We start from the raw sequence: 125285 nt of genomic DNA, 5'->3' as shown, positions 1-125285 counted from the left end.
CATCAACACCCTCAATCTTGCATTGATAAGCGGTGTCTTAAAGATAGTACAATTTATCAAATTTAAACCTTTCCGATTTTCATTCACTAAAATACTGACCAGTTCACAAGGACTCACTATGACCCTGGTCCAATATGATACCGTGGCAAGTGGACCGGTCGTTTTAGAAACTACAAAACCACCCCTGAGCTATCATTGTTTCATTTTTTACTGGTGAAATTATATATATTTTGACATTTCTTAAATCACTGAATTATACAGAAATTTTCAAAACAGAACTGCTCTCCAAATTGCCAAAATAAAAACAAAATTAGGCCATAAAATAAAACAATTACTGAATCTCGACCTCAATCTCAACAACATATAGACCCTCGTGTTCGACTCAACAATCGATCGAAATATTTGTCATTAAATGGAACAACTATTTATGGTCCATTTTGCGGTAACTTGACCTGTTTTACGCGTATTCATTATTTATCATTTGATTTAGGACACGTACTATATAAATAAATCTTCGAATTAAATGGTCCTTTTTTCTTTAAATAAAAGGCGCTTCATAATAAAAAAAAAAAAGATGTTCTGTGGAAATAAAATGTAAATTAGCAACAAAAAAAAATACGGAATCGTAAAAAGTTGCATGCAATGTAATTATAATCAAACTGCTTAATTTTTCATATATATTTTTCATAAATAAATGTTTTACACACATTTGTATTCGCATCGCAAACTAGCACAGGCACCATTTATGTACATGCCAACTTCAAAAGTATAAAATGTTTGAAGTGTACGAGTTGTAATTTGAACTTCATGTCATGTTGTCGTTTGTCAATTTCATACCACTAATATATAGATCGATCAAATGATTTTAAAATTTGACATGTATTTTTTTTTTAAATATTGATTCGTCGGTGTATTGATTTTTAAAATCAAGTTGACAAATATGTATGAAATCGTACACGCCATCCCATCGGAGCGGATTTTTCTCAATTTTGAAATGGTACTTGTCATCCCATTGGAGCAGGGTTTTTTCAATTTTGAAATGGTACTTGACATCCCATTGGAGCAGGGTTTTTTTCAATTTTAAAATGGCACTTGACATCCCATTGGAGCAGGGTTTTTTCAATTTTAAAATGGCACTTGACATCCCATTGGAGCAGGGTTTTTTCAATTTTGAAATGGTACTTGACATCCCATTGGAGCAGGTTTTTTTTCAATTTTAAAATGGCACTTGACATCCCATTGGAGCAGGGTTTTTTCAATTTTAAAATGGCACTTGACATCCCATTGGAGCAGGGTTTTTTTCAATTTTAAAATGGTACTTGTTAACCCATTGGAGCAGGGCTTTTTTTCAATTTTAAAATGGCACTTGACATCCTATTAGAGCAGGTTTTTTTTCAATTTTAAAATGGCACTTGACATCCCATTGGAGCAGGGTTTTTTCAATTTTGAAATGGTACTTGTCATCCCATTGGAGCAGGGGGTTTTCAATTTTAAAATGGTACTTATCCCCTTGGAGCAGGTTTTTTTTTCAATTTTGAAATGGTACTTGTCCTCCCATTGGAGCAGTGTTTTTTTCAATTTTGAAATGGTACTTGGCATCCCATTGGAGCAGTTTTTTTTCAATTTTGAAATGGTACTTGTCATCCCATTGGAGCAGGGGTTTTTCAATTTTAAAATTGTACTTATCCCATTGGAGCAGGTTTTTTTTTTCAATTTTGAAATGTTACTTGTCATCCCATTGGAGCAGTGTTTTTTTCAGTTTTGAAATGGTACTGTGAAAGTACTTTTGTTCATGGGGTACCCATCTTCGTGGTTTTCGTGGATGACTTTATCCACGAATTCAAGTGTCCAACGAAAAAAAAAAAACTTTGTCCAAATCAAGACGTAGAAAGATCCCCATGTAGGTTTGACTACTGATATGATCTAGAACGTTTATTGAATAACGCCGAAATGAGAATATTTCAATATATGGAGAAGTCAGAGGGCAAATGTACTATAAACTACAACTGCAGGCAGGATTGTAAAAAGTGTTCATTCCATGTCCTTGTAGTTCTCGTACGTATTTGAAATAATAATTTCTTGCAGGGGTTGCTTTTGATAATAATTATTTTAAAATTCATGATATGTTTATAGTATTTGTTTTATGTAACTGTTATCTTGAGGTGACATGTTTATGGCCGAATTTACACATTTGATGGTCTTTAATCTGTTGACCACTCTATCTCAGTTAAGAAGTGTGATCACTACGTACAGGTCAATGTTTACTTTGCAATTTCCTTCAATCCAGACAATTGCAATTTTCGTTTCTAATGACTTCATTTTTTATTTTTTATGAAGTCTTAAATCCACGAATTTAAAAACCCACGAACATTTAAATTTTGCTCAAACCACGAACATTGATACCCACGAATTAAAGTACTTTCACAGTACTTGACATCCCATTGGAGCAGGGTTTTTTTCAATTTTAAAATGGTACTTATTAACCCATTGGAGCAGGGTTTTTTTTCAATTTTAAAATGGCACTTGACATCCCATTGGAGCAGTTTTTTTTTCAATTTTAAAATGGCACTTGACATCCCATTGGAGCAGGTATTTTTTTCAATTTAAAAATTGTTCTTGTCATCCAATTGGAGCAGGGTTTTTTTCAATTTTAAAATGGTACTTATCCCATTGGAGCAGGTTTTTTTTCAATTTAAAAATGATACTTGTCATCCCATTGGAGCAGTGTTTTTTTTTCAGTTTTGAAATGGTACTTGTCATCCCATTGGAGCAGTGTTTTTTTTCAGTTTTGAAATGGTACTTGTCATCCCATTGGAGCAGGTTTTTTTTCCATCTTTGAAATGGTACTTGTCATTCCATTGGAGCAGGTTTTTTTCAGTTTTGAAATGGTACTTGACATCCCATTGGAGCAGGATTTTTTTCCAACTTTGAAATGGTACTTGACATCCCATTGGAGCAGGTTTTTTTCAATTTTGAAATGGTACTTGTCATCCCATTGGAGCAGTGTTTTTTTCAGTTTTGAAATGGTACTTGTCATCCCATTAGAGCAGGGTTTTTTCAGTTTTGAAATGGTACTTGTCATCCCATTGGAGCAGGGTTTTTTCAGTTTTGAAATGGTACTTGTCATCCCATTGGAGCAGGTTTTTTTCAGTTTTGAAATGGTACTTGTCATCCAATTGGAGCAGGTTTTTTTAGTTTTGAAACGGTACTTGACATCCCATTGGAGCAGGTTTTTTTTCAGTTTTGAAATGGAACTTGTCATCCCATTGGAGCAGGTTTTTTTCAGTTTTGAAATGGTACTTGTCATCCCATTGGAGCAGGTTTTTTTCAGTTTTGAAATGGCACTTGTCATCTCATTGGAGCAGGGTTTCAATTTGAATTTCTCGTCATCAAATGAAATATTTGCCACGATACATTAAGCATCAAACAATCAATCAATCAATTTGGTTTTGTTTATTACATATTTTGAATGATACTTTTAATAACTCATCCTCGACCTAGTATTTCTAGCATTTATAAGATTTCTAATGTATCTGTTTATTTCTTGTATTTTTGGACTGTTCCATACGCCGTTTCTTGATTTCGGTTTCGATTTATCAAAACTTGAAACACAAAATGAAGGTAATTAGATATAAGAAGATGTGGTATGAGTGCCTATGAGACTACTCTCCTTCCAAGTTACAATATGAAAAAGTTAACCATTATAGGTCAAAGTATGGTATTCAACACAAAGCCTTTGCTCACACCGAACAGTTAGCTATTAAAGGGCCCCCAAAATGACTTGACTATAATATGTAAAACCATTGAAACAGGAAAACCAACAGTCTAATATATATAAAAAAAACGAGAATTGAAAAACACTTATGAAAACATCAACAAACGACAACCACTGAAAATCAGGTTTCTGACTTAGGACAGGTGTAGACAAATGCGGTGGGTTTAAACGTTTTAAAAGGTACAGACATTCACCCTTACCTGAAACAATAGTGCATCATCACAACATAGAAGGACTGTATTAAGAATTATTTGCAATATCATGGTCAGGGGGAAACAATTCGGTCAAATGACGTATAAGTTGATCAAACTTAGCAAGATAAGTATATATCTCGGTTAAATATGTCTAATACTAATTAACTGAAAGGGTAATATATGTACTGATTTTTGTCATTCTCGAACACTTGAGACTGGGAAAAGTATAATCACGTGACGTGTATATCAGAAGATCAACTACTTTAATTAGGTATACATTTTTTACAAGTATGTGGTCCGTCATAGCGCCGAGGTTTTAAATAGCTAAACATAACCTAACTCTAACAACCCTGTAGGTAGTATTTCGATTAGGGGGTTATATTGGATGATTGTCATGACGCTCGGACTCTTTATTTAGGTAAACTTCAGTACGAATCTCGACTTAAGGTCAAGAAACAGTACATGGGCTATATCACAGCCTTTTTTAAAACTATTATATGTTGTTGATGCATACATTTTATCTTATTAAAAGAAAAATTTATATAGCAACAACAGAAATAACTTAGATTTGGTGATTTTCAGACAAATTTAAAAAGAATGTCAGCGATTCTGTGTACTTTCTTCACAAATGTTCATCTATTTTAAAATGATTCAATCAGTAATATTCACGATAATGAAAGATATAAATGCTTTATTTTTTTTCGTTAAAAGTTCAAGCAAAGGTTGAACATGTACATTTGTACATGTTACGATGTATGCAAAATTTTGGAAAAATCTGTATCATACTAGTAGCCCATTTACTGTTTCGTGAACATAAATGATAGTATTTTCAGAGGGGGTTTCGTCCAAACCTCTTACTGCTAGCTTTGTTCCAGTATATGACATTTGAAGGAGTATATATTTGCATGGAGAATGATGCATGCTTTAACAGATAATTTAGAGGTTGGCATATTGTATTAAACACCTTTTTATTGTTAAAGACCATATATTTTTCAATATTTTTGTCGTTCCGTTGCGGTCTCATAGACGTATCATGACCCCACTATTCTTCTTTAGTAAACTCTGATAAATTCATTCACAGATTTTCCTAAATCATGATGATTTGAAAAGTTCCATTTATGATATACTATAGATCACTATAGTCAACTTGTCTATTACTTAATTTGTTTACATTAACATTTACTCTATTTGTTTACATTAACATCTACTCTATTTGGTCTCATCCCTCCGAAGTTTAAATTAACATCTACTCTATTTGGTCTCATCCCTCCGAAGTTTACATTAACATCTACTCTATTTGGTCTCATCCCTCCGAAGTTTAAATTAACATCTACTCTATTTGGTCTCATCCCTCCGAAGTTTACATTAACATCTACTCTATTTGGTCTCATCCCTCCGAAGTTTACATTAACATCTACTCTATTTGGTCTCATCCCTCCGAAGTTTAAATTAACATCTACTCTATTTGGTCTCATCCCTCCGAAGTTTACATTAACATCTACTCTATTTGGTCTCATCCCTCCGAAGTTTACATTAACATCTACTCTATTTGGTCTCATCCCTCCGAAGTTTAAATTAACATCTACTCTATTTGGTCTCATCCCTCCGAAGTTTACATTAACATCTACTCTATTTGGTCTCATCACTCCGAAGTTTACATTAACATCTACTCTATTTGGTCTCATCCCTCCGAAGTTTACATTAACATCTACTCTATTTGGTCTCATCCCTCCGAAGTTTAAATTAACATCTACTCTATTTGGTCTCATCCCTCCGAAGTTTAAATTAACATCTACTCTATTTGGTCTCATCCCTCCGAAGTTTCAATCGATAATCCTCGGATGAACCCGCTACTTTTCCTTTTATGGAGACGAACTAGTTTAGACGAGTGTCTGAAGTATATAATATCTCTCCCACAACTTCGTACTATTAAACGTTAATTTACCTATGTGTTATCATGTCAAAATCAACTGGTTTGACCCGCAAACAAATATAAATCATGGTTACCCGATTATGGCTGGAATTTAGAACAGCATTTGTCTGAATCATGATCTCTTTAATGTTATGTAAAATTGAAGAAACGTGTAGCTGTCATTATCCCATTAAGATCAAAATGTTAACATTGTTTGACTGTGAATAGAGAGACGTGGACAGACAATATAGTTATAATGAAAACAACAATTGAACTGGGTATTAAATTAATGATTTCGTCATACATCTAACAAACGAGGATAATAAGAAGTTTTGTATGACATTCGTAGTTTTGCTAAATTCAACAAACAACTTTTGATCCTAAAAGACCAAGCTCTATGTATTTCCCCCTCTTACTGTATATATCTCATAAGAACATGTCAGTACAACTTTTGATCCTAAAAGACCAAGCTCTATGTATTTTCCCCTCTGACTGTATATATCTCATAAGAACATGTCAGTACAACTTTTGATCCTAAAAGACCAAGCTCTATGTATTTTCCCCTCTGACTGTATATATCTCATAAGAACATGTCAGTACAACTTTTGATCCTAAAAGACCAAGCTCTATGTATTTTCCCCTCGAACTGTATATATCTCATAAGAACATGTCAGTACAACTTTTGATCCTAAAAGACCAAGCTCTATGTATTTTCCCCTCTGACTGTATATATCTCATAAGAACATGTCAGTACAACTTTTGATACTAAAAGACCAAGCTCTATGTATTTCCCCTCTTACTGTATATATCTCATAAGAACATGTCAGTACAACTTTTGATCCTAAAAGACCAAGCTCTGTGTATTTTCCCCTCTGACTGTATATATCTCATAAGAACATGTCAGTACAACTTTTGATCCTAAAAGACCAAGCTCTATGTATTTTCCCCTCTGACTGTATATATCTCATAAGAACATGTCAGTACAACTTTTGATCCTAAAAGACCAAGCTCTTTGTATTTTCCCCTCTGACTGTATATATCTCATAAGAACATGTCAGTACAACTTTTGATCCTAAAAGACCAAGCTCTATGTATTTTCCCCTCTGACTGTATATATCTCATAAGAACATGTCAGTACAACTTTTGATCCTAAAAGACCAAGCTCTATGTATTTTCCCCTCTGACTGTATATATCTCATAAGAACATGTCAGTACAACTTTTGATCCTAAAAGACCAAGCTCTATGTATTTTCCCCTCTGACTGTATATATCTCACAAGAACATGTCAGTACAACTTTTGATCCTAAAAGACCAAGCTCTATGTATTTTCCCCTCGAACTGTATATATCTCATAAGAACATGTCAGTACAACTTTTGATCCTAAAAGACCAAGCTCTATGTATTTTCCCCTCTGACTGTATATATCTCATAAGAACATGTCAGTACAACTTTTGATCCTAAAAGACCAAGCTCTATGTATTTCCCCTCTGACTGTATATATCTCATAAGAACATGTCAGTACAACTTTTGATCCTAAAAGACCAAGCTCTGTGTATTTTCCCCTCTGACTGTATATATCTCATAAGAACATGTCAGTACAACTTTTGATCCTAAAAGACCAAGCTCTGTGTATTTTCCCCTCTGACTGTATATATCTCATAAGAACATGTCAGTACAACTTTTGATCCTAAAAGACCAAGCTCTGTGTATTTTCCCCTCTGACTGTATATATCTCATAAGAACATGTCAGTACAACTTTTGATACTAAAAGACCAAGCTCTATGTATTTCCCCTCTTACTGTATATATCTCATAAGAACATGTCAGTACAACTTTTGATCCTAAAAGACCAAGCTCTATGTATTTTCCCCTCTGACTGTATATATCTCATTAGAACATGTCAGTATGTTATATTTATGAATCTAGAGCAGATATTAACATCTACTCTATTTGTTTACATTAACATCTACTCTATTTGTTTACATTAACATCTACTCTATTTGGTCTCATCCCTCCGAAGTTTCAATCGATAATCCTCGGGTGAACCCGCTACTTTCACTTTTATTGAGACGAACTAGTTTAGACGAGTGTCTGAAGTATATAATATCTCTCCCACAACTTCGTACTATTTAACGTTAATCTACCTATGTGTTATCATGTCAAAATCAACTGGTTTGACCCGCAAACAAATATAAATCATGGTTACCCGATTATGGCTGGAATTTAGAACAGCACTTGTCTGAATCATGATCTCTTTAATGTTATGTAAAATTGAAGAAACGTGTAGCTGTCATCGTAAGATCAAAATGTAAACATTTTTTTAACTGTGAATAGAGAGACGTGAACAGACAATATAGTTATAATGAAAACAACAATTGAACTGGGTATTAAATAAATGATTTCGTCAAACATCTAACAAACGAGGATTAAGAAGTTTTGTATGATATTCGTAGTTTTGTATGATATTCGTAGTTTTGCTAAATTCAACAAACAACTTTTGATCCTAAAGGACCAAGCTCTATGTATTTCCCCTTCTGACTGTATATATCTCATGTGGAGCAGGATCTGCTTACCCTTCCGGAGCACCTGAGATCACCCCTAGTTTTTGGTGGGGTTCGTGTTGTTTATTCTTTAGTTTTCTATGTTGTGTCATGTGTACTATTGTTTTTCTGTTTGTCTTTTTCATTTTTAGCCATGGCGATGTCAGTTTGTTTTAGATTTATGAGTTTGACTGTCCCTTTGGTATCTTTCGTCCCTCTTTCATAAGAACATGTCAGTATGTTATATTTATGAATCTAGAACAGATAAGTTTAGAACAAATCTAATAGAAAAATATAACGATCTGAGATAAAGACCAACTCTTTTGTAATTACGGCAAATTCAAAAACAATTGAAAAAGAAATTAACAGGACTGTTTTAAAAACTTTAAAGATGGTACCAGGAATAGATTGAGAGGTTATTTGTATATGGAACCATACAACTCCGATGTAGATACAATCTTTTTGTGAAGCAATTTAAACAAGAGTGCACAAGCTGAAATGTCTCGCCTTCTTTACTAAACATTGATATTTTGTAGATTGAGTGAGTCCTAATTATAAAGCTTTATTACAACTGTCACATAAACTTATCTACGGAAACTAAATATGGACCAATGAACCATATAAAAATAAGGTCAAGGTCAGATGGACAATGCCAGAAAGACATGTACAGCTAACAATTCTTCCATACAACAAATATAGTTGACCTATTGCTTATAGATTAAGAAAAAACAGACCAAAACACAAAAACTTAACACTGAGCAATATGAGCAATGAACCGTGAAAAGAAGATCATGGTCAAATAAAATGTGCGCAACTGACAATTAGATCATAAAATATTTCCATACACCAAATATAGTTGAGCTATTGCAAATAGAATTAGAAAAAAAGACCAAAACTAAAAAACTTAACTTTGACAATTGAACCATGAAAATGAGGTCAAGGTCAGATGACACCTGCCAGCTAGACATGTACACCTTACAATCATTCCATACACCAAATATAGTAGACCTATTGCATACAGTATAAGCAAAACAAACCAAAACACAAAAACTTAACTATAACCACTGAACCGTGAAAATGAGGTCAAGGTCAGATGACACCTGCTAGTTGGACATGTAGACCTTACTATCATTCCATACACCAAATATAGTAGACCTATTGCATACAGTATAAGAAAAACAGACCAAAACACAAAAACTAGACCTATTGCTTATAGTATCTGAGTTATGGACCTTAACCTTGTTCACTGATCCGTGAAATGAGGTAGAGGTCAATTGAAAACTGTCTGATGGGCATAAGAACCTTGCAAGGTATGCACATACCAAATATAGTTATCCTATTACTACTAATAAGAAAGAATTAAACATTACAAAAAAAATTAACTTTTTTTTCAAGTAGTCAATGAACCATGAAAATGAGATCAAGGACATTGGCCATGTGACTGATGGAAACTTCGTAACATGAGGCATCCATATACAAAGTATGAAGTATTTATAACCAATTATCATTGTTTGGACAGTTTTAAATCCAGAACTATACTTCAGCCCAATATTTTTTTTTATTTATTATATATACTTTTTTTATATTTTTCTTCAAAATGATAAATGCATAGACGTAGGCTTGACATCTTTTGCAATATCCAGAATCAGCACCTGAATTCCCATGCACTTTATACATGTTATAGGTTATGAATGTGTAATGTCTTTTAATAATTTATTTTCAAGCACTATTACATCAAGAACTGTTAATTGTATAATTCAGGGACAGGGCTGGGCTTCCACCAATGTTCAGTAAATGTTGCAATTTGTATTCTTTTTATTTCATCTGGTTTCATGATTCTAAATCTTGTAGAATATCTATCAAATTGTATACAGAAATTAAAAGATGATTAGATCCCATTATAAGAAATAAACATTAAAGGCTTTTCCTGATGAAAACTGTTAATGAATTTGAAAATTACAACATATTTTTTTAATTCAGTCACTATACCATGTCTCAGGGAAAAAAGTATATCACAAAAATGCTGAACTTAGAGGAAAATCAATTCAGAAAGTCCATAATCATATGGCAAAATCAAATAACAAAACGTATCAAAAACTAACGAACAAGAACTGTCATATTCCTGACTTGGTACAGGCATTTTCAAATGTAAAAAATGAAGGATTAAACCTGGTTTTATAGCGCTAAGAACTGTCATATTCCTGACTTGGTACAGGCATTTTCAAATGTAGAAATGGTGGATTAAACCTGGTTGTATAGCGCTAACCCTCTCTCTTTAATGACAGTCTCATCAAATTCTGTTTTATTTACATTGATGCGTTAAATAAACAGACACAATAAATAAAATAGTCAAAATATGGGTACGTCAGTCATCATCGTATAACAATTTTAAAAGGAACAATTATAAAAGGACAAGGACCTCAACATAGTTGACAAACTGACATATACTGATTTAAAGGACACAAATTCATACCAATTTCTTTGATGTATCATACGTAGATCCTATCAAAACTAACATAAGCAGAAAACTTAACCTTGAAAATAATAATTCAGTCACTGGACCCTGACCTAGGGGACAGGGCCTCAAAATAGTCATCAATCTGATATGTATTGATGGTAATGCAACTTGATATCAATTATAAATAATCTATCACAAGTAGTTTCTGTCAAACTAACTTAAGCAGAAAACTTAAAAATTGATCATGGCCGTCACATAAAAAGCAATCCCTATGTCTCACTTTTCCAGAATTTTGTCACAGGTGAGACAAAAACAATACATAATTTTAATGTGTTGTAATAAATACATGTTTTGTATGTTTCTATTTCATACAGTTTATTTTTTCTTAATTCACTACATCTCCTTTATATTAAGTTTCTTTCATCTAGTAATCGTCATCCATCAAAAAAACTTTTATTTATTTTATTTATCAAAATCTAAGAAAATTTTATCTATAGTTTCAATAACATAAATATACACTTGAAAGCTCAAGAAGATGTTGTCATTTTGAACTATCTGAGTAGAGAGAGGACCAAATTCCTAATTGATACTTTCTGCCAACCCTTTGGAGTTGACTTTTCTGATCTTTTCTTAGATAAACAGTCTCTCATGAGACAACAGCTTGGAAAGTTATTTTTACGAAATGTTAATGTTAATTTTGCAAATGGCAAGTGAAATGACATTATCCAAATGAGTTGTTATGTATGTATCACAGGGTTCACCAGATATCAATAATTCATGATAATATAAAGCTTATAATTTAAAACCAGATGCTCCGCAGGGCGCAGCTTTATATGACCGCAGAGGTTGAACCCTGAACGGTTGGGGCAAGTATGGATTCAGCTCTAAATTTGGATTGTGATTAAATAGTTGACACAGCATAGGTTTCTGACACAGAATGAATGTGGTCTAATGAACTTTAAAATTTTTTTTTGCCTTTGAGCAATTCACTATGCTGTTGAATATTAATCCTCTCCAAAAAATGTTTGAAGAAATTTTCTTTTTATTTATGAAATCTGAAATGAGAAAAATTGACACCCCCCCCCCTTCTAATTTGTTTTCACATCCCCCTTTCCCTTATTCCAAAACTGATCTCAATTCAAATTTCTAATGGAGTTTGCAACAAATCAATCCCAACCTTCCTTTTGTGGTCATAAACCTTGTGTTTTAAATTTCATTGATTTCTATTAACTTATACTTAAGTTATTGTGCAAAAACCAAGAATAATGCTTATTTGGGCCCTTTTTGGCCCCTAATTCCTAAACAGTTAGAACCAAAACTCCCAAAATCAATCCCAACCTGCCTTTTGTGGTCATAAACCGTGTGTCAAAATGTCATAGATTTCTATTTACTTGAACTAAAGTTATAGTGCGAAAACCAAGAAAATGCTTATTTGGGCCCTTTTTGGCCCCTAATTCCTAAACTGTTGGGACCAAAACTTACAAAATCAATCCCAACCTTCCTTTTATGGTCATAAACCTTGTGTTTAAATTTCATATATTTCTATTTACTTAAACTAAAGCTATAGTGCGGAAACCAAAAGTATTCGGACAATGACGATGACGACACCAACATGATACCAATATACGACCAAAAAATTAAAGTTTTTGCGGTCACATAAAAATTAAAATACATACACTATTTATGTTTTTATGTTTTGATTATTATTACAGAAACATTTCAAAGATTCTAATTTTAAAGTCAGTTTTGTTTTCATATATCATTCTTTATTTAGTTATCAAAATACATGGGTTGAGGAGTACCATCATTAAAGTACCTGTGGTGATCCCCTTATTAGTAAAAACAATCTATCATTTAATGAAATTACAAATGAAACTTTCATATCACAAGCATTACAGGGTTGTCTCCCATCCTTTCACACAAGAATTATCTCTCTTTAGTCTATTTTCCTTTCCTGCCTTTCTTTTTCTGTCCTCCCTTTGATGCCTGTTGTGTTTGAGCTGGTTGCTGTGATGACTGGTTCCCTGCTATTCTGGTTTTAAGTTTGGGTATTGTTTCAGCAATGAATGTCAGTACAGAATCACCTGAAAAAAACAACATTTTAAAACATCCATATTTCAACATTATTCAAAATGTTTTATGCAAATTCATATAAAACTAAAGTTTGCATTCATATTTCTTTGTTTGATTATAAATAGATATTGATTTGATTTCTTTAATTTCTAGGTCATTTTTCTGTCTTAACTTTGTCCCTTATTCTCCAATCTTTATTTTTTTCCATTATTTTCTCTTCTGTAAATTCTTTCAATAAACTTGCCATATATGTAGATACAAATTTTGGAGAAATCAAGCATATTTCACATTAATGCATTTTACAAAAATGTGCATTTAACTCATCTATTTTATATACGATAATATGAATCTATGAATTTCTAAATAACCACATCACACAAAACATATTTAGGAATCTTGCAGTGTCACCTACATGTATTTAGGGCATTTTTATATTATAACAATTTGATATTCTTTTAAATAAACAGACTTAATTAACCTTCACAAACAGAGATATTTATTTTGGTGATTTGGTGATTTGTATTAATTGTTTTTGTGCAGCTGTCCCTAGATCGGGAACACATGTTTGACATTTTTACATTCTTTATGTGCCTGCCCTAAGTCAGGTTTGGATGTGGTTTGGTGTTTGTCATTTGTTCATGCATATATGTCTGTCATATTTGTTTTTTTCATAAATTGTTTTGTTATAAATTATATTGCAAATTTTCTCTTATGAGTTGTTTAATTTTACATAATTATGTTGGGACCTTTTATAGCTAACTATACAGTATGTTTGATGGTGGCCTATGATAGCTTAAATCAACTTTATTTGACCTGAAGTGGATAGTTGTTTCATTTGAAATCAAACCATATCTTTTTTTATAACTTTAGATTCATCAACTAGCATCGATGGTTTCGGCTATTTATAACTTACGATCAGGAAACTTTTCACTGAATGGCTCTCCATCTTCTGTTTTTAGCATTACCCTAACTCTTCCTCGACATTTAGGATCTCTATGGTCCAGTTCCCTGGGATAGACCTTATTCTGAAATTATATGAAGGTTTTACTACAATAAACTTAACTTTCATTCTGAATAACCAATGTAACAAAAAATTATAATGATATATTGATATACATGTCAAAGTGCAAATGTAGATATGTCTATATGAGAAACAGATCTAATAAGGAAAACTGGACATTGTCCAATTGACCAAGAAAATGGGGTAAATATAAAAAAGAAGATGTGGTATGACTGCCAATGAGACAACTCTCCACAAGAGACCAAATGACACAGAAATTATCAAGTTCAATTATAAGTCATAGACCATACAAGACAGACATGTACCTTTACAATCATTGCATGCACCAAATAAAGTTGACCTACCCAGTATCATATTATAAATTGTGACTTGGAAGGAGAGTCTTCTCATTGGCACGCATACCACATCTTCTAATATCTATCAATCGCTTATAGTCTCTTATAAATTGACAAAACCATAAACTAAACTGAAGACGGAAGTATAGAGGGAGGGTTGAGATCTCAAAAAAATATGTTTAGCCTTATTTTTTTATCTGTCTCAAGTCAGGAGCCTCTGGCCATTGTTAGTATTATTTTTTATTTTGTTCATTCATATATTTCAGAGGTTAATATGACGTCCATTATTACTGAACTAGAACACATTTATGTTTAGGGGGCAGCTGAAGCACTCCTTTGGGTGTAGGATTTTCTCGCTGTGTTGATGACCAATTAGAGGCCTCCAGCTGTTTTCTGCTCTTTGATCGGGTTGTTGGCTCTTTGGCATATTCCCCATTTCACTTCTCAATTTTATTGATCAATAAATAATTTACTAATAGAAATCAATTATACTTACTTCAATACCTATATGTAATCCAGACTGTATCAACACATCTTTAATTTCTTGACATGTTGGGTTCTCTACACACTGTTAAATGGAAATAAACAAATACATAATTTTGTACATTTTGTGTAAGAAGTTTTCTTTTCTCAATAACAACAAAACTGCAATACACTTGAACATGTTGAATGATTACTAAAAACTTACAAAACATACTGAATATATGGATTTAATAATGTCTTTCCATAAATAAATAAATAGTATAGGTTATTCTTGCCACAATCCACAAACTAACATTTAAATTTTTTATGTGTATATAAATAAGAAGATGTGGTATGAGTGCCAATGAGAAAACCATCCAATGTATAAAGACTAAACAATTATCGGTCAAAGTGAAGTTCAGCCTTCAACACAGAGCCTTAGATCACACCAGAACTATAAAGCTATTAAATGGCCCAAAATGAATAGTGCCAAAATTAAACCATACAAACTGGAAAACCAAAAGTCAACTGATAAATCTATATATGAAAAAATGTTAACGGTGAGACCGTGAGATATGTCTTGCCTTTTCGTAATTTTGATAATGCAAATGTTGAAATTAAAAAGGCAATACTTTAATAATATGTAAACTATGAAAATATTTTAAGTCAATGAACCTTTAACATGTAAGTTATGCATGAATTACAGAATATTCAAAGTCCATGAACCATGACTGAAAGTTCATGGCTAAACAATCTCCATGGAAAAAATAGTTTTCATACTTGTATATGCCAATAAATTTGCATACAAAGTATCATTGACTTAACATTAGCAATTTATTTTAAATTTATCTAATCACAAACTATTCATTTAAACTAAGACAATGTATTAAAGTCGACAATGTCTTATTTCAAAAAGTCCGGTGACTGGGGAGGGGCCAAAAATTCTCCATGGAACTGAGAGGTGCTAATCCTTGTACAACTGCATACAAATTATCATTGGCCTTTCACTTCCCCTTGAATAGACCACAAAAAAAGTTTCAAAGTCAAAAGACTGGCATGACTGAGAAGGGCAGGGCCAAATAATCTCTTACCTGCCAACTTTTGAAAATCTCCATGTGGGGTTTAGTGTGTGACTACAATCTTCGTAGAAATAAGATGCTAATTCAGTCACCTACCAAATATCATAGACTTACTGCAAGCTGTTCACCATACACTACACAAAAAATGCAAGACCTAATCACAAACAGATTAAAATGTCACCAACACCATCATGAGATGAGATAAAAACGAGAAGCAAGAAACAACTATGAACCACATCAACCAGTCAAACAACAACCACTGAACAACTTTTCCCCAAATCTCCTCAATACAACATGTACAACGTAGCAAATTAATTAATATTGGCCAATCCAAGAAAAATAAAAATGTTGACATGTTTGATGGACTGATTAGATGTGACTTCTCCTTGTCTAGCTGCACATACACTTCTACCGGACATTTAGAAGTGTGGTAATGTTTTTATTCTATGAAATGATTCAGTTTGATTTTTCTAATATATATAGCATGACAAATATCTAGGCTATCCAGATTAGAGTACTCACTATTTGTTTTTGTAAGCGCCTTCCTTCTTTAAGTGATTTTTTACTGTTAATGTAAGCAGGATAAACACAGATCCATCTGAAAACACAGGTTATAATTAACATTCAAGGAAAACATAAAAATAAAATGTACATGTACATGTAAGTTGAATGCTTACACATTACCATAAAAATTTCGTAAAATTACATGTGATGCATCAACAGGACTTTTACATATGTATGCATGACTTTTGAACAGTAACCAGAGAGCTCGAGAATGATTTTAATGACAAATTCACCTGAGACCATTGCTTTAATAACAAATTAACAAGGCAAATAACCAAATAGATGATGTACATGTACTAAGGGAAACTAACACGAAATTTTGTGCTTATTCTACAAAGGTTTACATGTAAGGTAAAAAAATAGAGAACCATCATAAAAAAAGTTGTCTGTGTTTTGCTAATGACTATCATGACTATGGGAAATCTCATACACCTACATGTAATCACTATTTGATCCATTCCGGATAAGTTCTAAAATTACACAACTTTTTCGTCCAGTTGAAGCTATCTGGGACCCTGTTTAAACAGTGCACCATACATAATACTTTTTAATGAGACTTGTTTTAACTATTGTAAATACATGTAGTTCAAACAAACTTCAATTTTAATTTTCGAAAAAATGGATCATTAATTATCATGATTATAATCAAAGTTTACGTCAATACGAATGATCGCCTTCTAAAGGTTTTCCTCCCTGAGCTCACTTCTGTTTTTTGGAAGCCTGACCCATTCAGGAAGTTGTATAAATGACTGTTTTCCCCGGATTGGACTAAATAGTGATAAGGTGTATTGTTCATACATGTACACCAAATTTAAAAAAAAACATCAAATCACTGGTTGAATTTCAATTGTTAAAAACGTTTTGGTGTTCACTTTTTGAAATAATACCCAGAATGCATTAGATTCTAAAACAATGAATAGTTCCACAAATCAAGGACGTATGTTAGTTATACCTCCTTGCACAAATAAATTAAAACAAAACATAATGTATTGTTTTAATAAAATCAATAATTGTTAATGAACCCTTGTTCCTATGCATAGGCGTTCTTGTCCATACAACTTGGACATAACATGTATTATAGTTTCATATGCCCAACATTCACTTAAATCACCATATCATATGGCATATGGACACGTAGTTTGTACTGTAGAAATATTTGTCAGTACGTTTTGCTTATTTTCTGACTGATTATATGATTCAAAAAGAGTAAAATCGAATGAAACAGTGTCTGTTTATTATGCTATATGTATAAACCTTTCTCTGTCTGTGTGCTTAAAACCTGCACTTGGATTCCAAGGTCTAGCTTGAGCGGGTTGAGTCTGTGCCATGTTGACAAAATTTATATTCAATGTCAATTTTGTGCTTGGGATTAAAATTCATTTAGCTATCTTTTAAGCGTTTACATGACTATGTGTAATAAAAAAAGACATGACGGAAAGTGTTCCGTCTAATCGTTATGTTATAATTTGATATCACAAAATAGGTCTATTAATTCAATATACAATGGTCTAGACAATGGTCAACCATATAACGTAAATAAGTTATTAGAAAAAAAAAACTAATAACATGTTTGTTATTGTGGGCTAAAATATATAAAAAAATGATAAAATAATGTATGTTTCATGCTTCATGCAAAGTTGCAATATACATATTCTATAATATTCTATTCTATTCTTTTCTATACATCATTTGTTTTCAACGGTTAAAATGTTTACAAGTCAGTACGACGCAAGGAACATATACGATATCATCTGTGAAACGGTTATTCCCGGAAAACAGTCAACCAACTCGTGATGGGCATTGGCGTCTGTAAATTTACGAAGGGATGATTTCAACTTCACCGTTTTGGAACCGTCTTGGTTTAATACCTTCCTTGACACGGAGCAGCAATCAGGCCTCTATCACGGAATTAATGATAGGAATAACAAGCCCGGGAATATCAAATGGAAGATATATTATGGCAAGCCTGGTTGTGGAATGTTTTTCCTATTTATAAATATTAAAAAATCATATACAATAATATACAATCTAATTAAAAATAAAATGTTTTCCGTTTTCTATAATGTCATTTAAGGCATAATCTCTCACGCTCTCTAGAAATGTAATAGAATATGTCTTCCCTTTTCTATCTAGTTTATGGTGAGACACTAATTCTTAGTTTTAAATTTGTTATTAATTTAATAATCATTTCCTATAAGAATAAAAGTTTGATGTTCTTAAATAGTCTTCAAAACATAAATTTTGTTTAATGTTCTTAAATAAAGTCTAAGCAAGGACGTAACTGCATGTTAGTTATAGTTCTTGGCCAGTTTAGGCTTAGAGCTTGTTTTTACATAAACTTAAAATGAATTATTTATTTTTTGTCTGAACCGGAGACATATAATATTATGTATCTCTATCTGAACTGATCCGCAATAGAGTAACTACAAACCCATTTTCTTTCACGGCTGTGACCTACCGAATAAGACTATTTACCGGATTTGCCATTAATAACATAAGCAACACGACGGGTGCCACATGGGAGCAGGATCTGCTTACTCTTCCGGAGCACCTGATATCACTGCCCAGTTTTTTGGTGGGGTTCGTGTTATTTAGTCTTTAGTTTTCTATGTTGTGTCTTCTGTACTATTATTTGTCTGTTTGTCTTTTTCTTTTTTTAGCCAGACGTTAAATTTTGTCAGTTTATTTTCGCCGATCAATGTCTCATTTGTATATTTTGCCCCTGCTATAAATAGGGAAGCTAAGAAACAACTTTGTTGACAATTTGGAGTTAAAACTTTTATGTTAAAGATTTATTTGTTGAAAAAAAATTGATTTTTACCTCAAGCCACCACAAGTAAATAAATTGGGGTCCTACATCAAAAAGTCAGGGGACAGGGGACAATGGAACATTTACTGTAATTGATTGATTGTATATATATATATATATATAGGTACGTACATAATTATGTGAATTATGGTTATAGTGTACTTTTTTTTTTGTGTCACAAACTTATAATATTTAAAGTTTATATACGGCAATACATATTTGGATTTGAATTTGAATTTGAATTTGAATTTGATATAATTATTGTCTGTATGTTTACAAAACTTTTGAAAGATATAACAGTTTACCTATCATGCATAGAACATCTATGTTATCACAGAACAAATATCCATGTAATAACTTAAGGGTGTAATTTCAGCTTTCTCAACATAACTTCAAAGCTTTTGCTCAGACATATATCGATCATGTTTAATTGCAATTTTTAAATGTTAATTCATTCATTTTGTTAGAAATAATGACCAGAGCATGTAATGAGTTTCAACAACAGCAGCACTGCTTTATTTTAAGAGGTTTAATCACAGTTTAGCCAGCGCATTCATTAAATGTCGTGCATGGTACAATCAGTACATTTAATCTTTACAATTTTTTATTTACATCTTTGTCTGTTTTTATTTCCAGGAATAAGTACTTGATTTTGTTGTCCTGCAATTGTTTTTGATTTTTTTTTTGGTAATCTCTGTCCTGTCTTTTTGTTTTTCACTCTATTCGGTCATTTTTTTTTCATTGGTTTATTCTGACTTTGACAGGACTACATAAATTGCCTTTTTTGACCAGTTGCTCAGCCTTCCTATTTTTTTACTCAGACTCATAAATGATCATAAATGGAGGAGTTATGATACGAACCATTATATGGCCCCTTAGATTGAAGTAAAAGTAAAATTATTCTAGCCGATTTCCAAGATTATTTTTATTTCACTGTTAAATAAACAGGTTGATATCTAGACACTTTAGGGCAATAAGTTCACTTGTGATGTCACTTTGATGTCGTAAACATGTCGAACATGACATATTTGACATATAAAATGGCCACTTTGCGCAAATACATGATAAACAAGAATCTATGAACTGGAATTTCGATTTGAATAAAGCAATGTTTTGCAACACGTACATAAAATTGAGAATAGAAATGGGGAATGTGTCAAAGAGACAACAACCCGACCATAGAAAAAACAACAGCAGAAGGTCACCAACAGGTCTTCAATGTAGCGAGAAATTCCCGCATGCGGAGGCGTCCTTCAGCTGGCCCCTAAACAAATATATACTAGTTCAGTGATAATGAACGCCATACTAATTTCCAAATTGTACACAAGAAACTAAAATCAAAATAATACAAGACTAACAAAGGCCAGAGGCTCCTGACTTGGGACAGGCGCAAAAACGCGGCGGGGTTAAACATGTTTATGAGATCTCAACCCTCCCCTTTACCTCTAGCCAATGTAGAAAGTAAATGCATAACAATACGCACATTTAAAATTCAATTCAAGAGAAGTCCGAGTCTGATGTCAGAAGATGTAACCAAAGAAAATAAACAAAATACATAAATAACAACAGACTACTAGCAGTTAACTGACATGCCAGCTCCAGACTGTACATATATCATGTACATTATGACTGATATATTTGTCGCTGGACATGAAGCAGCTTCACCAATTAAAAGTTCTTATTGCATACCTTGTAAAATCTATTAACTGGATTTTTAGATTGACAAAAGCAATGTTTTGCAACACATAAATGTTACAATCTTTTGTATTATGATTGATATATTTGTCGCTGCACATGAAGCAATTAACTACATCAGATGACAATTCATCATAAATGTCTTGTGGAATAGATACATTTATTTAGAAATATACTGATACAAATATTAGCTATACATTTTTTTTTAAATAAGTACATGACAAAGAAGTATATAACAAGACTTAAATGCCGGATTTGAAGCATGTTAGCAGAGACATCAGCTTTTAGAAGGTCTTTTACTTCATTACAATTATAGTGTGATCACCTTTAATCTTTAACTTTTTAAAAGTATAGTAAGATCGATATCGTTGTCTAACTTACGGTCGATACTTTTATATATACATTGGCTAGAGGTATAGGGGGAGGGTTGAGATCTCACAAACATGTTTAACCCCTCCGCATTTTTGCGCCTGTCCCAAGTCAGGACCCTCAGGCCTTTGTTAGTCTTGTATTATTTTAACTTTTAGTCTCTTGTGTACAATTTGGAGTTTAGTATGGCGTTCATTATCATTGAACTTGTATATATATTTGTTATGGGGCCAGCGAAAGGACGCTTCCGGGTGCTGGAATTTCTCGCTGCATTGAAGACCTGTTGGCGACTTTTTGATGTTGACTGCTCTATGGTCGGGTTGTTGTCTCTTTGACACATTCCCCATTTCCTTTCTCAATTTTTTTTTTCTAAATAAGAAAGGGTGTCCGTTAGAATCCAGTTGCAAAAAGGACAAAAAAGACCTAAAGAGTAATAATGCCTGCTAAACTGAAGACTGCATATTTCAGCTACAGAGTTCCCAGTGATTATGTGATTACGTCTTGGTCGATTTTATAGGAGTTATTTGATTACCAGACTTAATATTTCATGATTATTTGACTGTATTGATGATTATTGGATTATCTTGTGTTAAAAAATTATTAACGATTATGTTATTATATTGGCAAACCAATTGTGAGTATGTGATTACTTGGAAATCCCCCATGAGGGGCCTCTAATAATGATAATCTAAGATGACTTGACTGTGAATTACAAAAAAATCATTAATTATTTGTCATAAACAGTTTGTGACAAACGACCTGGAGGTCGCAGAAACTTTACAATGGCTGTATATATGTCAAGCAAATGATCGTCCATCATTGTAAACTTAAATAGTGTCTTTATGATTAACCTACTATTATAGTAATGTGGAAAAAAAACTATAAAAGGAAGCGAATATCAAATGTCTTGTTCATTATAATATCATCTTAATAATAGGAAAATCTATTAACGTCTTATTTAATATTCATACGCCATGTTGATGATTTTATCGTAGTCCAAGAAAATATTTCAAAGCAGACTATATTTGTTTACCTAAAATTAAACCGAGAATGTCCTGCTCCATTCAAAACACGTGACCTTTCAAAAAAAAAGTCATGTCATGATCCGAAATTGACTCTTAATTGTCAGGTCAAATGTTTTTTTTAAGAATTCATTTCCCTGGTTGGCCTGTAAATAAGATATAGTTGTATGGGAAAGTACAAAAAAAAGTAATTTTCGTTATCAATCATGTTTATAAGAATTAGACAGCATTTTTCATTATCAATTTGTGCAAACTATATATGACGTACTCTAGAAACTTAGCTATATATACCGAAGATGATTAATTAGACGGAAAAAAATAAACAGAAAACTTCAAAAGGGGGAGGGTTATATGTTAAAATGTAATATAAAAAAGTGTGTTTCAGAGGAATATGAAAAAAATACTTTAATTAAACTTTCAAAAATGGATTCCTCATCCAAACTTTGTCTTGATGGGAAATTAAAAAATAATTGTCAGTCTGAGGAATATTTAAATTGCAATAATTTTATACATAGGCAGTTACTCTCAAAATTTAGACTAAGTGATCATTCCCTTGGCATTGAATTAGGAAGGTACAGAAACATTCCAAGAGCACAAAGATTATGTAAAAAATGTGAAGTCCTAGATGACGAATATCATTTCTTTTTGTATTGTGACATTAACATATTTTTGCGTTCTAATCTTTTTGTTTATCTAAAAGACTATGTACCATTATTTCAGCATCTTGATGCATTCAATAAACTTAAACACATTCTAAACCCCATCCCTGAACTTGTTTGTCATATTGGAGTCTTCATTAAACAGTCTTTAGAACTGAGGGAGTCAGACCCGTGTCAGGCAAGGTTATGATGGTGTTTTTTTTACATACATTTATAATTGAACTCTAATGTTATATTTTTCCATATATTGTATTGTATTATTTTGTATTTCATTGTATTACATTGTATTTCATTGTATTGCATTGTATAGTATAAAATTATTGTTTCATTGTATTGCTTGACCCTCATGGGTGTAATTTTGCAATAAAGATATTATTATAACAGATGACAATCAGGCATACTTTCAGATCTGGTACATACACTTTACACACACTTATGTATGTTCTCCATAGCGTTCGGTTATTTATATACAAACATACAACGTTGTCTTATAAACTGTGCGTGATACAAACCGAAGTGAGAAGAGAAGACCAAATCTGACCAGTTTTTATTGTAACTGTTTTGACGTCATGAAATTTCACTTTTTAAATAGCTCGTTTAATAGTCCTTTCAGTGTGTTTCCTCCAAAATAGGTCTTGAATATGTTGAATTCATAAATATGATCTGCAAAAGAAGAAAAATGTCGATCATATTATAACAGAACGACATAGACTTAATAATATGTCTTTTGATTGAGTTAAGCCATTTCAATTGATTTTTATAGCGTGTCTTCCTATGTTATGATGTTACACTATTGTTTCAGATAAAGGTGCATGTGTGTTACCATTTTAACTTTTAAACCCGCTGCAATTATTTGCACCTGTTCTAAGTCAGGAATCTGATGTTCAGTAGTTGTCGTTTGTTGATGTGGTTCATAATAGTTATCAAAAGTACCAGGATTATAATTTTATACGCCAGACGCGTTTCGTCTACATAAGACTCATCAGTGACGCCCAGATCAAAATAGTTAAAAAGCCAAAACAAATACAAAATTGAGGAGCATTTAGGACCCAAAATTCCAAAAAGTTGTGCCAAATACGGCTAAGGTAATCTACTCCTGGGGTAAGAAAATCCTTAGTTTTTCGAAAAAACTCAAAGTTTTGTAAACAGAAAATTTTCATAAGCGTTTATCGTCTCTTGTTTTTTTAATAAAGTTACGAGCATTGGTTTCTCGTTTAAATTGTTTTACATTTGTCATTTCAGGGCCTTTTATAGCTGACTATGTGGTATAGGCTTTGCTCATTGATGAATGCCGTACGATGACAATTGTCAATTGGTCGCTTGTGGAGAGCTGTTTCATTGGCAATCATACCACATCTTCTTTTTTTGTTTTATAAAAAGACGTTTACTCTTATATACATTTTTGTAGTTTATTCCATATCCGCCAAATGATTTTAATACACCAAGAACCGTTTCAACATAATAAAATTATTTAGAATCCAAACACCGAAAGAAAAAAATATTTCAAAAACATATACTTAAAACAATAGAAATTATATTGAATTTATCCTGAACTGCCTGTTTTTTAACAGGAGCTGCAAAGGAAAGAGCAACTAATATTCTATCTCGTGTCACCCTGTGTCAGCTCTTTGTTGTCTTTGGTTAAGTTGTGATACGTTATATGATAGTACAAATTAATATCACTTAGACTTTAGACAATATAAAAATTTATTAGCACAAATACATTTATATGTAAAGGTTATAGCATGACAAAATACAAATTACATACACAAACATATACACTTGATTATAAAAAGTTACTTAAACCGGTATTTTTTCATTTAGACTGATACCGAACGAGTGCCATTGGTTGTATTATGAGGGGGCGTAGAATTGCTTTTTTAAAGATGTCTGAATTGATCCTTTATTGTTGGCGGAAATTTGTATTTCTACTTAGTATATACTAAATGTTCATATAGACCAAAAGGTAACTTGTTGATTATATTTATAGTTGTAATGAAAAAAATATGCCAAAATTGAAACTAAAGATATATGACTAAATTAAATTTTCCTTATGAATACACAACTGCACCGGTATCAATCCTGACATGTCTGAGATCTAATTGCGCCACTTGTGTATGGGTGGTTTTCAAGTATGTGTTGAATTGAATATAAAGAGGAAACATATTAAAATTCGAATTCTTCTTCTTCAAATGGCATTGTTGGTCGGGTCGGTATAGGTGTCACATAATTTAGTTCTACACCATCGGCAACTGGTCTAAGTATTAATTTTCCAGATTTATTTGGAATGGAAAGTCTTACTCCATTCGGAGATTGAAATTCGAATCCCCCGTTTTTTCTTAATGAAATGACGCCATTGTATATTTGTGTATTTTTTGATTGCACTACGGTGTTTGCTCTCACTGAAGAACTTTGACCAGACACATGACTTAATTTCGACATAAGCTGAATGGGCGTACCAGTAAATTGGTTATTGTTTGAATTTCTTAATGCTGTTTGAGGTGGAGGCTTTGTTGACTGGATTGTGTTACTTTGCGTTGGTGGTCGGGTGCTCTTGAATGTTTGCGTGGGTGGTTGGGTATTCCTGAATGTTTGCGTGGGTTGTCGGGTATTCCAGAATGTCTGCGTGGGTGGTCGAGTGGTTCTGGTTCTGTGTGCAGGTGGTCGAGTATTCCAAGACGTCTGAAGATGCGAATGTTTATTTCTATTTGTCTGTACATTGTCTTGAATGAAATTGTCTGGTAAACTGACAGTGACTGGATTTGTAACCATCGACTGCTGTCTTGTTATCCCAAGCCTCCTTTTCAGAAGTTCTAAGATGATGGCTTCGTATGTTAAACTGTTCCTTAATACTGTATCCGCCAAATTTTGCCTTCTTGCGTTATTTTGCCTCTGAAATTACAAATTTGATCTTACTAATACTCAAAGATGATATAAAAATGATCAAAAGGAGATTTTGAGTATAAATTAACCACCCACAGTTTTTGGTAGGGTCCAGCGTTGTCAGTTTATTTTAGAATTATGTGTTTGCTGCCATTTTCTTTAAAATTTTAATGTTTTAGCTAATATTGTTATTTTAATGCACCTCAAGTATGCCTTTGACAAATTTGGATTTAGCAACTCATCCATTACCTTATTTTCGTATATATCATGACGATTTGTGGTTAAACCATAAACCAGATTTAACCACACGTAATTAAATTTAATTCATTTTTCTTTAAAGAGATAAATACCAGTAGTCTTACCGTTCTCATCCGGTCAAAATGTCTGCAATATATTCCCCCAATTACAGAGATAATTATTACATAGAACGAAGCACATTTTAAAGTTTTAATCTCCATCTTTTTTTCATTTAAAAGTTTATATTGATCGTTTTAACAGACAATTCCATATTTGTGTTGGGGTCAAACAAGGATGTTGTGTCTACCCTGTTATCTTTCTCGCTACAATGAAGATACGACCAAACACCAACACATAAAATGATCAATCATAAATCTATGAACGAAGGTACGACAAAAACACCTGACAGGTCGGATTAAAAGATGACATTGATTGTTTTATTAATTATGATAAATTGATATATTTTACTATTAATCTAATACACATTTTGTATGTCGGGTTACACCTGCTGACCATTAGGTGACAATTATAGGTGCAACGTTTATCACCGGTCTTTTGTGAGGCAAAAGCTGATTAATTATCATTGTATAAAAGATGTAAATATAATACAGGTTAGATTGAAAGCCAAGTCTGTGTATTCTTAAAGTTAAACAAAAGTAATCAAGTTAATACAGGAAATACGGTTGGCGTGTATGGATCCTCAAAGTTCAAAAAGGTGAATTTTCAGTGGTTCCCTTAGCATGATTTTGATAAAATATGCATACTTTCTGTATCGTACACCTTTCAATCTATGAGTTTGACTTTCCCTCTGGTATCTTTTGTCCCTTTTTTTAAGTGGCTAGCTTTATTCGGAATCCATATTGTTAACTGTGATACTTTTAAGTGCTGAAATCGTATTCTTTTTAATATTTCTCTTTTTAACAAGCATTTGATAGAAATTGATTTTTAGTAACATTCTTTAGTAATATCTCATTTATTTTCTCTCAAATTAATTATATTGAAAACAATTGGGTTAGCGGACGTATACACAGGGATGATTATATTTATGAACGTTTTGGCAACATATTTTATCGACAGGTAAAGATCCGTCTCAATTATATCTAAATGATGTTTTCAACAACACTTAGTGTTCGCTCCTCTTGTTTTTGAACTTTTGTCAGATATTCGAATTCCTCTGGTTTTATCCATTTTAGTGCCCATAAAAAATTTTGCCTATTAAGCCCTATTTTTCTTTTCATAATTTTATTACAAATAGTTTTATAAGTCAAATTTGAAAATCTTATAAAACTATTTGTTATTTTTCCAATGTTTTTGAAAGACAAATGATGACAATGTTTATCGTATGAAAAATCTAGAGAGATATATTTCCTGTTAAATTTTCAATGGCTTATATCTCGAAAACAAGCCAACGGACCCCTAATTTTTAGATTTAGATATTTCAGTTACATGTCGGAAACTACACCCACAAAAATTAACGACAAAAGGGACGATTTATCGTTCCCTATTGTTAATTTTCCTTTTTTTAGATGGCGATGTTACATTATTCAACACTGGATTTAGATATTTGAATATTGTTTAATTGGTGTTAATATTGATTTTGTTATCAGTAAATTAAAAGCAACCTAAATATATGATATGTTTAACCCGGCGACATTTTTGCGCCAGTCTCAAATCAGGAAACTCTGACCTTTGTTAGTCTTGTACGTGGTTTTTTTTAAATTTTAGTTCATTTAGATGTTTTGGAGTTTAGTATTTTCACTGAACTAGTACTATTACAATTTTTTATTGAGGGTCTAGTGGAGGCTAATCTCCGGGTGCGTGAATTTCTCGCTGCGTTGAAGACCCATTGGTGGCCTTCAGCGTTTCCATTCCCTATTTTATTTATTTGTGTGTGTGTTTACTATAAACTTGGTAAACAAAATAAAAATGTATATTTTTATAGTAAACACTTAAGTATGTCATTAGTAAGTTTCCGGTGTATCTAACATTAAAATGTATGGAGGGACAATTAAAAACTGTCAATCGCTGTCGGAACAGTCATTTGTAATGATATAAATCATATACTTGTTTATCTACATATACTCATACTACGTGGTGTACTATTCGATATTTGTAGATAATGATTAAATGTTAGACGGACCAATACACCACCCACAATCCTTTCCTGATAACAAAAAAAAACCCAGCAATAACGGAAAACCATAAACACCACCACCACCACCACCACCACCATAAAAAATGTGGTGATTGATGCGTTTAACAACAATGAATGGCTATACAGCCCTCACACGGTCCGTAAAATTATGTGGTGGTATACTTGTAACACTTCTATTCATTTATCTTTATATGAATCTACATAAGGACGCCGGGATTTCCTTACCACCTCTGCAACAGCTAAATAAATATACCTTATATGCTAAGTCTAGTAATAAATATATTATAACTTACATGTAATACAATGCGATACTATAAGACATTTGATAACCGTGTTTGGTGATTCAATTTACTCTGTTAACCCACTGTGACATGAGAAGCTGAGTATATCATCAGCTCAGTGAAAGTGATGGCTACAAAAGTATAATAACAAATTTCATTGATCTTATGGTATAATCACTTATAACTTTTTTTTCAAAAGAAGAATAGTTTTGCTTGATTTTTTTTTATCTTTGTGTTTTCAGGGGAGGTAACTCGGAAAAGGTATAATTTAAAAAGGAATAAAAATATGTTCTGTTTCATGTTATAACATAAAAAAAAACTAACGGTTCCTCCTTTCTATTGATATTCTGAAAGAATTTTATATGAGGCAATATCTCATTTTTAATTTAAAAATTCTATCATATAGTTAAACCTCATATTTACATCAAGATGTTTTTTTTCTTTGTTTCATCTCTTTAAAAAACCTAGCTTATTTGCTCAAGATCATGTTATTCTCTCCATCAGGCAAGTTGACCTAAGATAAAATAGGCTAATGTTTTTAGGTCTTTCCTGGTCATAAAGCTCTTTCCATTCATATATTTCTTGGCTTTAAAAATTAGGCTTTGAAAGTAAATCCAGGATAGCGTTTCAAACGCGTGCAATTTATTTGGTAATCATTTGTGTTCATATTTATGTTTCTTCGAACTAGAGTGAATTATGATTTTCGATACACTTTTTGTTTTAATGCACCCCACCCCAAAAGTTAAAGAATCCTTTTCCATTCACTGTATCAAACATGGAGGCTAGTTGTCATAATGGTCTATCATTCTATCAGAAGCTCTTAAGAATGCACCCATTGGAGCCTCTTAACCAACTTAATCAAGGCAGTTGATATATATATATACATTTTCAATTCATATTTATTAAGTACATGATCTAACCATCCATGTCGTTTGGTGCCTGTCTCAATACCGGAACCATCTGTGGTTGATTTGTGTGTCGTTTCATAATTATTTTATTATTTGGATAATTTAATGTCTAATTCAGATCGTTACTTGTTTTTGTTTAATTAATTCAAAAATCTCTAAAAGACTTCCGGCGATATAAAGCCTAAAATATTGTAAGACTGTTTTCAGTTGTTAAAAAGACAACAATATATGATTTTTCGTGTGCAGTCTCATTGTCTAGTACTCCTCATTTTACTTTCTTTATATATCAGGAAGATGTAAGATTGAAAACTTATCCAAACGTACCTCATGGAGCCTCCTAGTAAAGTGAAGTAATTACACTTATCAAAATTAATTAATGCCGAAAAAGACATGTTACTTTTGCATATTGTTTTACATTGTATTCTGAATATAAATTAAACAAGAATGACAAAATCACACGGGAAATTATGAAAAATACACTTGTTTACCTGCTACTGGTGTGCACTGTACATTTTGCATACACAAGTAAGTCTCAGTAGTTTTAATTTAAATTCAATTTCAATATTTGTATTCGAGATGAAGATATTGACAATATATGTTCAGAATTTCCGATTTTCTTATTTTATAATAATTTTATTTCAATTCAATAATATAAAATATATAAAAATATGCTTCATGTAGATCAAGTTTTCGTCATTTTGATTTGCAGAAGACTAGTCACGTGATGTTTTACAGCGATGTTTTATTTTCCAATAAAACGCAACATCGATATCTGCATGCATAACTGTACTCTCAACGACAATGTTGCAATAGTTTGTGAAGACTTTAAACAAACGGAAATGAATTTTTTTATTTATCTCGAAACATTCTGTTTTGTATATTTATTCAGTTACTTAATTTAGTTATTGTTTTCATTTGTTTTTGTTTTTGTTACATGTCACAAACTGTATATTTGCCAATAACATATTGAATTGAATGGAATTGAAGTGTAATTTAATTTTAAGAATTGCCCGCTACGGTTTCACAATTTTATCTATAGACTATTATATATATAATAAGAGATTTTACTCGTCCAGCATATGCTAAAAATGTATGAAACAATTTGTCTAAACATCAGCCCAACAATGTTAGATCTGCAAATTTGATTTCGCTACATATATACCGTTTCGATCCCTAACATCACTGAAGAGACATTTATTGTCGAAATCCGGATCTGGTGTACAAAAAAAATATTGACACCTTATGTTTGTGGCATAACATTTTGGTCACTAGTTAATTGTTTTCTGTTTAATATTAAAGTTATATTAAGATCCATTTTGTTACATCTTGTGACTAATTTTATTTGGCAATCGCCAATGGCAGTCAGCAGGGTTAAAGAACATCAGTTGTTCGACCTGTTAGTCAAATGCGTTTTGTTAAAATATACTTTTTCACTTTTTGTTGTCTTTTAGAAAATGTTGTTTGTGCTGTATTTAGACCCTTCTACAATGAAATTTGTTTTACATGCACACGTATATAAATTGCGGTATTTATCCAACGCAATCATAGGTTTGAACGTAGTTTTCAATTTAGACTTGTTTATATATATATATATATTCTTATCCGATGGATAAATCTGTTGTAGAGTTGTCACTGACTCAGACGTACTTATAAATATAATTATTTTCTGTGACTGTATTCTTGCATTTATTTGTAGGGTCCTTTACTATAGATAATTGAGCTGATCTGTAACAATAACATCTCCATGCTTTATATATCATGTACTGTAGTACGCCGCTAGATTAAAACTGACGAGGAAAGGAAACACACGGCCACCGAAAGCTTTATTTTGAAGCCCAGGAGGTCGTGTGGTCTAGCGGGACGACTACAGTGCATGCGATTTTGGTGTCACGCGGATATCTCAGTAGCATGGGTTCGAATCCCGGCGAGGGAAGTACAAACAATTTGTGAAAGCAAATTTCCAGATCTAACATTGTAGGGTTGATATCTATATACATCTCGTCTAAACATCAAACCAACAATGTTCGATCTGTAAATTTGCTTTCGCCAATTTTTTGTTCTTCCCTCGCAGGGATTCGAACCCATGCTACTGAGATATCGTGACGATTCTTGTTAAAAGTTTTTTCATCCGAGTGGTTCAATGACACGTGTGCCTCTTTTTTCAGAATGTCCTGCGCCATACCCAGGAGAACATGGACCTTGTGGACAAACGTGTGGCTTGAGTAGTCATTGCAGTTCAGGTTTGTGGACACTTTGAAATAAGATATACCCTTAAAATAATTAGCTTGGTTTATCTGCCTGCAGACAAACAGCCACTAGAATATGTCTCCATTAAGGAAATAGCCATATTGCTCTCTATGAAGAAAACTAGCAAAATTTCTCAAAGAAGGAATATAGTTAGATTTCTCCATGGATAAAAAAAAATGGCCAGATCTCTCCCCACGAAGAAAAATATATATTTTTTTCAAATTAGTAATAAAGTTAGATTTCTCTCCTTATGAAATATATTAGCTAGATATCTCAATTCTAGGAAAATAGCTAAATGTCATTATGAATTAAAATGAAAACAGTAAAGATGGATGAGAGTCGTTAATTTGACTGTAGCTAGATTAATGGACAATCTCGTGAATTTATTTTATGAAATTTTGTATATTACAATCATAGTAAGGACATGCTGACAGTTATGTTTATCTTTAAAAGATAATTACTAAGTATAATACATGTAATTACTAGTATATTTTTTTAACATTACCAAGTGCCTGTGATGTTGAACTGCAAGTGAATATTTAACAAAAATGTTATAGTCTGGAAGAAAAAAACGACAAAAAAAGGCATATGGTACCAAGTTGATAATAAAAGGCAACATTGGAGAATACCCTACAATACCGTGACTATAAACGAAAAGAAAACGACAAGAAGACTAACAATAAAACAGAAAACACTTACCAGTGTTAAGCAACAGAAATCCATCCAGGATACCAGGTGAAAGCAGGTGCTCCGAAAGAGAAGGCAAATCCTGCTGGCACTATCACCACCCATCGTGTTGCTAATCTGTATCTGATCTGTATGGGTACGTCGTAGTTACCAATTCTGGCTTTTTTACAACGGGGGTGAAGGCGCCGTTGATTTACTGACGTTTCGTGAGAGCAGATTTAAAGCTCTCCACAATTGTTGCGCGCACATTACTAGTGTCTTCTGGATGGTTCCAGTTAACAATAGTGGACACGATGTATGAGTTTGAGTGTTGTGGTGTTTTACTGGTGGGAATGTCAAAGCACCGTCCTGTATCGTTTCTCACTCATGGCAATATAAAAATTCAACGAAAATTTGTTATACAACTTCTAATAATTTTACGCAGTTCTGTGTGCCTTACATGCATGCACAAATTCTTTCCTGTTTTCTTACATACCTTTTATACATAAAACATTTAGTGCGATTTTATACAACCAAACATTAAGGCTGTTGATAATTGAAATAGATTCACCAATTCAATAATAAAGGGCATACTTTTATATACTTTAGTAGTCTTAGCAATACTCAAAGCGTATAACATATATTCTCGAAGGCATTGTTTCTTATTTTTCATTTCATTTGATTTTGACATTTTTTTTTTACTTATGTTGCTATCCCTTTTTTTCTAAAATGTGCACCAATTTTAATACTTGTATCTTGTTTTTCATGTTTTTGTAGGATATATTATTAACTCACTCGTTATGGACTGGTCTTAAGGAAACGACGATAGTCCGTCGGAAGGGGACGATAAAAGGATAATCCATGTTATAACTTGTACATAAATATGTTTAAACTAAACTCACTCATATTTTGCAGGGTTATGGTGCTGTACTACCCCCTGTGGTGGGACGGTGTGTAAAATACCAGATATACCAAGGCAGCCCACATTACATCACCACGAACCACCAGCTATACCTATACCAAAGCCGACACCAGTCCACCACTATCAGCCGCCAGCTCACCACCACCAACCACCCGCTCACACACCAGTTATACCAAAGCTGACAACAACCCACCACCACCAGCATCCAGTTCATGTACCAGATATACAAACGCAGACGACACTTCAACACCATCAGCAACCAGCTCACACACCCATTATACCAACACAGACGACACTACATCACCGACAACCTCTAGCTCACAATGCAATTCCTCATATCCCACCTATACCAACACGTCAAGAAGCTCAACAACAACTATCCTTATATCAAGAATTGTTTCCAGAACTTCAACCAGGTTTTCAACAACAAGTGCCATTATTTATAGATCCAAACCAACAAAACGTCCAAGCAGATATCAGCCACCAAACTAATATATATCAAGATCAAGTAGTAAATATAAAATCAGACGTGTTTCCAGACCACGCCCATGAACAGCATTTCATGGACAGCCACACACAGCCTCCCTTATTCCTAGAACCACAACAAGGTACCGTATTTTCAGTATACTACTAAGAGTTCATTGTGACATGATAGTAACTCTTTTTGTAGCTTGGTGAAGAGCTTAACATACACTTTAGAACATTTAAAGCTTATTATGATCTACAGAACATTTAGAGCTAAACATGCACTGCACAACATTTAGAGCTTAACATACACTACAGAATATTTAGAACTAAACAACACTACAGAATATTTAGAGCTTAACATACACTACAGAATATTTAGAGCTTAACATACACTACAGAACATTAAGAGCTTAACATACACTACAGAACATTTAGAGCTTAACATGCACTACAGAACATTTAGAGCCTAACATGCACTACAAAACATTTAGAGCCTAACATGCACTACAGAACATTAAGAGCTTAACATACACTACAGAACATTTAGAGCTTAACATACACAACAGAACATTTGGAGCTTAACATACACTACAGAACATTTAGAGCCTAACATGCACTACAGAACATTTAGAGCTTATCATACACTACAGAACATTTAGAGCTTGACATACACTGCAGAAAATTTAGAGCCTAACATACACTGCAGAACATTTAGAGCCTAACATGCACTACAGAACATTTAGAGCCTAACATACACTACAGAACATTTAGAGCCTAACATAAACTACAGAATATTTGAAGCCTAACATACACTACAGAACATTTAAAGCTTGATATACACTACAGAACATTAAGAGCCTAACATGCACTACCGAACACCTAGAGCTTAACATGCACCACAGAACATTTAGAGCGTAACATAAACTACAGAACATTTAGAGCTTAACATACTCTACAGAACATTTAGAGCTTAACATACACTGCAGAACATTTAGAGCCTAAAATACACTACAGAACATTTAAAGCTTGACATACACTTCAGAACATTAAGAGCCTAATACAAAACATTTAGAGCTTAACATACACTACAGAACATTAAGAGCTTAACATACACTACAGAACGTTTAAAGGCTTTCATACACTGTGGAACATTAAGAGCTTAACATACACTACAGAACATTTAGAGCTTAATACAAAACATTTAGAGCTTAAAATACACTACAGAATATTTAGAGCTTAACATACACTACAGAACATTTAGAGCTTAACATACACTACAGAACATTTAGAGCCTAACAAACACTACAGAACATTTAGAGCTTGACATACACTACAGAACAATTAGAGCCTGACATACACTGCAGAATATTTAGAGCTTGACATACACTGTAGAACATTTAGAGCTTAAAAACATTTAGAGCTTGACATACACTGTAGAATATTTAGAGCCTAACATACACTACAGAACATTTAGAGATAAACATACACTACAGAACATTTAGAGCTTATCATACACTACAGAACATTTAGAGCTTAACATACACTACAGAACATTTAGAGCTTAACATACACTGCAGAACATTTAGAGCCTAATACAAAACATTTAGAGCTTAACATACACTACAGAACATTTAGAGCTAAACATACACTACAGAACTTTCAGAGCTAAACATACACTACATAACATTTAGAGCCTAACATACACTACAGAACATTTAGAGCCTAACATACACTGCAGAACATTTAGAGCCTAACATACACTACAGAACATTTAGAGCCTAACATACACTACAGAACATTTAGAGCTTAACATGCACTACAGAACATTTAGAGCATAACATACACCTCAGAACATTTAGAGCTTAACATACACAACAGAACATTTAGAGCTTAACGTACACTGCAGAACATTTAGAGTTTAACATACACTACAGAACATATAGAGCTTAACATACACTGCAGAACATTTAGAGTTTAACATACACTACAGAACATTTAGAGCTTAACATACACTACAGAACATTTGGAGCTTAACGTACACTGCAGAACTGTTAGAGCTTAACATACACTACAGAACATTTAGAGCTTAAAGTACACTGCAGAACGTTTAGAGCTTAACATACACTGCAGAACATTTAGAGCCTAATACAAAACATTCAGAGCTTAACATACACTACCGAATATTTAGAGCTTAACATACACTACAGATCATTTAGAGCTTAACATACACTACAGAACATTTAGAGCTTAACATACACTGCAGAACATTTAGAGCCTAATACAAAACATTCAGAGCTTAACATACACTACAGAACATTCAAAGCTTGACCTACACTACAGAACATTTAGAGCCTAACATACACTACAGAACATTCAGAGCTTAACATGCACTACAGAACATTTAGAGCCTAATACAAAACATTTAGAGCCTAACATACATTACAGAACATTAAGAGCTTAGCATACACTACAGAACGTTTAGAGCTTAACATACACTACAGAACATTTAGAGCCTAACATACACTACAGAATATTAAGAGCTTAGCATACACTACAGAATATTTAGAGCTTTACATACACTACAGAACATTTAGAGCCTATAAAACCATGAGAAATCAAGATAGAACACATGTCCATCATTTACAAACAAGAGGCATGCATTCAATCTTGTAGAGGAAACACTTGAAGGATTAAACAATTTCAATGGTATTTTTAAACCAGAAGTATTTTTTCTTCCTCTTTCAGGTATTCCACAATACAACAATTTCCCAACTGCTCCTCCCAGTAACCATGGTAACACTAGAGTAGAGGAAACATGTCCACCAGATCAACCAAGAGTTCAATGCTGGCATGATCCATGCAACGGTAGAACGTGCACAAACTTTCCTGTAGCAGTTTGTGAGTAAGTGGACATACATGATTTTGTTTAAGGAAGTTTGACCTATTTTTACACCTATACAATATCTTTGCTGATGTGATACTTTTAGAATCTAAAGGATTGTTGTTAATTTTTCAGTTTATATCCCAAAATAAAAAAATGCCATGCATTGGTTGAAGATTTTATCTTGACATTTTGCAAACAGCTAGAAAAAAAGCCTTGTGTCGTTGTTCTCCTCTTATATATAATGCGTTTCCCTCAGTTTAAGTTTGTTACCCCAATTTTGTTTTTTTGTCCATAGATTTATGAATTTTGAACAGCAGTATACTACTGTTGCCATTATTTACAGTTTCAAAATGTGGAATGTAGGGAAAATTCAATTCTTGATTGTATGGAGCTATTTTTCAATTGTATTGTGGGATATTTTAGAATTGTTTCAATGGATACAAAATACAGTATAATGAGTAATTGTTGAGTTTATTTTTTATTGAGATAATGGAATAATGGGCACAGATGAGAGATTAATTGTTCAATTTCAGGAAATTTCCCATACAATTAATGCTTTCAAAATTACAAATGCAGCTTTTCTTTTTTAATTGTGAAACTAATCTTGCTGTGCTTTTTTGGTTTTTTAAACATAGAATGCAGATCATTATTGGTATCAGAAATAGAATAGTTATATATTAATTCAATAGTAAAGGTTTTGGTTTTCATTTCAGGGTCAATCATTGTGGAGATTGCAGTGCAATGTTTACAATGGCTACTGTAGATGTCACCAGAGGCTGTGAAGTTCGCTTATGAATGTGTTTTTTAAAGATATTTTTTCATAACTCATTTATAATGACTCAATATATTCTTGTTGAATATTATATTTAAAAACCATTCAAGTTTTTGAAAATAAAAATAAAAAATATGAGCAAATGGGAGACAACTCCAGATAATTTGTACCAAAAAAATGAATTCTAGGGATAAACAGATATTGTGTGATTTTATCAATGTGCCCAACTTTTCCTGTAAAATAAGGAGATGTACTGGATAGACATCAATGAAACAACTGCTCAACCATATTTCTTTTAGACTGTAAGTGGACTTCAATTTTGAAATGACATGAAAAAACATCATATTTGTTATTTCATATAGTAATAATCAATGAATAAGAAACCAATATTTTTTAAATTCTCCTTTAATTGGCTAAAATAACATACAGACTAAAAATCCATGTATAAATTGTATAATAAGCACCAACTATAATTATGCTGAAGAAAGACTAGAGATTCTGATTTTGCATAAAGACAAAGGGCAGATAAAAATAAGTCCATTTAATTATCTCCCCTTTTGTATATTAAAAATATGTGTGAAATTCATTTCATATTCAAAAATATAAACCATACAAGTTTATCTAACTTTACCTAACTTTAAACAAAACTGAGATCACATTAAATAATTGCTTTATGTGACATCACTGTGAGAAGCATTTTTCACCAATTGTTATAACTACATAATATATAAAGAAACATCATTTATTTTTTTATATCTTTGAAAAATTACAATGGATGAAAAGTCTTCATTTTTAGTTTTGGAAAAGAATGTAATTCAGGTTATAAACTAAAAACTAAAAATTAAACTTTAATGTATCTGTGAGCAGTTTTGCTGTGATATTGGCCACAAAATGAAATAAATCAACTGTAGCCAAATTTTAAGACTTATATATAAGTTAAACTACAGATTATTGCTGTGTATATTATCAAATAAAAACGAGGCAACACTTACTTTGAGTTGACCTTATTATTCACAAACATAAAGCAAAAGGACTCAAGTTGGATAGAACTTATATGGGTTTTTTATTTACATTCCCATTCTCCAAAAAAAAATGTTTCACAATTTCATATATTCTCATTAACAAACTTACATTGTATCTGAGGTTTCATGAGTGGAAACTTTCAATAAACTTTACAGCAAAAGGACTCATACATGAAGCTGATGAATAAAAACCATCGCAAGCTACACAAAAAGAAGAGATTATAATAAAAAGTGGCAGATGCTTTCCTGAAGATAAGAATTTATATGGGATATCAATTCAAATGAGTCATTTTAAAATTAAATCTCTATTTTATATTTTTAACCGGATTTTTGTGACAAAAATGGTCGGTTATTGATTTGGGGATATAAGGCGGGCGGCTGGGTGGCAACCAAATGTTGTCCGTGCATTTACTCATTAACTGTTGAACCAAAGCTTTTCAAATTTTAATATGTTGTTACAGACAACAAAATGAAGGTCAAATTCAATTATGACGATTTTGACTTTTACAGTTCAGGAGTTATGGTTCTTGAATAGTTGAAAAATGGCATTTCCAGTCGTGTCCGTGCATTTACGCATGAACTGTTCAACCAAAGCTTCCCAAATTTTAATATGTTGTTACTGATGACAAAATGAAGGTCAAGTTCAATAATGACGATTTTGACTTCTACCGTTCAGGAGTAATGGTTCTTGAAAGATTGAAAAATGGCATTTCCAGTCGTGTCCGTGCATTTACGCATGAACTGTTCAACCAAAGCTTCCCAAATTTTAATATGTAGTTACTGATGACAAAATGGAGGTCAAGTTCAAAAATGACGATTTTGACTTTTACCGTTCAGGAGTTATGGTTCTTGAAAGATTGAAAATTGGCTTTTCCAGTTGTGTCCGTGCATTTACCCATGAACCATTCAACCTAAGCTTTTCAAATTTTAATATGTTGATACTGATGACAAAATGGAGGTCAAATTTGATATTGACGATTTTCACTTTCACCGTTCATCAGCTATGGTTCTTGTGATATTGGCAGGACACAAATAAATGTTAATAAATCTGGTTTGCGGTCGTTGTGACAGCCTCTTGTTTGTGATAATAAAACTAATTTGAGGTTTAATGTTGGGAACTTTCAATCAGCTTTAAAAAGTAATCCCCTGTTTAAGATTTTTCTGATTAACTTGCACATTCATCCACATTTCTTGAGAACCCCACAGTGAAGTTGACATGGACACATCATTGTGATGATGGTTAGATGGATTGACAAACTGGTAAAAAGTATTATACTAAGTAGTGTCAGTCTTAATAAAGTAGCACACAGAAAAATACATTGTGCAGATGATATAACAAGATATTCAAAAATATTCAAAATATTATAACAATCACAACCTGACAACAAATTTTCACAAAATATACATCAAAAGAGCTATATAGTTTAATTTCAAAAAGTGTATACAAATTTGTGTAAAAATACATATGTCAATAACAATGAAAAATTAATGTAAATAAGAAATGAATATTTACATAATTATCTCCATAAGTTACAAATTAAAAAACAGCTTGGTTATCATTTTGCATATAAATCTTAACATAAAGTTTACATCAATTATATGAAGTTTTAAAAAATATACACAAATAAGAGGGTCTACATTGGGTATACAGAATACAATATTATAGACAAAAGGTGCAGAATAAAAGGACAAAAAAAAAAGAGATCTAGAATTATTGGGTGTTAACATTCAAAGAATAAAAAATAATGGGCCAAAAAGATCAAGCAAGTGGAAATGGTCTAACAAATAACAAGACTAAACAAGAGGCTCTCAAGAGCCTGAATCGCTCACCTGTATTTTTTGTTTAATGTATATTAATAAGTGTTTGAAAATGCAGTTTTTTGTCATACTTTCTTCAAAACACAAAAACTACACAATTTCCTTAAAATAACCAATTTAGTGGCAGCAACCTAACAATGGGTTGTTAGATTCATCTGAAAAATTCAGGGCTGATAGGACTTTAAAACTGAGAATGGAAATGGGGAATGTGTCAAAGAGACAACAACCCGACCATAGAAAAAACAACAGTAAAAGGCCACTAACAGGTCTTCAATGTAGCGAGAAATTACTGCACCCGGCTGGCCCCTAAACAAATATATACTAGTTCAGTGATAATGAATGCCATACTTATTTCCAAATTGTACACAAGAAATTAAAACTAGAGGCTCTAAAGAGCCTGTGTCGCTCACCTTGGTATATGTGAATATTCAACAAAGGACACAGATGGATTCGTGACAAAATTGTGTTTTGGTGATGGTGATGTGCTTGTAGATCTAACTTTACTGAACATTCTTGCTGCGTACATATATCACCATCTATAATGATTGGCCCAGTAGTTTCAGTTGAAAGTGTTAGTAAAAATTTACAAATTTTATGAAAATTGTTAAAAATTGACTATCAATTTGTCTGAAATTTTCAGGGCAGATAGATCTTGACATGATAAACAATTTAACCCCATGCCAGTTTTGCTCTTAATGCTTTTGTTTTTGAGTTATAAGCCAAAAACTGCATTTTACCCCATGTTCTATTTTTAGCCATGGTCGCCATCTTGGTTGGTTTGACGGGTCAACGGACACAATTTTTAAACTAGATACCCCAATGAGGATTGTGGCCAAGTTTGGTTAAATTTGGCCCAGTAGTTTCAGAGGAGAAGATTTTTGTAAAAGATTAATAAGATTTACGAAAAATGGTTAAAAATTGACTATAAAGGGCAATAACTCCTAAAGGGGTCATTTGACCATTTCGGTCATGTTGACTTACTTGTAAATCTTATTTTGCTGAACATTATTGCTGTTTACAGTTTATCTCTATCTATAATATTATTCAAGATAATAACCAAAAACAGCAAAATTTCCTTAAAATTACCAATTTAGGGGTAGCAACCCAACAACAGGTTGTTCGATTCATCTGAAATTTTCTGAGCAGATAGATCTTGACCTTATAAACAATTTTACCCCATGTCAGGATTGCTCTAAATGCTTTGGTTTTTGAGTTATAAGCCAAAAACTGCACTTTACCCCTATGTTCTATTTTTAGCCATGGCGGCCATCTTGGTTGGTTGACCGGGTCACCGAACACAATTTTCAAACTAAATACCCCAATGATGATTGTGGCCAAGTTTGGTTTAATTTGGCCCAGTAGTTTCAGAGGAGAAGATTTTTGTAAAAGTTAACGCCGGACGACGACGACGGACGACGACGCCGGACGCCGGACGCAAAGTGATGAGAAAAGCTCACTTGGCACTTTGGGCCAGGTGAGCTAATAAAAATAATACAAGACTAACAAAGGCCAGAGGCTCCTGACTTGGGTCAGGCGCAAAAATGCGGCGGGGTTAAACATGTTTGTGAGATCTCAACCCTCCGCCTATACCTCTAGCCAATGTAGAGAAGTAAACACATAACAATATGCACATTAAAATTTAATTCAAGAGAAATCTGAGTAGTCTGATGTCAGAAGATGTAACCAAAGAAAAATAAACAAAATGTCAATAATACATAAATAACAACAGACTACTAGCAGTTAACTGACATGCCAGCTCTAGACTTCAATTAAAATGACTGAAAGAAAACCTGATGAACACTTTAATCCCATGTCAAATTTGCTCTAAATGCTTTGGTTTTTGAGGTATAAGCCAAAAACTGCATGCTACCCCTATGTTCTATTTTTACCCAGAGAACCCATGTTTTTTGAAGAAACAGAAAATAAAACACAAACTTTATTCTAGATACCCTAAGGATCATTCAGCTTGAATTTGGTTGGAATTGGTTCTGTTGTTTTAGAGGACAAGATTTTTAAAATTGGAAAAACATGATAATCAAATTGTGTAAAATTGTCCTTAAAGGGCAATAACTCTTTCAGGGGTCAATTGACAATTTTGGTCATCTGTACTTATTTGTAGATCTTACTTTGCTGAACATATTTGCTGTTTACAGCTTATCTTTATCATTAATACTATTCAAGATAATAACCAATATCTGCAAAATTTCCTTAAAATTACCAATTTAGTGGCAGCAACAATGGATTGTTAGATTCATCTGGAAATTTCAGGGCTGATAGAACTTTACCGTATGAACACTTTAAACCCTTTAGATTTGCTCTAACTGCTTTGGTTTTTGAGATATAAGCCCAAAACTGCATTTTACCCCTATGTTCTATTTTTAGCCATGGCGACTATGTTTTTTGAAGAAACAGAAAATAAAACAAAAACTTTATTCTACATACCCTAAGAATCATTAGCTTAAGTTTGGTTGGAATTGGTTCAATAGTTTCAGAGGAGAAGATGTTTGAAATAGTTACACCAGACAGATGACGACGACGGATGACGACGGACGCCAAGTGATGGCTAAAAAATTGAGGGACCCCCCCCCCCCATCGAAACACTAAAATAACTATTGTTTGGAATGAATAACAGAAATTAAGAATTATAAATCAGCAAATAAGAACCAAGCAAGTAAAACTAAACCACAATGCAAGTTATGTTTCTTTGTGAAATATCACAACATTTATGAATGCATGTAATAACAAAAACGTAAATTGCATAAGGTTCTTGTATTCTGATTGGTTGATGATATGAAATATTATGAACCAATTAAAATTACCATCAATTATTAATGTACTCAAACTCAGAAACCAAATGATCAAAAAACTGTATTTAGTGTTTCAAGCTGAAATTTTATACATGTAATAATTTTCATTTTTTTGATAATACACTTTGAACCACTTTGAACATTAATACAACTATAAGATACAAAACAAACTTCAAATCTCAATCAAAATTTTATATGCATATTGAAAAAATGTTGCATAAAGCCACATATCAAAAATACTGGAATGTTTAAGTTTTGTAAGCAATATATCACATTCATAAAGAATAAAAAGGGACAATAAAAGTGCTGTTATAAGTGGATGGTCACAAGCAGAGAGTAACCTCAATAAACAGTCCTGTAAAAGTGGGCTATTCAAACTTAAATATGTGTATGTTCTAAAATTATTATTTTTGAAAACAAAATAAGAAATTTGTATATCTGATTCACATTTGATTCACATTTTAATACATATTAGCCTTTTTCATTTCCAAGGACATTTATCTATAACATCTTTTCAATGATTGAAAAGGAAATACAAATGTAATGTCAGCCATGTAGTTGAGAGGAAAAATAAAGAACTGAAGAAGGCCAATGGCCGAAACATCTTGAAAAATTTGTTTATTTATACAATTATATAAAGTATGTTCCCTATTGGAATTTTGAAAACAAGGGTTTTACATTTTTATCAAAATAAGAAGATGTGGTATGCTTGCCAATGAGACAACAAGAGACCAAATGATGCAGAAATTAGCAACTATAATTAAAACCCATACCCCATACCCAGTTAAAATAGGCCCCTAAATGACAAATGTTAAAACAATTGGAATGAGTAAACTGATTTATGTACAAAATAATGAATCAAAAACAAATATATACATGTATAAAGCATTAAACAATATTCACTTAAATACAGGCTCCTGACTTGGGACAGAATGTGATGGTCTGTTTTGTAGGGTTCTTATGCCAAATATTTTTTTTAACAATTACAGACTTTCCATAGATGTTTTGATATTCATTTTTATAAGGTAGATTTCTATACAAAACATATCAAATAAATGCTAGTTTTTTCATATTAAAATTGTAAAAACAAAGTTAAAATACATTTAAAAGATTAAAAAAACTTCAGTTTTCATGACAGCAAATTCTTCCAAACTTTACAAGGTTATTGTAATTCATATGGAACCGAGGTGTCTCTTCTTTTCTGGACTAAGTACAACCCTGCCAGTCCACATAAACTACCTGTTACAAACATACCAATACCTAGGCCAGCCATGGAACCTGTCAATATAGGAATAAATAATTATAAAAATATATGGTTTTATGGAAAAGAAATGAAATTCATGCCTGTCCCAAGTCAGGAGCATCTGGATTTTGTTAGTCTTGTATGATTTATATTTTAGTTTCTAGTGTATAATTTGGAGTTTAGTATGATGTCTGTTATCACTGAACTAGTCTACATATTTGTTAAGGGGCCAGCTGAAGTACACCTCCATGTGCAGGATTATCTTACTGTATTGAAGACCCATTGTTGGCCTTCGGCTGTTGATTGTTCTTTGGTCGGGTTGTAGTCTCTTTGACACATTCCCTCTTTCCATTCTAAATTTTAAGACACAAAATCAGTACATGCACAGCAAAACACACATATATTAATATTTATGGTTTACTTTTTAAATTGTTATTTGGATGGAGAGTTGTCTCATTGGCACTCACACCACATCTTCCTATATCTATTGATATAAAACTTGCCTTTTACTGGAAATTAATTAGTTCAGAAATTTGAGTTACCAAATATTTAAACTTTATAATGGAAAAATTTCAGTGGTTGTTGTTTTTTGCTGTTCTTGTGTTGTGATGTAACACCACTGTCCCTGGTAAGGTAAAGGTTTAACTCAGCAACACTCTATATGTGCCAGCCCCAAGTTGATAGCCAGTTGTTGATTATAACCCAGAGATGAAGTGTTTATCAGTCAAGTCAATATATTCCTCAAACATAACTTTCCATATATGATAATAAAACAATACCTGCACTGTATCCCTGTTCTGATTTAGGGTTGGCCTGTACTGATTTCTGTGTATAAAGGGATGACACTGGAAAATCCTGTCAAACAAAGTTTGTTAATATTATTATTGTCGAGAGGTTGGTTAATTTGGGCACTGAAGGATATATACCAAAATGTATATCAAAGTTTGTCAGTCTACATTATATATTAAAGTTGTTATCGCTATTTTGTGCATTTTTTCCTTTGATCTTTTTTGTGATAATTTTTCATTTCATGCTACTCACTTGAGATGGAAAATTATAGCTAGAAACTAAGGAAGCATGTGGCATTGCTAATGAAATTGACAAGAAATTGGAAATTGACAATGTCTTCATAGGAAAAATAGAGATAAACAGATTATCATTGGCCAGGCCATCTCAACTCGATTGCTTTTCCATACTGGCTCTCAAGGGAGAAAAACAATCTCGTTGAGATGATCAATTATAATCTATAATAATGTCTTGCTCGTCTTTGTGACAAAATTCAGAAAATTACAAAAAATTCATATCAGGAGTGAGTTTTGAACAGATTTATCATGTTAAGGAGGGATATTTGCAGAAATACCAGTCGAGAGAATGTTAAATTTCGCAAGCCATAAGGCGAGGTAAATTCATTCTCAAGACTGGTATTTTTTGCAAATACCCCACAAGAACATGCTATATCTGTTTAATTACACCAAATGTTGATTGTTCATGTTCAAAAACATATTGAAGATCGTGATGTTACAAATGTCCAGTCACGTAGAGTATTTTTTGGCGAATACCACAGCAGAGAGGGTAAAAAATGCATATTCTTTTAGCATATACCCCGACAGCGTTAATAAATGAAAAATATTTAATAACAGTAAATTGGTGAAAATTACACTGGCTATCAACCAATCAAAACCCCAGATTCTTACATAAGGTGTAATTAACTATTAATACATTATATAAAATTGCAGAGGTTTCTGAGTGTCTTCGTTTTTTTTGGAATTAAAATTTGAAAAATTTATTTAAGTTGCAGACAAATTATTCTAACTCTGAGATGGAAATTCTTTGATATCTAAACTTCTGCATGTTTTGTAGAGAATCAATATTCAAATATTTAGTGTGACCTGGTCAGAAATGTTTCAAAGAAACAAAATAGTTGATCAAAGTCATTAGCAATATTGTTTGAAAGTAAATGGAAGAGATATTTTTTTCTTTCCAAATAAATACTATCATACTGATAATTGAGCATTTTAGACAATAAAACTGGTTACCATGTTACAACTTTAAATAAAAAAAATGTATGTTTCAGGGGAGATAACTCTATCACTTTTTTATAAACAAAATGTAGTGTAACAGTATGAACACACCTTATTATCTACAGTAAACAATGTTCCGTGTGTGACAGCAGTCTGGATGTTGTTATAGGCCTCCTCTAAGCTGGGTGTTCTGTCGACGTTACTCCATCTTCCTGCTGTAACAAAATCTATATGATCATGTATGAGGGTCTGGGATGGGATCCTTTATTTTTGACTTTTAGACAATTTTTCTTTACTTTTTTCCCTTCATTCTGCACTTTTTGCACTTTAATATATTCTAACCCATTCAGACCCTTTTGTATAAAGTTTGGGATAATTTTTTTTTTTACTAATATCATATTTCTCTGTTTCTTTCAGTTTACTGTTTATAATTTCAGTAAATTATTATGTTTCCTTCTCTGTAACTTTTTTTTTAGAAAATTAAAAGTATTTAATAAATGTTTACAGTAGAAAGCACCTTTGAAGGATTTCAATTCTTCAACAGAGAGAAACATTAAAATATCATGACTCTATAAATACAAACAATTATTATGTTTGTGGTAAACTTGTAAACATTAAATATACAAAATTAAACAAATAGTTTTGAATTCATACAACAATTGCAACATGTTTAGACAGTGAAATTAAATGTAAAATAATATAGGGTTATTGCATGAATATTGGGGAATATTGTCCGGAGTAGAATCTTATATTGCACGAGCTTGTGAGTGCAATATATGTTCTACCTTTTTATTGTATAGCAATATAATATTTGAAAGTAAAAAATGGTTTAAACTAAGATTTAAACGTTGATGACGTCATGATTTTTGAAGATTTATTGCACTAGTGCAATATATATAGATTATAACATGTCCTTTTCCATATTGGCCCTGGTATCATCCCGAGACTCCCATATCGGCATCGAGGCTTTAGCCGAGGGCCGATATGGGTGGAGGAATGATACCCGGGCTAATATGGAAAATACATGTTATAATCTTTTTATCACATATTTAAGCTATGCAGAAAAGAGAAAAAAGATCAATTGAAACAATTTAGTGGTACATAAAAGGTAAATCTTAAGAAATTTTTCACAATCGTGTCGTTAAGGATGCAATGATGTGACGTCATTATAGGAACAGGGCACAATATGAATATCTCTTTTTTTGCTCCGGGCAATTTTGAGGTTATTGCATATGCAAAATCTAAGGTATTCATAACAAATATGGGATAATAGAATTTATTGCACGCTAACTTTTGGTTACATTCTGTGGGAAATATTATACTGCTATACAACAATATTATTTACCTGGCATGGGAGATTTATTCAGCAGAATAAAATATGCACTGATGGTTTGGTCTATTAACCCCTTTGTAATCTACAATTAAAAATTACAAACAATTCATAAATCATCACTCTTAAACTATACATTGAAAGAGGGCACAATTTATTTGATTATTGTCTGCAGTGTGTAATGTTGGTTTTTTTTACATAAGAAATCTGTAGATCAGGTAAAAATTACCAATGAATTCGTTTGGGTCTAAAGTCAATGATATTAATATGTCCTTCTTCTTAATAGAAGTTTAACAATTGTTTTACCTCCAGCAATTTGTTTTTAATAGAAAGAGAGACAACTCTGACCAATACAAACATTTTTTCTGACTAAAATACTAATTTAAAAATTGAGAAATGATAGAATTCTTGTCTTGAACATTCCTTTCTCTTTATTGATGACAATTTTGTAGGATTATCTCATATTGTTGTACCGCAACTTTTTTTAAAGTATCACAAACTTTTGTTTAGTGTGGCATCCATTTTACTATATTCGTATACATTATTGTTAAGAGGCCAGATAAAGGCAACTATTGGTGCTGGATTTTCTTGCTGTGTTGAAGACCCATGGGTGGCCTATTTTCTGTTCTCTGAGTGATTTTTGTGTTTTTGAAACGTTCCTCGTTTCCATTTGTAAGGAAAATTAGTACCCAAGAAATTCAATGAATCCAGAGTATACTACATACAGATCAGAAATCCTAGTTGGTGATACTTTATATTTATACCTACATACAGATCTGAGATCCTAGTTGGTGATCCTTTATATTTATACCTACATACAGATCAGAAATCCTAGTTGGTGATACTTTATATTTATACCTACATACAGATCAGAAATCCTAGTTGGTGATCCTTTATATTTATACCTACATACAGATCAGAAATCCTAGTTGGTGATACTTTATATTTATACCTACATACAGATCTGAGATCCTAGTTGGTGATACTTTATATTTATACCTACATACAGATCTGAGATCCTAGTTGGTGATACTTTATATTTATACCTACATACAGATCAGAAATCCTAGTTGGTGATCCTTTATATTTATACCTACATACAGATCTGAGATCCTAGTTGGTGATACTTTATATTTATACCTACATACAGATCTGAGATCCTAGTTGGTGATACTTTATATTTATACCTACATACAGATCAGAAATCCTAGTTGGTGATACTTTATATTTATACCTACATACAGATCAGAAATCCTAGTTGGTGATACTTTATATTTATACCTACATACAGATCAGAAATCCTAGTTGGTGATCCTTTATATTTATACCTACATACAGATCAGAAATCCTAGTTGGTGATACTTTATATTTATACCTACATACAGATCTGAGATCCTAGTTGGTGATACTTTATATTTATACCTACATACAGATCTGAGATCCTAGTTGGTGATACTTTATATTTATACCTACATACAGATCAGAAATCCTAGTTGGTGATCCTTTATATTTATACCTACATACAGATCTGAGATCCTAGTTGGTGATACTTTATATTTATACCTACATACAGATCTGAGATCCTAGTTGGTGATACTTTATATTTATACCTACATACAGATCAGAAATCCTAGTTGGTGATACTTTATATTTATACCTACATACAGATCAGAAATCCTAGTTGGTGATACTTTATATTTATACCTACATACAGATCTGAGATCCTAGTTGGTGATACTTTATATTTATACCTACATACAGATCAGAAATCCTAGTTGGTGATACTTTATATTTATACCTACATACAGATCTGAGATCCTAGTTGGTGATACTTTATATTTATACCTACATACAGATCTGAGATCCTAGTTGGTGATACTTTATATTTATACCTACATACAGATCTGAGATCCTAGTTGGTGATACTTTATATTTATACCTACATACAGATCTGAGATCCTAGTTGGTGATACTTTATATTTATACCTACATACAGATCAGAAATCCTAGTTGGTGATACTTTATATTTATACCTACATACAGATCTGAGATCCTAGTTGGTGATACTTTATATTTATACCTACATACAGATCAGAAATCCTAGTTGGTGATACTTTATATTTATACCTACATACAGATCTGAGATCCTAGTTGGTGATACTTTATATTTATACCTACATACAGATCTGAGATCCTAGTTGGTGATACTTTATATTTATACCTACATACAGATCTGAGATCCTAGTTGGTGATACTTTATATTTATACCTACATACAGATCTGAGATCCTAGTTGGTGATACTTTATATTTATACCTACATACAGATCTGAGATCCTAGTTGGTGATACTTGATATTTATACCTACATACAGATCTGAGATCCTAGTTGGTGATCCTTTATATTTATACCTACATACAGATCAGAAATCCTAGTTGGTAATACTTTATATTTATACCTACATACAGATCAGAAATCCTAGTTGGTGATACTTTATATTTATACCTACATACAGATCAGAAATCCTAGTTGGTGATACTTTATATTTATACCTACATACAGATCAGAAATCCTAGTTGGTGATACTTTATATTTATACCAGACTTGGGGTCAATTACATTGGAATGTAATTAATTAAATTACACATTACATTGCAAAAATGATCAATTACATCAATTACACATTACACTGTTTTTGAAATGTAATTAATTAAATTACAATTACTTTACTAAAGTAATTAATTAAATTACACATTACATTTTGTCATGGTATTTTTTAACAATATTATACATGTATAAATAATGCATGTGTAAAATATTCATGTAAGCTTAGTTTAAGCGTTGCATTTGATAATCATTAGCTATTTTAATGTGTTGTCATTTAGTCTGAATCTCTCTGGTCTGAACACTTTGACATCAATTCTAAATAGCTTTTCGACAGGAGCTAATGCAACAGATATTGCTTGATAAGAACATGGAAGTTCTATGATCAGAAGATAATCTTATTGAAAGGAGGGGGAATTGGTTCCTATTAACTTGCCAATACATCAAGGGGTATTTTGACATATCAGAAATTAAATCATTTAAATTAAACATAATATAAATAAAGACATTATACATAAATCTTAAATATTTCTTTTACATTAAAAATCTAAAAAAGTGTGCTTGTCACAATATTGAAAATAATTTTTAGCACAAATAATGTATGTATAATGTCTAAATATTAGCAATATTTTGCTAATTGGATAAAAATACATGTGACAGTGGCATTGCCCCTGGACATTTCAATCTGATTAATTGCTGTTTGTTTTTACAGCTGTTAATTTTTATTTCTATAATCCTTTTGTGTATACTAATTTGACAAAATGATTGTGTGCAGTGTTTTTAAATTCTAAATGAATTGTCTAAGAAAGATTTTTCACAGTGACACTTTTTTTTGTTTTTTTGTTTAACAAGGTGATTAATTACTTATCAATCTATTTAGTTAAAAGATCTTTCTTAAAAACTGAACACTAATATATGATTCTCACATTTGTTTGAATTTAAAATTAAATAATAATTATTAAAAAAAACATCTGTAGGTCAAATAAATATTTATATACATTGTAACTTCAGTATAAATTATAGACTTCATATATTAAAAAAGTATGTGATATCATTATTTGAAAAACAAGTATTATTTTACTATTTATGTTATTTAACACAAATCCCTATCTTTAACACCATAAAAGTATATGTAATTGAAATGTAATTCAAAAGTAATTGAGCATTACATGCTTTTTTCAATGTAATTAATTAAATTATCATTACATGTAATTAAAAAAATGCTCAATTACACATTACATTCAATTACATGGAAAATTGTAATGCATTACACTTAATTACCATTACATTTTCAATTACCCCATCCCTGATTTATACCTACATACAGATCAGAAATCCTAGTTGGTGATCCTTTATATTTATACCTACATACAGATCAGAAATCCTAGTTGGTGATACTTTATATTTATACCTACATACAGATCAGAAATCCTAGTTGGTGATACTTTATATTTATACCTGCATACAGATCAGAAATCCTAGTTGGTGATCCTTTATATTTATACCTACATACAGATCAGAAATCCTAGTTGGTGATACTTGATATTTATACCTACATACAGATCAGAAATCCTAGTTGGTGATACTTTATATTTATACCTACATACAGATCAGAAATCCTAGCTGGTGATCCTTTATATTTATACCTACATACAGATCAGAAATCCTAGTTGGTGATACTTTATATTTATACCTACATACAGATCAGAAATCCTAGTTGGTGATACTTTATATTTATACCTACATACAGATCAGAAATCCTAGTTGGTGATCCTTTATATTTATACCTACATACAGATCAGAAATCCTAGTTGGTGATACTTGATATTTATACCTACATACAGATCAGAAATCCTAGTTGGTGATACTTTATATTTATACCTACATACAGATCAGAAATCCTAGTTGGTGATCCTTTATATTTATACCTACATACAGATCAGAAATCCTAGTTGGTGATACTTTATATTTATACCTACATACAGATCAGAAATCCTAGTTGGTGATCCTTTATATTTATACCTACATACAGATCAGAAATCCTAGTTGGTGATACTTTATATTTATACCTACATACAGATCAGAAATCCTAGTTGGTGATACTTGATATTTATACCTACATACAGATCTGAGATCCTAGTTGGTGATACTTGATATTTATACCTACATACAGATCAGAAATCCTAGTTGGTGATACTTTAGCTGTTACCTACATACAGATCAGAAATCCTAGTTGGTGATACTTTATATTTATACCTACATACAGATCAGAAATCCTAGTTGGTGATACTTTATATTTATACCTACATACAGATCAGAAATCCTAGTTGGTGATACTTTATATTTATACCTACATACAGATCAGAAATCCTAGTTGGTGATACTTGATATTTATACCTACATACAGATCTGAGATCCTAGTTGGTGATACTTTAGCTGTTTTACTCAGGAACTGGTGTATATGGTTAAGGTAAAGTGATTTCTGAGACAAAATGGCTGCTGGATCATCTACAAATAGTTTGACATTGTCATGATTGCATGAAATGTTTTTATATATTGATTAAAAAGATTCCATGGTGACCTATATTGTAAACTTCTATGTCATTTGGTCTCTGGTAAAGAGATGTCCAACTGCCAATCATACCAAATCTTATTGTCATCTGATTAAGGCAGGTTTGGTAAGAAAAATTTGTAAGGGTTCCCACGGAACCCAGTGTCTCCCCTACTTTTGCTGTAAATCGCAGGCTCAACCAAAATGAGGAAAAAAATCAATAAAAATATTCCTCTTGATACTATCTTATGATTGTAAGAAGCTTCTGTCAAAGTTAGGTAAAAATCTAAGATAGTTAATGAATCTAATAAATGTTTTGAAAACTTTAACTGCAGACTGTATGTAATGTTGACTGGAAGAAAATCTAAGTCCATTTAAATTTTAAATAAAATACAGAAAAAATGGAGTTATCTTTTTACAAAATTTAATTTAGGATACTATCTTATGATTATAAATAAGCTTCTGTCCAAGTTTGGTACAAACCCAGGATAGTTTAAGAAAGTTATTAAAATTTTAAAAACTTTAACCACAGAGTGAATGTAATGTTTCCCTGCAGAAAAACTAAGTCCATTTAAAAGTAAAATACAGAAAAAATGGATTTATTTTTTTACAAAATTTACTTCTCGATACTATCTTATGATCATAAACAAGCTTCTGTCCAAGTTTGGTACAAACCGAGGATAGTTTAAGAAAGTTACTAAAATTCTAAAAACTTTAACAACAGAGTGAATGTTATGTTTTCCCTGCAGTAAAACTAAGTCCATTTATAAGTAAAATTCAGAAAAAAAAGATTTTATTTTTACAAAATTTAATTCTGGATACTATTTTATGATCATAAACAAGCTTCTGTCCAAGTTTGGTAGAAATTCAGTATAGTTTAAGAAAGTTATTAAAATTTCAAAAACTTTAACCACAGAGTGAATATTTGTGGACGCCGCCGCCTCCGATGGAAAGTAGGATCGCTTTGTCTCGCTTTTTCGACTAAAGTCGAAGGCTCGACAAAAATGGAATAAATTCAAACCTAAAATGAAAATCAGGTCAACATTTGTTGGATTTCCATTGTTAATTACAAATTAATCACAATTTTTTAGTGTACCTATTTAAAGATATTTTGCAGAATGCTTTAGATTCTAGAACAGAGATATAGATTATGTAGTTTCCATCAGTAAATCAACTGCTTTGGTTACCAGTGATTTAGTAATGGGATTCAGATTACTGAATAACCTGTATGTAAAGAGTGTTCATTGTCAATTGACTGTACCAATGCAATCTTACCCAGAGTACTCATTTTACTTTTCTTGTGCACTTGGAAATCATAATTTTCTCTCTCACACCTTGGAAGGTTGTCCTACATTTTCTTTCTATCATGTGTTCTACCCTACCTGCTTTAATTGCTACATGTAACTGTTTAAAAGATGAATCACTATTGTAACACTGCCTGATGTCAAATCTGGAGGGATCTATTCGGTTTGGTTGGTAGTTATAAATGTTGGTAAAACTTTCTACTTTTAACTGAAAAAGAACAATACAAAATTAAACATCCACCAAAATACCATTTTCTCGATACATGAAAATGTAAGCATTACTGACATCACTGACATCATAGGCAAAATATCAAGAAGCAGATTATCAATGGTTTTCAAATTCGAGGAAGTTTCTAGGCCAAATCTCATCTTGAGGCTGTCATACTTCCATTAGATTGCAGCTGTGTCCTCTTGTTTCAAAAACTGTTTTCAAAATAATGTATTAAAAAAATTCTCTGACATGAACATTTTTTTCTTTTTTATCTGATTTAAAAGCAAAACTCTTGTGGAAACAAAATAATATGTAATTTTCACCTTTAAGCCATCCTGTCCTCTGTGGACATCATTAACAGAGACATATACTCCTACAGGAACTGGTTGTAATACAGGGTTAGAAGCTCTGGATCTTGGTCCTTTCTTCTTATCCTAAAATTAATTTAAGCACATTCAGCTATACTGTGTACACAGGTGTGTAGAGTGATCAAAATTAGCTCAATCTGATTTAAACTTGCAGTGAGGTGTAAGTTTTTACTCATTGTTGAAGACTATACTGTGACTCAGATAAACAACAGCAATACAAACACTATTCCTTTGCTTTTGGTTTTGTAGAGAGCTTGCATTTTTTGTGTAATGTCTTAATACCAATATTTCTTCCTATTGAATGAAAAAGCAATTCTTTATTGGCAATTAACGAGAGAAAAAAGACATGTAGCAAGAGGGTCTATTTTTATATTCTTTCTTCAGAATAATAATATCAATTTCTGCAATGATTTCTAAATTCACAGTATTTAAAAATAAAATGAAAACAATACATTAAATAACAATACAAACCAGAAGGAAATAAATCTCATGTTTGAAGTTTGTTACATTGTCTACTTTGCCCCAAGACTCCACATTTAAATCTCGGTACAATTTCTGAAAAATATAAATTATCTCAAGTAGAAAAAAATAGGCAATCTGTATTAATATCTAACTCTGGTAATACATAAAGATACAATCTTAACAATCATCTTTTAGCAATGGGAAGATCCCAAAGTCATTATCCTTAGAGAACATTGTCAAATGAGGTGAGGGGTTACATTTATCTCTTTCATCTTCTCTGATAGGCAGTCATAGCAGCACATTCATTATGATCCAAAATCTTAAATTTAAAGTAATAAACTATGACATCTTTTACATACCAACCAAAAAAAAACAAAAAACACACACTTGATCAAGTGTCTCTGTGGAGGATTATAATGTAGTATTTGTCATCCCTTAAATGAGTAAATTATCTCTCTCATACTAAAAATCAAAATCTGGCATTTTGACATGAAGTATAATAATCTTAATATTGGTTTTCAGCAGCAATCAGTGTATTTTCTTTGAAAATTGTGAACTAGTTCAAAATCCATTAGATTTCATAAAACTAGCATGTAAAACTTTTCCCTTTATCCAAAGGGAACAATACACTGCAAAAGTTACCTTCCCCTGATAAAGCATGGTGGAATAATTGACATCTAACAGAGCTATGGGATGTCTCATTTCTGGTGGTAACAGATAACTAGGTCGTGATGTCAGATCATTAAAGCTTGCTGTTAACTCTGTTACACTACAGTTACCATATAAACTGTCTATAACATACTGTACTCCTGTAAATAAAAAAAACACAAAACATGTATAATGGGGTATAAGTATAAACTGGCAGTCTAATTAGTACAATTTGGCAACCACAGATGCAGATGTATTACTTTTAAAAAGGGACCATATTAAGGTTATGTTAGGAGTGGAATATGTAACAAGTCTCTGCATGTACAATATTTGTAGCTCCATAAGGCTATCCTAAAACTGGCTCCCACCAATTCCAAACTTCTACAAACCAAAGAATACATTTGTGGTGTGAAGTATTTTAAACTAGCAATCAATTACTTCTGTAACTGTACTGAACTCAGAGAATCAAGAATTGGCTTTAAAGTTTAAAAGGGGGACAACTCTGTAACACTTCAGTATCATTGACCTCCTGCAAAGATTTATTTTTCCCACACAAAATTATAAAGGGCAGGTGTTGCATTTAAATAAGAATTAAATGCTTTTATTTTAAATTTTAGGGTGAACAGATCGTCAAGGGTAACACTAAATGTCCCCATTACCTATGACAGGGGCATATAAAGGTTTAAATTCAGTCTCACCTAAATTAAAGTCTTGTATCAAACTAATGCTGTCATTACCATATACTTTTCTAAGACCATTGGAGGGAACCTTTGATAAATCAAGTCTGGCAATCTGGGATGTAAAATCGTAATCTACCTAAAACAATAGTCAAGCATGTTAAAAGTTAGTGCTGGTCCTTATTTGTGATTTATATTCAACAGAAAAACAAACACATCTATCAATAGTTTAGAGCTTTCCTCCTTTTAATGGCCTGTGGGGGGAGGGACAAACTTAAAAACATTTGTATTTGCCTTGACTTTCATTCTATATACATAGAATATGTCTTTTGTTTGTCCTTCAAGTAACTTGATGTTGCTTGCAGTTCTTGGATAATCTGTGTAAATTAACTTCCAACCTTCAAGACTCTCAGGAATTTATAAATTGTAAAGAAATATGTGTCTTTTTGAAAACTGTATATATATTTTGTATTTACTGAGGTGTAAGATTGTTGTCTTGATGATGACAATAAAATCTTAATTTTTAATCAAGAAAGTAAAGAAAGGAATTTCTATCTCAATTTATCTTAATTGCTATGTAAGATTTGAAAATTTAGATTTGAAATACTATTACAGACCTGAATATACACAGGATCCTCCAGTTTATTATCAGTTCTACTCATTTTCTCCATACCAAAACTAACTTGATCAGCCATTTTAGGAACTGGTTTCCTTTCCTGAGAACCAGTACAAATAATGCTTGGTGGGATCTGTAAAAACAAACACATTAAAATATTGTTTCATTTGAATACACATTATATTAATAAGAGGACAGAGTAGAAAACTGGAATGAAATACTGCACAAAAATGTAATGTGTTGAGCTGTAGTGCATTTCTTCATAATTAAAAATAAAACACATACAATTGTGTAACAAGAATAGCTAGAAAAAGGTTGACACACTCCTGCCATATTGAATTAAAGAAACAAAACAAAAAAAGTCAAATTATAGGTCATACAAAATATGTGAGCCATTGAAGGTGCACATGTTCACATACATGTAAACAAGAATGTTTCCACAGTACACAGATGCCACAACCGCACTATCATTTTCTATGTTCAGTGGACAGTGAAATTAGGGTCAAAACTTTAATTTAGCATGAAAATTAGAAAGATCATATCATAGGAAACATGTGTACTACAAATGTATTAAAGTTTCAAGTTGATTGGACTTCAACTATTTCAAAAACTACCTTCAGTGACAAAAATCTTTATCCTGAAGTGGGACAGACGGACAGACAAATGAACAAACTCACAGACCAACTAACAAACAGACATGCAGACAAGAAAACATGATGCAGATAAATGGGGCATGAAAATTCACATGCTGAAAATATTCAACATATATGGGGTAAACATCAATTAGACCTTATAGCTATTAGCAACACTTGAACTATTGACTTCATACAACAATCACTTTTTGTTTAAGGTGTCAAACATTTTCTATTGTGAGGTCAAAATATGAAAGTAATTTTTAAATGTCCAGCAATAGCTGTCAAATAGTGCAAAGTTGTATCAAAATATTATCAAAACAGATATCCATTGATAACAGTTTCTAAAATTATGGACAAGCATCCACATCATATTAAATGTTCACATGTCAGGGAGAAAAGTAAAATACATGGATCTAACCTGGAAAACTGATAGGTCCTTTATTGGTCCAGGTTCAAACTTTACAAACTCATAAACATGGTTAAAATTGTGTGTACCATTTAATATCACATTATTCTGGTCTACATTTGATGCTATAAAAATATACAAATAGTAGCAATCAATTAACTATACAAATAAAGCTGAACAGAAAAAACATTAAATAAAAAAAATCTACAATGGTTGCTACAAAAATATAAACATCTCCGCTGAAATTTAATCATATGGCATTCATATTATTATTTGATAGGTTATGCAAAATATACACCTTTTTGCTCTGAAAGTGTGTAGCAGCAAACCTTTCCTACCCAGTCCTTATTATATATAAATACTCAGTCCTTTTTTATCTTCAAATGTGAAAATTTGTTTCAGTAAATAGAAATTAAGCTACCAATATTCAAAATCTAAAAGTATATAATTTTCACATAGTCTAATATGATACAATAATTCTTTTGTGATTTGCATATTAGGGAACACGATTTATATGATTGGTTGAGAGGGCTCTGGATGTGGCTCTTGATGTTAATTATTTTTCTATATGCATTGACAGAACTGTAATGACATGATAACCATGATAACCAAAATAAACAAGATGGCGTTGACATTAAACATATTCATTTTCACTTTGCATTTATTGTTAAATCAAATAATAAACACTAAATATTCATATGAATGCTAAAAAGATATATTTTTGCAGTGTATTACTTGTCAAATAGCAGTTTCATGGAGTATATATTTTTTGTGTTAACCAAGAAATATATTCATGTGCCAGGCCGACTCAATGACATAAATATACAATTTTTGTTGATAGAGGTTACAAGTGGGGAAATAAAAATTCATAATTTCCAATTCTTAAGAGTTATAAGAATTAAACACCCTTTTAAAGGGTTTGTTTGTGTGTATAAACTGGACCAAGTCATAGTCACCCTTTGGACTTTTATTTGTTTGTGCGAGTGAATTTGTTATTAAAGTTTCTACACTAATAAATTTCTTTCAAAAAGGCATTCAATCCTATAATAAAACTATTAAAAACACAAAACCTGATTTCAAACAGGTGGTCTCTTTATCAGGTTTGACTCTCACATACATGTAACCTACCTATACCATTTATAGATGCTCTCAGGGGTATTTCTTTTTGTGATCCTTCTAAATCATAAGTTTTTACTGAGAAATAGTAATCCATGTTAAATGTTGCCCTCAAACTCTCTACGTGTAAACATGTTGTCCAATGATGGGCAGGGATCCCTCGGATCTGAAGTAAAATAATCTTCACATTTTACCATTATATGAAATGTGGCTTTGAAACATTTACCAGTATGTGAAATGTGGCTTTGAAATGGTACAGTGTATGTGAAATGTGGCTTGGAAACTTTCATGATATGTTTAATGTGGCTTCAAAACTTTTACGTCATGTTTGTTGAATATATTCATAAAAACAAAGACTTTATTTTGACTTCTACATTTGTGCCATATGTTGCCTGGTTTCTCACAAATCAATATTTACCCAAAATATATGAACTGAGAATAGTTTTCATTGTGTTTATTCATTTTCTGTCATTTCCTTGTGTGGTATAAATATTACAAGCTGCGTTTTGAAGCCATGGTATTGTAGAATTACACAGTACTGTTTTGTGGTATATTTTTCCTCTTTTAAATGAAGTACCTGAGTTGTTCCTATGTATGTTTCATTGAACTTTGAACTGAATTTAAATATATCAGCTAGTCCCTTCACATGGCCTCCTGTTGCTGTAGATGTGAAGTTAAATAAAGTGGATTTCATCTGCCGGAGATCCTGGACAACACATTTCCCTGTGTCTAAAAAAAATAGATTTTTTTTTTAAATATTAACATTTTAATACTGGTTGTATGTATTTCAACATTTCTTCCACTTCTTCCACCAACTAATTTCTAATGGAACATGTCTTTTCTAACTCACAAATATACTTTTCTTTTCTTTTATAAAAGTATAAATGGCTTTTATCTTCAAATTTAAAATGCACCCTTTTCACTACCATAGGTGTGAAACATTGTGAAATTAGACTAAAACTTTTATAGTACTTCATAGTTCTTCATCATATAATATGTATATTTTTTTCAATTTCATGAGTCTTGTGAATGAGAAACATGCACCTGTCTTACAAAATTATAGTTCTAGTATATTTGATGAGCTTTTGTAGTACCACATACCCATATCAATGCTTAATGTTTACTCTTTGTAGTTTCTCATACCTATATCAATGCTTTATGTTTACTCTTTGTAGTCTCCCATACCTATATCAATGCTTTATGTTTACTCTTTGTAGTCTCCCATACCCATATCAATGCTTTATGTTTACTGTTTGTAGTTTCCCATACCCATATCAATGCTTTACTTTTTGTAGTCTCCCATACCCATATCAATGCTTTATGTTTACTCTTTGTAGTCTCTCATACCCATATCAATGCTTTATGTTTACTCTTTCAAGTCTCCCATACCCATATCAATGCTTTATGTTTACTCTTTGTAGTCTCTCACACCCATATCAATGCTTTATGTTTACTCTTTGTAGTCTCCCATACCCAGATCAATGCTTTATGTTTACTCTTTGTAGTCTCCCATACCCATATCAATGCTTTATGTTTACTCTTTGTATTCTCTCATACCTATATCAATCTGATGAACACTGTACGTTGTGAAATCTGTTATACTTTTTCTTGATCGTCCATTCCTAGTTGTTATAATTACTCCTTTGTTTCCATGGTAATCATAGTATTCCTCTTGATAAACTGTGTAGGATTTCTAGAAACAAGTCAATATCATTATTATAGCTATTGAAAGCAGACATATTTTTTCAAATGGTCTCTGGTGGAGAGTTGTCTCATTGGCAATTATACCACATCTTATTTTTATATTTGCCAGACACAACTGATTTTGAAAATAAAGCCTGTGAGAAAATTTGATATTTCAGTCATTTAACAAATTTCGTTTTTTTTATATTCTATTGGTCACTAGATCAACTGATAACAGGCCTGATAGAAATTTTTCAAGTCTTAGTTAATTAGCGCCAGGGCCTGTAATCTACATGTATCATGAAGACTGCATGATGTTTAAGTACATGTATAAAAATACGGTTACCTGTAAAATATTAGCTTCAAACAGAGCATGGAACTGATTAGGTAGTGCAGGCAGAGGTATCCCAACCACAGCTGATGTAGGTTTCTGTTTACATAGACTATTATCAGGATCTAGACTGGTAACCAGTGTTGTTAACCAACCAATAACAAATAGATATATCATTTTTGCAACATCTTCATTCCTAAAAATAAACAGATTGAGGTTTACATGTTATAAATGAACTGTTTACATGTTTACCATGCATGTCATGTTTACCTTTTGAAAATAATCTTTTTTGTCTACATTTTTATTTAGTATTTACATGTACAGTACGAGAATTTTCTTCAACTTTATATTTGTTTGGCTTTCTAACTATTTTGATCTGAGCCTCACTGTAAGTCTGTTGAGTCTCATGTAGAAGAAACTTGCCTCTGGTGTATCAAATTATAAGCCTGGAACCTTTGATAACGAATTCTACATATAAAATTTTGTAAGGGTTCTGCGGAACCCAGTGTCTTGCCTACTTTATGAATTTAATAAATGTTTTAAGAACATGTTTGCAGATGTATGTAAGGTTAACTGGAGAAAAAATTAAGTCAATATATAAGTAACATACAGAAAACTGGAAATATATTTCTACAAAATGTCCTTCTACAAACGCATTTGATTACAAATTAGCTTCTGCCCAAGTTTGGTAAAAATCAAAAATAGTTTTAAAAAGTAATTAAAATTTTGAAAAACTTTAACCACAGACTGAATATTTGTGGACGCCACCAACGGCAACATGATGTAGGATCGCTATATATTGCTTTTTCAACAAAATTTAAAAACTTTTAACCACAGAGTGAAAGTAATGTCAACCATTTAACCATGTTAACTGGCAGAAAACTAAGTTCATTTATCATGTTATTGTTAATAAATTAAATACATGAAATTTATACAGATAAACAGAATATATTTTTCAAAAGTTATTTCAAGAAAGTTATTAAAATTTCTAAAATATTAACCACATAGTTAATTTTTGTGGATGTAGCCGACAGCGTTGACGGAATGTAGGATCACTATGTCTGACTTTTGTGACAAAAGTCAAAGGCTCAACAAAAAGAAGATCAATTATAAATTCAAATCTTTGTTGACCATTTAAATAAATGGTTAATATTTACCAATTAAGGTACAAAATGTATCTACAAAATGACTTCTCAATAATGAATAATGAACATGATGAACCACAGTTTGTAAACTTAAAGTTAAAACACTTCTAAAATGTTCCATAAGTACATAATCGTGATTGCCGTATGAATGAGGAAGGGTGACCATCCTATTAAGATTTTAATTTTCCAAATATTTTGTGCAGTGTAAAATAAAATGTTTTCACTCGTTTGCTCAACATGTGTTGGAAATTTCTATGCATACATTTCTGTCACGTGGTGATGGAAGTATCTTGACAGATTCGTCTAAAAACCTTATCCCGGAACGGGCCTATGTTTAAATTTTCCTGAAAAAACACATTAATAGCCAATTATTTTGAATGAAAATTTGAATTAGTGAAAGAACTCATAGTTTTTCGTTTTATTGCTTCTGATTGTCTCATTGTTAAGCAACAGTTTGGGTAAGGGCTTCGTTGTTTCTTATGAAGTTTTTAAAGAATAAAACTCTAGGCTATCTGTTAGTCCAAATAATTATGACGTCTTGAAAGGCTATTATAATTTTTTTCTTTGACGCCTTTTAATACTTCGACAAGAAAAAAATTATTATAGCCTTTCAAGACCTCAGAATTATTTGGACTAGGCTACCTGTATACTGCTTTCTCTAAACATAAATAAAACAAAAAGTATGGTCTTTTCAACAACAAAGCAAAAGCCTGAAACATCTATACTTGTATATAAAAACCAAAACATAGAGAATGTTTCAGAATATCCTTACTTGGGTCTGCTGATTAAATCAAATGGTAATCTTAGTCATAGTACAGCTGAATTAACAAAAAAGGCAAAAAAGGTTTTGTTCTCTATTAAAACATATACTAATTCTCTTGGCAGCCTTCCTATCAGAGTGACCTTAGTGAGACCTATATTGACTTATAATTCTGAAATAACATATTTGGACTCATATATAACATATTTCAAAGCTAAAAAAAAGAGCTTTGGTTTCTGGAAAAATTGTGGACCCATTTAATTTTATTGACAAGACTCCAATAGAAAACTTGCATCTTGGTTATTGCAAGTTTACCCTTGGCACTAACAAGAGTGCCTCAAATTTTGGTACAAGGAATGAATTGGGAAGACTGCCTATTGAATGTCATATAAAAACCCAAACTATTATGTATTTAGCAAGGCTTTTCACCTCAAATTTGAATCCCTTATTACATGAATCTTTTCAATTAACTAAAACTTTGGATTCTAGTGGCACCTATTCATGGTTCACTTTTGCAAAAGATATTCTTTATGAATCTAACATTGATATAGATAGACTAAAAACCTGTGATAATTTAAAACAATTAAAAAATATTAAAAGCTATATTAAACCCCAAATAAACTCATACTACAACAACCTGTTGATAAATAAGTTAACATCTATTGATGATAAAAGTAAATTAAATTTTTATAAAGCACTTGAGCCAAATCTATTGATCAAACCTTACCTCTCTAACCCAAACTTTGAATTTAGAAAATTAATTACAAAACTTAGAATCAGTGACCATTCATTATTAATTGAAAAAGGGAGGCATTTTAAAATTCCTCGCGAAGAGAGACTTTGCAAAAAATGTAAAGTACTAGATGATGAGAAACATTTCCTAATAAATTGTTCTCATAATTCAAATATTAGATTAACATATTTTGATTGCATTAATAGAGAAAGTAATTTATTTGCTAATCTCACTGACAATGACAAAGTTATATATATACTTAACCCATCAACACCAACACAAGTGAATAAACTAGGATCCTTTATAAAAAAGTCAATGGAACTAAGGACAGGGGACCCTTTAATATTTACCTGAATTTGTGTATATATATTGACATGATTGAGTTACTTAGTTATTGTCTTTATTTGTTTTTGTTGTTGTTATATGTCACAAACTGTAAAGTTTATATGGTAATAAAACTTTGAATTGAAAAATTGAATTGAATTGAATTGTTAAACATATTAACTTTGTACTTGATTATAGTTATTTATTAATGGCAAAGAAAACTTATCAAAACATCAGTCATCTAAGTCATATAATGTTTGGAAAATTTCAAATACTTAACTTTTCTATTCTAACTGCTTGATCCTATTACGCAAAAAAATAATTTTAAATAGGTGCCAATTTGACTTGATGCCGATTTGACTTTTAAAGGTTGCAGATACCAGTTTTGGTGTACCAGAACATGTGTCCCACGCAGAAATTTTGTTATAGTTAAGCATTGAGGTATATAATTGCATCATCTGGACTAAAAAAATAAATGAATGTAAATTCTAGGCTACTGTACTACACAAGTAAGTAGTTGCATACACAGGTTGGGGATTTCCTTCACACATATGGGTCCAATCAGATGTCAAAATTGTGGTCTCCTCACTTGACGGCATCCAATCAAAGTAGTGAAAATATTAATTTTTTTGAAAACAAAAATATCTTGAGATTTTGATGGTAAGGTCTAAGGATAGGTTCGGTCAAGGCTCTTATTCACTAAATATCCTTTATCTCTTGAATTTTGCCTGAAATTCTTGTCGGCTTTTAGCAGGATTCTGCAGGTGAGCATTAGATTGGTATCAGAGCATCACATTTTTTGCCTTATTTGCAATGCCTTTAAAAAATTTTAGATCTCCATGCTGAACAGACACCCACATTTAAAGGTTTTCTATATATTTAGCACGCACACATCTTAGTTCCTTGAAAACATACATTTTATTTGAATATGAGCTTGCATGAATTTTCAAGAAAAGAAAATCCTAAATCCATTAAATTCTAAAGATTTATTGTAAATAACTGGTTTCTGCCACCTTATTTTCTATGGGTGCCGATTTGACTTTTTCTATGGGTGCCGATTTAACCAGATACCGATTTGACTTGTAGTTGTACCTAGTCCAAATAATTATGACGTCTCGATGTAAGGCGTCAAAGAAAAAAATTATAAATAAAAAGCCTTTCAAGACGTCATAATTATTTGGACTAAGTTGTACCCAGATATTTTTTATTAAGATTATACGCTATATATAATGCCTTAACTACTACATACACATCATCTTCTTGTAGATATCGATGGTTTTAAATCTAACTACTTAAAATATATTTTCTCTGATTGTTATTTTTAAAGAAGATCGTGTATGAATGTTTACTTTTCTGATTTTCGAACCTGGCACCAAATGTCACAACAAAGTCATTTACTGCTACAAAATGATAGATGAAACTGGTAGGGTTTAAACATCCAATTGATTACGATGAGGTAAAATGTAATATCCACATACAAAGCTGAACAAGGACCTACAATTTCGGATCTGATAGATTGTTTTTTTTGTTATTTAGACTTGTTAGATTAAGTACTTATAGTGATAGAACACAGGAGTTTGAAATCCTATCAATAAATGGGTAAAATATACCAAAGTCGACTATCACAGTAGAGCTTCTCTCAGATGTAACGCGTCTTCTGATTGGCTGGCGGTATTTTGTTATCAGCCCATAGACATGCCAATAATTTTGTCATGTGACCGTGACATCATCAACGTTTTCTCATAGTTTTCTCCGGTTTAAAATGGAATTAAGAATTAAATTATAAGAAATGACTGTGATATTTATCTGTTTATTCGAAATAACATAAAAAAAAATGTGATGCACACTGTTAAATAACCCGCTTCGCGCGTTAAGCTGGGGTCACACATTCACGTTGTTTACTACCGTCCTTGACAGGACCATTCCCGATTAAAATTTATTAAAAGTCTGAGCAAGATCCTGTGAATCGTGGATGGAAATACAAACTTAAATTAAAATTTGTAAAAAAAATAATTTGATCACGACAACAATCAGATAGTGTTCAGGAAGCGTCGATATTCAACCGTTTCTAATGCGGGGTTCACACATTGCCGATTATTGCTCCCGTTTGAGATCAGACAGCAATACGATATGAAAAGTGAAAAAGTCGGATTGGTATCCTCAATTATCTGGAATGTCCTATCATTGTCTGAACGCATTTGTTTTAGTTCGTAACAGATTCCTACGGATCGGGGAGGGTCCGAATAGTTCGGCGAAGCATCCCGACAGTTAGGTGCGTCCCGTAACATTCGGGGCAACTCAGCCGATTTTGTCTAATCGGATTACAATCGTGGCTATGTCGTGACAAATTCTGCTGTATCGGATCGAATTCCGAACAATGTCTTGTGTATTCTGGACGGTGTCCTGTGGAACGGGAATGATCCGGAGTAATTTTTCATAGCTGTTTTTCTGCCGATTGAGTCCAGATTGCATCCAGATCTTGTCGATTGCGAACCGTTTTTTGCCGAAACCGTTCCGAAACAGTCCCGTTATTAATACGAAATTCGTCAACGATACCCCCGTCAGAGTCCCGACAACTACAGAATACAATACGACTGAGACCAGACAAAGCCGTTTGCAATGCGAAAGAGCGGACCGTGATAGGATTACGTTCTGACAGTACCTGATCATCCCGAATATGCCGACAGTTTTCGAACAAATAACTTCCGTCAGCATCGGTTCACAGTCTGGTCACTATCTGATCTCTGTCGGATTACATTCGGTAGAGTCGGGACGCAGTCGTGACAGACTCGGTCGAATTTTACCTGGCGAAAAATACAAATCGGATTAGAAGCGGATTCAGAACGGGATTATCGGGACTTATTCGCTTAGAAACGGTTGAATATCGGTGCTTCCTGAACACTATCTGATTGTTGTCGTGATCAAATTTTTTTTTTTACAAATTTTAATTTAAGTTTGAATTTCCATCCACGATTCACAGGATCTTGATCAGACTTTTAATAAATTTTAATCGGGAATGGTCCTGTTAAGAACGGTAGTAAAAGTCGTGAATGTGTGACCCCAGCTTAAGCGAATTAGTCCCGATAATCCCGTTCTCAATCAGCTTCTAATCCGATTTGTATTTTTCGCCAGGTAAAATTCGACCGAGTCGGTCACGACTGCGTCCCGACTCTACCGAATGTAATCCGACAGAGATCAGACAGTGTATAGACAGTGAACCGACGTTGACGGAAGTTTTCCGTTTGGTAAACTGTGAGGTACTGTCGGAATGTAATCCTATCACGGTCCGCTCTATCGCATTTCAAACTGCTTTGTCGGGTCTCAGTCGTATTGTATTCTGTAGTTGTCGGGACTCTGACGTGCGTATCATTGACGAATTTCGTATTAATAACGGGACTGTTTCGTAACGGTTTCGGCAAAAAGCGGTTCGCAACCGTCAAGATCTGGATGCTATCTGGACTCAAACGGCAGAAAAACAGCTATGAAAAATTACTCCAGATAATTCCCGTTCCACAGGACACCGTCCAGAATACACAAGACCGTTGTTCGGAATTCGATCCGATACAGCAGAATCTGTCACGACATAGCCACGATTGTAATCCGACTAGACAAAATCGGCTGAGTTGCCCCGAATATTACGGGACGCACCTAATTATCGGGGTGCTTTGCCGAACTGTTCGGAACCTTCCCGACCCGTAGGAATCTGTTACGAACTAAAACGACTGCGTTCAGACAATGATAGGACATTCCAGATAATTGAGGATATTAATCCGACTTTTTCACCTTTCGTGTCGTATTGTTGTCTGATCTCAAACGGGAGCAATAATCGGCAATGTGTGAACCCCGCATTATCCAGTGTGCACCAAATTTTTTATGTTATTTCTTCATATACATAGTACAGTCATTCCTTAAATGAATAGAATATAACAAAATAAAATAGGATATTTTTATTTCACAAATTACAGGCGAAATAAAGGGCATACAATCAAAGTGACATAATTGGTAATTAGAACAATAAAATCACAGTGTACATGTACAGTGCTGTAAATATTTATTCAGTAATTAAGCATTTGTGAGAGTCATACTGCCAAAAAAATACACGGTATTGTGAAAAAAGAAGAAGAGTACTGATAGATCCATGTTTTACTCAAGTTGCTCGGATACTAATAATTAAACAAATATTTTTTGTATCTATTCTATATTGTCAAAACTACATATGTACAGTTATGCTACACTTGAAATCTGCAACTTTCTAAGTTAATGGCTACAAGCGTACGTGCTGATCTTATCTATCTTCGTGCATATTCATTAGCTATGTAGGCGTGTCAGTTAAAATTTCAAAAAAAAAAATTGGAATATCTGTCCGTCTATCTTAATTTTTTAAAGAGTGAACACTTATTCTTAATTTACAAATTCTGTAGTTCTAAATATTTTTCTTTTTTAAAACTATTTTTTATAGTGTGACAGTTAGGAGTTAGGATTATTATGTCGTTATTATTTCCATTGTTTAAAACTCTTAATTTCATTTTGCTTTATATTTAAAGATTAACGTGATGCTTATTCAGTACATATTTGTTAAATTGCATAGCTTTTGCTATCTGAATTCATTGGTTAAAGATACTTTTTTGAATTGTAAAGTTTGATATTTGCATCGTTGCAAAACTTTTGATTACATTCTGCGAGAAACTTATATATTTTATATAACAATGTATAACTGGTTTTAGATTATTATGGAGAAACCTATGAGGACTGACATTCAGTCAAACCAAGAAAGCCAAGCTTTCCAACCATCAGTTAGGTTAATGCATTAGCTACATGCCATCTTAATACGGGTAACTTGAAGTCAATAAATGCTCCATTTCTGCTGTTGGCTTTACCTGGAAAAAAAGTTGTATTTTGATGATTAAATTATATGTTGTTTTCACTGTTTTTGGGTTTCTTTTACTTAGATATTTTATAGTGCTTTTACATTTGGCATCAATCGTCTCCTATAAATCAGTTCTCTAACTAGAACAAGCTGTGATCCGCATACCCGAATCTCCAACAGAATTGTTCCTGCTACAATAGAAAAAAGGAGGGGCGGACAGGTGGTACCTTTCTCCTTTCCGAAGTCCCGCCCCTTTCTCTTGTCACCCATCCTATAAACATAATAACACGTACTTATGTACAATGATATCTTGCTATTTATGGCTCGTCCCCGTCTAATTGTCCTTAAAACAAGATAGAAGTGTTGTTTCTTTTGCTTCAAGAACCTCAATAACCTTTTTACTGTCAGGCTTAGCTGTCTGTTTGCCTTGAATGTGTAAGACTAATGCACGCCGTTTCTCGATCTTTATATAGAAATACAAAACAACGTGTGAAATACATGAATACATGGAATGTGTGTGACACTAATAGTGCAATTTCATTACGAACCCAATTCATTTTAAATGTATGCATGGTTGCCGAAAAAACACTGCTTGTAAAATAGGACAATAAAATTAATTAGATTGAAAAGAATACGGGATGCAATCATAGCGAAAATGCATATACAAGCAGCCGTGGAAATCAAACAGAAACCAGTTTGTTGAATACAATTATTTCATAAAATGGTTCTCAACGAGTCTACAAAACTTAAAACAACATAATTAGCTGACATGATTCAGCGGAGAGAAAAAAAATCTTTTTATGTTTCAGAGAATAAACAAAGAAGAAGAATTATTTTCACGCACAACTCTTATTTTCACGCACAACTATCCCTGCCTATGTTCCAAGTGTAATCTGTTTCTGAATATTATTGGACTGTACAGAAAATGTGGTTCTGCTAATACGCACACAACCCATCCGTTTACATCAAATAGAGTACATATTTTTATCAAACACTTTTACTACTGACGCGAAAAAAATGTGTTGGTATTTTTTTTTACATATAGCTGCATTAAAAATGTGTCTTTAAGAACCAATTGTGCCCCTCTTCTTGTCGACTTGTTCCTTTATTATTATGAGACTTCCTTCATACAGGAACTTCTGAGGAAAAAGATAACTTAACGGTTTTCGCAATATCCTTTAACTTACTTTCCGCTATTTAGATGATGTTCTCTCATCAATCTAATCAAAAACCAATCTCTCATCGCTCCGGTTTTCTAATATCACGGTAGTACGGGGCGCCGAATGGGACTCTTGTGGTTTTGTACAAAATTCAATTCTGTCATAACAAAATCATTTTTGTCTTACAAAACTATGTGCTACAGACTTGTTTTGTGAGAACTTCAATTTTGTGATGACAAAATTCATTTGTGTAGACAAAATTCATTTTTGTCATGACAAAATTCATTTTTGTAGACAAAATTCATATTTGTCATGACAAAAGTCAATTTTGTCTAAAAGGTATGCAAATATAAACATATTTGCATACAAAATTGACTTTTGTTACCTGATATGGAAATTAAATCACAAAAGTCAATTGTGTGAGGTAAGATTCAATTTTGTGAGACAAAATTGACTCTTGTGTCACAAAATTAACTTTTGTGAGACAAAATTGACTTTTGTGAGACAAAATTCAATTTTGTGAGACAAAATTTAATTTTGTCAATTTTGTTGAGACAAAAGTCAATTTTGTTAATTTTGTTGAGACAAAAGTCAATTTTGTCAATTTTGTTGAGACAAAAATCAATTTTGTCAATTTTGTTGAGACAAAAGTCAATTTTGTTAATTTTGTTGAGACAAAAGTCAATTTTGTTGAGACAAAAGTCAATTTTGTTGAGACAAAAGTCAATTTTGTTGAGACAAAAGTCAATTTTGTTGAGACAAAAGTCAATTTTGTTGAGAAAAAAGTCAATTTTGTGACGACAAAATTCATTTTTGTGACGACAAAATTGACTTTCGTGAGACAAAATTGACTTTCGTGAGACAAAACCCAATTTTGTTGAGACAAAATTCAATTTTGTTGAGACAAAATTCAATTTTGTTCAGACAAAAGTCAATTTTGTCTCACATGGGTCAATTTTGTCTCACAAAAGTCAATTTTGTCTCACAAAAGTCAATTTTGTCAATTTTGTTGATCACATTGGTCAATTTTGTCATTTTTGTTGAGACAAAAGTCAATTTTGTCAATTTTGTCTCACAAAAGTCAATTTTGTCAATTTTGTCTAACAAAAGTCAATTTTGTGTTACAAAAGTCGATTTTGTATGCAAATTAGTTCACAGAAACCAAACTAAACTAATTTGAATACAAAATTGACTTTTGTCGCCCAATTTTCAAATTAGGTAACAAAAGTCAAGTCTGTGTAACAAAAATGAATTTTGTCATGATAAAAGTGACTTTTGTCTGCTGATAGAGAATTTTGTATGACAAAATTTTAAATTTGTAGTATGATACAAATTTTGTTAAACTGAACTCATTTTTGTTGAACAAAAGTCACTTTTGTCCGTACAAAATTGAATTTTGAGTACAAAACCACGAGAGTCCCATTCGGCGCCCCGTAGGTAGCGTGGGAGTTAATTTTATTGCAAACTAACTGGGTGTACATTCAGTTTAGAACATATCTTTAACTTAACCCCTACCAAACTAGACAAACGTAATGCCACCGCTACTTCCATGCAAGGGTAAAGTGTTAAAAAAAATGATTAAGTTAACAGAGTTTTTAAAGTACAATTTGATTGCAAACTCCCACGCGACATATCAGAAAACGGGAGCGATGAGAGATCGGTTTTTAATTAGATTGTTCTCTCATTAAATAATTTAAAATTTCGTGCCTATGTTGAACAAATCTATCTTATCGAAAAAGGATACAACAGATATACAGTTAAGTCTGCCTCATATTTTGACTGACATCTAAAAATTGACACTAAGGGTCGGTTAAAAATAAAACTTTACGACAGAAGAGATGATTTCATCTTCCAAATTGTGAACTTTTAATTTCTATACAGCAATATTCCAACAGCGCGTGCATTCGGAGTATATATCTACCAATTGCTACGATATTCCCGGGCTTGCATTTCCTATTATGATTTTGATAGAGGATTGCTGCTGACAAGGAAGCTATAGTTAAACCAAGAATTCCAAACGATGAAGTTGAAATCATCCCTTTGTAAATTCTACGGACACCATCACGAAATATTGTCACACAATCACGTTATGGAATAACCGTTTCACAGATGATGTCGGATATGTTCCTTGCGTCGTAACTACAATACCCTGCCCTTTTCACGAATGTTTCCTACCTAATTCGACTATTTTCCGGATTGTTCATAAAATGAACAACACGACGGGTGACACATGTTTAGCAGGCCATTGTCAGTTTATTTTCGATCTACTGTGACTGACATTATTTGATTTCTGTTTGCTGTTTTATAAGAGACACTACCACTGGACAATACATTCTCTGTGACAGATGTGGTAAAATGTTTTGGATTCATTTTTCACGCTGTAATTGCTTCACATGATTATTTCAACGAAACACATGATAACTTTTGGTACCTTTCATCCCTCTTTTATTTCAAATTGCATTGTGTCGTTCTGAACAGGCCTGAGATATTTGCCACCGGACATTTTGCTATCAAATTGTACTTTAAAAACTCTGTTAACTTAATCATTTTTTTTAGCACTTTACCCTTGCATGGAAGTAGCGGTGGCATTACGTTTGTCTAATTTGGTAGCGTTAAGTTGGAGGTAGGTTCTAAACTGAATGTACACAAAGTTAGTTTGAAATAAAATTAAATCATTAGAATTAATGAGAGATTTAAGAAAACCAGACAGGGGAAATGAAAACAAAATAACAAACACCATTCAGATCCAGTTACATATTTTTTTCAATACCTCTGAGTAAAAAGAATATTTCTTTATATTCAGTAACGTCATCCCTTTTCTGTCAAATTCTATGCATATATAGGTCAAGTTTAAAACAGTTAACATATAAAAAAAAAAAAAAAAAAAAAACAAGGATTGTGACATGGAACTCAATTAACATGCAGGCGGAGTCACTTTAAATTAAAATCCTGAAAATTGTTAGTTTTTAGTCTTTCTCAGTATATATATATATTTGTAGGATCCTTTACTATAGATAATTGAGCTGATCTGTAACAATAACATCTCCATGCCTCATATATTATGTACTGTAGTACGTCGCTAGATTAAAACTGACGAGGAAAGGTAACACACGGCCACCGAAAGCTTTATTTTAGTGAAGCCCAGATGGTCGTGCATGTGGTCTAGCGGGACGGCTACAGTGCACGTGTTTTGGTGTCACGATAGCTCAGTAGCATGGGTTCGAATCCCGGCGAGGGAAGAACAAAAAAATTGCGAAAGCAAATTTACAGATCTTACATTGTTGGTTGATGTTTATGATGATATATATATAAGAGATTGTAATGAATTAGTGAGGAATATTAGTTTCACAGTTGTTATCCATTCGTTTCAATGATGTAATGCGGGTTTGAGTTTTTGAAGTTGCCATTTGATAACGAATTTTCCGATTTTAATTTTCCTTGGAGTTCGGTATTTTTGTAATTTTACTTTTTATTAGCACTTTTTTGGAGCTTTTTATTTACTAATTTAATAAAAATAATTGTTTTCTCGCTAACTCTTAATAATTTATATATACATTTTTGTCTCCATTTCAAGTTATCAGGCCTTTTCCCTGCTCCTTCTCTCTTTTCTCTCACCACCTCTATGCCTGACTCGCACTACCCTGTCCGCCCCTCATAGTGGGTCTTATTGGGGTCTAAGCGTGACGCGGGATTGCCGATTTTTCTTAAGCGTGAAACGTGAAAGTCAAATTATTGTTTCGTGAAAACGGGAAATGAGGTCTTGCGGGACCTGGGAAATGAAAAAAAAAAGAGAATTGCTTACGTACATAGTGTAAGCGGGATACGGGAATCTGACAAAACAGCTGTAAGCGGGATCCGAGATCGGATCCCCCAATGAGACCCCCCTCATATTACCAGCAGTAAGATCCAGCCTACGAACAGTTTAAGTTATATTTATAGATTTTAATTAAAGATTGGCTGCTCGCGGCAAAATGCTAAATTAACAGTCAAATTTCAATACTACCATAAATTTACAATACTACCATAAATAGTCCAAAAAATTTCATCAGATGAATCTGAAATTTGAGGCCCAAATCGGCACTTATCGGACGTACTCCTTTCCCACATGTCTAAATGTATTATTTTACAGAGCATAATCCCGGAAATTCTTTCAACACCTAAGCCGTCTATCGTTTATTTTTTAGACTCCGACCTTTTTGTAAACAAACAAATACAGGCACCGGCATGGCATTGAACGTGAATTTTCTAAAGTTTCATACTAAAAATGCATCAGAAACATTCTTATTTTATGTTTTTATCATCGGAGGATTGTTTCTTGTGTGGTATGAAGCTTTTCACATTCTTCCATACTATGTCAACAAAGGTACAACGAATAACCCAAACTTTCATTTGTTTTTCGCTGTGTGGTTTGCTGTGAATATTTTTGGAAACATGTATAAAATGGTATCAATAGATATTACAGGAAGACATATCATTTCTCCGACTGGAGATGCACCGAAAGGCTGGAAATACTGTCCGGAATGTGTGAAGAACCGGCCGGAAAGATCGCATCACTGCCCACTCTGTGATGTTTGTGTTCTGAAAAGAGACCATCACTGTTTCTTCGCCGGTTACTGTGTTGGTTACCATAATCACCGTTATTACGTTGCCATGGTTTTCTATATATCTGTTGCAGCTATTTATGGAAACATTTTCAATTTTGAATTTGTACGTGACGTGAAAGGAGAACTTGGTATTTGGGGGATACTTTCTTTCCTCCTCCCACACGTTGGTTTTCTCCTCGGAGGGGACGATTTCTACGTTACTGGAATAACAATGCTGACATTCATTGGATTTTTATTGCTCATCTTGTTTCTATGGTTACTTGGTATTCAAATAAATCAAATATTGAAAGGACAAACGAAATTTGAAGCAAAGAAAGGAATCACTACATATAGTGTTGGACTGAAGAGAGTTTTGAGGGAAATCGGTGGTAAAAACTGGTTCCTTATTTTGCTGAATCCATGGATACCGTCTGATTTACCAGGAGATGGAACTTCATTTGAAAAAAATGAGACAAAAACGTTATAATCGTCATGACTGAGACTATGGTAACATGTGAAATATATACTGACAGCCTCAAGAGATGTTAATCTGGTGCCTTTTGGGTTTATAAATAAAAAAAGAAATCCGTGGTATTTTGTGTGTGTGCAGCAATTCAAGTTATACTAATGATTATAGTTGTATGTTTTAAAAGCAATCAATTTACATGGCAGTGCTTATTTGTGAAAGGTTAATTTATTTTTGTATACATTTTGTATTTCGTTTGTGCATGCATATGTGTTTAGTTTTTCATTGAAATACATATAGAAAGATAATTATTTTAGTGTATGATCATTTATGACTATACATTCTTAAACAGTATTAATACCCAGTAATTTAGCTACTGACTGATTCAGATAGAAAGTTTCCTTTTGATTATGTCATAATACATTGTACATTTTAATACAGACCATGTGACCATGGTGAGTGTGTCAACAGATTGAAGGTTTTCAGAAAACAAGTTCCCCGTTTTTACACGTCTTCAAGATTGATTGGGGATTGCTTACACGTCTTGAAGATATGAGAATTTGAATGGAGCATATAGAAAAGAGAATTATGTGCAAAATCTACAAACAAGACAATCAATTAAAAAAATATCTGAATGTATGATATGAAAATATAGTTTAAAATAACAGGGTACTAAAATGCATGACTGTTAACATGGTAATAATAAATAAAAATATAAAGAATACCGAAAAATTACATGAAAAAAAGAGGAGTACAGAAGTAAAGGACCATATAGACCCTCAGATATGACTCTTTCATGTCTTTAATCTACCCCTATAGTACAGTATTTGTTCCCTCTCTAAACACTGAATGGTAATATTCTTTTACACAGCATATACATGTAGGTGTATTTGCCATGGACCCCTTAATGGAAATCTTAACTCGGTAACTCACAAGCGGGAGAAAAGAAGACGCGATTGCAGTAACGACAATTGCAACATCCGTTGTATTCTCTGAATCAAATATTCCATAACGGACATTTGGTTCAAACAATTAAAGCACGGGGTACTAGATCTGTAGTGATGAATTAAACAAATTTAAAACATTAATTCCAAAAACAACGTTTTCTAAAGTCCAGCTGAATTATAATGTGCACGATTTATGAACCAGAATGAATTCATTTTGTGCATGTTGACTTAATTAAGGCGTCAACTAAATTAAGGTCAGTTGAAAGGTGTTGACGATCTATAACATGTGTTGTACTTCCTAGTTAATGTCGTATGCAACGTCATGAACATTGTGGTCGGTGTCTCTATTGACAACTAAGGTTAGAAAGAGGTCGAAGATACTGAAACTTGTAAGTCGGAAACAAACTGACAAGTATTATACCAACTTTTGACGGATAAAAACAAACAAAAGAATTAACAAAAGAATACCAACAGCTTACTCCCAAACAGAGCATAGAAATGTAAAGACTACGAAACTTAACCCTGACAAAAACCGAGGTGCTTCAGGTACGTGCTTCGGAAGGGTAGACAGATCCTGCTTCATGAACATGTGACACCTGTCGTGTTGCTCATGCTAGTACAAACCTGGTCAATCTAAATTGCCCTTCATTTATCCATCTATAAATATAATTCAACAAGATAATATCTGAGTCATTAAGATATGCTGTATTAGAGGTCTATATTAAAAGCAGAATTGTCGAGAAGGTGTTCTGGAATTCTTTTTATGCGTGCTCACCTCGTATGCTAGTGTCATAATTTCGAATATGTGAGTTGTTAGCAATTAGGAATAAGACGAAAGACTGTCCAGTCCGATATCAGAATAGATTCCCAGGGTATGTCGTGGAATGTCTCCCTGTCGACTATTAGCTTGCGAACAAACACGTTCAAAATTCGACTGAACGTTTCGGTCTAGTACAAAGTATGATTCATATTCATAGATTCTTGTCCGGATATGTATGTTATAGTTGCCACTGTACGTTAAACACTTGTCCATTTGGATCATTAGGTTGACTTAGGTTAATGCCTGTGCTATAGTTTTATAAGTTCTAAGGGCGTAAACCACTCGAAATACTCAACACTCATTGACATGATGTACTCTTAATGTACTATAGTAAGTAACAATTGTATATAGTTGTGACTTCCTGCTGTAACATACGGATATAAAGGAGATGAGTAGCATACCTCAATGAGACAACCGTTATATATACATTGTATTTTAAACAACGTATCAAAACCATTTAAACGCTTTTCACTTACAATATTGAAGTGGTTTATTTTTCATACTTATGAATTTGTATATAATCTTTGTCATAAATTATGAGTAATTTATTATTGTTGATGTAATTAACTGGTAACATGAAGACATGTGTAATAGTCAGTCAGATTGTGCTCTTTGTTTGTTTGGTCTGTGTGTCTGGTAAAAGAGGGAGACGTATGTATTCATTATATCATTTAGATATATGTACATATTTACAATCTAAATTTCAAAATGTGTATGACAATTTATAATTCTGCAGGGTCGGGTCAAGTGTTTGTGAACCCCGACCGATTCAAACCCAGTCAAATCATCTATAATTTTAATTGATAGATTTGTTATTCCTCTTAGCACGCGGAACCAATGAGTAAGAGTAAAGACTGGTCGTGTTAGAGTCGAGAGAATGTCATTGTGTCCGGGCGTGTGACACGTCTTCCTGTGGACTGTGACCTATCACATTAAAATTAATCCGGTTTAGCCAGGCCATGCCTTGAAATCCTCGCTGAATCCACGGTCATGTACCAAATGGTCAATATCAACCATCCGTGCTTATAGTTTGCTCTATGGGTTGTTTGCAAACTTTCAACGGAGACAATGTCTTGTCATGGGTATAGTATACAAAGCTGGGTTAATATTCTTACAAATATTAACCTGTTCTCGTCTTGAGTATATATACTCAAGTACATGTTTATGCATTTAATTAGCGAAGTCATCTATGATGGCATCGTTATCCAAATAAATGATTGCCCGAGAAAACAAATAAATGGGGTGCTTTCCTGTTAATTTGTTTATACTACCTTTTATCTATTATTTGCGTTACTTTGTTATTTATACGCCCGTCAAAATTTGGACGGGACGTATTATGGTATACAAATGCCCGGCGTCCGTCTGTCCGCTGTCCACATGTCGCACCGTAACTTGAGAACCGCTTATCCAAATTTTATGAAACTTAACATAGTTGCTCGATTTGTATAATGTTTGGTGAAAATAAGATTTAAACTTTAATTGTTGAGGTACGGGACTTTATAACTAAAACAGGGGTGTGCATTTTTCACATCTCGCGCTGCATCTCAAAAACGATTTCTGATTATTGCTTTAAACTTCACACACTTCTTAATTATATTCATCTTAAGATCTGTATACTTTTTGGTGATGATTCAAAATTTTATTTTGGAGATATTGAGTTTTTTGTTAAAAAGAGGGGTTTTTCACATGTTGCATCGTATCTTAAAACCCATTAATGACTTTGGCTTAAAACTTTATACACTTCTTAGTTATATGATTCTAAAGATCTGTATACTTTTTGGTGATGATTCACATTTTTTTTTATAGAGTTATTGATTTTTTTTGTATCTCAGAAACTATTTATGTTTATTGCATAAGACTTCTCACACAAGACGAAGGGCTTTTTATTATTTTTTCTAAGAAACTTTTGGCACTTGGTAGCCAATTAAAACAGTGTTTACATGTAACAGTTAAACTTATAGTACCAAATTAAAAATAAAGATTAATTTTGATAAAAAGAAACGGTTTATTTCTTATCAATGCATACACTATATGAAACAGATTCTTTCGTCGATGCTTAATTAACAGTCGATCAAGCTAGATTTCAAATGGTTCGAAAGTAAGAGAATTCATTTATTGTAACTAGCAAATCGACCGTTCGATAAAATATTACTGTTTCGATTATGTTGAACTTCATGTTTGCTTATTCTCTTTATATAGCGAGACGCCGATGCTTTCTACCTAAAGAAATTGGAGTGTGTCGTGCACGCAAAACACGATATTATTTTAACCAGGAGACAGGAAGTTGTGAAGAATTTATCTATGGTGGTTGCCGTGGAAACAGAAATAATTTCTTTTCATTAGAACGTTGCAGAAGAGCATGTGAGTTTGAATTATTGTCTTCGTAATTCCTTGGGTAAGAGGTTCATAAGGGTAGAGGAATAAATGTTGTAGTACTGTCCTTTTCCGGGAAGTACTATTCATACCTTAAACAATTTTTTTTTCTATATTCAGTCAACATAATTATTTTTCATCTATAAGGGGCCGCGCACAGGGTTAAAGTCGGGAATAGCATTATCATGAAACAATACTAAATCCTACAGGTTAACCGGCTCAGATTCCTGACTTAGGACAGGTGCAAACAGATGCAGCGGGTTGAAACGTTGTGATAGGTACCAACCTTCACCCTTATCTAAAACAATATTTTTTTGGTAGCATCACAACATAAAAAGACACACTTTAAAATATCAATTGAATGAATAAAACATTATCCTGAAACAATATATGTGCAGGATTCTATAAGGAAACAATTAGGGATAATATTAACATGAAACAGTACAGGAAGTTATCAATACTACAATTGCCAAAAAATGAAGTAAGATATTTCAGAAAAATGATAAAATTATGTTAAGTACTATAGTATAATAATATAATATACGATTAAATGTTAGATTTTAAATATAGGTATTTTTTAAGAAGTGATCCTTTAAAAAAATTACTATAATTATGTTTAGGGAGCCATTGTATATTTTTATGAGGGGAAGGGAGGTGCTAGGATGAAAATGGGTTGCATTAAAAAAATTGAAACGTGTGTCATTTCCTTTAATTTTAATTCTATTCGGTCCATTTTTTTAATTTTTTTTATCCTGACTGTTTTATTTACAAAAATTGTCATTATGCCTTCTTTCTTTTTGCAAAGTTTCTCAGTCTGCTTTTTTTTTTAAATTTCATCGTAGTCGCCCCCTATCAAAAGCAAATGGTATCACCTTTAAACATGTATTTAATGGATATAAGAATCCGGTGAAAACACTCTTCTATTGCAAACTGTATTATGTAGGTGAACAAGGATACAACCAAGAATTTCATAACAGAGGACATGGATTGGATGGTCAAGATGGAGAAGACGGACAAGACGGGTTGTCCTTCAGAGGTTCAGGCGGAAGAGGTGGTAGACGAGGCCAGGGAGGAAGAGGTGGTAGACGAGGTCAGGGAGGTAGAGGAGGTTCTACAGGAAGACCAGGGAATTCAAACAACGCACCACTGAATGGTGTCCTTGAAGATAATGGAGGAATTGGCGGTGGTGGTAATGGTGGTAGTGGTGGTAATGGTGGCCGAGGAGGTAATGGAGGTACTTGGAATGGGGGAAATGGCGGCAATGGAGGACATGGCGGTAATGGTGGCAATGGTGGTAATGGTGGCGTTCCGGATGGCGACAATGACGGTGTTCGGAATGGAAGTAATGGTGGCAGTGGAGGTAATGGTGGCAATGGGGGTAATGGAGGTACTTGGACTGGAGGTAATGGTGACGACGGCGAGCGAAATGGTGGCGATGGAGGCGAGCGTTATGGTGGCAATGGTGGTCGGCGTAATGGTGGCGGAGGAGGTGGGCGTTATGGTGTCGGAGGCGGCGGGCGTAATGGCGGTACTTGGAATGGAGGTAATGGTGGTCATGGTGGTAACGGAGGACGTGGTGGTAATGGAGGACACGGTGGTAATGGTGGTAATTGGAATGAAGGTAATGGTGGTCATGGAGGACATGGTGGTAATGGCGGACACGGTGGTAATGGTGGTAATTGGAATGACGGTAATGGTGTTCATGGAGGCCATGGTGGTAACGGAGGACACGGTGGTAATGGTGGTAATTGGAATAAAGGTTATGGTGGTCATGGAGGACATGGTGGTAATGGAGGACACGGTGGTTATTAAGGGTGGTAATTGGAATGACATGCGCGATAGTGGCCGTTTTATCCGTATTTGATGGCTGATAAGGCGGATATTGTGGACATAGTGTAACTGACAAATAAACTATGAAATATTGACTTACTTTAATCATTGTTCATTTTATGGAATATTATAGCGTTTATAGCTTCATGTTGTTTTTATTTGCACAAGAAATGGACAACACAATAAACTCCGAAACATATAAATGAACCGAAATTAAAATACACAAGACTAACAATTCCCAGGGGTTCATGGCTTGGGTCAAGCGCAAAAATGATGTGAGGTTTAACTTGATTTGTGATATCTCAAACCTTCTCTTTATATATCCTATGAGGTATAAACAAACACACAACAATAGGAACTTTTGATATATCATTGTATTTTCGAATGCGGGTCTGGATCCGGTTTACAGAATAGAAATAATGTACAATGGACACAAAGTACAGAACAAAAGGCACAAACAAATAGAATACAGAAAAAGGCAACATTTAAAAAAGAGAGCATAACTACTGGGATATGACACCATAACGATTAGAATATATCGGAGTTGTTACAATATAAAGAATGATAGAGGTGTCACGGAATAGATGTTCCTTCATAATATAAATTCCAAATGGAAAAATATAGTGGAAAATTATTTCCACTGAAATAAATATTACAGCAAAAGTTCCTGAAGGAATAAATGGTATAGACTAATGCTTATAACAAAGTTGTCATTGGAATCTGTTATAGGCAAAACAAATAAACATGTACGTTGACAGGGTATTGAAATATTAAGAATAGATAAAACTGCATGAGAAAAATAGAATGAAAAAGTTGTATTCCGTGGACGGAGAGTATCAGACATTGTTTCAGCTCTTACAAACAGGTGGTCAAAACTCGAAAAGATTATTTCAATCTGACCAGTATAGTGACCTGGTATATATCATGGCTTCGAACCTTTCAAACATTAAATCTAACGACCTCCATCGTCATTTCTGTGTATCTGTGCATATAAGTCGATGTCACGCATTCTACTTGTGGACATTGCACCTGCTTCAAGTTTTTGTCGCTGTGATGCAGAGCACGATTGCTTACAACTGAAATTCCTACAGGCATAACTAACAGAAGTGATGTTATTTGTCTTATGTTTGAGTTACGACTGTGACCACTAAAACAATATACTATAGAAACGGAGTCTTCGTTATCAAATCAGACCAGTGCAGGTAAAAAAATATGATTTTAACGCAAACGTCATTACCGAATTACAAACGCAAACCGATTTCTTTGATCGACGAATAATATAAACGATAAACTGCAGTCCCTCGATCGGAAATGGCAAACAAACACACACTCACATACACATTATGTTTATGACATCTTACCGAGTAGATGGAATGTGATGCATCTTTTTTGTTTGTTTATTAAAAGTGGCGGATCATTAGGGGGAGGATCCGGGGGTTGGACCCCCCCCCTTTTTTTGGACAATTTAAATGGGGACATGAAGTTGGAACCTGGTCCTGGGTTGGGACACACACCCTTTTTAAATGGCTGGATCTGCCCCTGGGTTAGTGATACAATACAGGGCGCCGGCTCCACAAATGATCATAAGTGGGGCCCATTCCCTTTACAATGATCTACAATCAATCAAATTTTCACACAAAAAAGGGGGGGGGGGCGTTCATCCGAAATTTTGTTTTATTATCTCATATTTTTGGCACATTCAATGTATCAGTTTTATTATTTTCCGCAACCATTAAAATCCTCGAGTCGACTTAATTGAGATGGCTATTTATAATAATTTAATATCATTTCATCACATTATCAAGCATCTAAAATATTTATAAAAAATGATTTTCAAATCTGTAAAATCTATTGTTTAAATATCCTGACAGTGATAAACATAGTGTTATGCAACTACATCAAAAGCCGACAGACATGACAGACAATATGAATAGTTTTTTGCTATGAATTTCAAATGGACACATGATTTAACACTTTCAATTCTTACAAAACCAATTATTTGCCTTTGGAAGTTGAGTAAGCCACGGTCTAGCACAAGATATAAATATTACTAGAGAAACACAAACTTCTAATGTATATTGGGTTGAGCTAGATTGGATAATAAGGAATTGCATCTGTGCAACCAGAGACATATATACATATATGTCTCTGGTGCAACTTACATGATATTATTTAAATGAGAAAATACATAAATAAACACAATTACAATTCTCTATGTCACAGTAATTATTCTTTTTTCAACGGCTTAAATTCTCAACTATAATTCTAAAAATAATAAATTTAATTCCAGTGAGAAATAATTTAATCAGAGCTGACTAACAAGCAAATTTGCTATATTGTCGGTGCCTGTCAAATAGCAAATGTCCTATTTTGACGGTGCCGGTCAAATAGCCACTGCCAGCCGTGAGGTGATGACAGTTCGGAAAACGTAATACTTATTTTCTTACATTGGTTTTAACTGGTTTACGGTTTAGATTCAATCTCACATTTCCGTTCCGTATGATTTTAAAGATTCAGTAGATACTGACAAACAATTTTCTTCCAGTTGACCAGTTGAACTTAAAGTTCTCGACAGAAGGACAAAAGTCATGGGTGTAAAAGTACACATTGAATATTGGTAAGCATTTGTAAGTGTGATCACGATTTAAGGCATATGTGTTACCTGTGACTGTGAGAATGTAATGCAGAAATTCTCTAAGTAAATAAATTTTCTCAAACATTATGCCTTAGGTTATTGACATAGGCAGTGGTGAATCAAAAAGGTGTGTGTGTGGTGTTTCCGGTGGATCCAGCAATTTTCAAAAGGGGGTTCCCAACCCAGGATAAAGGGAGGGTTCCAACCACATGTCCCCATTCAAATGTATTGATCCTTTAAAAAAAGGGGGAGGGGTGGGGCTGGGTGGGGTGTTCTAATCCACGGAAACTCTTCCTCTTGATCCCATGCAGTTATGAATGTTTGAACTTAGATCTTTGAACTAACTTTTTGTAATTCACTTTCAGCTCGGGATGAGGTTACTTATCTAAGTATTTAGACCTCCGTAAGATTATACTGCAAGAGGTTCAGTATGCGGGTGTGTCTGGTACCAAGGGTAGACTGTGTAAGTTACTGGATACCAGTCTGTTGTAATACTGTCTTAGCTTACACCTACATCATAGTATACCCTACATCATGTACATGTACAATACATACATGGTGAACAAGTTGAAAGTCACCCTTGATGTTGTTTGAATCACTGTAATTAATGAGCAGAATCAATGCTACATTGAAAGTGAAAATGTCCTGATTTATGACCATGTGGATCATTAACAAACATTCACTAGTTAGTCAGACATGTCAAAGCTCAGTTAAATAAGTCTTAAATCTGCTTTTGACTCATAGAGGTCTAAATTTGTCTCCCTGTAATTTTAGACAATTCATGACTTCATTAAGTCTATTGGTGTTCATGGTGTTAAGCAAGATATATTTGACTTAAAGGAGAAGGTCCAGTAAGACCCTTTTTTGGCCCCAAATTATAGCACTTTTACAAAATTGTTTAAATGTATACTTTTAGTTATGTATTGGAAAGTAGAATGCTTCTGCCATAAATATGGGCTGTTTTTGACAAAACAATGCACATACAATGTATATCGGATACTAGCACCATTAAGTCATGCTAAATTACTGAAATCTTCACAATTCTAGCATTTTAGTAAAATTTTAGACGGTTTTCGTGTAAAACGAAAGTGGCCCCATTCGTGTTCATCCTTAATATTGAAATGTAAGTTGTATTTTACTATAATACATAACATATATAAAGGTTGAGGATGATAACAGATGCGGCCACTTTCATTTTTGACAAAAACCATCTGAAAAGTGGCAAGTTTTGGCATATATATATTTGGTAGAGTTTGCATATTTGAGCTTGAATCGGGGCGTTTTTAATGACTAAATAAAAAAAATGGTGTTTTGAAAAACCCAAGACATATGTTAATGACACAGAAATATTTTACTGCAATAAAATGTAGGATTAATTACCTACAACTGTTAAATTCAAGGGAATATATTTTTTTTTCGACCACCTACCTTCGTATACAACCAGATGTGACGTACCATGATTTGGTGGTATTACATCGAAAGAAAAATATGCATGAGAGTCTAAAAAAGCAGAAATAATTTTTATTTACTTTACAATGCAACAAACTACATGTATGACCACACTAAACATGCTAAATGAGGAAAATAAAGCTTGTGTCCATGAACTTTCAGACTGGTTTATGATGTCATTCATGTAGGTGGTGCACTTTGGCCGGCAAATAAAATGAAGCCTTTTCATAAACATAAATAGACTTAAACATGTTAAACAAGCTAAGTCTGTCATTTTCTGATTTAAAAAAGTCTGAAAAACGAACACACATTTTTCATGTTTTTTTTTATAAATACATTTTTTGACTTCTGTCATGTCCGTAAAGATGTTATTACAGTCTAAAACAAACAAAAATACTTGTTTATGTCTGAGCTCTGACTGGTTATGACTGTTTTGCTAGTGACTAGTGTTCTTAACCTTCTAACATGACTAAGTGACAATATAGATGTCAAATTATAGTTTCTAATAATACTGTTACTTTTGCAAATGTAAGTATTTGAAAGATTTGGGATATATATTAAATGCTGTTTTTGAAAAATAATCCTCTCCATGGGGACACTCTGTTTTGTTTTCCACCAGAAACTACCTTGTTTCACTGATTCACTCAAAAGGGTGATATTTCACTGTTTCAACTTGTATTTAGTGTACATTTTCCTATACCAATGAAAACTGCTGTTTCTTTACGTGTATACAATGTAGATCTGTCGTAAACCTAAACCAATGAAAACTGCTGTTTCTTTACGTGTATACAATGTAGATCTGTCGTAAACCTAAACAATGCAAACTGCTGTTTCTTTACGTGTATACAATGTAGATCTGTCGTAAACCTAAACCAATGCAAACTGCTGTTTCTTTACGTGTATACAATGTAGATCTGTCGTAAACCTAAACAATGCAAACTGCTGTTTCTTTACGTGTATACAATGTAGATCTGTCGTAAACCTAAACAATGCAAACTGCTGTTTCTTTACGTGTATACAATGTAGATCTGTCGTAAACCTAAACAATGCAAACTGCTGTTTCTTTACGTGTATACAATGTAGATCTGTCGTAAATCTAAACAATGCAAACTGCTGTTTCTTTACGTGTATACAATGTAGATCTGTCGTAAACCTAAACCAATGCAAACTGCTGTTTCTTTACGTGTATACAATGTAGATCTGTCGTAAACCTAAACAATGCAAACAGCTGTTTCTGTACGTGTATACAATGTAGATCTGTCGTAAACCTAAACAATGCAAACTGCTGTTTCTTTACGTGTATACAATGTAGATCTGTCGTAAACCTAAACAATGCAAACTGCTGTTTCTTTACGTGTATACAATGTAGATCTGTCGTAAACCTAAACAATGCAAACTGCTGTTTCTTTACGTGTATTCAATGAAGATCTGTCGTAAACCTAAACAATGCAAACTGCTGTTTCTTTACGTGTATACAATGTAGATCTGTCGTAAACCTAAACAATGCAAACTGCTGTTTCTTTACGTGTATACAATGTAGATCTGTCGTAAACCTAAACAATGCAAACTGCTGTTTCTTTACGTGTATACAATGTAGATCTGTCGTAAACCTAAACAATGCAAACTGCTGTTTCTTTACGTGTATACAATGTAGATCTGTCGTAAACCTAAACCAATGCAAACTGCTGTTTCTTTACGTGTATACAATGTAGATCTGTCGTAAACCTAAACCAATGCAAACTGCTGTTTCTTTAGAGTGTATAGATATGTTATCAACCTAAACCAATAGTAACAGCTGTTTCATTAGAGTGTATAGATCTGTTGTGTACCTTAACCAATAGAAACTGCTGTTTCATTAGAGTGTATAGATCTGTTGTGTACCTTAACCAATAGAAACTGCTGTTTCTTTATAGAGTGTATAGATCTGTTGTAACATGTTGTAATGTAGTGTCTGTTTGTTATATTTACAGCGGTGGGTGAGGTTATGGACCTCGGTACCAGGAGCTTCGCAGGGCTGTCCTTGCTGAGGTTCCTTCTGCTGAGGTCACAGGACAAGTTGGAAGGTCATGTAAGTATTAATTTAGTCTGCCCAAAATACTTTTTTTTATGATTTTCTCTAGCCCCAACTAACAAGTCTAACATGACATATTTTACCCCTATACTTTCATATTCGTATATATATATATATAACTCGTCTAAACATCAACTCAACAATGTTAGATCTGTAAATTTGCTTTCGCTTATTTTTTGTTCTTCCCTCGCCGGGATTCAAACCCATGCTACTGAGATACCATGACACCAAATCGCCTAGCTTCACAATAATAAATCTTTAGGTGGCCGTGTGTTACCTTTCCTCATCAGTTTTAATCTAACATCATACTACAGTATATATAAGGCATGGAGATGTTATTGTTACAGATCAGCTCAATTATCTATAGTAAAGGATCCTACAAATCATTGCAAGATACAGTCACATAAAATAATTATATTTATAAGTACATCTGAGTCGGTGACAACTCTATACAACAGATTTATTCATCGGATCACCAGCAGTAATGGTGATACATGGCTGTGTACATTATTACAACTCGTCTTAATTTCATCAATCCAACAATGTTAGATGTTATATATACGAGTCTAAATTGAAAACTACGTTCAAACCTATGATTGCGTTGTATAAAAACAGCAATTTTTATACGTGTGCTTGTAAATGAATTTTGTTGTAGAAGGGTCTAAATACAGCAGAAACAAAATTTTTCAAAAGACCAAAAAAGTGTAAAAGTATATTTAAACAAAACGAATTTGACTAACAGGTCGAACAACTGATGTTCTTTAACCCTGCTGACTGCCATTGGCGATTGACAAATAAACTTGATCACAAGATGTAACAAAACGGATCTTAATATAAATTTAATACAAAACAGAAAACAATTAACTTGTGGCCACGATGTTATGCCACAAACATAAGGTGTCAATATTTTTTTGAAGATGTTACTAAGTTGAAAAACTTGTGTCTAATCCATTTGTCTCTTTTTGGAAAAATAAAATATGTTTAAACTAATATTTTTTTTGTACACCAGATCCAGATTTCGACAATAAATTTCTCTTCAGTGATGTTAGGGATCGAAATATATGTATATGAATGTATATGAATCAATTGCTATATTAAAAAAAAAATCCTATATAAATTGGCATTGCACAGCAGTACATGTATCAATTTTACTGCACCAGGTGGTCATTTCAACAATGTCTTCAGCGATGCTTACAGCCAAAATATTTGGAAGGCAAAAGTTTTTAGCTACCCCAATTGAAGGCTTCTAGTCAAACCAAATTTGATCAGAATCACCTGTCACCACTTAAGAGCACCTTTTTGTATGCCCCCTTTACAGGAACTATGTTTTCTGGTCTGATGAACTTGAAACTTAGTACACATGTTCCCTATAGTCTATGATATAATCTTTCTAATTTCAATGCCTAATTAGAGTTTTGATTCCAATTTCATGGTCCATTGAACATAGAAAACTATAGTGCAAGTGGGGCATCTGTGTACTATGGACACATTTTTGTTACTGATTAAGAAAAGATAATGTTTTCTTTTGATGTTAGAATGTTTGTAGAATTAATTTGTTTATGTTGTTTAAATATAGTATTGTAGGTAGAGTTTACTCCCTTAATCATTTATTTTTTTCAAAGTATATTTTCTTCTGTCCTTGAATTTATCTTACATATACATGTATATAGAGTGTTCAGTCATCTATCTTTAATAGTTCAATGTCTTTAAAAATATTCATCAGACATGTCGATGCATGCAGAATTATATATAAACTTTTTTATTATTTATTAGTTAAATGTCATGCATGATATTCATAATATGCTTTACTGACATGAAGATATTTAAGTTACAATATAAAGTGCATTTAAATTGCATTACTTCATGTGAAGATAAAATAACATAAATATTGCATGGTGAATGAATCGGTATAAACAAAGGTAAAACTACAAATCATGAACAAAGGAAGATAACTCAAATTTTTAATTTGCCTAGCAAAACACAATTATATTTGATTCACAAAATTTCTAAACAAAAGCAACCTTTACCCTGGCTTCAGTGCTCACAAGTACTTTGATATTGTAAGGTTTTCATCCATCAGCAAATGATCAGAGCAATCTCATGTATGTTGATGTGTTTAACTTATTGATATATATAAATTGCATTCCCTGTTTTCTCTAATTACAGCATCATTTGAAGTAACAGTGAATGATAAGTTGATCTTCTCTAAACTGAAACTGGGCGGATTCCCTGCAGCTGAAGATGTATGATTATTTTTTAAGCGCACCTCTAATATAAAAAAGAAGATGTGGTATGATTGCCAATGAGACAACTATCCACAAAAGACCAAAATGACACAAACATTAACAATTAAATGATCAAAACTGTTATTTTTTTTTTATTATTTTCTATTGAAGATTGGGTAGCAAACTAGATATTTTTGATATTTATTTATGAGATTTTGCATTTCATTTTTATTAATTATTTTGTAAATAGTGATTCATGGATAATATATTGTCACATACTGGCTTGTAATGACTCCTTGGACAACTTAAGGAAATCTCTGAAGCAATGCATTTTCAATAGTAAAAGCACTTAAAACTAATGCAATATTCATAAAAGCTTTAAAATAGAGATATGAACACATGTTTAGAGGTATATGTCAAATCATGACTTTGAATCAAAAACTTTATTGTAGGACTGGTTTTTGATTATTAAAATGAACTACATGTATCTGGTATTTGGAAATTCTGTCTTAAATTTTCGGGTTTGATATGACAATTGGTTTCTGTTTGGAATAACAAAAAAAATATATTGTGGAGAAAAGGGTAGAACTTGGATTCACTGCAAAATATTTTACTCTCATCAGTTTGTTGATTATGAATATAGAATATGTTCACCCAGCCAAAATTTTGGTCACCTTGGCCAACTGGCTTGGCAACAATTATGTTTAGTCCCTGAAGTACAGTTCACATATGATCTTCAACAATGAGCAAAACCCTTATTTTAAAACAAGATATATTAATGACATATGGACATTACCAAACGTTATTCAATATAAAATAAATCTCATATTCTTTTAAAGGTTATTGCAAGTATCAGAGAAGCAGAGAAGGGTCTAGAAGCAAAAGAAATAACAACAGCTCAAAGCCCAGGATGTAGCATATTGTAAAACAGGAAGTGCAAAGAATTATGGGAAAACACAGGAAGATCAAATTTACAGTGATTGATTGAACATTTTGTTGTCATATAAGATTGGAACAATATAACTTGTTTGTTATATACTCATTTAAATTCATCCTCTTCGTATGAAAATAAAAACTTAAAATTTGTGTTTTTATTGGATGGTAAAAAGAGGTTGATTTAATGCGAGTTTATTTCAAACACAAATGATTGTTCTTGATCAAATAGCACATACTAGTATGAAAATTAATTTATTTATTGGTATATTTTATAATCATTTATTTTTCGTTTTGTGATAGATTGTTGTGAATATATTAATTAACACATTAACTTTATTTCATTAATTTGGTATCTACATGGTGACAGAATTTTTTGTTTTTTATTATATCTAGATCATAGTCATGATAGTACACTATCTTATATTAGTTTTTTTCATTTAAATTTTTTGACAATTATCTACAAAAAAACTCAGGAAAGTTTACAAGTTTGCCTAGAAGCAATTTTAAGAATTCCCCATTTTTTAAAAAAACATTTTGATCTGTTATTTAGGCTTATATATTACATGTTAAGGTTGAGGGTTATCTTATAAGAATTTGCATGAAGGAATTCAAAGATGTTTGTTTATAAAAGGTTCACTATTTGGCTCAACTGCTTGGAATTTTCAGTTTAAATGCAAAATTTGATGAATGAAGTATAGATGAATGAAGTATATATCTGTTATTTATTAATAAAACTTCTATAAATGTAAATTGTTTTTTATATACACTGCAGTGAATTTCCATAGACATAGATGTGTAATTTATAAGAAATCATCATTAACACTGTCTGTTACAAGTACTTATTATTTTAAGTTATCTGGTTAGGCCAAGAAAAATATTCTTGTTTATTAAATACCATTTTCAGTAGACTCCATTAAATGTCACTCTGGAATGGACAATGTTTGTCAGGTAATCAACAGAAATGTATTTTGCAACTGATCATGATCAGCAATAAGGTAACAGTTTTCTGATAAGGTCAATATAAATGTGTTCTGTTTTCTGGTGACTTTTATAATTTAATAGATTGCAATGAGTGATATTCTAGTTGAGACAAGACTGTTCAGACTATCACCAGAGTTGATAAATTCAGCTTTTGTGGGTTAAAGTTAAACTTTAATGTCGGCTATAAAAGGACCTGAAATGAAAAATGTAAAACAATTCAACAAGAAAACTAAGGGCCTAATTTATGTACAAAAAATTGAAATTAAAAACAATATGTAATACATCAACAAAAGATTAGTTAAGTTTTCTTATAAGAATAAGCAAAATGTTTAGTAAAGTGATATGTTATAGTGTCTTTCTATGTTGTGGTGTTACACTATTGTTTCAGGTAAGGGTGAAGGCGGATACATATTAAAAAGTTTAAACCCGCTGCATTTGTTTGCACCTGTCCTTAGAAATGAACCTGATGTTTAGTGGTTGTAGTTTGTTGATGTGTTTCATAAGTGTTTCTCGTTTCTGGTTTTTTATATAGATTAGAATGTTAGTTTTCCTGTTTGAATGGGTTTATACTAGTCATTTGTAGGCCCTTTAAAGATTGCTGTTCAATGTGAGCCAAGGCTCAGTGTTGAAGATCATGCATTGACCTATAATGGTTTACATTTACACATTATGACTTGGATGGAGTGATGTCTCATTGGCACTCATACCACATCTTGGAATATCTATTTAATTCTGGCTACAAACGGACCAATTGCCAGAATCCTTATTAACCTACAAAGAAGAAACGACACAACAAACAAGATGAAGAGTCACTCGTCCTGAATGAACTTATTCACATATGTCTATTCATCTGTCCAATAACATTGTTGGACATATTAAAGTTTACTTCTAATTGATACTTGGCTTCATACACTGTATGAAACGTTTTGACAGATTTCCATTTCTAAAAGGATTTTTATTTGTTGGTTAGCCATCAAGTTTATTCTGATTGAACTTTAGGCATTGTCATAAACTAACCAGGAGAATTGGTGCTATAAATAAGTCATGATAGTGATAGTTTAAATGGTTTCACATCTTGTCATGTTTGGTCATTTGATCTCTTATCAAAGGGTATGGTTTATATTCGTGGTGAAGACCATACGTTTTCACATGGTTGCTAACACCCACACCTTTTGTGATCCACTGGATAGTTGTTTATATTCATACGTTTACACATGGTTGCTTACACCCACGCCTTTTGTGATTTAGTGGATAGTTGTTTATATTCATATGTTTACACATGGTTGCTTACACCCACGCCTTTTGTGATTTACTGGATAGTTGTTTATATTCATACGTTTACACATGGTTGCTTACACCCACGCCTTTTGTGATTTACTGGATAGTTGTTTATATTCATACGTTTACACATGGTTGCTTACACCCACACCTTTTGTGATCTACCGGATATTTGTTTATATTCATACGTTTACACATAGTTGCTTACACCCACACCTTTTGTGATCTAAGGATATTTGTTTATATTCATACGTTTACACATGGTTGCTTACACCCACGCCTTTTGTGATTTACTGGATATTTGTTTATATTCATACGTTTACACATGGTTGCTTACACCCACGCCTTTTGTGATTTACTGGATATTTGTTTATATTCATACGTTTACACATGGTTGCTTACACCCACACCTTTTGTGATCTAAGGATATTTGTTTATATTCATACATTTACACATGGTTGCTTACACCCACGCCTTTTGTGATTTACTGGATAGTTGTTTATATTCATACGTTTACACATGGTTGCTTACACCCACGCCTTTTGTGATTTACTTGATAGTTGTTTATATTCATACGTTTACACATGGTTGCTTACACCCACGCCTTTTGTGATCTAAGGATATTTGTTTATTTGTTTATATTCATACGTTTACACATGGTTGCTTACATCCACACCTTTTGTGATCTAAGGATATTTGTTTATATTCATACGTTTACACATGGTTGCTTACATCCACGCATTTTGTGATCCACTGGATAGTTGTTTATATTCATACGTTTTCACATGGTTGCTAACACCCACACCTTTTGTGATCCACTGGATAGTTGTTTATATTCATACGTTTTCACATGGTTGCTAACACCCACACCTTTTGTGATCCACTGGATAGTTGTTTATATTCATACGTTTACACATGGTTGCTTACACCCACACCTTTTGTGATCCACTGGATAGTTGTTTATATTCATACGTTTACACATGGTTGCTTACACCCACACCTTTTGTGATCCACTGGATAGTTGTTTATATTCATACGTTTACACATGGTTGCTTACACCCACACCTTTTGTGATCCACGGGATAGTTGTTTATATTCATACGTTTACACATGGTTGCTTACACCCACACCTTTTGTGATCTAAGGATATTTGTTTATATTCATACGTTTACACATGGTTGCTTACACCCACGCATTTTGTGATCTAAGGATATTTGTTTATATTCATACGTTTACACATGGTTGCTTACACCCACGCCTTTTGTGATCTATGGATATTTGTTTATATTCATACGTTTACACATGGTTGCTTACACCCACGCCTTTTGTGATCTAAGGATATTTGTTTATATTCATACGTTTACACATGGTTGCTTACATCCACACCTTTTTGTGATTTACTGGATAATTGTTTATATTCATACGTTTGCACGTGGTTGCTTACACCCACACCTTTTGTGATGTAAGGATATTTATTTATATTCATACGTTTACACATGGTTGCTTACACCCACGCCTTTTGTGATCTAAGGATATTTGTTTATATTCATACGTTTACACGTGGTTGCTTACACCCGCGCCTTTTGTGATCTAAGGATATTTGTTTATATTCATACGTTTACAAATGGTTGCTTACACCCACGCCTTTTGTGATTTACTGGATAGTTGTTTGTATTCATACGTTTACACATGGTTGCTTACACCCACGCCTTTTGTGATTTACTGGATAGTTGTTTATATTCATACGTGTACACATGGTTGCTTACACCCACGCCTTTTGTGATTTACTGGATAGTTGTTTATATTCATATGTTTACACATGGTTGCTTACACCCACACCTTTTGTGATCTAAGGATATTTGTTTATATTCATACGTTTACACATGGTTGCTTACACCCACGCCTTTTGTGATCTAAGGATATTTGATTATATTCATACGTTTACACATGGTTGCTTACACCCACACCTTTTGTGATTTACTGGATAGTTGTTTATATTCATACGTTTGCACATGGTTGCTTACACCCACACCTTTTGTGATCTAAGGATATTTGTTTATATTCATACATTTACACATGGTTGCTTACACCTACGCCTTTTGTGATCTAAGGATATTTGCTTATATTCATACGTTTACACATGGTTGCTTACACCCACGCCTTTTGTGATCTAAGGATATTTGATTATATTCATACGTTTACACATGGTTGCTTACACCCACGCCTTTTGTGATTTACTGGATAGTTGTTTATATTCATACGTTTACACATGGTTGCTTACACCCACGCCTTTTGTGATTTACTGGATAGTTGTTTATATTCATACGTGTACACATGGTTGCTTACACCCACGCCTTTTGTGATTTACTGGATAGTTGTTTATATTCATATGTTTACACATGGTTGCTTACACCCACACCTTTTGTGATCTAAGGATATTTGTTTATATTCATACGTTTACACATGGTTGCTTACACTCACGCCTTTTGTGATCTAAGGATATTTGATTATATTCATACGTTTACACATGGTTGCTTACACCCACACCTTTTGTGATTTACTGGATAGTTGTTTATATTCATACGTTTACACATGGTTGCTTACACCCACACCTTTTGTGATTTATTGGATATTTGTTTATATTCATACGTTTACACATGGTTGCTTACAGCCACACCTTTTGTGATTTACTAGATAGTTGTTTATATTCATACGTTTGCACATGGTTGCTTACACCCACACCTTTTGTGATCTACGGATATTTGTTTATATTCATACGTTTACACATGGTTGCTTACACCCACGCCTTTTGTGATTTACTGGATAGTTGTTTATATTCATACGTTTACACATGGTTGCTTACACCCACGCCTTTTGTGATTTACTGGATAGTTGTTTATATTCATACGTTTACACATGGTTGCTTACACCCACGCCTTTTGTGATTTACTGGATAGTTGTTTATATTCATACGTTTACACATGGTTGCTTACACCCACGCCTTTTGTGATTTACTGGATAGTTGTTTATATTCATACGTTTACACATGGTTGCTTACACCCACGCCTTTTGTGATTTACTGGATAGTTGTTTATATTCATACGTTTACACATGGTTGCTTACACCCACACCTTTTGTGATTTACTGGATAGTTGTTTATATTCATACGTTTACACATGGTTGCTTACACCCACACCTTTTGTGATTTATTGGATATTTGTTTATATTCATACGTTTACACATGGTTGCTTACACCCACGCCTTTTGTGATCTAAGGATATTTGTTTATATTAATACGTTTACACATGGTTGCTTACATCCACACCTTTTGTGATTTACTGGATAGTTGTTTATATTCATACGTTTACACATGGTTGCTTACACCCACGCCTTTTGTGATTAACTGGATAGTTGTTTATATTCATACGTTTACACATAATTGCTTACACCCACACCTTTTGTGATCTAAGGATATTTGTTTATATTCATACGTTTACACATGGTTGTTTACACCCACGCCTTTTGTGATCTAAGGATATTTGTTTATATACATACGTTTACACATGGTTGCTTACACCCACGCCTTTTGTGATCTAAGGATATTTGTTTATATTCATACGTTTACACATGGTTGTTTACACCCACGCCTTTTGTGATCTAAGGATATTTGTTTATATACATACGTTTACACATGGTTGCTTACACCCACGCCTTTTGTGATCTAAGGATATTTGTTTATATTCATACGTTTACACATGGTTGTTTACACCCACGCCTTTTGTGATCTAAGGATAGTTGTTTATATTCATACGTTTACACATGGTTGCTTACACCCACACCTTTTGAGATCCACTGGATAGTTGTTTATATTCATACGTTTACACATGGTTGCTTACACCCACGCCTTTTGTGATCTAAGGATATTTGTTTATATTCATACGTTTACACATGGTTGTTTACACCCACGCCTTTTGTGATCTAAGGATAGTTGTTTATATTCATACGTTTACACATGGTTGCTTACACCCACGCCTTTTGTGATTTACTGGATAGTTGTTTATATTCATACGTGTACACATGGTTGCTTACACCCACACCTTTTGAGATTTACTGGATAGTTGACCAAATGACACTGCTTATTTGGATCTGAAGTGTTGAAATTATACAAGATCAAAACACCAACTGGTTTGAAATAAATGGTACTGTCCATCCACTTTCAGTTACACATAACTGATGGATGTTATTCCTTAGATCGTATTCACGCCCATTGAGGTTGTTTAAAAAAAAAATATGGTATCAAGACTACACACTGATGTATGCATGTGTGTGGAAAATTTGACTAGTGAAGAAAACTATCTAACAAAAACATCACGCAGGTTGCAGATAGTTATGCATGTATAGTGAATAAGAATTTTCCGCGGAGATCGGGTTTTTTGTTATTTTACCTTGACCTATAATTTCATTGACGATGGGAAACATCGGTCTCTGCTAACACAGTGCAGTGTTCCAAAAAGAATAACGATTCTAATTGAAAATATTTGTTCTTTGTTGACTGCTGTTCCAATTTTTTGACATTTTTACCTATTATGTATGTTTTGTGTTTACACATTGTCGAGAACATAATTTGATTTCATGTGACTGTTATACAAGTGAGAGGATTAGCTAGCAATAAAACCAGGTTTAATCCACCATTAGAAAATACCTGTACCAAGTCAGGAATATGACAGTTGATATCCATTCGTTTGATGTGTACGAGCTTATGATTTTGCCATTTGGTTACGGACTTTCCGTTTTGAATTTTCCGCGGAGATCGGGTTTTTTGTTATTTTATATCTCTTCTCTCAATGAACACACACACTTGTTTTATCTTTTTAACCTTTGACTTTTGTTTTCAGGGATGTTAGTGCGAGTTGATATTTCTACCCCAATTTCATCATTTCATTGCCAGACTAATGACCACAGAGTAACTGTGCCTGGTTGTCCTTTGGGTCACCGTTGTGTCAAGTTTTATTTTTGATGATTAATCATGGACAGTTGTGAAGACACCGAAGCCCTTCCAACTATCTTCGAGGACTGTCATATCTCCATATGTACAGATAATACCTGTCTTATACATTAGGCGGAAGATAAATCCATAACAAGAAACTAAAACCGACCAAGATAACAAAACAACAGTACAATAGATAACTATGCCAAATACCTTAATTTCAGATATGGTGAAAAATGAAGATATAATTGCTTTAGCTTTGATTTAAGCATCTGGCATGTACAGGATCATGACTACAGAAAATGATATACCAAGTTGTAAACTTGTGTTAGTTTTATTCTATGTCACGACTGCATAGGAGATAGTTAATTGTGTTGCGACGGGTGCCACATGTGGAGCAGTATCTGCTTACTCTTCTGGACCACCTAAGATCAACCCAAGTTTTTTGATGTGTTTCATGTTGCTTAGTCTTTACTTTTTTTTATGTTTGTTTTTCTTTTTTAGCGATGTCGTTGTCAGTTTATTTTCGATCTATGGAATTGAATGCCCCTCTGGTATCTTTCGCCTCTATTTAAGGTAAAGAGGTCGCATGTAGTTTTTTTTCGGATTTTCTCACATAAGGTTCCACAAAAACAAGGACTCTGAGAGGTTCCTGATGAAGGTCAGCCATTTAAAGCGCAACAGATGCACACAATTTCATCAAATATAGATTTTTATATCTATACATCTGTCCGTCTTTCATTTTTGAATGTAAGGAACTATGGATGATTTTATTGTTCGCACCCCAAAATGAGAATAACAATACGTCAATTGGTTGAAGTTTTATTGTTTACGATGTTTTAAACCATTCACAACGTTTTGGTGTACGCTTTTGCAAATATCATACAAAAGACATAAGATTTTGAAATGGCTGATGCCCTGGTCAATTATGAGACATGACAGGTTTTGATTAATGCAATCAAAAACATAACAACTAATAGAAACCAAGACAAATTTATGTAAAATATATATTTTAGACGCCCGAAGATGATGACTACATACTGAAAACCGATGGCAATATTTAATATCTACATTATATGTAAACAAAGCCCCGAACTGTTAAACTGCATGTTTGGCTACAATCTCAATTAACTGATGCCTGCAAAGAAAAAGAAAAACACGTAAGTAAACGTAATCTCTTATATGAAGGGAGTATGTATTTACTTCCAAATTGTTCAAAGCGGATACAGACATCAAATAGTATGTAAAACACGCGCAAGTTATTTGAGTTTATAACCGGTTTTTTTTATTGGATTACTGATGCTCCGTCTTAATTTCCATGTGTTTTGTTTACCAGTACTATTTTTGTATTTTCCCTTGTTTTGTCATAGCGTTGTCAGTTTATATTTGACTTATGAGCTTGAAAGCCCCGTTGGTATCCTCCGCACATCATATACAAACTTTCATTTTATTTGGAAATACAACTAATTTCATTACTTCGTTCAAATTAACTAGTGGCGTAATTTGCAAATTACAAATACAAAAACAAAATAGATAAACAACAGAAACAGTAGCAACAGTAGAGACATTATAGGTATTTTGAAGGACAAAGAAATGTCTAAAAATAATTACCATGTAAATTCTGCTAAACTTGCCACCGAAATTGGCTGTAATAAAATAAAATGAATGCTATAATTAACAAACAAATAATTAATAAATAAAAAAATTCACACAACTAGTTAGTACCATGCAAGTACCAAAACAGACTAAAAACATCTTGCAAGTACTCATCAATTAATCAAATTGTCAAACTTGACAACATGAGTGTTTATTTAAATTTTATCATATTCTAATACTGATTGCAGACAGCTCTTACATATATATGAAACGATAGATCAGAATTACGAAAAAAGGAAAACCAATAACGCTATCAGAAACATAAGAAACAGTAAGACATCTTACCAAGTTGTTAACGTCTAAACTTAATATTGTGGCTCTGGACCATAACCTGAAAAAGTAAAAACATACACAAATAAAAAGTTATGTCAAGCAAAATAAACACTAGATTACATCCACATAAGTAATCATTTGCTGAAACAAAAATAGAATTTTGACATTTTTAGTCAAATGGACATAATAACGATGAATTTGACGAGTCAAACATTTTCATTATCACATAGATATGTAATTTTGTATTGGGCCCTCAAGACGTATGTATGAAATTACAAAATGATAATAATAGTGATTTAAACAAAATCTATTTGATGAAAAAACAGTCTAAGAAGTTGACAATTGTATTGACAAAAGTGTTATTATCCACAAGAAATTAAAGAACTTTATTGCTAAATGAAATAATCTGAAAGATAAATAGTGGTTGTACTCGAAAGAATTTGTTCTCCAAATTTTTCGTCTAGGTTATAAATTTTAATCCAAAGGATAGACGGGTTATGAATTGTTAATTTAGTTTCCAAATGTGTTATTTTTTATGTCTGGATGAATGATAATGGAGTAAAATTACTATCTATAAATTAAGTTAAATGAGATGATATATATTTTATAAAATATGCTTCTGCTACACAGTTTTATTTCTTGTAAGCTATACCATTATATAATATTTCTCAGGCAACATATCAAGACCTGAGTCATTCTAAAATAAGAACTAATATATATATATATTTTTTTACTATTACTAATTGTTGATTTGAAGAAGACATATATGGTTGTACTGTTGATTGTAGATAAATATATATAACTGTCACACACCCTAAAAGTTATGTCCAAATAACAAATAATGTTACCATCCAAAAAAAATATATATAAAAAAAGTCAAGTACTAGTAATAACAACAAAGAAAAACGATACTTGAACAAGAACTAATAGCGGACCAACTTGGTTTTTGTATAATAAAAATGATTAAAATCAAACTAAAAGCTTATTGAATTTTTTTATTGAACTTGAAACAAAGCTCCCGAATTTCTGTTTCATAAGGAAAGGACCTATATCTACATTATATCTGAAATCAACATAGAACTACGATATCATGTACTATAAACTATCTACAAATATAGTAAATCAGGCCAACTAAATAAAAAAAAATATTGAAAGGAAATCAAATACAAAATTACTTTTAAGCAACAACTATAAAATCATTAATGAAGAATAAACTAACCATTAATCATGTTTTGAAATGAAAAAAAAGTGATTGATATATTGTTATTATCCTTTACTACAAAATAATTCAACAAAAAGGTTAATTTTTTTAATATCAATTGAATAAAGTAGATCACAACTATTGAATCGCTTATTATTTTAATTGGCCTTCAAGATATATACAACATTTGCCTTCACATTTGTACCTTGTTGTTGATTATATCCGTAGTTTAAACCTTGGTTTAAGTACATCCCTACAAAGTGTTTAAAACTATAAGAATAACATCAATGTAAAAAACCAAACAAAATTAAAAAACAAATCACAACAGTTGGTGAATTGAGCTAAATGATACAGAGTAAAGCAATAGCGAATGAGGGTAAAATGTGATAGTTTAATGTGTAAAAATGCGCAGTGTCTAAATAGTATGAATAATGATTGTGCACGTGTGATATTGCATTCGTATGTTGAGCGGAAAGAGGCAATGCACAAGGTACACCTGTGCTATGGAACAATGTTCATTTAAAATTGTAAATGCAAAAACCACAGAAAAAACAATATATGGCAATATAACTGATTAATTGAAGCAAAATTCAGTGGCCTAAGTATAGTTGTAAAGTAATCGATGTCAAGTCATCACATTTCAAAGCAATGATTCACGCACTATATGTTTTAAAAAAGAGAAACACATCAAAGTAATTTTATATTGAGATGTTTTACCACAAGAACATCAAATTATAAACCATTGAAGGACAGCGTGAGCGATGCTAAATCGTTCAAGGATAAAGAAGGTTAAAAAGCACAAACAACTGTCAACCAAAACTTGCCAGGGACTACAATACTTTTTCGGAAGCACAACTATTCACAATCATAGCACATAATGTTGAATTATTTCTGAAAGTTATTTGGATTGAGATTTAAGATGTAAAATACAGGCAACAGCAGTATACCGCTGTTCGAAATGCATAAAACGACTGAGAAAAAATCAAATCCGGGTTACAAACAAAAACTGAGGGAAACGCATCAAATATAAGAAGGGAACAACGACACAAAAGAAACACTAAATGAAACACACACAGAAACAAACTATACTTTAACAATGGTACTTTGGTACAGAAAATTGTAAGAAAAAAATGGTGGGCTGAACCTGGTTTTGTGGCTAGCCAAACCTCCTTTTTATGGCAATGTTATATAAAAGGCTTTATGTACCTTGATTATACCCAGCATCATATGTTTGTCCTCCATTGTATTCTATTCCTAAATGAAGAAGCACACAAAACATAAACACAGTGCAATACAGACAGACGTTAAAGCAAACACATTTAAAGCAACAACTACATTTATATAGAATGAATTAAAGGTATAAATATGGTAATCATTTAGACGCAAAGTGCCAAAGACTTGTTTCAATTTTGACATAAATGAACAAAAATATTCTAAGAATATCTATATTCATTGTCAAATAGATAACTAACTAAAAAGTGTACTTTTTTCGTTTGCATAATTCTTTTTGAATAAAATTAGAAGTCAGATTTCATATTTCCAAATAAAAAAATAATCTTTTATATAGATTTGTTTACTGTACATGTTTTTAATAATGTTATAATTGTTTGGAGAAATATATAGTTTTCAATATTGTGTTAATCTTATAAAATTTACAATTAATAGAATATGAAGTTATTAAACAATAAGCTTAAATCTTACATCTCTTTGAATTTACAGACTTATTTGTAATTTGTTGAGTCAGACTCTACCAAAATTCAATATACCTTGATTAGCAAATCCGTAACTTGGTTGAATAAAACCTGTTGCAAATCAAAAAGCATAAATAAGCCACAAGAAAAGCATGAACAGAAGATGACACAAGGATTAAACATATATTCTTTAAGCTATGTTAAACAAAGGTTTCAACAGATTTAATTTTAATGAGTGACGAAGTTTGATTAAAACATATGAAATTCTGACGAAAACTGCACGAAACACTTATAACAGAAACCACATTTAAACAACATATAGAGTCATAACGAGACAAAAACTTACAACAAAACTAACTAATGAATTTGTCTTACACAAAGCAAATAATGTATTAGGGGGAAAAGATATGGACAAAGTGATATTATAATAAAACTACGAATAGAGTCGAATAAATAGACTCGAACGAGATTTTAAGCATTGTTTTCACTTTTTGATAAAACAGTTAGTGTTTCAGGTTTGACTTTTTTGATGATTTTTATTTATTACATACATTTTGAATTATCATCCAAAAAATTTGCGGTGACTAGAACACAAAATTTAGAAATGGAATTCTGAAAACATGAACTACCAAAGGTATATATCTAAATTGAATTCTACTTTGCAAATATAGTATTTTGCATTAAACTAGATCATGCCAAATAAAGTACCTTGTCCTCCGAAGTTTTGTTGTCCATATCCTAAAATGAAGAAAACGAATTGTTGCACGTAAGCAAAGCAAATACACTGCGTTTCAAAACCATTAAATGTTCTTCATATGAAAATCATCAACATATATTTGTCTCCACTAGTTTCAACTGTAAGTTTGAATGAGTTTGATTGTCCGTAATACATTAACATCGATTGATGTCAGGCTACTCGTGAAAACGTCAATAATAGTAACCTTACGAAGATTGCGATAAGACAAAAGTTCTTATGTTGACTTGAATCAGATAACAAACGATCAATGGTATTTTAAACACAGTGTACCAGTAGACAAAGCAAACGAGAAAGACAAAAAGCTATGAGTAAAAGCATCGTGATGTACTTAATCTTCTTTTTTTCTTTAACATCTAAATCATCCGATTGTTTAATTGTAAATATACCAGATACAGAATTTATAAAAAATAATATGATTTGTATTTGACCAAAATTAATTAATCGTTTACAAAAACAAAATGCAAACGAGATAAAAATATCAACGAAGTTTAAAAATAAAAAACAAATCTTTTAAAAGAGTCTATTCATTATAGAACGACATTTGAATTACAAAATTTTGAGAAGTGGAAAAAAAAAACCCAAAATTCGTCGTTTTTTATTCGCTTAATTAAATTTAGGAAATTAATTTTGAAAATGATTGGATGAATCATTTTGACAATTATTTATCTAAAGAATATTCAATTTACCTTGATTTACAATTCCATAACCTGCTTGACCGTATCCTAGTGAGAAACATAAAGCATAAATAAGCATTGAGGAAAGCAAGGGTAAAAAGCCAACAAGATAAAAGCTCAGTAGGCATAACTATGATAGTGCGATGACATTAAACAACACAAATATTACTAATGAACATCGACAGAAAATAGTGAATGATGTAGCAGTATCTTGAGTGATGCAACTTGCCAAACTATTCAAAAATCCTAGATGTTCTGAGAAATCAAATGAACGAAATTTGATTATACATTTTCGTCGTTTTATATTTTAGTCTGTGTTAGCAAGATAATGTAATAATACTGTGGTTAAAAATAAGGAATAAGCAAAGATATAATTCAATCAATTGCATAACATGTAAATTTCACACGAAAAAAAACTTTAAAAAAGATGTAAGTTTGGGATAAAGCAACAATATATAATATGTTAGTTATGAGTGACACACCGACTGGTGTTTGTTAATGACATAATTTGGGATGATTAGGTTTATGGTGGGTACTTTTCCCCAATTTGAGGTTGGACAGGTAAAAAGGGCAAATGCAATCGGGATTTGTTTTGGTGGAGATTAAGGTTCATCCTAGGTTAAGGTAATTTTTGGTATAGGTTAAGGTGTAGGTTCAACCTAGGCTAAGGTAATTTTTGGTAAAGGTAAAGGTTCGTCCGAGGTTAAGGTGACTTTTTGGTAGAGGTTAAGGTCATATTTAAAGGGTAAGGTTCACTACCTCCGTCTCCTCCTGCTGCGACTACTTGGACGGCTCCTATAATATACATATGAGCTTCTTATTAGTCCAACCCTGTTTTTAATTGAATGTGTTTTTCAATTAGAAATTAAAAAAAGTTTTACACGCTTGAATGACTTAGCTTTAAAAGGCATTGAATATAATCAGCACTGTATTTAATGGAATGTAAATAATTATTAATAAGCTCAAGATTCTTAGCGACATAGTCAACAACAGCACTGTAATTTTTTGACAATACAATGTCTTCATGAAAATCTTGACTACATTATGATTACTATCTAATAGTTAAATTAGTAATATGAAAATGTGCTTAAGTACAAGTTATTTGTGCAAAGGATTAAGTGATCAAAGTAATAAACTACTATGTGCAAGGTAGATCATTTAAACAACGTCCACTAAGATTCATTGCGTTTCCGCATATAGGTAACTAGGAGGGAGTAATAAGGAGAGACATGAACATACAACTATACTCCATAAGGTAAAAGGTATAAGTGGGAACAAACACACCATATTATTACTAAATATCATATCTGGCCGAACGTGACGTAAGCGGCTACTTGACTAAGGGAAATTGAATAAGGAGAGACATGAACATACAACTATACTCCATAAGGTAAAAGGTATAAGTGGGAACAAACACACCATATTATTACTAAATATCATATCTGGCCGAACGTGACGTAAGCGGCTACTTGACTAAGGGAAATTGAATGAAGAAAAACGATACGAGATATTGATTTCTAATAATTCATATAATATTCACATACGAATGCATAAACACCTTTTCTTAAATAGAGCACTCTATAAAGGAGTTAATGAAGTCAGGCGGTCAGATGAAACTAATGTGTAATACATATACACATATGGAAAAAATCTCGTTATGGAAACAGATGATTATTTGGGGATAGAACATTGATTGGTTAATTTTGTTGTCGAACCTCCGGCGCCATGACCTCCTCCTAAGCTTATAACTTGAACATTTCCTCCTACTACTCCTAGGGGGAATAATACTTAAATGTAACCCTGGTTATTGTTTAGAAGTTATGATGATGAAAAACTCATCAAAGACATAATGCTTATAATTTGGAATCACCAGATAAATCTTGTAGAAAATCCTTGTTTTTGATTTATGATTGCAGAAAAATAGCTCTTTGAGGCAAGCACTTGTGGCAATAAACTAACCGCTAAAGCCTTTATTATGCTTGTAAATCCCCCCTTTTCATGAGTTCCCCCTTTATTTTGAATAATGCATGATCATGTGATCTTACCTCCAGCTTGGTGTCCACCATGAGCTAAAATACAAATAAACAAGGTTAGTCAAATTATTCATTATAGTGTTTAAAAGGCATTTAAAATGGCACTTTTCTTATTATTTTTTTTTAGATATAAGCCATTGGCAATTTGACGTGGAATGATTCTCTCTAGTTTCATCATAAATTTAACATTGGCACATTTTTCTTTCAAAAAACCAATTTACAAGGATTTTTTTAAGATTTTGAAATTCTTTTTATTAACAATATGTATTAAAATTTTGAATAGAAAGTAAAGGTATGCGGACACAATGTGTAATGACACTACATGAATAAAACTAGAGTATTCCGAACATTTTAGTAAAACAATATCATACGAAATATATTAATACTTATTAAAGTATATTCTGCTTACCTTTTGGATAGTATGGCACTTGTTTGTGATGAACGATTGGTTCTGAAAAGAAAGAAAGTGTAAGTAATACTGCACAAAAAATGCTTTTTTATATACACAATAATGTTTTTTTACTATTAATTCTTTGTCAGTCAAATTCAATATAGAATTGGAATGCATATTTCAACAATCTTATTATGAATCTTTGATTGTTTTAAATTTGAATTGATTTGTGGCATCGGCTACACCATGATTACAGATAGATAGATAGATAGATAGATAGATAGATAGATAGATAGATAGATAGATAGATAGATAGATAGATAGATAGATAGATAGATAGATAGATAGATAGATAGATAGATAGATAGATAGATAGATAGATAGATAGATAGATAGATAGATAGATAGATAGATAGATAGATAGATAGATAGATAGATAGATAGATAGATAGATAGATAGATAGATAGATAGATAGATAGATAGATAGATAGATAGATAGATAGATAGATAGATAGATAAATAGATAGATAGATAGATAGATAGATAGATAGATAGATAGATAGATAGATAGATAGATAGATAGATAGATAGATAGATAGATAGATAGATAGATAGATAGATAGATAGATAGATAGATAGATAGGATAGATAGAATAGATAGATAGATAGATAGATAGATAGATAGGATAGATAGAATAGATAGATAGATAGATAGATAGATAGATAGATAGATAGATAGATAGATAGATAGATAGATAGATAGATAGATAGATACTTTATTCTCTAAAAAACTAGATACAAGTTTACAGAGAAACATACAATATAAATACAGACACAATAGTTAAGGTAACAAATACAGTTAATATGATGACATACATGTTTAGTAACATGTATAATTAATGATATAAGAAGGAAAAATGATCGGTAAGATGCTTATGCGATTACATTTACATGGAGGGACAAACTTTTTTGTTAATACACTTAATTAATAAACACAGTTTCCTTAAGACAGATTGTTTTTTACTATTAAATAATGAGCAAAATGAAATTATATTTGGATTATTTGAAAACTTGATATGTAGAAATAATTGTCTTTCGTTCTTCAAATGCGAACAGCAAAACAAATAATGAAATTCGTCGCCTATCTCATCGGAACTACACAACGAACATGTTCTTTCATTTCGGGCAATGTTTTGAATATGATGCGGTTTTATATTTTAACACCGTTCATATTTAATCACATCGAAGTTTTTTATATGAGTTAATTGCACTTACTGTCAACGGTCAGAACTTTGTCCTTGGGGTCTGTGGAAATAACAAAAGAGAATAATTAGATTTGTGAATATATGGTGAACATGGGAAAGGAACTATATGATGAAAATGAATAAAACTATAATGAGAATGAATAAAATGAGCATAGACCAGACGAAATAAATAATTGTAACGTTTTCTGCTTATTTAAGTGTATTTTCTTCTAAGACATTGCACAACACATAATAAATTGCTGTTGTGAATCTTTAGATGAACATATATTTTATCTAATCTTTGGATGAACATATATTTTATCTAATCTTTGGATGAACATATATTTTATCTAATCTTTGGATGAACATATATTTTATCTAACTCTTTTGAAAAAAGATAAGAATTAACAAAAGTTAAGTAACAATAAACTACAAAAGACGCAACACAACTGTTTCACCTTAATATGAAAGTAACCCAAGGTTCAAGTTACCATGGTTTTAAGTTTTACTTACGTGCAATTGGTTCTGAAATGATAAAGGAAATATGATTAGCAAGAGATAAATGGTCATACAAAAGTTAATACACTATGTCATATAAAAATATTCTCTGAAATCATTATTGTGATATATTTGTCGTCATTGCAATCTAGCATTTTTGAAATTTGTATTCATTTATCCGACCAAAAACGATGAAAGTTGACCAAAATATTTTGTTTAAATCACTGCAGTCAGAGATTATGTTATTTTTACATCTATTTGTTTTGTAAATAAAAGATGTAGAATGAAACAAAAAAGTCATCCTTCCGATTGAAGCACCTTTACAGATCATGTATAAATGAGTGGAATAAGGTAAAATTATATTGAATAATATAATGAGTGAATAAGTAAAAAAATATAAAATAACATAATATAAGAATGCTTACTTCTGATAACGTTGGTGATTTCTTCAACAATTGGGATTGGTTTGTCGTATGGGTGTTCAACTGTAAAAGAAAAGAAATATTTATCATCAAATGCAAATTTTTTTAAAGATTAAACTTCTTTCATGTGCAAACTGGCTTAACTACTGGAGCACTTTCTCAATTGTGCAAACCTCGTGATAATAAAGGGGCGAAATATACCAAAGGGACAGTCAAACTCAAAAATAACAAATAACCACGTTACGGTAGTTTTTCCAGCACTGTTTTAGTAGATCTGATTTTGCAGACGTTATTAACAAGGATCTATAACTTTTGTGTCTATTTATAAACGTATATCAATTTTGAATTCAATAAATCAAATTCTGTCGTTAAGGGACAGGTACAATTCCTAGAAATTATTAATAACTTTGTTCTAGTAAGATAGCTGTAATAATGATTATGAAACAGATGTGTACTCACCAACCCTTGGTCTCTTTCTGATAACCAAATTTTCTACTGGGAATGGTCTGTCACGGTTGACTGAAATTATGTATTAATATATATAAATAACAAGAAAAATCATTATAAACAGCTTCAATTACAGCATAATATCTAACACAGGAAAGATGCAGCTTTCAGCTGGTAATTCTACATTTAAATATTAGAACAAAATAATTGTTAATGTATTGTATAAGAAATAAGACATTTTATTGTTTTCAATTTAACGCCTGGCAAATCAAATAAAAAAAAATAATAAAAAAATATTCTTATTACTATTCATTGTTGACATCTTTCGACCTTACCATTAAATGATATAACTGTATATCTATAATATAATTACTTACCGATTCTCAATTCTGGTTTTGGGATTGGTTTTGGGATTTTGTCTGCAATGCAAAAATACAAAATAATCAATCAACTGTACATGGCTTATTTAAACAAAATAAGTGTTTGTTTTTAGGCGGACTTCTACATAATGTAATTGCGGTCTTAATGATGTTATCTCCCTTTATTCATCTTCAATGTGGAGTTTTTCTAAAATGCTATGAACATATCATAGAATGTTGTCCCATGTTCAACGTGTGCACCTATATGAGTGTTTCAGTTTGGAATTGATACATTCACATGTTCGTGTCTTGTTTTAAGTCAGGAACATCGGCAGTGAATGTCTTTATGTGATCATGGATGCGTTCTTACATTTAACAATAGTACGTTTCTCCACTTCGATACTTTCTAAAGTTATCTTGTATAATTGAAATAAAAAGATGAGGTGTATAAGTTCATAACAAATAATCTTTAAACGCACTTGAAAAACATCAAAAGAAAAGCGCTGACGCTTTAATTGCTGTTCTTCATCTTATGACAGAGAAACACTATTAGTAATGGTGTACTTACGGACTCTTTCGAAAACTTGAGTAACTGAAAAAGAAACAGAATCGTAATAGTCTATGTTATATTTGATTTGTCTTTTTATAAAACGGTTTTGTTCAAAACTAATTCCTTAACTAATTCAATTTATTAGTGATGTTCAATACGTTTCAATACGTTTAATTCCTTATGGTTATTTCAGTTAAATAAATAAATATACTTAGGTTTTTTCTGAAAATTGATTAACCATATATTCAAGGCATGTTCGTATGATAGTTTGTAATGTTGATAAACATGCTGTAGATAACAACAAGAGCTATATTCCAGGATTACATGAAATGGTATAATTAAACAATTGAACTGTATAATCGATTTATTTATAAGTAATTACTTACCGGTCTTTACTCTGTGGTATGGTTTGTGTACAATATGTGGTTGGGGTACTGCAATCACTTTAGTTCTGATGATTGGTCCTATAATGGCAATAAATAAAGTTATGAGTGTTAGTTTCGTACTTTGAGAAATGTTAAAAAATGCACATTTCACGAAACCGATAAATGCTCCGCTATCACTACATCAAAAGAATTTATATATTTACTTTTTGTCATGATTAGAAAAAAAAGAAAAGTAATGGAAAAATGAACTACTACCATTTTGACACTATTTTCTCGCAAATAATATTGAACGAAACCATAAAGGCATGCAAATTGACAAACAGACTAACCAATCAGAAGCTTGAAATAAATTCAAATATTAAAAGAAAAACAATAACAACATAAAAACCACATGTAGTATACTTACGTGGTACATGAACCTGCTTCTTGTGAACAACTGAAAATACAAATAAAACATTATTACTATGTAACCTTTTCCTGTATTCTACATTTGTATCTCTGATAGTGCAATTTTCTATATCGTCATTTATTTTTTCTAATATAGTTATTTCCTTTACACTGTGTGTCTTTGTGATATAAACTCACGGACACTTTCATTTCTTAGTACACAGCGTACTGAACTAGCCTATTATTTTGAAAATTTGTTTTTATGTGAAATGTTTTTTTGTGCATATGAATTATAAAAAGACAACAATTAATTTTCAAAACAAAGTATCATTGCAAATGGTCTTTGTAAAGGAATAGGATTTCTTTTCTGACAAATTGTGAGAAGTTTAACGCACACTTTTATTTTTGTACGAAAATAATGTGTGAATTCAGGTTGGGAAAGGATATATATCTAAGTGTTTAGCGAGTTATGTGTATTTTGAAATAGAAAAGAATCGATGTGGTGCCTTTAACTTTTTATCAGAACAACAATCCCTTCATTCTCTTTCAAAACCAAGAGTTCAGAGCTACTGTAAATACAATACTTACTGGTTCTTGTTTTGTGGATTGGCTTGATGACTACAAAATAGGAATACATATAATTAAATATTGTAATAAAAACCTAATGAGAAAGATTTTGTGTCATACATTTGAAAAACATAAAAAAAATGTGAAGGTATTTGTTGGCACATCAATAACTTAGAATACATTATTTTTTTATCCGTATGTACATGTAAAATTTCACACAAACATGTTTTTTTCTTCTTTAAATTTCCCCTTTCGTGGAAGCCAAGGATTCCCCAATAAGAGATCACAGTGAAATAGACTAAGCGTTAACAAAGATAGCAAACACAATTGGAATCAATGGTCAATGGAAAGTGTAAACCAAGGGAAGAAACTCCAACGGACTCATCACACTTAAATATTTGTAGGTATAGGAATAATGACAAATATACTCCAGGGTGCAATCAGAAACTGAAGAAATGATGATTGACAATAGCTTACCTCGTCTGTGATGAATCACTGGCTTCTCGACAGGGTCTGGAAACAGACAAAATACAGGTTATAAAGCGAATATATAACCATTTGATATTGATATAAAAAATATGTGGTATGATTGCAAGTGAAGACAACCCTCCACATGAGACCAAATAACACAATATTAACAACTTTTCTCCCTCAAAATTCTGCAATATCATTTATGTATTTTAAATCAACATTTAAAAAAATTAAATATTCGAAAAGAAACCAAGTCATAAAGAAAAAAACCCAACCTAACTATGTACTAGTTTAATCGTATACATATATATATATATATCCCTAATAACATGGCAGAACTATTCGTTAATATACCTCGAAAGATGCTTAAATACATATTTACCTTAAAATCTTAATATTTTGCGAAAATGACTGGTTCCTTTAAAAAATTCAAGCGTTATTACTACATAACATATTTTTCTTAAAAAGATAAAGTGAATTTTCATAATACCGAGAACTATCAATAGACCCTACCACAGTTATCATAGTAACACTTAGTTTTTTACTCACACTTTTGTCTGACAGCAACTGGAAAGAGAAATAAATACAAAATGAAGAAACATGTCATTTCAATTTGAATCACAGTTTAAAGAAATCCACAATTCTGTTAATGTGAAAATGTAAAATGAAATATGTGCTACTGGACGCTTAGTAAACAGCAATTTGTCAATCATTAATACAAGTTATATATGTAAGGATTTATAAAAATATGAACTTTGTTTACCAAGACTTGGATAATATAGGTAGTCATTACAGAGGTTTCTTTCTTTTTCTTATTATTATACACAGGGGATGAGTCGTTCTATAATATAAATATTTTATTATTGTTTAACAAATGATAAAATTCAGAATGGAAATGGGTACTATGTCAAAGAGACAGCAACCCGACCAAAGAGCAGAAAACAGCCAAAGTTCACCAATGGGTCTTCAACACAGCGAGAAAATCCCGCATCCGATGTTGTTCTTCAGCTGGCCCCTAAATAAAAATGTGAACTAGTTTAGAGATAATGGTATACTTACTTTCTTTGACGAGAAGTTTTGGCCTTTTAATGATGTTTGCAACCTGGTCCACTACAGTTACGATTTGCTTGTGGAATCTTGGGTGTTGTTTCAAAAGGGGAACTGTAAAGAAAAACAAGATATGAATTATGTATTATACAAGATACTACTAAAAGGCAATATGTAGTATGCCATGTGTCGTCACCGTAGCGTTGTTTAGGTCGTTTTTGTCCCGTTGTCATACTCCAAAGTTATACAGTAAAGTAAGGGAGTTTTTAAGAGTGTGGTAATGTTCTGTAAATAATATGGAAATGCTACTGTTGATGCGAGGGTTCATAGTCTGTTAATACTGTTATTTTCGTCTTATATTTTACTGTTCAGTGTAAGGTAATAATGCAGTTTTTGGTCTGTTTTTTAAAGTTCGGCGAGGTTGCTATTTACGTGTCGTGTTAATACTGTTGCTTTTGTCTGTTATTTAATACTGCCAAAGTCTGAAAATGGTGATATTTACGTATTGTATTTTTACTGCAAATAATATAAAAAAAGAAGATGTGGTATGATTGCCACAAGAGATCAAATAACACAGAGATTAGCAATTTTAGGTCACCGTACTGCCTTTAACAATAAGCAAACCCCATACCGCATAAGTTATATACTCACCATTCTTTCCGACGAGATGTGGCTCTTCATGAGTAACAGCCTTTGGCACAGCTATAAGTATAAAATAGTGATTTAAATAAGTGTTTATGGTAAATATAAAAAAAGAGTATTTAAGTTGAAAATCTTTTCAACAATGCATGTAAAAAAAGGATTTTGAGTTATAGTCCGTTTACATTTTTTTTGTCTACATAGTATAGTTGGTTTGCAAAATTGTACATCACATTTTTTATTCATACACGTATTTAATTATTAAAGGGAACTCAGCTTAGATTCAAAATGAAATAAACAATAAAATATATCATCAAAAAATAGGAAAATCTATTCATGTATATTAACTTTAGTCATTAATTGAAAATTGTGCTACATATATTGATGAAGTTTGACTCAAAATGAAATAAACAGTAAAATATATCGTTATGAAAAAGGAGAACCTATTTTGTACATGTATTAACTGGAATCATTTATTGAAAAACATGTTCTTCTTGAATAATATTTGTGAAAGCTGCAATACTCACGTTGAAAGTGCACTGTAAAAGAAAAAAAAATATTTTATCAAACTGAGAATTACAATATGAATGACAGTTTAAAGAATTCCATTTTTTTTCTCATTAATTCAGAGAGATTGATAGTAATTTGTTTGGATTATGAGAAATAAAGTCTTTCCATGTGACTCGATATCATCTTTTTTCCTTATTTTATATTAAATATGTTTTTCATTATATGGAAAATATCGTAATGACTTATTCAAGCCTCCTCATTATTAATTTTTTAGGCGGAATCTCGTGAACTGTGTTCCGTTTCTTGTTTTATCGTAAACATCATTTGAATCGTTGACGCCGGGAACTTAGAGAGTTAAATATCAGATTGTGACTTTTGCTGTACGGTGACCAATGTTAGAACATTTCGTTTGAATCCAAAACAGGTTCTTCTTAATATGTTTTTCAAGGAAGAATCTGATGTAGAAAATATATCATTATTTTACACACAGGTAAAACGGAGATTTTGAGAAATGGTTAACATTTTGTATTCAAAGCTTGCAAAATGACCGACAACCAAGTGGTCAGCTTGCGGGACAAGATGAGGGTCATTATGCATTTTTAAATATACCGTATTTATAACAGCGAGAAAATTCCGTTGGAGTCCATGTCATAAAGTGATGAAAATTGTCAGAAAGGTATTATTATCGCTATGGCCCGAAATATACCCCCGTTCAAGCTTTAAAAAAATCTGTAATTGGGATGGTGTAAAAAACTACACCACTTGTAAAATAAAAAAATGGTGTGTCACTTAAACGTATGATTTATTAGCCGTGACCAACTAATGATATTCAAACATAAAAGAAAGGGGAAAATCTGATTGACAAGTAGAGTAAATAATAACAATAAATATATATGTATACAACATGATGTATGTATAATAGATGGCAAACCATTGACACACGACAAGGACCTAAAGGCCGAGAGACATATGATATGTTACAGACTATATCCCATCGGAGAATCATTATGTCAGTGTTACGTTATCTGTTTAACATATTTATCATGTAATTTATCATTATTATTCTTTTTATTTGTCTTTAACTAAGAGATTGATAGTATATTCGTCCTTTATCTCGTGAAATATGACAAATACTTTCTGTTTCTAGTTTCTCAATTATCATTGCAAAGTATTACTCTTCTTTTATTACATGATTTTTCATACCAATTTATATATTGTATTTTAATACATAAGTTTCATGACATGTAAGTAGCGCTTTCACAATTTTAAACATTTCTAAAATTCCAAATAATATCTCGAAAACAGATCATTTAGCACGCAAATAAAACCCCGAAAATAATTCAAATACTTAAAAGGTCAAATAAAGTAAAAGTCAAGTATGCCTAAGGTACCACATATTGAAAGTAGCTTCTTACCTTTCTGTTTTGGTGGTTCTGAAAGTAAACATAAAAAATAAATTAACACAGACATAAGGTAACAAAGATATATAGGTTACAAAAGGGCGACATTATTACAAGATTAATTACATGTTTCTTCACAATCTGAATGCAGGTTTCCAGCAGTTGAAGAGAAAGTGTAATCTCAATTACTGACATTATCGATTTCGGTCATTTAATCTACGTTTAGACATCAAAATGACTGCGAAAAAGATTACAGCATGAGCAGTGATGAAACAGTTCTTTTACTACTTTTCGTTTGCTCAACATAGAAGCAGTAAACTAGAACATTTTACATGAACACCAAATTAAATAAAGCTAAACATAAATTTAATGCCTGTTATTTGTATGAATGATGTCTATCTGTAGGAAAATAAAGAGTTTGTCAAAGATTGTAAACTCAAATATAATTCGGAAGTATAATTACTGTATTTTGCTGTAATGAAGGAGGGACTGTAATTGGGTCTAGATAATGAAGAAACGAAGAACCCCCATCTGCACCATTATGGAACTGTATTAGGTATGGGGAAACATAAGTTATGGTTGTACAGAGAAATAGAAAACTAGAACTACAAAGTAATGATGTAGAAGCAATTTACACTACACCGTTCTAATGCGGCAAGCATCAATTCATTTTTTATAAGAGGTATCCCCTCCATAGGAGAGTTTTTCTTTGAATGGAAAGTAATTGTAAAACACGTTTTTTTTTTTTTAATTTACTTGACCATTAATGACGTTTACAGTTTTTTTTTAAATTATGAACTACCATGTATTACTCAACTGAATTATGAAAGTCAGCAAAACTTGAAAAAATATGATTGAAAGCCTTTTTTCTTGACTCATTTAAGCATATTGTGCATTCAATCATAATTGACCTCTAGCCTCTCTTTCGATGCAATGTCAGCAAAAGAAGAACTACAACAATGTGCCTCCCATCATAAAAATATAGAATATGATGGATGAACCATCAGTTATACGACTTTTTATGAATGATGTACAAAAAAACAGTGATTTTTTTATATGAAAAAGTACCATAAATAAATCGGATATGCATATGATTATTTCATGCCTACGCGTTCACTATTTATGACCATGCAAATACCGAAGTAAATAATTAATACGTGTAGAAATACAATAAGGGAGAACATGAGGATGAGACAACAACCCGACCAAAGGGCAGTAGCAGTCAAAGATCAGCAATGGGTCTGTACAAATAGACAGGGCTTCGACTGTCCCATAAGACTATCAAACAATATTGGTACACAACAATGTCACATTTGGGGGGACGAAGGGGGTCTATGGGGCTTAGAGTACAACCCCTTTAATCGAAAAAAATCAATCTCATCTTTAAGATTATAAAAAGAAAGTACCAAAAATTGACTATTATATATGTCAGTTAAACTATCAGTATACATGGGTATTGATTAATAAGAGTATAGTTTATGATATATGTTATATCATATTCTTAAGCTAGCTTTATGACTGGCAAGAGTCATAGCAACATGTAAAGAAAATTAAGAAGCAAGCTGCTACACTCAAGAATAAGGGAGACTACTTTTTAAAATTAGTAATGCGTTTGCAAACTCCAGTTCTAGCAATGTCTTTTAAGCTTTATTGTTAAAAGAATTAGAATAACACGTGTTACTAAGACGCTTTCAACAAATTGATGTAAATGGATAAAAGTAATATTTAAGAGTTATGTCCCTTAGGTCAAGGTCTCAACAGATTTGTTTGAAGTGAAACATTTCTCCTTGTAGTTGCTTATCATGTCAAAAGTACTTTTAGTTACGATTTAATCAAAACAGTTAAAAGTCAAAATCAGTTTTAAATATTAAGAATATCAATTTGCAACACTGTAAGAACAATTATAGTTATCAATGTAATGATATAACGAATAAGACGTAGTTAATTTACAAAATTACAAAAAATAAAAAGTAAAACATCAAACAAATGCAAGTTTTTTTCTATATGAATGTTGAAAAATAGATACTAGTAGATAAATATAATAGGAAAGGTACTAAACGTAGGTAAATGATTTAGATGATTTGTAACGAATGGATATGTTCGCCTGCGTATACAACATAATTAAAATCTAAACAAAAAATATAGTTTTAAGCGCGTGCGCGCGTAACGTGAAATGTAAAGTATGGATTAGGTAACTTAGAAAAATAAATAAAGATCATGTTTTAAATTTTAAAACCTATTTGCCAAACACCTTGATCATACAACTGATAACGCAGTTAGGGGATATCAGTTACCATTGTTTCATTCTAATAACTTTATATTGCTCAACAGCAAGCGACAAGGTTGTTTAAGATTACTCCTAACATTATAGTCAGCAATGATACGTGGGCATACAACGTAATATATATAGTTATAAACGCGTGATATAGTAACGTGAATTGTAAAGTATGGATCCTTGAACTCAAAACACAACATAAAGATCAAAACTAAAGATGCAGTAAGCGAATGGCAATTACTATTGTTTCATTCCAGTTATAATTTCACTTTGCTCAACGCCACGAGACAAGGTTGTACAATATTACTAATTATATTATACTCAACAGTACTGTTTAAATAGAATCGCTTAATTTGCAAAAAGATGACAGTGTTTTCAAGAACGTTTACTTCTCTAAAAATGATTACAATGCAAAATTAAATTTGTTTGCTTATGTCGGCAGAAATGAATACTTCATGCATGAACAAATCAATTGATTTGTTTATTATGCTGTTTTCACTGGGAAAACCATACTGACATTTGTTATGTCCCAGGTTTACACTACAACTATTTTAATAAGTGTACACTCATTGTTCAAAGGAGATAACATGACTAACTCTTGTAAAATCAAAAGATGATATATGTAATTTCGATTTTGTAAATTGCCTGCAGTTAATCTTCATGTTGTATTTGTCTGCCGTAAACTGCAATTATTCATGTATGCATTGTAAACTGACGAAAATGACTTAAATATGGTAACACTAAATATTAATACAATATCATTAAACTGAACTTACCCGCAACAACGGATGCTGAAATAAAAAATAACTGGAATAAGTAATCGATATTTTTTCATTTTAAACTTTCAACTAAAGACACATGCTTGTTTAGATAATTTTTCTCGTTTTTTTAGAAGATGAAATACACATACAATGAGAAAAATAAATTTCAAAAATTAAAAGAACATTGAAATCCTTAAAACTTATTTCATCAATTAAAATTATTCCAAATTGAATACAATTAAAATTAAATAAACTTCTCTGATTGTCGATTTACGCAAGAATTTTAATTTTTAATTTTATATTTTTTCAAATTCATCAACTTTATGTTTTTTTGTCAAAGTTCGATTCTTAAAAAATACTTTGTAATTTGACTTACCCACAATAGTGGCTAAGATGAGAACTGCTAGCATTTTGCGTCCACTGAGATTGTAGCCGATAATGCTAAGATATTCCCAGAAATGGTAACTGTAATGGCCTTCTAGCAGTATGTAGTAACTATTTTAAGTTTATATACTACGTCATAAAACTGACATAGTCCTATCATCAAGGAGACGTTTACAGTGGGTAAATTTGATCTGTCTGTCAATTGAAATACCACGCCTTCCAAATTGACCCATCGAAATCCGACAACTCCCCCGAAAGGCCCGATGTAGGATTAAGAAATTAATTAATTTAGAAAGGGTAAATCAAATGTAAAATTGTTTTCAAAAGCTTCAAAAATAAAGAAAACTATATTAAATATGTTTATTTAATAAAACTAATTAATTTTGACAAACTTCAAATGTCTGATGATGACAATAGTGGGATTTCAAAAATATCCTTCACAATGCCTCATTATTTGTCGGTTTGTCACCTTTTCATCATAAATGTCATTAACTATTGATCAGATCGTTTAACTGACGTGTCAGAAAAATAACATCTTTTGTAGTACATTATAATTTTACACAATATAGATTAACATAAGGCTTAACCTTGAACAAAATACAACATTTTTTTTATTTAGAATTTATAATGAAGACAAATGGTCAGTTTATCGAATAAAGATTTCAGGGAAATGTCAATCTAAAATTTTATATGGCGATTCGAAGACAATTTATTATATTGTCAACATAACATAACTTATTCTGTTGCAGAAACGATGGTCGAAGTACATATCTATTTCTTAAGGCTTTTATTTTACAATATTATCTTGATTTATGACTTAAACTCTTGAATCGACATATAATGTGAGTATTGTGCATTTTACAAATGCTATTTTCTGTGTAGTTGTGAGAAACATTTTCATTTGAAAAATCTATTTTTCGTCGAATTGTTTTTAGTCAAAATGCATAATAATGATACAATTTATATTAATTATATCAATGATAATGGTCATGTACAAAACACGTTTCAATATTACGTTGAAATAACAGAAGAAAAGATTATTATTAAGCTAAGTTTTTGATATGGTTTGGTATCTTTTGAATATTTTTATACTCATCTAAAATACTTATTATCGCTAACTGTTGGAAATTGATATATATGTAAACACAATGTTATTTATTTCTGATTCATTCACTTCAACTTCACAGTTGGACATCGGTATTTACAAACCATTACAGATGACTTGTAATTCATTTCTAAAAAAAAATGAATTTATAAAAAAATTAATTATTAAGGGTTTTGAAAAATCAATTTTTGTGATATAATTTGTATTTTTCTTTTTCATTTTGAAGATGCGAGACATTTAATTCTAAATTTTAGCCTATCAAGATATACTTCTCAATAAGTTGTCATAAGTAATAAGACAATTGCTTTTATGTTAATTTGTTATACCTCCAACTTTGAAGCAACTTGATCTATATGATAACTGATGTACCCATATTTTGACTATTTTATTAATTGTGACTGTTTATTTAACGCATCATGTAAATGTAGCGGAATTTGATGAGACTGTTATTAAAGTGAGAGAGTTAGCGCTATAGAACCAGGTTTAATCCACCATTTTCTACATTTGAAAATGCCTGTACCAAGTCAGGAATATGACAGTTCTTGTCCATTCGTTTTTGATGCGTTTTTTTTTTTTTTTGATTTTGCCATGTGATTATGGACTTTCGAAATTGATTTTCCTCTGAGTTCGGTATTTTTGTGATTTAACTTTTTACTATTTCTAATTTCATATGCATAATATGTTTATCAGATACTACAAAATACATTAAATAGTTACAATTCTTTTAACAGGTTGACGAATCCTTAGATATAACTATTAATATGGGATTAATAACATTGGTAAATATTTAAAAACAAAAGCTTTCATCTTTTCTTTTGGTTTTCAATTTGTCTCTATTTCTTTTTCTCTTTTTTTGTATTTTACAAACTATTGATCTTTTTTGCAGCTAGATTTCAAAATCATGCAATATGATTTATTTCCTAATTTCATAATCTCTCATACTTTAAAGGTATTTATACAAAAGTCATTTCTATTTTTTTCGTAAATATAACAATGTATACATTTATCAATAAAATAAATGAAATACTAAAAAATATGAGGATCTTTATGTTGAAAAGAAAAGTAAAACATAATTATTTTATTATTAAAGGATCAACCTTCCCAGAATGAGGAAACTTATTTTCTGATAATTTCTGAATTAATCAATTGAGAATTTAAGAAATACATGTTATAACTCATTTCAGTGCATTTGCTAACATATAAGATAGAGTTAATGTTAATACATTTGATGACTTTCCGCCATGTTGAATTGTTGTTCAAGTTATATTTAAAGTAATAAGTTAGAACTCTCAAGAAACATTGCATTGAAAAACTGTATCAAAAGGGATATGTTTTGCAGATTGAACAAAGGGTATTGTAAATTTCAATCCCCAGAACGTTTAAACAAAAATACGAATGCTTTGTGAAGCGGATCAAACATGATTTAGAACCAATAGTATTGTACTGATGTCCAAATTTAACGTGTTTAATTTCCTCGGAGCTCATTTTTATGTTGTTTTACTTTTTTTCTCTCATAAATTCATTAAGAAGAAATCAAAATCTAGATTAAAAAAAGGAAAAAGCCAAAATTTGAGGGAATTACAATAGTTTCAAAAGAAGCGATACCAAGTTGTGTCGACATTTTAATCATTTCCTACAACGAATACATAACCCGCCATTAATTTCGTAGCTACTAACAACATTGATACTGGGTAAAATATCAATGTGTTATTTACAGTCAACTTTATTTATAAATCGAATTCAACACTTTAAAATCATACTGTTTCAATGTGTTCTGTTTTATCTGTTTTTGTTCATGCTATTATATAAACAAAAGTTATACTGTTAGGATTAGGTGCGAGGTGTGGAAAGGTTAAGGATTAAGTTTGGACCCCGAAAGTACAAGAAGGATAGAAATACATATGATAATAAACCTATGTTAGTTCATTTGACTCACTTATTTTTTTTTTACCTGAAAAAACATATAAACTAATGAGATAATACAATTCTTTAAACACTCAAACTTTAACATATTTGAACGCCGTTGGATGCAAAAAGGCTTGGCACAAAATACGTGGGGATGATGTAAGAGGCAAGTTTATGATGTAAGAGGCGAGTTTATCAATCTCACTAAAAGTACTTGATTCCTTAACCTCTGCGGTCTAGAATATTTGACAGTGAACGATGTCCGTGTATGTGCTTTCAAACACGAGAATCATCCATTCATAAAATATTTTTATGATAAATTGAAGTCGTATAAACTTCATAAATATCATATTTCCATAATTAGAATTTACTGATACAGATCATGTTAAACATAGACGTCCGTGAAATCATACACTGTCTGTCATTCTCAAATTATTTCATATTCAATTTAACGAATTCTGTTTTTGACAAATTTTGTTATAGTATTACCCTTTTTGGTTGTGTAAATAAAATTTTGATTTTCAAATATTTTGACTTTGAGCATGAGTGAAGATACATATAGTCGGAATGCGCAAATGCTGCACAAATGTTGTTACTAAAACCCATTACTTAAATAATAGCCAAAAACGGTGTAAATATAATGGATTTTGATGAGACTGTCATAGAGGTGAGAGGTATAGCGCTATAATAAACGCAACATATATGATCTTAAAGGTTTACATTTATCAAATGGTACCACATCTACAATTGCAGAATGCATTTTAATGTGAATTTGATGCTACTGTCAACCAAGTGAAAAGTTATAAAACCAGGTTCAGTCCACCATTTTCTACATTTGAAAATGCCTGTACGAAGTCAGAAATATGACAGTTGTTGTCCATTCATTTGATATGTTTTATCATTTTATTTGGCCATTTGATTAGGGACTTTCCGTTTTTAATTTTCATTGGAGTTCAGTGTTTTTTTTATTTTACTTTTTCCAAACTAGTTCTAAATGCCAATTCCTCAATAGAAAAATATATAGTAAGTGTTCGTTTCTAATTTATTTACTTTCATCACATAATTAGTTTGAGTAATGTGTATTAGATTTTTAAACCAAAAAAAATATAGGTTACACACAAAAACATCACCATAATTAAATTGTAATCAGTTAAAAGTTCTTATAGGCCCGATTCATTATGATAAAACCAAAGAGGCACAGACCATTAACCATAATCAAAGTCACTGTTCAACTTAAATGACGAATTTTCTTCGATTCAATAAGCGAGGTAAATTCTGGGTAGTGCTTTTATTCATTCACAATTTGAATCAAATCGTCAATCAGTTAATACATGCTGTTACCTGTTTTTCGTTGGCAAACAGTTATAATTTCGTATCAAACTATATCTTTTCCTTATTTGTTTTTTTGAGAAAAAAAAAGCATTTAAGTTCAAAGTTTCCTGGTTGGTGCCTGAAAATAGTATAAATTACTCTACTTATGTTTTCATTGATGAGGAAATGAAAATGTTATAGACGAAATACCAAAGAAAGAAAGGACTGGTATCGTGATATATTGTGAGGTATCGATATGATTTTGCAATTAAAAGTACAATCATTTCGAGGAATCTCATTTTTATACTTGAACTTAAATGAAAGGATTTTTGTCGTTATTTGATATGCATTTATTTTCTAAAAAGTGAAAGAGTCGCCGATTATAGAGGACTATGCAAAAAGTAAAAAAAAAAAAAGAAGAAAATTTTAAACGGAAAGTCCCTAGGCAAATGGCAAAACTAAAAGCCCAAACACATCAAACAAATAGATAACAACTGTCATATTCCAGACATTTTGTTTAAGGGTTTAAAGGCAAAACATTTTAGGAATTTTGGTCCTGAATGCTCTTCAACCTCGTACTTAATCTGGCCTTTTCACTTTTTTGGATTCGAGCGTCACTGACGAGTCTTTTGTAGACTGGCGTATTTACAAAATTTAGCCCTGATATCTATGATGAGTTTATTTGCAATGTATGCACATATGATTATGAGAATAAAAACCGTTCTGAAAGTAACTAAATTCCATGTAAACGATCATAGGGTGCAAATTATTTTTGCAGCAAGTTGGACACAAAATCGACACATAATATTTTAAGTACAAAATGATTTTTTAAATTTGTTTAAAAATATTTAATATGCCAATCAAGTAATGTTCATATTGTCTCTAATATTTTTTTTTTAAATTTTTGGTAAAAAAAAGTGTTTTTTGAAATCTTAAAAAATGCAAAAAAAAGTAAAAAATACGTTTTCGTCTGAAATCAATGTTTTAGATATGAAAACAACACACTGTAAGTTTGGAACCTTTTCCTTAGTTTTAAGGTTATTAACGTTTTTTTAAAATTCATTTTCTACATACTGTCAATTGATAAATTAATTGATAATGTTTACATTTTAACGATTTCTTGTGGGGCCGAACTTTGCTTTACAAATACACAAAGAAACTGTACGATAAAAAAAAAATTGATGCCAAACATTGTCTTTATCTTTAAATGAGAGGATGGCATCATTAGTTGAAACTTCTGTTTTTTAAATTATCGTGTTATTTACATTTTGTCAAAAATATTAAAGGAGTAGGTCCGGTAAGGACCGATTTTGGCCTCAAATTTAAGTTTCATCTGACGAAAGATTTTGACCACTTTTTAAACACTTAAGTGTCCATTTCATATGATTCAATTAATTTATGTGCAAAATTTTAACTTATTTAGTCATTAAAAACGGTCCGATTCAAGCTCAAATATGAAAAATCTACCAAATATGCGAAAAAATGTCACTTTTCAGATGGTTTTTGTCAAAAACGAAAGTGGCCGCATCCGTGTTCATCCTCAATCTTTACATATGTTATGTATTATCATCCAATACAACTTCCATTTCAATATTTTGGATGAACACGAATGCGGCCACTATCGTTTTACCCGGAAACTGTCTAAAGTTTAACTAAAATGCTGGAATTGTGAAGATTTCAGTAATTAAGCACGACTTCATGGTGCTAGTACCCAATATATGTGCATTGTATTGGCAAAAACAGCCCATATTTATGTAGCAGAACCATTCTACTATCCAATAACTAAGAAAAAGTTTAAATTTAAACAATTTTGTAAAACTGCCATATTTTGGGGCCAAAAAGAGGTCTTACTGAACCTACTCCTTTCGCAAAATGACGTCATGAGAGCAAAATACTATTTTTTTTAAACGGATTTATATTTCCATGGTCATTAAATTTTACTACCTTCATATATTAGTCCTATAAACGGAAAACGTCATCTTTAATTTGAAAAAAAGGCGTGTATCGTCTCTTTTGTTGACTAGTATATATAAGAAATATAAGTGTACCTTGTATTGAAGTTTGCAAATATGACAAAATATGGCCTGAGTATAAGATTGACTTGTATGGTCTTTCTTTTCATATAATCTTT

General features: G+C 32.1%; 8 protein-coding genes and 1 long non-coding RNA gene across 10 annotated transcripts; 4 read left to right on the top strand and 5 right to left on the bottom strand.

Moving 5' to 3' along the window:
• Nucleotides 1-5153: 5153 nt before the first annotated feature.
• On the bottom strand, nt 5154-5780 carry LOC134718201 (uncharacterized). Its single transcript, XM_063580693.1, has one exon. It carries the CDS (start codon nt 5778-5780, stop codon nt 5154-5156), a length of 627 nt encoding a protein of 208 aa, XP_063436763.1.
• A 5819-nt stretch (nt 5781-11599) lies between these two features.
• Nucleotides 11600-17812, bottom strand: LOC134719063 (signal recognition particle 19 kDa protein-like). The gene is made up of 5 exons (XM_063582005.1): nt 17667-17812; nt 16371-16446; nt 14804-14875; nt 13865-13976; nt 11600-12962 (listed from the first exon to the last, which is right to left on the bottom strand). The coding sequence occupies exons 1-5, from the start codon at nt 17738-17740 to the stop codon at nt 12820-12822; spliced, it is 477 nt and encodes a 158-aa protein (XP_063438075.1). The 5' UTR covers nt 17741-17812; the 3' UTR covers nt 11600-12819.
• A 5686-nt stretch (nt 17813-23498) lies between these two features.
• On the bottom strand, nt 23499-26461 carry LOC134719062 (salivary glue protein Sgs-3-like). 2 transcript variants are annotated; one of them, XM_063582004.1, is made up of 3 exons: nt 26212-26461; nt 25426-25858; nt 23499-23629 (listed from the first exon to the last, which is right to left on the bottom strand). In XM_063582004.1, exons 1-3 carry the CDS (start codon nt 26305-26307, stop codon nt 23544-23546), a joined length of 615 nt encoding a protein of 204 aa, XP_063438074.1. In that variant the 5' UTR covers nt 26308-26461; the 3' UTR covers nt 23499-23543. The 2 variants fall into 2 exon arrangements, with proteins under 2 accessions (XP_063438074.1, XP_063438073.1); XM_063582003.1 differs by lacking the exon at nt 23499-23629 and having other exon boundaries at nt 24655-25858.
• Nucleotides 26462-29776: 3315 nt separating this feature from the next.
• Nucleotides 29777-38612, top strand: LOC134719061 (uncharacterized). Its single transcript, XM_063582002.1, has 5 exons — nt 29777-29955; nt 31596-31670; nt 33259-33873; nt 36479-36635; nt 37331-38612. Exons 1-5 carry the CDS (start codon nt 29898-29900, stop codon nt 37410-37412), a joined length of 987 nt encoding a protein of 328 aa, XP_063438072.1. The 5' UTR covers nt 29777-29897; the 3' UTR covers nt 37413-38612.
• A 4877-nt stretch (nt 38613-43489) lies between these two features.
• LOC134719060 (uncharacterized) lies at nt 43490-65616 on the bottom strand. The gene is made up of 17 exons (XM_063582000.1): nt 65568-65616; nt 61255-61435; nt 60783-60918; nt 59803-59954; nt 59238-59391; nt 58122-58234; nt 57070-57201; nt 56474-56591; nt 55770-55936; nt 55137-55220; nt 54621-54731; nt 54165-54294; nt 52633-52739; nt 47646-47715; nt 46412-46515; nt 45059-45134; nt 43490-44314 (listed from the first exon to the last, which is right to left on the bottom strand). Exons 2-17 carry the CDS (start codon nt 61414-61416, stop codon nt 44199-44201), a joined length of 1932 nt encoding a protein of 643 aa, XP_063438070.1. The 5' UTR covers nt 61417-61435; nt 65568-65616; the 3' UTR covers nt 43490-44198.
• An 8807-nt stretch (nt 65617-74423) lies between these two features.
• Nucleotides 74424-76345, top strand: LOC134719065 (probable palmitoyltransferase ZDHHC24). Its single transcript, XM_063582009.1, has one exon. It carries the CDS (start codon nt 74453-74455, stop codon nt 75296-75298), a length of 846 nt encoding a protein of 281 aa, XP_063438079.1. The 5' UTR covers nt 74424-74452; the 3' UTR covers nt 75299-76345.
• Nucleotides 76346-77521: 1176 nt separating this feature from the next.
• Nucleotides 77522-81394, top strand: LOC134719059 (uncharacterized). Its single transcript, XM_063581999.1, has 3 exons — nt 77522-77695; nt 79244-79405; nt 80361-81394. Exons 1-3 carry the CDS (start codon nt 77620-77622, stop codon nt 81227-81229), a joined length of 1107 nt encoding a protein of 368 aa, XP_063438069.1. The 5' UTR covers nt 77522-77619; the 3' UTR covers nt 81230-81394.
• Nucleotides 81395-83758: 2364 nt separating this feature from the next.
• LOC134719058 (uncharacterized) lies at nt 83759-91469 on the top strand. Its single transcript, XR_010107488.1, has 4 exons — nt 83759-83864; nt 87302-87399; nt 89569-89645; nt 90467-91469. It is a non-coding gene; the product is annotated as an uncharacterized LOC134719058 (long non-coding RNA).
• A 7146-nt stretch (nt 91470-98615) lies between these two features.
• LOC134719057 (mantle protein-like) lies at nt 98616-119025 on the bottom strand. Its single transcript, XM_063581998.1, has 28 exons — nt 118826-119025; nt 118465-118479; nt 115429-115446; nt 114031-114042; nt 113516-113566; nt 112877-112978; nt 112367-112384; nt 111824-111859; nt 111368-111397; nt 110799-110828; nt 110393-110470; nt 110025-110048; nt 109475-109516; nt 109110-109169; nt 108654-108713; nt 108244-108255; nt 107762-107791; nt 106504-106545; nt 106107-106130; nt 104821-104856; nt 104074-104109; nt 103339-103368; nt 102706-102741; nt 102146-102193; nt 101145-101192; nt 99751-99796; nt 99421-99455; nt 98616-98947 (listed from the first exon to the last, which is right to left on the bottom strand). Exons 1-26 carry the CDS (start codon nt 118857-118859, stop codon nt 99771-99773), a joined length of 978 nt encoding a protein of 325 aa, XP_063438068.1. The 5' UTR covers nt 118860-119025; the 3' UTR covers nt 98616-98947; nt 99421-99455; nt 99751-99770.
• Nucleotides 119026-125285: the final 6260 nt, after the last annotated feature.

This window comes from Mytilus trossulus, chromosome 5 (assembly GCF_036588685.1).
Source record: "Mytilus trossulus isolate FHL-02 chromosome 5, PNRI_Mtr1.1.1.hap1, whole genome shotgun sequence".
Lineage (NCBI taxonomy): Eukaryota > Metazoa > Mollusca > Bivalvia > Mytilida > Mytilidae > Mytilus > Mytilus trossulus.
This window is presented reverse-complemented; position numbering and strand designations above follow the sequence as displayed.

What these genes read in the sequence shown, in the direction of transcription:
- LOC134719065 (XM_063582009.1), top strand. Translation starts at nt 74,453, where the DNA reads ATGGCATTGAACGTGAATTTTCTAAAGTTTCATACTAAAAATGCATCA.
- LOC134719062 (XM_063582003.1), bottom strand. Translation starts at nt 26,307, where the DNA reads ATGGAGATTAAAACTTTAAAATGTGCTTCGTTCTATGTAATAATTATC. An exon ending in ATTTTGACCGGATGAGAACG is followed by an intron (nt 25,859 to 26,211) that starts GTAAGACTACTG and finishes TTGTAATTTCAG; the next exon opens with AGGCAAAATAACGCAAGAAG.
- LOC134718201 (XM_063580693.1), bottom strand. Translation starts at nt 5,780, where the DNA reads ATGAGACCAAATAGAGTAGATGTTAATTTAAACTTCGGAGGGATGAGA.
- LOC134719063 (XM_063582005.1), bottom strand. Translation starts at nt 17,740, where the DNA reads ATGGCACAGACTCAACCCGCTCAAGCTAGACCTTGGAATCCAAGTGCA. An exon ending in GGCGCTTACAAAAACAAATA is followed by an intron (nt 14,876 to 16,370) that starts GTGAGTACTCTA and finishes TCCATTTAACAG; the next exon opens with TGTGTAGAGAACCCAACATG. An exon ending in GATTACATATAGGTATTGAA is followed by an intron (nt 13,977 to 14,803) that starts GTAAGTATAATT and finishes ATATAATTTCAG; the next exon opens with AATAAGGTCTATCCCAGGGA.
- LOC134719057 (XM_063581998.1), bottom strand. Translation starts at nt 118,859, where the DNA reads ATGCTAGCAGTTCTCATCTTAGCCACTATTGTGG. An exon ending in AGTGATTCATCACAGACGAG is followed by an intron (nt 111,398 to 111,823) that starts GTAAGCTATTGT and finishes CCTATTTTGTAG; the next exon opens with TCATCAAGCCAATCCACAAA. An exon ending in AGTGCCATACTATCCAAAAG is followed by an intron (nt 106,131 to 106,503) that starts GTAAGCAGAATA and finishes TTTGTATTTTAG; the next exon opens with CTCATGGTGGACACCAAGCT.
- LOC134719059 (XM_063581999.1), top strand. Translation starts at nt 77,620, where the DNA reads ATGAAGACATGTGTAATAGTCAGTCAGATTGTGCTCTTTGTTTGTTTG. An exon ending in GTCTGGTAAAAGAGGGAGAC is followed by an intron (nt 77,696 to 79,243) that starts GTATGTATTCAT and finishes CTCTTTATATAG; the next exon opens with CGAGACGCCGATGCTTTCTA. An exon ending in AGAACGTTGCAGAAGAGCAT is followed by an intron (nt 79,406 to 80,360) that starts GTGAGTTTGAAT and finishes TGTATTATGTAG; the next exon opens with GTGAACAAGGATACAACCAA.
- LOC134719060 (XM_063582000.1), bottom strand. Translation starts at nt 61,416, where the DNA reads ATGATATATCTATTTGTTATTGGTTGGTTAACAACACTGGTTACCAGT. An exon ending in TTGAAGCTAATATTTTACAG is followed by an intron (nt 60,919 to 61,254) that starts GTAACCGTATTT and finishes ACTTGTTTCTAG; the next exon opens with AAATCCTACACAGTTTATCA. An exon ending in CCATGCTTTATCAGGGGAAG is followed by an intron (nt 55,221 to 55,769) that starts GTAACTTTTGCA and finishes TATATTTTTCAG; the next exon opens with AAATTGTACCGAGATTTAAA.
- LOC134719061 (XM_063582002.1), top strand. Translation starts at nt 29,898, where the DNA reads ATGAAAAATACACTTGTTTACCTGCTACTGGTGTGCACTGTACATTTT. An exon ending in ATTCCTAGAACCACAACAAG is followed by an intron (nt 33,874 to 36,478) that starts GTACCGTATTTT and finishes TTCCTCTTTCAG; the next exon opens with GTATTCCACAATACAACAAT. An exon ending in TTTCCTGTAGCAGTTTGTGA is followed by an intron (nt 36,636 to 37,330) that starts GTAAGTGGACAT and finishes TTTTCATTTCAG; the next exon opens with GGTCAATCATTGTGGAGATT.